Below are 144,179 nucleotides of genomic sequence, written 5' to 3'. Positions count from 1 at the left end.
AACGAATCCTCATTCTTTGTTTTTATGCAACAAGTGATGTAATTATGAATAATTAATCTAGGAATTAAAATGTAATATAAAATCTTAAAAACTCATACTTGAATTCAAGAATGAAATTGTTGATCTCTTTAATTGTTTGTCTTTGTGCATACATAGCTTTCTAAGTTGGTGATTTAGGTATGAGATTTGTATTTCCTGTTCATTTTATTTTTGAAGAAAATTTGCTGCCCCAATCATAATGTGCATGTATATTCATAGTGTTTTTGAATTGTATTTCATGGAAAATAGAATCTTATTTACATTTTCTCTACAAATGCTCGTCTGAAAAGATTCTTAATAGGATCTGTAGGAGGTATTGGGTTGGATTATGGGTATGGAAATAGGTTCATCAGCTGATCTCCTCTTTCTGTATTGTCTCTTCTCGATTGGTGATGTATTACATTGACGTCTGTTCTCATTTTTAGTTTTGATTGTCTGGTCTCTTTACGGCACCGCATGTCTGCTTTAATCCATGCAAACGTGTTCTCACATTATGAACTTGGTTCAAATTTGGTTTACAAAATGTTTTCAAAGAGCTCTTTGGGATATGTGAACAGAACCTATTATATTTTACAGTAGAAACAAAGTTAAAATAAGGAAAAGAAAGAAAGTAAAGAAAAACAGAAATCTTATTCTGTGGTGAATCTCTCTTAGTACGAAACAAAACCAAGCAAAATAGATCTACATTATTTTCTTGGTTTGTTTTTTAAAGGGGAAGTTCACCCTGAAGAAAAGATTGTTGTAAAAATACCAGAAAATATAAAAAAGAAATATTGGTGTAGGTTTGAGGAAAATCCATTAAAGATTAAAAAAGTTATTAGAATTTGGAGTTTTAGATTTGTAACGTCATAAACGAGCAGCTGCCTCATATGATATGTAAAATAAATTTATGTATAAATCTCAATTTTTCAATGGTTCTTGATGACTTATTTTTGTTTTCTGTTTAGGAACGGATGTGAAATAATTTGTCTATTGATATGTACTGAAGTTACAGAAAACACAATTTTCAATATTCTGAAAATATTATATTTCATTGATGTCTTACCATACAAAATGTACAGTAGTAAAGCTGCTCCCATGTGACGTCACAAATCAAATAGTTAAAGTTCTAATAACTTTTTAATTTTTTGATGGATTTTTGTCAAACCTTCGGCAATATATATATATTTTTTTCTGCTACTTTTATAATAAACATTTTGTCAGAGTGAACATCCCCTTTAAAGCAAAAAGCAACATATTACTTCCGTGGCGTATCTCTATATACATGTATTTACCATTTATCTGTTTGATGTTGATAATGATTTGTCATGGCTGTGACAGTTCTTCCATGAATAATGTCATTAGAAATTATATATAAAGTGATCAGAAGATTCGTAAGTACATTTACTGCCTTCTAATTCATTGTCCGGAAAGACTGTGGTTTTGAGTTACCGGATATCTTATCAGTATGGAATGCATAAGGAAACGATTTATCAAAATGAAATCAAATAAAAATGTACACATTTTAATGTACTGACATACACATGAGTTTCCATGTAGGCCTATTGTCATGATGGGAAATTGGAGAGCTTTTAAAGCTGAAAGTTCTTTTTTGCTTCCTTTGTTTTATTGCAAAGGAATTAAAAAAGAAACAGAGCAATGGAATCATCACTTCTTTATTTTCAAGATCAAGTCTTATTCCTGTCATAATTTTTTCTGGGGGAGGAGGGGGGGGGGGAGGGAGGAGGGTGGAGAGGGGATGGGCGGTGGTCCTTTGTTTTCTCACCATCGTGTAGTTTTCCATACTTTAATCTGTCTACTTCTCTTCCTCGTGGGCAGACATATGGAATGGTATAATTTGCTAATAAAATTCTGATCATCCATCATTTGATATCTTTCCTGAGCATCCTCTATCTCATTATCTCATACAGATTTTGTTGAGGATTTAAAAAAAAAATTTATATTGCATAAGATGCAAATGGTCTAGTATGTAAACTCCAACTGTAAATGATAATGTGAATGTCCTTCATAAAAAAAATCATATTCCTTAATATACATGTTTGCCTATGAATAATAATTGTGTGAGTGAAAAATAGATTGTTTAATCTCATTGAACATCCAGACCAATCCTTTGAACTAGTATATATTGGAGGTATGGAAAATATTGAATTATTGTAATATTTCTATTTATTTCCTGGTCTGTAGCCTTAATTAAAAAAAATTGATGTTTATAAAAAAAAAAATATATATATACATCGGTCCTGTCAAATTAAACTTACACAACTTTACTTTGACAGTGATATAAGGAAGCCTTGGTTTGATTGATGTTGAGATAATTATTAACATGGTAGTTATCAATATCGTAATAGGGATGGGAAAGTTCCCCTAGAAAGTTATTGACCCTCCAGGCCTACTCAGTAAGCTTTTTCATTTTTCTTCATTTCAGAAAAAAAAATCATCTTTTGAATATAAGGTGGTTAACGTGTTTTTTCTTATCTTTCAATAGATTCTAGATGTATAACTCATTCCTTCCCCACCGTTCTCTTTTCTACCCCCATCCCTCTATCTCCTCTTCCAAACACTTATGGTCGTCTGCAACCACTTTAATCTTATGTCTGAAAACATAGACTATACCTGTGAAGGGAGTTGGATGTCCTTCCGATGATTATCAGAAGTCATGAGGTCAAAGGTCAATAGTTCCCAACTTCTTGCTGAGGCAAGCAGGTTTGGAACGAAATTTGAATGAAGAGAACCAAAATCAAGAAATCTATGATTTTCAGCAGGCTCCTGGTCCACCAAAAAAGGGTTTATGTTTTCAGTGTAAAATGATAGGCCTCTACATGTAGGTGTACAGATGGAATGAAATGATTCTTGTAGCCCTATTTCTTGATACTGAAATATGACAATTTGGGATCTGTTTAAGTAGCTGCTGTTAGATTACATGAATATTTCAAAATTCATGTATGACAGAATTTAACGCCTTTAGATTTTCTTAGTTTAGCATCACGGCTGGAATCCTTCTATCCAACTACATACACTAATTATTTCAAATGAAATTAAAAGACTATTTGGATCCATTTCATAAAGAGATACTACTGTAAAAGTGGAAATTTTCACGGTGTGGACATTTTTGCAGATTTCCTGGCAAGATCGGCGAGCGTGAATTTATGAGCATCTATTTTAATGCAAGTTTTGAACCATGGTTCAATTGCGTGTATCGTTTTGGCAAAGAGACTGCATAATTTGACCTAGAGAGGGCAAAATGAGCTCCAAAATCATATGCATTGTGAGAATTTATTCAATACGATCATTTTTTTTTAACAGTCTCATATTGGTATTTGAATTATGATTTTGCTTGAAATATAAGTTGCTTTTGCTGTTTGATTGGTTAGTGTTTAGATCTGTTTAGTTTTTAAGAAAACGTCTTGTTGATCGCCCAGGTTTGTTGATTGATCCCATGCACTTTGAATAGCCGTAATCCCCTGGTCCTTACCCGGTGCTTGGCCATCCATACCAAGCCAGCAGCACCTCTGTTTTGCCTTCCCCGATGTCCGCCCCGCAGAGAAAAGTTGCGCTAAATGTCACAAAACCTCATGATCGGATCAAAACAATACTGAATTACGCCGCTTTAGAGCTAGAATTATGATCAGAAAATACAATTTCGTTGCTGAAATGTTAATTAAAACCATTCACAGACGGGGAAGAAGGAAGTGACTTTGTGATTATGGAGTGTGCAGTGCGAATTCAGGCACCCGCAAATATGTTTTGAAGGCGCCAAGCACGAAAAATTAATCCCCCGAAAATAACAGCGTTTACAGTATTATTTTAACTTTGTCCTTATGGAAACTACCACGACAACAGGGTTCAGAAGCAGCCCAATCACATTCAAGGTTTCCATGGAAGTTACAAATATGGCACAGTTACCATCTTTATGAAATGGGTCCTTGTCTGTAGTTATTACAAAGTGATAATGTAGGAAGGCAATCTCAACTTTGATGTCATCTGGAAAAAATAAATTTGCAAAATTAATTTATTGAGCATTTGCAAGTAAAAACATCTTTAACAGTGGGTAGTTTAGCTCTACCTACAGCAGGGAATAATTTTCATGGTATCGCATCGCATTTTGCTCTACATTTTTAAAAGACTGCTATGCATAAAGTCTTTTGTATAGCATATTTTACATCGGACTGTACATTAGTTGAGAGCTTTTCTCTTATGACCAAAAATGCTATTAAAATTTGTAAAGCAAAATTATTCCCTGACCTACAGTCATGTTGCAAATATATGTTCTCTCCTGATAGAAGATAGTCATTAGTGGAGACCATTAGTTGATTTATTGACGACTACACAGGCAGTAATTTAGCAATGAATCCATTTCATGAAGGGGAAGGACGAGGAAAGGAAAGGGAAAGGACGAGTCTGAATAGAATATCATGTTTGCTTTATAGAGGCACAGCAATCATTCACACTTGAAATGTACACTGTAGCCTGGGGGGGAGGGGTGTATGCAATAATGCTCAATTAGTTTAAAGCACGCTACAGTGGTCTGAAGTTTAAGACTAATTGGCGGCTGAACATAATTATTTACTGTGGTCAGAAGAACTTCTACTAGTCTTGTCTTAGGACCCACTTGTTGATTATATTGTGAATTAGGGCCTGTACTTGAAGGTTTTTTCTCCACGTTTCATCAATGATATTGCTGTGATTGCATTTGATCCTGTGTATCCCATGATTTATAATTTACTCTTTGCAGATTCATTCTACATTTATTAGAGAATTGAAATACTTCATGCTTTTCACCTTTTTATCAGGACTCCATTAGAGATCTTATTTCATTATGAGTAGGCCTATCTGACTTTGCAGTGAATTTTTGTGAAGGTAGTGATTTTGGGATATAGCCAGGATTCGTATAAGGTATCAAAATATTTGTAAAAGGTTGCCAGAAAGGTCTTGAACAGCTTTTATTGTCACAAACATATTTTTGGGGTAACAGAAAATCGATGAACATGTTCAAAATTTCTTTGCGAATCTGATTCCTGCACTTGCTAGCAATTTGCAAAACAGTCATAAGCCTTTGCAAACAGTTCTAAGACAGTGTCACGGAAGTTCTTTTTTGATATCCCAATGCCAGTGGCCACATGGCTCCTATATAAAATTGACCCACTGAGAAAAAATTATAGAGGGCCTAAAGGACCGTTGCATTGTGCAAACATTACTGTCCATTTCGAAACAGTTCATAAATAGCTTTTGATTTTGTAGATGAATATTCTTAAGCATTTGCAACACTTCTGAGAAAAGTTTGTGAATTCAAACTTCACTATAATCTCAAGTATTCATTCCTATAATATGAGATAGGACAACACCCTTTAAGTCCTAATCTGAGGGCTGGAATCATTAAAATTCCAATTCATCACTCATGCAGCTTTCTATTTCATGGAAGAGTTCAGAACCCTATATGATTTAAAATCTTTTATATAGAGGATCCATTATTCATAAACTAATTTAGCTCTATATATTTATCCTTGTGAATAAATTCATCTCGTCAAGGGAATCAATTTTGTTATAGAAATGTACCACAAACTCGGCCTTTTATGGTAATATATTTTTCATATTCAATTATCAAATTGCTAGGTAATTAATTATTAGATGTCAAGATTTCATGTCTAAAATCTCATTCACTCTTGTCTCTGTGGAGGGTTGATATTAGAGACACAGCACATCTGCTTTATATTGTTACAATATATTTATCATGAGAGGATACATGGTATTAGACCTGAAAAAAAGTCATAATTTAAAGCAGATATCTATATAATTTGAAGAGGAGTGGATATTAAATGATGAAAGTGAAATGTCTTTGAATGGCAACCAATCTTCTTAATAAATAAAGAAACTGGGAGGGTGGTAGCAGAGAAACTGAATGCTTTTAATAGAATGCAAAAGATCTTTCTGACTTCATATGAATAAAAAGCAAGGATTCTTCAGATTCAGATTGGTGTAATTCAAAGAGACACTTGTTGAACTGTGCGAGGTCAAAGGTCATATCAGTTCAAGATGAAGAGGACCTTTTGATCTGCCGCAGACAGTGCAGATAGGCCCTGTGAGGTTTCTTGGGTCTATAATGCCTTACAAGCAGATAACGAATGGTATCGTTCTTTTGAAGAAAAAGCGACCCCCCCCCTCTTCTCTTTACTCTGAAACGCAAAGGGAAGAAAAGGTTGAACGGGCCAAGGTGTGACGGCATTTGACCCTTTTCAGAAGCACATTTCAAAGCATCTTTAAGGGGTGATTTACCCATTTCTATCCTTTAATTCTTCAATATTTTGGAAACCTACTACTTTTCTTCTATTTAAATTCAATACATGATGTCTCTATCGTTGAAAATTGCATGTATCTCAACAATAATGATGGAATCTGATTTTTTTTTCTTGTTTGTTTGTGATGGCATCACCATCAATACCCGGTATTTTGAAAGCAAGGCAATTGAAATATCTGAAAGAAGTTATGAGAACTGTCACAGGGTTTTCTTTATGGTCACCTGGATCAACCCCACCCCCCCAAAAAGGCGAGTTAACAAATAAATGGAGAAAAAACTTGATAACAATTTTTTGTTTTCACAAAACACAGACGCAGATCATGGAGACTTTTCGAACTGCTCGGTCCACTTTATCTTGAGACTACAACTGAATTAATAAGTTATTTTATTAGGTGCTCTTCATTTCGGAAGGGGATGGGGGTTAATTGTTTGTACTTGGTACAGCTGTAATGACATCAGTTAACTAATGTCAGACTGGTGAATGATATCCATGTACTGTCCATGAACTGTTTCTCAATTTAATTCTCAATTTAACCTTCTATGTTCAATGCTGCAAGTTCAAGGAGTTCATCATGTAATTATAGTCTGATAGCTTCACGATGATCTCAACATCCTGAAAGTATATGATCCGTTTGGTGGGTCATTGTTTTTCTTTATCGCGTTTTGTGTTGCCCTGATCCAATTAATCTGCATTAGAGTGTCTTACCAAAACAAACATTTTCAAGCATCAGCTGTTTGACTCTCCTCTATGGACAAAATTTGTGAAAAATATTCTGATGCTCGGGTGATATTCAAAAGTTTATCCGGTTTAGGCCTTATTGGTATGAAGTCTCCACTTACAAATTAGCATCATTGAGGAGAGGGGACCTCTGTGGATAACCCGCACCTTCTGAAGCATCAGCGTCAATATATTCTGCATATTTTTTGGGGGTCAAATTTATTATTGTTTATTGTAAAAAGTGGGATAGAATTTGACCTGATAGTATTGCTCACCATTGAATTTAAAAGATATTTGAAGTCAATATAGATAACATGGGCTATTCACAAAACTATAGAAAAACAGCTATTGACCTGATGTGAAAGGGGTTGATTTGCATTGAATGATGAAGTTGATTGTACCTAAATGTGTGAATATTTATTTTGTTTTTTGACGGATTGGTCACTTGGCCCTAATGTGAATGGAGTCATTCTTGCATATATGTCAAACTTTTAAATGGCTTTTCTTTTGCAACATGCAGATGTGGTGAAGAAGTAATATGAAAGAGTGGTTTTCATTGGTTCCCTGTCTGTGTTTTAAACAAATTATGTATGGAACAGTGTTCTTGATTGGTCATTTACATTTAGTTCAAGTGTTGATCTTATATCGTAGAGGCAAAAATTGAATATCTAGCATTATAGTCTCAGCCCAGCTTGTCACTGTTTACATTTGTTATTAATTGTAACATTGTTGAGTAGGCTAAATTTACTCATGACCTAGTTTGAAAGAGGTCAGTAATGTCATTTGCTTGTTGTATGTATCAGTGTGTTTCCCATTGGCAATGTGATCTAAAACAGACATTGTGTTCTCATTTTTCTGTTTGTGCTTCCGCTGTATAACATACTATATCTTCTCACTTGGAATGTGTCACATTAAGAGAAACCCATCATTAATGTTAGCACATGTCTTGATCCCCGCCCCCGCCATGCCCCGTTTTACTATACAGGATCGCAAGAATGAAATTGTCATTGCAAACACAATTAAAGTCAATGTAAGCTTTGAAACAAAATGAGCATTAAATAACTTTATTTGCTGTTGTATCGATTGTGATGTAGAAATAATTACATATAAAGTTGTAAAGGTCTGGAAAAGACTGTTTTTATTCATTTATCTATTTATTTATTTTTTCCAAAGTCATTTTCCATTCAAAATTTATAAACAAAGAAGCCCCTACAGTTGCCAAATATGTAATGCAATGTCAGATGTTGAAAGCTTCTACACTTAAAGGTGTATGCATTTTATTTTTACCATGTCTTGTGTGTGCTTAGTACTTAAGATATGATTCATATGAAAGTCTGTGATGTGAGAATTTGAAGACCATTAGGATATAGAAGATTATTAACAATGGAATGCTATGCCTATTGAGAAAAAAAAACCCAGTAGTATTATCTGAAAGCGAGTTTTTGTTCATTTCATCACGCTCCACTTATATGTAGATATCAGGAACTATATTTTTGCAACTTGTAGGGCTATTCTTTTTTTTTTTTTTTTGGGGGGGAGGGGGTAGTTTGCAGGCACAGACCCTGATTGAAACTTTGATCAACAAGTGTGTCTCCATGCAAAGACTTGCACATATAAAACTCGCTGTGGGCCTTCAGTACACAAGGCATGAGTAGGCTGCACATTCAGACACTAAACCTGAGTGAAGGGTTTGCGCAGCTGCTAGGAGGGGGGGGGGGGGTAGCCCTCTGATTTTACATTATTTTAGACTGGCATGCATACATGCTTTAATATTGAGTAGGAGTTACGTTCAGCATTAGCATGTATCTGAACTTGAACTTGGCAATGCCCTTGTACGTGTTGCTCATTGATATTGAGTGATATGTGTTAGAATCGGGGTGGAATCAAGAATTAAGGGCAGATCTAGAATTCATCCGGGGGGGGGGGGCTTCTGAAGTTTTTTGGCAAGTAATTAAAAAAAGTAGTTACCTGTATCACCAGTATTCTCCTGTGAGAAAAAAATGTCAAGGAAAAGATAAAAATTGTTGGGAGGGATGGGATGGGTCTAGAAATATCTGATACATCGTACCTTTTGAATAAGTTGAATTAATCATTAATATAAAAAAAATAGTAAAAGGAGGCCCTATGCTAAAATAGGGTACCATGACAGTTGCTCCTGCGACAATAGCTCCCCTGTGAATTTCACACACTAATTGAATCGCCAACTTCAAACCTGGAATTAACACTATACCCTATCCTAAACCTAACCCTAAAATAAAACCCTATTGTAACCCTAACCTTATATCTTAGACTAAATAAAGCCCGGAGCAATTGTCGCAGGAGCAAACAGTTGAGCACTTGTAGTGTATTGTTCATCTGAAATGGCTTTTCAAGCTGCTGCTGATTTTAGGCCTATTGGATTGTTGTGCTTTTTTGTACAGGTCTGCACAACATGGACCAGTTGCAAGCAAATGGTTGCTATGGTATAGAGGAGTGTGCTTGAATAAATGGAATGGGAAGGGGCAACTGATGGAAACAATGTAGGAATGAATGTTGCAGCAGGGGTAAAAAGTTGAGTCAAGGTTTGTTGTGGCAATGTTGGAATCTAGACTATGGATATAGACCCTATTTTTACTTTTTTGGTCAATCTGTAAGCCTTGATTGGAGTCTGAGTGTTCCAGTGTATTCTTGTTTCTTAAGCACGTACAGTACTATCCATGCAGTAAAGGTGATCTAATACCCCTTTCATAAACCCATCCTCCAATTAGCCGCCTAAGAGTAATGCGGATAATTCAATAAAAATTGCGTTCACAAACTCCGAAAATAGTCCGCACTATTTTTACGAGCGCCCGTCCTGAAAAAGGCGGATAATCGTCATGGCAACCGCACACACCCCCTCCGATGCGGTTGTCTTGGAAAAGGGTGACCTTGTGACAGCATCATGGCAATTATCCGCATTACTTTGGAATTGCGTTCATAAAGTCAAAATCTGGTCCCGATGCCGCTATTATGCAGATAATTGCAGCATCAAAATAATGCGGATAACTCTGGTCCTCCTCCGATTTTACGACCAAATTATGCTGCTATTAGCCGCATAATTGGGTGTATGAAAGGGGTATTAGGGTCTGCATCTAGTCTTATTTTTCAGACTGTTTGTGATGTTCTATTACTGACACAGGTTTGTTCATGTAAACTAGTAAGCCATGAACCCTTGAACTAAGATGATATACTTGAACACAAACAGCTGATTGTCTCCAACAGCTGACTCTCTGGACTGAGGATAGTCTACGTTTTGAGGCTATTTAATGATTCCTTGACATACGCTCAGCCGAATATTTATTGGCCATAATTGCTTTCCAAGTAAAATCATTATTGACAATACACTAATCACAGTAAACCTGATGACAAGTGCTTTAATCATATTTTCTTCAATTAGAAGCTCTTTAACACCAATGAATCAATTACTGATGAGGGTAAATGCCCTTAGGCATATTTTTGATCAGTGCATGTGTCTTTAGGTGTATTCAGACTGCCTCGATCACCAGAATACCCTTTAAATTACCAAAACTGATTCAGGCTAAAAAATGTCTGATAATTTTTCTCATTCATACCCACCCGAAGGAGACCCTTGCAGGGCAAGTTCTCAAAGTTAGGAGCATGCACATTATGGTCTTATAGCCGACAATGCGCGCAATTGAAAATCGCTAGTTCAGCAACACTAATGTGCCTGCGCCGAACTACTCACTGTGTTGTGAAAATTCTTGTAATTTAGACAAGTACCTACTATTAAGTGGGGTTTTTCTTTCGAACAGAAATATTACACGTATTTTGCTTTCACATTGGAAAAAATACCAGGTATTTCCTGATCAGAGAATCACTTGTATTCTCGAACTTTGAGGTGGTCTGAATATGCCTAATAAGTGATTGTAGCAGAGTAATTCCTCACATTTCATGAAGCAATCATCTCAGAATTAATTGTCGCCAGATTATCTATTATGGTAGCTTCTTACATTCTGAATGTTCGACCTTGCCCGAGCATTGACACTAAGAAGAAAGTGGTGTTGAGTAGTTCTTTTCTACGACACAAAGTTTTGGAAGTGAGAAGAAATGCAATCATCTGTTTAGGAGTTGTTATGCCTCAGATTGCAATGGCTCACTGGTTGGATATTTCCCTCCTAAATGAGAAATTTAGGGTTCAGATCCCAGTTTACCTGTAATGCAGCATTCTTATTGATATTATTTTGAGCTTTTTGAGCTGCTTGGGCATAAAGTTTGGGTGAAAGAAAAATACCCCAGACATCAGCAAGATTTTTACAACTGTAAGCAAAGATTGGTAGCATGAGATGGGTCTTAACCAGACTGAAATGCTAGTTTGCTTTAAGGTGGATCAGCTGAAGTAAGATTCAGTTTGGATCGCGTCTCCATTAGAATGAAGTTTGAATGACAAAAGATTTGTTCAGAGGCTGCCCCGCACCGCTTGCAAGACCCCCGTTATGAAACGTCTCAGTGCCCCAGCCCTGACAAAAATTGTACAGCGCGAGCACCGCATGCACGGCTTAACAACTCCCTCCAGCTCCATGCATGGCTTGCGCGTGCCCACATATACATACGCAGCGCTGGCGTGCACCGTATACTGTACCGTAATCCTGTTCAGTAGACCCTGTTTTTCACACCGCTCGGTATATATTTAGTTCCAGAGACCCCGTATGTTACCCTTATAGTCAGTTCCTTAGACCCCCACTTCAGGGTTTCTTGAGGTACACCCCCATCAAAATAAAATTTGAGTGCCCCCCCCCCCCCCCCCCGGTTTAAGCTTTCCAGAATGATCTGCAAAAGGGATTAATTTTTCCTCAATGCATGATGCTGTGTGGCTGGCTTCATAAAACATTGGATTGGGTTTAAATTCATTCAAACATTGGGTTAATTTGTGGTTAAGCAGGCTATTCTAGATATAGGTCCATGTATCAGGCTTATTTTTTTAGCAAAATAGCGGCTCAAGTAGAAGATGAGCCTTATTAATTCTGTGATCAGGATAATTCATGGGATAAGCAATAGTGTGCTTCAGCCCCACGTCTGATGAAGACACCCCTACTAAGACCAGTTACTGTCAGTGGAACATTTGATGCTATCAATTCCACAATCTAAACAAAGAGGATTGTAGTAAAAATTTTATGAGTTGTCTAGACTGGTTTGGCACAATGTGATCTAGTTACCCCTTCTAATGTGCTACTTCACATTTGCCTTTCGAGTACTACACTAAAATCCTTTTTCTAAGAAGAAATTTTCAGCTCTATAATTCTTATATTCTTCATAGTTCTCGGTGTACTATGTTTTTAAGGTATTGTTGATCAATGGATAAGTTCATGGACTTTGAACCATGAGGTCTGGGATTCAAATCCTACCACAGCACTCAGCAAGACATTTGTCACTCTCCACCAAGGTGCAAACACTTTACCTGTGTTCCCTGTGTTTTCCTCTCTCTCTTTCTGTCTCTGTTGCTCATTGTTCTTCTCTCTACATGCCAATCTTCCTGCCAGCCCTTTTGTCTTGTTTATACCTATAGTGTACCTATCTAAAATATGTGTCTTCAGTACCTTTATATTCACTTTTTTCGCACTGATCACCATCTCTCATCCATCAATCTTGTCTGTCTGTCTATCCAGTAAACCTTCCTATCTATTATGTCTTCCACTCATTCTCTTTCACACGTACCACCATCTCTCATTATCCATCAAACTTGTCGGTCTGTCTTGTCTGTCTATCCAGTAACCGGCTACCCATCTATTATGTCTTCCCCTAATTCTCTTTCACACCAATCGCCATCTCCCATTATCCATCAATCTTGTCTATCTATAGCTATCTGTCTATTTGTCTATCTGTATATTTGTCTGTATGTCTGTCTGTCTATCTATCCAGTAACCTACCTATCATATGTTCTACTCGCTCTCTTTCACACCTACCGCCATCTCTCATTATCTATCAATCTCCCAAGTATGTATCTCATTCACACATCTTCATGTCATCCTGTTAATTAGGCCAAGGTCCGGTATCCTCATCTACATTGTAAATCATGAACATCCTCTCTAATGAGATGCCCCTTACCATGGGTTCACATTACTTCATTTATTGTAATTGAGAGAGATGTGTCATAAAAAAAGAGTTGTTTAGAAGCACAGTAGTAAAAATACTTTGAAAATATCGTTTGAACATCAACCGCTTGGCAATGAATCAAAATCCTGCCACAATCTGAATGTTTTATCTTCCAAAAATGTACAAATGAAATGAAAATAACATTGAAGAGGCTTTAAGCTTTAAACTAGTCGAAATGTGTACTGAAGTTGTTAACTTCCATCAAGACGAATAAAGAAAATGCCAATTCTTGGAGCCTAGTTTTGTGTGATGTTGATGCATGAATGTTCTTGTTTGGATATGAAATGGAAGTCTGAACAGGGTCTCATTGACATTATCCCAGATGGTTGGCAAAAGAAAGTGATTATTATTCCATGATCACAGACCCACCACTTTTCACACCTCAAGCTGTCTGGTATTCCCTTTGAGCTGTGCCTACCACACCTTTATTCTCGATATCTACAATTTCCCCTCTCCCCCTCCTCCCACGCCTCCTTTTTAATAGGGGGTAGGATAATCAATTCACATGGCCTCTGTGCAGATCATTAAACTAAAAGGATATCGGGCAATTACATTTTAAGCATAATACTGCTCAGCATGGGAAGAAATGTCCGGCAACATACTGCACTAGAAAAATTTATGAGCAAGTAATTTTCCTTCAATGCCAGGGGCTACTATATTTAGCTTCTGATCATGTACTTTTCAATTATCTTGTAATCAAATCGCGGGTCATGCTGTTTGTCTTTGGAAGAGATAACTAAATAACCAATTAATTGAATAAAGGGGTTTCTAAATTTAGAGTTCGATAACATAGTTTCAGATAATGTATGTTCGTGTATGATTGCATTGATGTTCCTCGGGCTCATACCCTTTCCTTCATTAGAGAAAGAATTAAATGGGTCAGCACTTCTGGCAAATAGATTTTGGAAGAGTGAAATAATCCTTTGCAGTTTATGTGTGTCACAATGAATTGATACAGCATAAGATATAGCTGTGCCTAATAGAAAATACGAGATTTGAGAATGAATACATAGGCCTTATAATTATGTAGAATAGTGTTAAGATTCATCGGTGAGATGTCTGAGAGAGAATCGATGATCAACCTTTGAACCATTTGTATACTCTTTTAGCAATTGATTTTACAATATTGTTGAACCAGAAGAGACTGTATTATGCTTTTCACACTGCACTTTTTTCCCTTAACCCCAGGAAATTGGTGGGGCTAAGGGGGGGTCTTAGCCCCACCAATTTCCCGGGGTTAAGCTTAGCCCACTTCGTTTTCACACTACGTTTCAGCAAAGTGGGCTAGCACGGTAAATAGTACGGTACTATCTGGCTCCACAAAAAGCAGGGTTAGCCGGCTTATTGTGGTGCTAAGAGATGCAGTGTGAAACGAAATAGGGCTAAGCAAAAGTGGGGCTAAGCATTAGCCAATCACAGAAGTCGAAATTGCACGTTAATCGCACTCTGTGTGGTAAAATCATCAATATTTATGAGCTGTGTGATTGCCCGGGGTTAAGGTGTTAACCCCGGCTAAGCAATAGTACGGGGTTAAGAAAGACAGTGTGAATCGAAAAAAAGATAGTATGGGGTTAAGGATAGTCCGGGGTTAAGGATAGTATGGGGTTAAGGAAATGCAGTGTGAAAAGCATATAGCATATATGAGTACTGTACCATTTTATTTTGGTACTGTGAAGCTTTTCAGTCTGTGTCATCTCCTAGACCCTACAATCGATCCTTGATATTCCAGGGTTTCAGGCTCCAGTTTCCAGCATTTAAAAATTGTCTTGAACTGTAGATCTTGACTGTAGCTAGAGTGCCCAGGATTGATTTCAAGTTGTGAATGTGGCATCATGAAGTTGTGATGCTCCTCACGGCTCCAGTCCCTCTGAGGGACGCATGATATCATCACCGAGAATGAAGCTGATGCTGCTGCTACGAGGGTCCCATTCTGAGGTCATTTTCCAGGAATCCTTTCTCTTGTAAGTAACCCCTATCCTATTGGTTCCTGCCCGCCACACACTGCACCAGAGGTCCTAATGAATTCATAAGATAGTTTACAGAGGGTTACATCATGGCTATTCTTGTATCATCAAGACAACCAGAGGAAGACATAGCGCCATTGGGAAGCTATTCTTGGCAATTGGGTCTTTTCAATTATCTTGTAATCAAATCGCGGGTCATGCTGTTTTTCTTTGGAAGAGATAACTAAATAACCAATTAATTGAATAAAGGGGTTTCTAAATTTAGAGTTCGATAACATAGTTTCAGATAATGTATGTTCGTGTATGATTGCATTGATGTTCCTCGGGCTCATACCCTTTCCTTCATTAGAGAAAGAATTAAATGGGTCAGCACTTCTGGCAAATAGATTTTGGAAGAGTGAAATAATCCTTTGCAGTTTATGTGTGTCACAATGAATTGATACAGCATAAGATATAGCTGTGCCTAATAGAAAATACGAGAGTTGAGAATGAATACATAGGCCTTATAATTATGTAGAATAGTGTTAAGATTCATCGGTGAGATGTCTGAGAGAGAATCGATGATCAACCTTTGAACCATTTGTATACTCTTTTAGCAATTGATTTTACAATATTGTTGAACCAGAAGAGACTGTATTATGCTTTTCACACTGCACTTTTTTCCCTTAACCCCAGGAAATTGGTGGGGCTAAGGGGGGGTCTTAGCCCCACCAATTTCCCGGGGTTAAGCTTAGCCCACTTCGTTTTCACACTACGTTTCAGCAAAGTGGGCTAGCACGGTAAATAGTACGGTACTATCTGGCTCCACAAAAAGCAGGGTTAGCCGGCTTATTGTGGTGCTAAGAGATGCAGTGTGAAACGAAATAGGGCTAAGCAAAAGTGGGGCTAAGCATTAGCCAATCACAGAAGTCGAAATTGCACGTTAATCGCACTCTGTGTGGTAAAATCATCAATATTTATGAGCTGTGTGATTGCCTGGGGTTAAGGTGTTAACCCCGGCTAAGCAATAGTACGGGGTTAAGAAAGACAGTGTGAATCGAAAAAAAGATAGTATGGGGTTAAGGATAGTCCGGGGTTAAGGATAGTATGGGGTTAAGGAAATGCAGTGTGAAAAGCATATAGCATATATGAGTACTGTACCATTTTATTTTGGTACTGTGAAGCTTTTCGGTCTGTGTCATCTCCTAGACCCTACAATCGATCCTTGATATTCCAGGGTTTCAGGCTCCAGTTTCCAGCATTTAAAAATTGTCTTGAACTGTAGATCTTGACTGTAGCTAGAGTGCCCAGGATTGATTTCAAGTTGTGAATGTGGCATCATGAAGTTGTGATGCTCCTCACGGCTCCAGTCCCTCTGAGGGACGCATGATATCATCACCAAGAATGAAGCTGATGCTGCTGCTACGAGGGTCCCATTCTGAGGTCATTTTCTAGGAATCCTTTCTCTTGTAAGTAACCCCTATCCTATTGGTTCCTGCCCGCCACACACTGCACCAGAGGTCCTAATGAATTCATAAGATAGTTTACAGAGGGTTACATCATGGCTATTCTTGTATCATCAAGACAACCAGAGGAAGACATAGCGCCATTGGGAAGCTATTCTTGGCAATTGGGTCTTTGAATTAAAGCAGTCACTGTGGTGTTTCTCCGAGATGGAATGGCTCACAGGGAGGAAGGGGGCATTTCATTGCTGTACGTTGATACACAATGTTGGGCTCTATCCTTGTGCCCAACTTTTTTTTCCTATTTTCTTCCAAAGCATGCATATTTATCATTGTTTGTGATGATTTTGAAATCATTGATGTGCCTTGTGCATATGAGCTCACAAGCAATGACTTCATTAACATCACTGATTGCCTCTAACAAAATGTTATGATTGGTTTTTATGTGGACATTGTTGTTATCCTGTAGTCTGTTTAATACCCCCTGTGTATTTTTATTCATGGGAATGCTTTACTCTTCAACTTCCACTCTATTTTCTTTTTGTCCGAACAGGGACCCTTTGTACACCCAAGATATGTGTAACTAGAGCTGCCCCATTCCTACAGGCCTTTTTCCCTCTGGTGTGATGTAGGTCACATATTTCACACCATTTAACCCATTCAATTTGACCTCCAGTCTTTGGGATGGGGTAATATTTAAACCATACTGAAAGCTCTCCAGCTGAACTACAGAACCAAATATATGCTTTGCTGGCAGTCATTCAGTTAGTTGTCCCATTTAAATTTAGTATTGAGAATACTAGTTATGACTTCTAAATGATTTTGAGTCAAATAAATCATTTTGAGTCAGGTCCTGGTAGGCTACCAGTTTTAAACTAGTATTGAGAATTAATTAAAAAAATAGATTTCTCTTGAATGTATAGGCCTATTTTATTTTAAATGCATTTTGCAAGCATAATTTCCACCTGGCATATTTTTAGCCATAATTCAACATATGCTTAATTGGGTTCTTAAATGCGATGATGAATTTATTCATATTTGGCCTTTTTTGCCCACAGTAAAATGGTGAATTTCTCATGTTTAATACCCCCTTGAGAAAAACACCACCCACCCTAACAAAGCTCTTAAATTGAAATACATGTATTGAGATAAATAGAGGAGCATTCATACGCGAACTTTGCAATTGGTTAATCATTGGTACATGCACATTTAATTTGGGGATTTGAAGATTAGTGTTAAACAGCAGTGTTACAATGCTGTATAAATCTCGAGGATTAAAAAAAAAATATTTGACACTTTTTAATCTTAAGGATTAAATATTAAATCTCAGAAGACTTGAATTCAAACTTCTAGCTTGAAATTCAAATCTGCAAGGTCTATATTTATAAATCTAATGTATCATGGCTGGTCACTGCTGATCTGGATTTATTAAAATTCCTTGAAATTTAGGGTGTAGTGTTGGGCAAAACAAACACCAACCGTAACACCTGCATTGAATTTTGACTGGTGTATGGGATCAATGTTACTTGGTGTCAAACTCCTTTAATGCGAATGATATCATTTTACCTTTACACCAACACCTATAACTAGCACAAACACCTGAACATCATATTAAAATTACCTTATTTACAAATTATAGCTCACTCTTGGAATAACTCTTGACTTTCCCTTTCCTTGTTGGTAAACAGTGCTGCAGTTGTTTAGAATATGAATACAACCCTCTCTGCATATAAAAGCTGAAAATATGAAGGACCGTGCAGAAGTGTGTCTTAACCCACCTCCGCAAATCATCGCCCCCATGTACATGAAAGCTATATTGATTGGGATTGCCTAGTGTTTGCATGCACCCACGTATCAAAAAACTATTACAATCCCTGAAATTCTACCTGTGAAGGTGTTGACTTGTGAAGATATTGATGATTACGGTCAGCATTCATTAACCTATTTTGTAAGGCTTTCCTCTTGTCAAAGATATGGTAATAGAAGTTTAGTTTTTGTTTAAGATGGTGGTTGAGGTGCTCTTTTGGGGTATTACATCACAAGACCTTCGGCGATGGATGGACTGTCTGTTTTCACCTTCCGCTTCTTCACACTTGTCATCTTTTTAGAGAAGGCATAGTAAGGTGGTGATATATGCTGAGTTGAAAAGTCCATTCTTAAAGAAATATTTACAGGTGTTTGATGGAATAACTGAGTTTGATGAAAGAGTGACTTTCACTCTTTCTAGAGTGAATTCAGGGAGTCTGTAGAGTAACTACAGTGTTAACCTTTCTCGTCTTCACACTTGTCATCTTTTCAGAGAAGGCATAGTAAGGTGGTGATATATGCTGAGTTGAAAAGACCCTTTTTAAAGAAAATATCTACAGGTGTTTGATGAAAGAGTGACTTTCACTATTTTTCTAGAGTGAATTCAGAGAGTCTGTAGAGTAAATGATGATTTGTCAGTGTTCTCTGAAAAGAAAGAGTTCATTTTACCCATATATTTATTGTCTTTGATGGGGTTATAAGGAACTTGTTGCATAGAAGTTTTTTTGAGTAACCTCACCATCCAATGATATCTTCCCTGGAATCCTTGAATTTGATTGGCTGTTGAGCATCGTTACCATTGAATGGTACAGATACCATTAGTAACTTTTATGCTACAGGGGCACAGGGCAAATTTGTTTCAGAATGTAAAAAAAAATGATGTAGTTATTTGAAATTGATATACTTAGGATGCAAAAGCCTATGTACATGTAGTATGCCTAGCAATAGCAAGTGAAGCTTAAAACTCATTGAAATGTCTATGCTCCCCAGGGAGTGGAGAAAGTGCATGCATTTTGTGTGTGCATGCCAGGATCCCCTGACTGGGTAATGATGTGATCTGTAAAGTGTGAGATATGGTTCTGATGTATTGAGCACTATATAAAAGTGGAATAGTATTGGAGTTAAGGTTAGGTGAGACTGAATACTTTTCATTTTTTAACGATTTAAGTAAACCAGAGCAGTAAATTAATACCTTGTTATACTTTCATCCATCATGCATACAAGTAATGCTTCTGTTATTATTAAATCATACTGACTCAGTTCGCTTCATTTTTTTTTCTGCTGAAGTTTCCTGTCATGATAACGATATGGAACTCCAAGAATTGAAGCCATAATTTCATTAGTTGTTGAGTGCTGTTGCCATGGTAATCAATATTGATGGCATTGTTTTTATCAATTGTAAGTTCAGGCTCTCTGTTTTCTCTAAGTCCTTCCTGGTTACCACTCTTAATACTTTCAATTATTATTATTTTTTAACCTCTTTATTTTCATATTTCTTAGTGATAATGGTATCTTATTGAGATGTGGAAAATGTGGGCTTGATCTGGTCGAGTTCAAACATCATTATAACGAATGACTTGACTAATTTCTTTCAAGAAGGAGATGATTGTATTGGCGCCATTGTGAAGGAGAAAAAAAAAGTTCCATGTTTCCTTGGCAGGATCCCAAGTAGTCTTTGACTGATGTTGCTCATGAGTTATTGAGTAGGCTTGATTTTAATTAAATGCCCGATTGAAAGAGTTCACTATAATCCTCTCACTAAACTTGTATTTGTAAACGTTGAAGATTATGGAGCATTGTAGCTGATATATTATCAAATGATTTCAATATTTTGATATCATTATCTCAATGATAAAAACCATAATCATTATCACCATCTTCATTCTTATCATGCACATCTTCGTCATTATCATAATTATCCTCATCCTCCTCATCATCAGTCAGTCAGTCATCATCATCATCATCATCAGTCAGTCAGTCATCATCATCGTCACCACCACCACCTCCATCATAATCATCATCATCACCACCATCATCAATAATAACCTCAATAATTCATTTTCATCTTTAATATCATGTTTTATTATGAAAAAATTTCAATTTCACTTGTTTAATATGGTAAAACATGATTGTTCCATTTATCAATCTGAAATGAAAGTGCATTCATGTATTCATTAAAGGTCTGTTCTCTTTTCTGCTTGTTTTTACAGTAACAGTCTTCATCATACACTGACAGATCTCAAGCCTGCTACTGAATACCAACTAAGGTAAGAAATGATATCCTACAATAGCACACTTTACGGCTATAAACCCCAGTTCAATTAATACCTTTTTAACCCCAGGAGCACTGTTTCCATAGGCATTTAGTTTTCCATGATTGCATTCAATGATTTTCGGTTCAAGGAATGTCTTCCAAAGCACTTGCATTTATGTGAAATGCTGAAAAAAATCATAATTGCCCGTTTTTTTAAAATAAATTGATCATCTTTATTTCATAATCAAATAGAGAATGTAAAATTTACCTAGATCCTTATAGTCCAATTATTTGAGCGTAAGTCTGAAGATTCTCCTCAAAGCAATACTGCTGAACAAATTATGCAATGGATGTTGGTCCTTTTTGGGCAATCTGTTTCGTGAAGGTTTGTATGTCTGGGTCGCGGCTAGGTACAGGAAACAGTGGTCGAGGGCAGGAAAGATACTTTACAAATATCATCCTGTTTCACCAAATATCGTCCTTGATAACATTTGACCTATCCAACCATCCTCTCTCATTCTAACCACTTGTCTTTTTTAATTTGTAAGAAGTCCTCCAAAAAGGTTGTCAAGATGGTCAGTAATCTTTTGACGTCATGAAATTTGTATTTTGAAGTACTTTGAAGTATTTTGAAATATTTCAAACATCCAGTGAGTATTTGTCTTTTACTTTTAGTCTGAAAACATTTGAGAATTGTCTTCAGGGGACTATTGATAAAATTGATTAAAAATTATGAAAACCATTGAAATTGAATTCTTGAAAGTTTGAGGACTAAAACAGAAAACACACCTACCCCTGTTTTCAAAATTGACCGAAAGGTTTGATATAAAATTAAAAATGAGATTTGGCCAGATTTGTACAAAAAAATTCATTTCAATTGAAATTTTAGATGCTATTTCAAGAATGGTGGTTTTTTGTTTGTTTCTGGTGAAACCCCAGGTTATCTATCATAGGACAGGACTAGTAATTCTCATATCATAATTGATAGGTCTACATGTTGAACAATGGAAACGTGTCTATCTAGTGACAGAAAGATGAATACAATCAACTGAAATAGAGGCTTATTTTGTATTAAGGAAGCATGAGATTACTGGTGTTTACACTAATGTGATTTACGAGGACATTGTGTACCAGAGCTGTCACATGTTAGTACATTATTCAATACGCAATAACCAAAAAAGGAGATACAAGATACAGTATCATTTACATTGTCTATGTCTATTGTGAATTTAATCAGATCCTAATAAAAAAGGATAAATGCAGAGGAATATCAAAGTACATTATTTTTAATCATGACACTGGCAGAATACTGTAATTTGATACAGAGAAAATGGGGGATGTTCTAAACAATCCTGGTTGATTTTAGTGGTTGAAATTTGATGTGATATTTCCTCTTTCTGAGTTCATGAATGAACCTTTCACATCATGATTATAAGTCTCAAAGGAGAATGAATCCCATGGAAAAAGTTTGCTTGTGTGAAAGCAGAAAAAAAATTAAAGAAAAAGATCAACAAAAGTTTGAGCAAAATTGGTCAGTAATAAGAAAGTTATGAGCATTTGATATTTGAGATAACTACTGCTATGGAGATCCTCCCATTGGCAATGCGAGCAAGACCTGTGATCAATGAAGTACAACTCTCCTCTTTGGACACTGAAAATATCCCCCCAAAACTCTTTGCTCATTTTAATAATAGGACAAACAATTCTTCCATGATAAAATATTGTGAAACCTGTTACATGTCCCCTCACAAAAAAGAACACCTAATCTTGCAATAGACTAGATGGATAAAGAGAAAATGTGAGTGAAATATGTACTACAGTAATCAGGAATTTGTACATGTATGTGTTACATCACAGATCTTGGTCGCATTGCCGACAGGAGGATCTACATCGCACTTGTGATCTCAAATCAAATGCGCAAAACTTTCTTATTATTCATTCATTCTTCCTTAAATGTTTGTTGATCTTTTTTTAAATATTTTATTTTCTTTCTCTGTGGGAATATAATAATTAATAGCACCAACTTAGATACTATATAAACAATATTCCATTCTCATCTTGTCTGTGTGGAGTATTAATAGATGAGACTTTAATCATGAAATTTTTTATGTATAGCTTGTACTAGCCCCACATTTAAAATCAAGTTTCATTTTCAGTACATCAACTTATAGGTGCAAGAGTGATATTGTCCAAGAAAGTTGCTATTTAGGTATAAAGTGTCTCTAAAATATGGCTTCGTACTCGTTAATTATTTCTCCCATGATAGTACAATATTCCCAAAATTAATTTCATACATCTAGAACTCTGAATATTGTAATCTGCAACCGATTGTGGTTGTACTCATAAAAGTAAAGTCATTCTCTGTGCGGACATTGAGTTGAAGCTAAAAACATCCAACTTGAGTTTATTAAACTTGATCAACATATAGATTCTAAGTAATTGAAAAGCAATCTTTCTATTTCTGTCTCTTTTATGCCTTCACTTTAGGATATATATTTCACACAGGTTTATAGCCTAGTGCCCACGTCACATTTTATTGTCGAAGCAGTTTATGGTTGGGCAGTAATTGTTTAAAAATGTTGGATTACATTGATATGCATTTATTTAAGGCTATTTTAGGATCTGTCCCTGGAATAATGGCTCAGATTAGAAAAGTGGAAAATGAGTTTGAGCAATGAGGTTATTGACGTACAGACTGTCCATTTTGTACATATTCAAACTGATAGAAGGAAGAGAGTTTTATCTATGCATGAAGAAGCCAATTGCATCCCTGTATAAACTTGGCAATTTGACTCTTAAATTTGAAATTGTACCATCATTATTAGATATTTTCATTTTACTGAATGTATAGTAATAGTATGAAAGTCAACCGATGTTATCTTATTTTTTTATTGAGACTTTCTTCCACTTCCAGGGTCATTAATTTATATTTTCTCAGGAAATTGTATTTCATCAGTTGAACTTTTCCCCCTTCTGTTGTATAATAAACAGGAAGACTGTCCAGCCCCCCTCAATAAATTCTTGTTTCTATGCAAGAAGCAAACTTTGATTCTATCTTCATTATACCTGTTATAAATTCTCATTGTTTCCTTCCTTTATGCCATGTTTCCGTTTTACTGATAGCTATTACATGTATGTGGGTAGCATGCTTCTAAAGTTCTTGTTCACATTAATCATGTCAGTTCTTTGTTAACAAAACTAATTAATAAACAAGGATTATCACGAAGAATCACGAAGATTCTGCTAGGATCAAAAGCTTAGGCCCCTTTTTGACTTTCTAATTTACTCCATTGGCTCTCTTTTATTAGATAAGCAGTTTTCAGCAGCTTCTTTTTGCCATTAATAAACAAGGAAGTAGAAATTAAGACTTTAATTAAAAATGTTTTTTTATTCTAGTTTCATTGAAAATTTAATATTCCTGACTTATGAAACCTGTCACAAACATCCCAGAAAAGTTTATAGTTATTTTTGGGGGGACTTTTTTATCCTTGTCATGCCACTATGGGCGTCTCTTTAGAAAGCATCAAATTTTGTTTTTTATGATCCTTTTGCCTATCAATGTATTTCTTCCCTTTTGTTGAAGAATGATAGGAAAGCTTAAAAAAATTATATGTATATATTTTTTATACCAGCAAAAAACTATCATAAAAGCAAATCAACATATTGCATGGATCAATTGAAATCAAACAAATGGTAATAACATGTAAAATACAAACACAAGAAGAAAATAACATTTTAAAAATAATAATAGTTCTAAGCAAAACAATGGTAACAATAATGGGAATACCACCAAAAATATCTGTGCTTTAGGTCTATGATAAAAGTGATGAGCATGGAAAAGTAAAGTAAACAAAGGGGATGAAATACATGTAGCCCTCATGAGGCATTTTCTTTTTCAGTAATAATAATTATTTAAAAAAAAATTGAATGCTTTTTATAATCCCCCTTTCTCTTTTCTCTCTTGTCTCCCATAGTGTGAGTGCAATATTGGACGGTATACATGGTTCCCCATCACGGCCGGTTATCTTGGAGACCCTTGGCTGTCCACCTGACGTGCCCTCGATGCCAAGGCTCACAAGTAGGACCAAGAACTTCTTAGTCCTGTCCTGGAAGGCATCCAACTCTAATGGGTCCAAAATCCACAGTTATCTGCTGCAATGTGATAAGGTATGCCATGGCTCTGTTTTCTTCTAAAAGAGAAAAGTAAATTTTGTTCAAGAGATTTCTTTTGAATTTCTTGCTGAAGAACCAGATGGAGAATTAGATGGATACCATATTGTCCTTTAATGTCATTTTCTGTTAAAGACACTGAGCTAGCCATAGAACTTCTCTAGTCCATTCCAAGAGATTTTCTTGTTGAATAGAGCCTTAAAACTAAGTATGAATTCTGCATTGTCATAAAGTTCTCCCAAACAACATTACTAGGAGGGTAGCTTGAATGGAGGGGAGGAGAAGGACATAGTTCCTAGAAGGTTGACACGATGATGAGAGTAAGGTTCATCTTATAGTTTCCTGCCCTGACTTGAGAGGCTCCAGGGATGGTCTATTGTTCTGTCATTGCTTAGCATTTGACGTCTGTAATGTGATGTCATTCCAGTGTTCCGGCTGCATGTCACATGATTATGTGTCATGTGTGCTTGAAGGAAAGGGCATTTTAGGGGTTGCCACTTTCCGTTGGTGTCATAGATGCTCCATTTTCATACTTGCTTCTTGGAGGAGGAAGGGGGGTTGAGAAAGAGTTACAATAAAACAACTCTAAAAGTTTAACGCAAATTGTTTATCAACCAATCAGAAGCATGAATTTCTGAGTTGTATTTGATTTGTTTGGTTGTGTTTAAATGCTATTATTTTGCAACTTGCTCCCGAGTCCCAGTATAAGGTCTCCTGCTGAAGCTTAAATTTACATCACTAACAAGATAACCCTGATAGCTCTCACACATTACTTAATTCTAATTCCAATATTGAAAACCAAAACTCAGGCACACACCTATATAGATAGCTATTTCAAATTTTTATTGGGGGCATATGTGGCTATAACAATCATAATTACATTACATGTAGCTTGCAGTACTTCAAAATATCAATTGATAAATTAAAGAGGACTGCGTTGGTTTGTACTTTTGGCTTGCAAAGTTGGTTCATTGAGCTACTGTTTCCTGCAGTTTCATGCTTTTCTCATATTGGAATTAAGATCTTGATGAGAAAAGGGTTTTGTGAAAGTAGGTCTAGTCAACTTCCTTCTCCCTGCTCTGGACATCTGTCAGGGGTTGAACCAGGATTGAAAAGGTCAAGGTGGGGGTCGTATGAGGTCACCAGCTGTAAGTAGGACATCCTGGTGAAACTAGCAATGTTTAGATTTAGTGATGTACTCACCAGGGGTAGTTGAACTTTACCATCCAGCAGCCTGATTGATGGATTGTTTTGAAAAGTTTCATTCATATTTATGGCTCAAGTCAGGTACATGTACAGGCAGGAACCCATGAAAGACGGGTAAATTTATAATCCCTGATTGGGCAAATAAGTCTGTGTTTGAACGGCTTGAACTAGATACCGGTGAGCTAACAGGCTTAGGACGCAATGTCCCTCAAGCAGGGGAACCCTCTGTCAAGATGTGAAACTGTCTAGATAGGGTTAAGCCCTGGTGGGATTAAGAAAAGTAGGTCACATATTGAAAGCAAACATGGATATTCGTGTCTGCCATCTTTCTCTATGTCTTCCTGTATTATTTCATTTGTTCTCTTTCAGTTTCTCATCCTCCATCCTCATTTTCCTCTTTCCATCTCTATTCATTTTTACCTCATTAGACTGTGGAATCACTATTGATGATTTCCTTGTCTACATATTTCGGTCTTTTCAATCTACGGTTTGGGAAATGATTATTAGAACACTTCTACTTATCTCATATAGAGTATGGTCTAATATTATTTGTCAATCTGTAGTTCTGACTCTTGGTCTTATCTCACTCTGTAAGATATGCCTGCTCTTTATTCTTCTTTCATTTATCACTGCTTCATCTTCCTTCATCAATCTTCTTCTCTCATTTATCACTGCTTCATCTTCCTTCATCAATCTTCTTCTCTCCTTCTTTTCTGTATACCTATTTTTGCTTCCCTTTCTTTTAATTTAAATTGATTTCCCTTCCTCCTTTCCTTCAATTTCCCTTTATTCTTTTATACCCTTTCCTCGCATTTTACTTCAATTTCCCTTCTAACTTTTTCAATGTCTTTCCTTTCCCATTCCCTTCTTTTATCCTTTCTTTGAGCTTTTCTGTGTATATCATGTAATTTCTCTTTTATTCTGTTTCTATTCCATTCCTATCCCAATCCCACCCACACTCTTCTGCTGCTCCCTCGCTTGCTACCCCTACATGCATGTTACCTAGCTTGAGCTCCCCTTCAGACCGATGTTTACGTTTCATCAAGTGTCTGTCAAATTACACTACCTTGACATCTCGTCACATCTGACCTCCGACCTAGTTCATCTTCAGCTATCACAAGGTCACACATGTTTGACCTACTTATCAAAATTCAAAACATGAGAGACCATGTTTTTAAAATCTAGCCTGTGGGAAACTTAGCAAAGGAATGGGAAGACACTATTGATATTATGTACTTGAGAACATAATAATGAGATAAAGTGATCATTGTTTATAAATGATGTTGAACTACTGCTTATTCTGGTTTCATGTTTCTGAATTCATGATGCTTTAACAATGAACAAGAGTCCTAACCCTTATTGTTTGTTAATACCATCCCACACATTATGGTTTGTCTTTTACCCAATCGTAAAGTGATATGATGTCAACAATAAAATGTTCACACAGCTTGTCAGAAGTCACATGAAAACATCCAATAGAAATTGTAATTTCTTAATTGCGGGGATGTCTTAGTAATCATATAATCAGCCATGTTTTCAATCCACATTGCATAAATTCACCCAAATTTTCTCGATTTATTGAAGTATTTTTAAAAATTCTGAACCCTAAATAAGTTATAGCTGCAAGATCTGATCCTATACTAGTGTAAGGTATGTGGTGACTATAAGATTCGCATGGTAGATATTTATTTTGTTTGAATGGATATGAGGTCATCAAACATTGTGCCTATGTTTGATGACTTCATAAGTAAAGGCATACAGCTACTTCAGTTCTCACAGTTTTTATATCTAGCAATATATATATTTTTTCCTTTTTTTCCTTCCTCTTTTCAATTGATTGACTATTTTCTCTTTTCTGCTCCTTTACCTCTGTCTCCGTTTCTTTCCGTTTCTCTCTTTCCCTCATTCCTCCTCTCCCTATTTCATTTATTCTTTATTTGTATAGGGTAACGGTTCGAGTGGCTATGTAGCAATATATGAAGGCCCAGACAAGCAGTACAAAATCACCAAGCTTCAGCCATCCTCTCTATACAGGTTTAGATTACAAGCCATCAATAGCCATGGATCAAGGTAAGAACTGTGTTCACATTCTAGTGAAACGTATTCCAAAACATATATATCTAGTTCATACCCCTTTCATTGATTTGTGGATGTGGATCAGATGCAGCTTATAAGTATTCTTGAAAGGTCTAAGACCAGAATAATCCTGATTACTTGAGTACTGCTTTTAGTAGGACTTGATCCGCAGTTCCGCACTCCATCTCATCTGTGAATTCATGACGTATGGTGCGGATTGTATCTGAAGTAATGAACACAATTTGCATTGCTGGGTCCGCACTATTCTGATACGCATTGAGTCCGGACTATTTGAGGGCAGACCTGTTCATTAAAAGGGGCATATGGATCTAGGTAAGAACTGTTCCCACTCCCGTGGAATGTATTCCTTATCCAAAACATATTTTTGAATGTGTTGCCATGTTCAGTGGCATTTCAAGCAGTGATCAATAAATCAATACTGCTTTAACGGAAGTCCAATCTCGGAGGATATCAATTGAGTAGTTTATGACTTAACCTTAAACTTTGGAACTGAACCTGAGGGTGACGCATCCCAATTTTTAAACAGCTTTCACTTTTGGTTTGTTAATTATAATACCCTATGTGCTTATCTGAATGGTAGCCACTGTTCTATGTAGCAAACTTAAAGCTTTTATCCATGGACAATCAGAAAATGAAATATCTGTGGGAATCACTGAATTGCACAGAACAGATGATTTACATTTCTTGTATTCTATAAGATGTTTTTGTATTGATTCCTTGTTTAACATGATTGAGAGACTCATAAATCTTCAATCAGTTTTATCTGGAACAAGAAACTGTTTGGAATATCTTGCACATATCTGTTTCTATAATTCCCACATGCCTCATAGATATCCAGAAGAAATCACAAATTGCATTTGATTATAAATTTTTATTGTACAAAAGAGTTATATTTGTATTGAAATCTTTCTATAGTGAACTCACTCTCTCACTGTTGGTGGATTAGCTATGAAATGATTTCTGTCGCTCAAGTTGCGATTATTTTCCAAAATAGGTTTTAGAAAAAAAGTATATTCTGATGATTTTTACCTGACAGAAAAAAAAGATTTTTGGTTACAGAAAATGTTTGCATTCATGTTTGAGCAAGAAACGTTATTTCTTAAACACATGTCCAAAAAATAACAACAATCCATTCTTAGTCTACATTGTATTCACTTATGAACTGGATTGCTGTATGTTGGTAGTACGCCTACTTTAATGATGGAGATTATTTTACAGCACGAATAAATGAAAATTGAAATCATCCTCAAAATCCATATCTTTATACATGACTATCTCTTTCCCCTTCTCTCTACAGTGGGTTCAGCGAGGAAGCAAAGTTCTATACATCGGGTAGCGTACCCCCAGTACCCAGTCCACCAACCCTTATAGAAGCTCTTGCCAGGAGTTTGAAGCTTCAATGGCAGAGGGGTCCTGGTGACATCCATGGGTACTGTCTAGAAATGGATGATGAATCAAAGGTAAGAAACAAGGATCCAGGACCGGTATTCAATTCAATACCTAAGCCAGAATTTCAAGTATTTTACTCAGTATTTTGTTTAAGTACAATACTTAACCATCTTTGGTATTCAATCTCATTGTATGATTAAGTATTTTGCTTATATCTAAGTCAGCCGTTTGCCTTTCGTGCAGTTTACAAACGTGATACGTGCAGTCATGCATTCTGCATCTGCGCACAGATGAATTCATACATTGCACGTTATTTGGCTCAAACTTTATGATGTCACAATGATTATCAGGAAGTATTTTGCTTAAATTTGGCTTGATAAAGTATATTACTTAGATGTGATTTGAATACGAGTTTACACATTTTTACTTAGCCAAGTAAAATACTTAAGAATTGAATACCGGCTTAGGACAATTGCTCCTGTATACAGTTTCCACATTTATAAATCATAACCACAAACATGACCCTAACCCTTGTCATAATTCACACAGTATTCTCAACAAATCCCAAATCAAACAAGTATAGAGAAATTAATGATGGAACACATTGTTGTATGAGTAAATATCAGGCATCAGTGTTGCCTCATCTTTCATTCCTTAAGCGCTATAAATATATGTAAGCGTGGACTCTGTCTTTGTCTTACGGAATCTTTACTGGAATCGGTTCATTTGCAACTACATATTTGATTTAAAGATATGTGAGATTAATAACAAACTTCTGACCGATTAAATGATAGAAAAACTTTTATAGGAAGCAACATAATTTATTAATTGCAGATGGGCAATGCCATAAAGTATATAAACGCCCGATGCTCTCGAATCATCGTGGCATGAGCAGTTAGTTAAGTACAAAAGTGTTGATTGCTTTTTGCAATTCCTCCAGTTGCAGTACTATTTGGACCTATTTTAAGTTTTGTTAGACTTCCAACTTTCTTAATTCTCTGTTAATAATTATGATATTGGTATAAAAAGAATTTTCATTCTTTTTCTAGCGCTATGGCTTCCAGGTGGTGTACAGAGGAGAGGAAACAAGTCACTCTTGTAAAAATCTTGCCAGAAATTCAGATTACAAGTTTAGGGTAAGTACCTGTCTGGGTGTTTTATAAAGCTGTTTGTAATACAGAACCCAGGCCCTTCAGTTAGTCCTGTAATAGCATACTGACATTCTGTATTCACTCAAAGAACTAGGTGTAAAGCTTTCATTAAGTTCATAAGGTACCTGAATGAGATATGTTTTTTAAAAATATCGCCATTTTTTTTTTTTTTTTATTGTAGCAAGAAAAAAAAATAGAAAAGAAAATTCTTCAGACCATCTATGTAGTCCATACACTTGTTACAAGGTTGTCCATTAATACTCCTGTAAGACTGGCTATTATGACAAGTTCATCTCCAATTGCACTAAGGATGGGCGACCTTTCACACTACCCGACCTTTGACCCCTGACCTTTGACCTTTGATCCTTTGACAGTTATGTGCCTTCAATGAAGAGGGAAATAGTCGGTGGAGTAGCATAGTGGCCTTTCGGACGATGCCTGACGCACCGCGAGCGCCTTCCAAACCAAGCCTCAAGGGTAAACTGCATTCCACCAGTTTCAAGATCATGTGGGGTAAGTTTAGCATTCATTCTCTATTACATGTACCACAACAGAGAAGTTATATGAAATATGTACATCCAACCCACTTTATTACAGGCCTTCCTGAAATGATTTCTCTTGGTTTTTACATGAAATTCAACTTTATTTCTACAAATTAAGTGAAAGCAAGCATCAATACAATGCTTCATATGAAAAGATGATCTTAGATTATATTATGTAACATTTGTACAAGTCTTAAGAGGGTTAGCATATTTCCAGGTGCTGCTCTACATAGTACAAAATTGATGATGTCATTGTCTTTTGCTGTAGAATGAGAAGTCCTGTTAACCCTAGACTTGTTTCCTCCAATGTCTCCACAAAGTATACATAACAGATTTTCTAAAAAAAATATTGTTCAAATATAAGCCATGTATTTCTAATTTGAAGTGCAGTTTCTTTATATACAGGCTTGAGGATAAGACAATCTTCTTCTGTTTTGTTTTTATTATAAAAATGTGATATATTTCTGTTTTTTTCTTTTCTAGATCCACCCCGGGATTGTGGAGGCTCTGAAATAACATCATATCAACTAGAAAAAGCTGAAGTTAGAAGTAAGTATTCATCTTTTCTTTAAATTGTACAGATATAAAAACTTGATAAGATATAAGGATACTGATACGATATTGCCATCACCATTACCAGGACTCCTGGAGGATGATTCCCTCTAAGTCTTGGGCAATTTTCTTATGAAGAAAGGTGTCTTCCTTGGAGTGTCATCCTAGGGGAGCTATCTTTCAGATAGATCAAGGCTGATGGGAAGTTATTGGATTGGAATCGTATTCGTGAATGCCTAGAACCATCAACATTTTGAATTTATGAGGACTATTTTATTAATTTTGGATGCAGTGTCATGAGGCCTTTTTGAAAAAAAAAAATTGCCAACTGTATAGACCACAGTTCACATGTATTAACTTGACCCAATTTTACAGGCCCTGTTTTTATATCTCTCACAATTTGACATTCATATTTAACACATGCTTTATCCCTCTGTTTGCTAGATGGTCCCTTTTCACCAGCATATAGGGGTATGGAACGGGAGCACCAGTTTGATAATCTAAAGCCAGGATGTACTTACTACCTTCGAGTCTCATGTACGAGTAAAGGAGGAACGAGTCCAGTAAGTACCCCTCCACCCTAAGCACCATCACCACCACTACCACCATTACCACCACCACTATCACCACCACCACCATCATCATCATCACTATCATCACCACTACTACCACCCCTGCCATATCACCACCATCATCACTATCACCACCATCACCACCACCACCATCACCACCACCACCACCACCACCATCATCATCACCACTACTATCACCACCATCACCACCACCACCATCATCACCACCATCATCACTATCACCACCATCACCACCACCACCATCACCACCACCATCATCATCACCACCACCATCATCACCACCACCACCACCACCATCATCACCACTACTATCACCACCATCACCACTACTGCCACCACTACCATATCACCACCATCATCACTACCACCACTACTACTACCACCATCATCACCACCATTATCACCACCGCCATCACCACTACCGCCACCATTACTTCATCTTCAAATTATCACATCCTGTTTTCACTACATTTGACATTAAGTTAGACCAACCCATTTCTGTAGGGGCCTTTCAAATTGATTCTGTGAAGGATTTTACTTCTTTAATTTTTTGTTTAATTGAAAAAAATTGTTTTGTTGTTTGCAGTGTTCGGAAGTGTTTAGTATAACAACGCTACCCATAGTACCAGGCCAAAGTCATTCACCTAGAGTTCATGGAAAACCTAAAGCTACTTCAGTCAATTTGAGATGGGGTAAGTTCTGATTTTCCTTCTGACTTCTAATATCATTTGCGAATATAATCAGTCGTACCTTATTCCTTGTTGAAACAAAGATCCTGGGTGGTAGAAAGCGCTCCTACATGCAGCCAAGTTGAAGGACAAAAACAATAAAACACCTGTGCGTTAGCTCATGTATCGCCTCCCTGATAATCAAATTCATAAACTTCAAAGGATCCAAAACTCGGCAGCGAGACTCATAACAAGAACGAGGCGCAGCGAACACATAACACCCATACTACAAGAATTACACTGGCTTCCTGTAAAATCCCGTATTGAATACAAGATATTACTCCTAACATACCAATGCTTACAAGGTCAATCGTCATTCTATCTCAAAGAACTCATTGAACTGTATGTACCCCACAGAAAATTAAGGTCAAACAACAAATCTCTCCTTGTAGTTCCCAAAATTAACACTCAATTCTACGGCGCTCGTTCATTCAAAATGTCCTCTGCTGAACTTTGGAATAAATTACCTGATATTGTTAAACAAGCTAATACTGTAGAATCCTTTAAGTCCCTTTTGAAGACATTCCTTTTTGTAAAATAAGATATACATGTACCTATTAATTGATATTATATATTTGCTCCTCTGTGAACAGGCTTTTCTTTCTTCTCCATTCTTTCTATTCTTCTTTCTAAAGCGCATAGAGACATGATTTTATCGTCGTTATATGCGCTATATAAGCAATGTTTTATTATTATTATTATTATTAAAAATTGGGAATTATGACATTTTCTTTCCCCGGTTTTTTATTTTTTGTCCTTCGACATGTCCGCTCGTGGGAATACTGTATATGTATTGTCACAATTTAACCTGTCTTAACCCTAAATAGACTGGGTTATTTCAAAGCCTATGAAGACGGGGGGGGGGGGGGGGGGGGGGGGTTCAAATGTACTTTTTAAAGTACATTTGAATCCGCCCCCCCCCAGTCTTGTGAGGGTTAAACTAAACTATTTAACAAGAATCTAAGTACACAGTTCTATGGAATGCTACCCCAAAATATAGATCATCCTTCTTTCATTCTATGTGTTATTTATTTTTATTTATTTATTTTAAAAACATTTTACAGCTGATTTATTCTTGTATGATGATTGTATTGTGATAAAGTTTTGTGAGATTATATTTACCCAGTTACCAAACTGATACAAATAGATGTACAGTAGTCACAGTTTTTACATGCAGAAAGTGTATGTTGACATGGAATTAGATATGTCATTGTTTAGCAGAAGGGGAAATACATTAGGAATGCAAGGATAAACAAAAAACCAAATTACCATTTTCCTGAACATTAGCTACAAAAATGAAAGAAGTAATAATGACATGTTGTTTCATAGAAAGCTCGGGGAGGATTTTATAATTACAGGAAATATGTGGGCTGTCCGTTGACATTTCTTTGTGAGTCACATCATGCTTGTTTTACTGTTAGTTTGGAGAATGAATGTATTTTTTGGCCGAGGGGGGGGGGTAGCACCTCAAAAACATATTTTGATCGTAAGGGCTGAATTTAATCTTATTTTTCGTTTAATGTTTCATTTTCATGAAGAAAATAAGTTTTTTGATTATTATTATTTTTTTTTCATTTATTTTTTAATGATCTCAGGGCATTATTGATCTGGAATAAGATTATTGGATGTGAAGTGTGGGAGGAAAATGGGTTGGTTTTGTGGTTTTACAAGGGGTTTCTTATGCATATTGTAAGGATATTAATGTTGAATAAGTAATGGTTTTGAAGAGGATGAAAAGACAATCAGAGGTTCAAAGTGCTAACACACCACCCTTGAGAATGTAAAAGACGACATGTGGAATCTTATTCATAACCCTGATACACCTAATTTGTCAATGACAAAATTTTGATATGTGCATTTAGTACTTTACAAAATCATGTTTTATTTCTATGAGACCTAAATGAAATGATATCAATGTAATTCATGTGTATTACTTTCAAGTCTAACACAGTCTTTAATAGTGAATCATCTTGGTATAAAACCGACAGTGATGTATCGATATTGATATTAATTTTCATTTTGAAAAATCCATGGGATTCAAGTTTCATAAAACATTTAGGATTGATTACTCATATTTCTTGCATTGGCTTTATTAATACTTTCCTCTTGATATTATATGCTGCTAAGAAATTATGATATACATGTAACTCAACAAACTTTCTGCATCTATGGTTTAAAACCTGATCAAGGAGTTAATGTTAGGCTTAGATTTTTTTATATCCAAGCAAAAGGACATTTGTCTGGAATCTTTTCAGTAGAGAAAAGTAACAAAAAAGTCTTTCGTGATATTTGGCCAACTCCTTTTTAAATCAAATGTTTAAAATTCATTATATCCTTCCATGGAACTTAAGCTAAGGAATTTGTTGAATGACTTTGATCAAGGATATACAGGTGAATCAAAGAATGTTGAAATGGCATAGTTTTATATCCAAATTCAGTGATCCCCTACCACTTCAGTCAAACATTCATGATCATAAGCATAATAATAGATGTTTCATTCAGATTCAATTTATTTCATTCACTTCAACGTTTTTGCGGGGCAATGTGAGGGTGCATTGTTTCTGATCTCTTGTCATGCTTTGTTTGATTGATGTAATGTAAGTCATCTTCTGTTTTTAACCTAGATTTTAAACCAAGCTATTCTATGTCTTTCCACAGGCATGCCTGACTACAACGGGGGTGCTCCAATCACGGAGTTTTCAGTCGAAATGACAGCAGCTGATAATAATGTTACTAGCGAAGTCCATCGGGCGACAGCAGACATCACAGAGTGTACCGTCAATAGCTTGCTACCGGGAAGGACATATGACTTCAGGTTGAGGTCTTGTAACAAAATAGGGGTAAGTCTGAATGGAGAGAGCTTTGGGAAGAGTGGGTAAAGTAGCAGGATAACAGGGGTAAATTGCCAATTTGTCTTCTGCCAACCTGTCCACTCACCTCATGGTCTATCTTTATTGAGTCTATTGCCATTCCGTCCATCAACATTTCGTCTAACAACCATTTGGTCCAATAACCGTTTGGTCCAATCATCACTTCGTCTAATCACCAGTTCATCTATGACCATTTCATCTCATAACCAGTTGGTGTAATAAAATATTTTATTTTCATTCATTTCGCCCAATTGACACTAAGTCCAATTAGACGAAATGTTTTATGGACTAAAAGGCTATTGGACCATGTGGATAAAGGACGAACTGATAGACCAAATGACAGTAGATGAATTGGCATTAGATCAATTGTGAATAAACCGTTACCAGGTATCTGCTTTTGAAAGGGGCAATGGGTTTTCTTTTTTAAAAGAAAATGCAATCTATATTAGATTATCATGCAAGTGACATAAAGAAAATCCGTCAAACGAGACAATAAGAATAAAAAACAACAAATAATGATTAATCTTCCGAGGCACCTAACCATATTTCCCCAGGGATGATTGTGGCTATGATCCCATGTATTGAGGAAAAGAGTGACGGTCTATTTTGAGCATGGTTTTTGTCATTTTTGTTTTCTGAATTTTAAAGGGTGTTCTTTACTTGTCAGGAACTGAATTATCTAATTCATGTACATGTAGGCTTTGTAAAAGGACCAATCGGTTCCATGAGGGAATAGGTTTTGTGCTTCTTGACATTCATTTTAATCTAATACAATTCAAACTCGTGCATAAATTTATGAAACACAATTCAGTTTCGTATAATACACATTTTCCATGGACTCATTCCTGCGTTATCTTGGCACAGAATTCATGGGTATAGTATTTCTGATTTTGTTATTATACGATTTGGACCTTCACAATAACTACATGTTATCTGTATTGATGATTTGAATACTTCTTGCCTTAAAAGTGGGTTGTTTATTGGAAGGGGGCAAAGCATCCCCTCATCATCCATGTCTGGAGGTCAGGTCAATTTCCTGCATCTTCAAGGGGAGTTTCCCCTCAATCACCAGGGGAATTTCCCCTCGACCCCCAGGGGAATTTCCCCATTCTCATCAGAGTCAATCCTGTATTAAGACCTTGCAGTAAGGCATATCTGCATGTCAGAACAGCTTGATATAATTCAGATTTTCAGGTCTTAAACACAAGTTAGTTAGTCACATGATTATGAGCCTGTTGATATCGGATGAAAATATTACATGTGCTTTTTCCCTTTCCCTTGAACGGTCCCAAATTGTAATCATGATGTAATTTTGTTGTCTGAGTAGACATAATTAGATTTCCTTTTGTACAATCGCTTAAGAGTCATCAAAAACCATTAATGATTGGGAATGTGCATGTCTACTTCACTTAATGTAAATGTTTGAAGCATTCTTTATTATGTACTGAATACGTTAGAAAAAAATCCAGTTATATAAGTTTGGAAAATGGTTACCCCCCCTCCCCCTTTCCCTCAGAAGTGATATCCTTATGCTTTATATAGTCATATCATTGTACATTCAAAAGGATAGAACATGAAACTTTACTGATCGATTGATAAGCTTACCTGATATTTCTAAGAGACTCTAGTGACCTAGTGTTCATGCTTATTTCTAACTTATATTTTATTTCCATTGACCATCATTTTGATGGAGAAGTTCAGGGATTTTATTCTTTCTTTAACAAAACTCTCTGACGTGACTGGTACAAGAAGGACAACCATCAATAGTGATCAACGCTATTAAACTTTGATATCTGTTTCCTGCTTCATTTCCATCTCAGTATGGGCCCTATTCAGAACCTCTTCGAGTCAGTACAGGGGCGGGGCCTCCCGATGCTCCTACTGAGCTGACTGCATCCTGTGTCACCACCTCTATTGTCCTCCTCAGCTGGCAGAAACCTTGTTTCAACGGAGCTGACATCACAGAATACAGAGTGGAGAAGGCATCAGAGAATGGCACTTTCTCATTAGTAAGTTGTATTTGGAACATTCTGGTTAGATCTTTACATCCTGAATTTCAGATTTTTGTCACTCATGAGCTTTAAAGGGAAGTCGCACTGGCATGGTCTGCCTAATTACCGGCAATATTTATATTTCCAGATCAATCTCTCTCATTTAATTACTTCGTAAAGGCTTTGGTGCGTTACAAATCACATCTATTATTTCTCTTACAGGCATATAGCGGTTCAGCTACCACTTGTGAAATCCGAGGTCTTCAACCAGCCACCTACTACTACCTAAGGGTCCAGGCTCTCAACGCAGCCGGCCATGGACCGTTCAGCTCCGTAGTCACATGTCAAACCCTACCCTCCTCCCCCGAGGCTGTACCCTCGTTACGAGTAGTCTCATCCACCTCAGACTCGTTACTCATCCAATGGACGGAGCCCAGCGACTGCGGCTCAGAGATCATTGCATACAACCTAGACATTGGAGAAGGCCAGCCTATCTTTGTGGAGGGCAACGTTACCCAGTACTGTGTAGACCAGTTGGAACCTGATACCAAATATAGGTAAGTCACCCTTGACATGCAAGTCTGGAAGCACAATTGATTTATCTAGTTCTTGATTAGCTACCTTTTAAAAATGAAGACAAGCAGCTGTCTCAGTGTCTCTTTAGACAAAGTTGTCTTATGATATATACTGCACCATCCTCGACTTAAAGAGCAGAATAAATTTTAATTTTAACAACTCTTGGGGAAACTCTTCTGCAGACTGGAGAAGCTGTCCTTGGGGAGTTGGATAGTTTTACCCAGAAAGGATATCTGTTGGGAGAGCTATCTTCAGTGAGCTGATTGTTATCTTCTTGGGGAGTGTTCAGGTGGCTACTGTATTTAAGAGTTGTCACGGAACAGCACAAAATGTTATGATGGTGAACAATGAAAAACTATAACATTTGAAAACGATATGGATGTTTGATTGAAAAAGAGGGCTCAAAGACAAAGGTTACCTCTAATCAAACACTGCCTCATCTCCTCATAGGATACGAGTCCAAGCCCTTAACAGCATTGGTGAGGGTCCTTACAGCGCTGTCTTGAAGGCCATCACAAGAGCTCTACCGCCAATCCCACCAAGGTTAGAATGTATCTACTACAGCCATCAATCACTCAAACTAAAATGGGGCGATCAAAACAGGACGGTTGGAGATTCCAAGTCACTCAACTTCACTTTGGAAATGGAAGACAAGAGAGGAAGGTAAGTAGAGTACTGTCTTCAAGAAATGTTCAGGAATCATTAAGCGCTGTTGACGGGTCCCAGGTACACATGTCTCACCCGAAGACTGCACCCCCCAAAAAACATTTTTTCAGAGATAAAGGATGGGAAACTGAAGAATAAAGAGCTCCATTCTTGGAGTGCCAAAGGTGGACTTTGGAGGAGAGGAGAGCTAAAGACAACGGCAGACAGTTGTGTTGAGTGATTTTGCGACAGTACCAGACCTATGCTAGATTGATACCTGGATGCCTGTTAGAAAAAATAAATAAACATAAATGTTGGATGTACAATCCAAAATACAGAAATCATATGAGTACATTCATTTAAATGCAACAATGCAATAACCCCGTTTATGCTTGATGTTGATGACAGGTTTGTGGTAGTCTACTCTGGTGTCAACGTCACTCAAAAGGTTACAAGGTTAAGTGAAAGCACAACCTACAAGTTCAGGATACTTGCCAGCAATGAGGCAGGAACGGGACCCTACTCAGAAGATTTTGTCTTTGCCACAACGAAGGCTCCACCTGTAACGCTGAAAGGTAAGCTCAAAGATTGTGCTTGAAGAAAGATTTAATTCTGGTTGTAAATCTCAATAATGGAGGAAATTGTGTCTTAAATTGCACATAAAGACGTGTGTTTGGTGAAAAACAGTGGAATCGTCATAATGGTAAAAAAAATTAACTCTAGATTATTCCAAAGGTCACATGCACTGTACACCAAATGATGCACCACAGTTGTCTGCCCAACAATCTCAACTGTAATTTTCCTACATATTTAAAACAAATTTTTAAAGTGTTCTTGTTAACCCTCAATCTCCCGGGGTATTTTGATTCTTGTCAATCCCGGGGGGGGGGGCCATTATGGCCCCCCCTTAAGATCTCGGCCGCCGATTGCGCGAGCGACGCAAAAATTTGCACACTGGTAGTGTGCGATGTAATCTACAAGGCTGTATGGTAAAATTTTCCAAAATAATGAGATTTTATTTTATATGAATTAATTATGCTAATTTATGCATAAATCATACTTTTTGCTATAATTCACTAAATAAAGCTCCTAGAATGCTAATTTTTGGTAAAAAAATTCTTTGTAGCAATCTTAACAATCGCAATAAAAAAAACTTTGGTTCGGAAATCAATTTCTTATGTATTTTATTGTTTTATGAATTTCTTATGTATTTCTTTGTTTCTTTACTTTTTGTTTTTTATTGTTTTTTCAATGGAAATCATTCCAGACTTAGTTCTGATCATAAACAAGGCAAAATTAATTCAGTTTAATCAGTAAAAGTAGAAATAATGATACATTTATGAATTTTGGCTAAATACACAATTTGCATTGGATTTGTACATGAAATCACGTTTATGAGCAATTTTGGGTCTGACATGCACTTACATAATGTTGCGTAATGTCGTAACCGTGTACCCGGGCGTCACAAATTTGGTCTCAAAATTTGCGCGAGACTTGAAAGTAAAAAGTCAGTGAGCGGCGAGGTCAAAAAAATTTGCGCAGCAGATATATCGCGAAAATTGTCAAGGGGGGGGGCCATTATGGCCCCCCCCCCCCCCCGGGAGAATTAGGGTTAAGGGAATAAAAGGATTTTACAGCTCTCACTGAAGCTTTGTGGAGCTAAATCACCAACAAGATTGCATCAAGTGTTCTATCTCTTACTCTCTATTTTGAATCTATGTTGCAGCACCCGTCTTGGAAGTTGATCAAGATTCTTGCCAGATCTCTTGGGCCGAAGCAGTTCTCCATCAGCAGGATGATCTCATGCATTATCAATGTCAGTACCAGAGAACAAGGGAAGGGGAAGCAAGGGTGGTAAGTGTACCTCTCTTAATCCTCAGTTAATCCCTAACCTCAGTTAATCCCTGATCAGTCAATCAGTAATCCAGAGTTTTCAATTGGTTCAGTTCGTTGAACAGCGTTGGCCTCTCACTTCAGTGAATCCTCTATCCTCAACCCATCGGTCTTACTCTCCTCAACTTGCTTCTTCCATATCTGCCTTAATGAAATGATTTGATTTGATGTCATAGGTGTACTGACTGTGGTCCACTGTTTGTATACAAGCCTTAAATTGTTGTAATTATGATCCACCTAATGAAATGATTTGATTTGATTTGATAGATCTACCGTGGTCCCGAGAAGAGCTTCAAGCTAGAACACCTTGAGCTGAACATTGAGCACCGAGTACGAGTGTGTGCCATCAGGGTACCAGGTGATGGATCATCAGAGCTAGTAGGGATCTACAGTCCTTGGGCTTCATTCACCATCACACCACCGGCGGCAAAGGAGGAGGCGCTCATGGCAGACGGGGATGGGGATGGATTGACGGACCTGGATTCCAAGCCGATGGGGGACAGTCAGCTGGCGATGATCATCGTGGCGTGCTTCTGCGTTATAGCCATCCTAATTGCCGTCTTTCTTCAATGGTATCTAGGTTCGTAACAGGAGTGGCAGGTGAAGTGATGGACCAAGATGGCGCCCTCTATGGCTTAATGGAGGGCAGGGAAGTTCCCCCTCCCCCTCCTTTTATTCTTCAAGGCATTGTCGCTGACTAGGACCTGTAGGACTTCATCATCTGGCCAACTTCACAGTTACCTCTTAGCCTCTACGCATCCCGTGGTATTCGGTCTATTCCTTCTTCGGCATTCTACAACGTGGGGAGATATGTCGGCTGGCAGTTAGTATTAGCCCTGTGATGAGCACCATTAGACTATGCCCAGAGCAGAGCCTGATTTCGCTTGATATAGATTTCAAATTTATTTGCTTTCATGATACAAATAAGTCTTGTTCTTTTTTACGATAACTATAAGTTAGATGATGGAGTGGAGTATTCGCTCCATGCATGACACTTAATGGGCTAAAGACTGATGGGTCGTGAAGCAGTGACTGACATCATCCGGTCAAAGCATGCCTTTCTCAAGGTGAAAGTAAGATACCAAATTGCAAAATATTTAGGGGTTATTGATGAAGAATTATATTCCACTGATCACTGCCTATACAGTGTGAACTAACAGACCTTGTCCACTTTCATTATTGAGATTTGAAATCCTCACTTTACTTCCACATAAGTAGCTTTTTAAGTAGAACATATTACCTCTGATAATCTATGTTTTAGCTGTCTCTTGTAATTAATTGTTGTGTACCTGTGCACATTGTACACATACTACACATACATTAATTGTAATTTACATTGTTTTGAGTGAAGAATTCTGTCACTGTGATATGGCAATGTTTATATAACCTTGCCATGATGCTTTTAATGAGGGGTTTCTGGAAGGTTTACTCTAAAACAAAATGCCACCTACACAGATGTCGGTGTATTGTAGGTATTTTTGGTATTAAGGCAAAAAGACAATCATCTTGTAGAAGTCTCTACACACCCAAAGACATCATTCAAACTTGTTATCATTCATATGCTGCCTCAGCCTATAGACTCTATCATATCGCTGAATGTTGCCAAGAGCTAGGAAGTGAAGTTGTAACATGGCTGTTTTATCTTTAGACCTTTGTTCTTCAGATAGAGCAATTCAAGCTAATTTTCAGATTGGCTTGAAGATCATATCAAGAACATATCGAAAAGAGCCTTTCTTCCACCAAAGTTATCCTGTTTGATTTGAGGGTTTGATATTAAAAGCAATGTAGATTATCTGTGCAGTGGCAAGATAAGTTCAGAAACGCTTTTTCTTCTTTCACAGATTGTACCGTTAATATCTATAGAAAGAAAGAGAAAATATAAATCGAGCTGGCATTTGTTTTAAACAATCTCAGTATTAGGGATGAAGTATTTATTTAAAGATTTATTTTAGCAGATTCAAAATGTCTGTTGTTTCGTAGGAATTGTTTCACTGTTGTTTCTAAAGTATATATTTTTTGTGATTCCTTGCTCCAAATGAAACTGGAATAGTTATTCTAAGGATCCATGCCCAGGATTTTAAGATATGAAGTGTATTTGGGGATAGATTGTGAGTCGGCTATGAAAACTGATGGGAATGTCAAGTGATTTGTTTGTAGAGGCTGAAGTAAAATGTAAACTTATGAGCGTGTATTCTAAACTATGCATACCCAATTGCAGTGCAAAGCTCTATCAGTTTATGGTCAATTCATCAACTCAATTTATAACTGTCTGGAATGATAACTGAAGTATTTTTTTTTTCATCAAGGGTAAACGAAAATAGTAAACATAAGAAATATTCCATGTCAACAAATTTTTTTATTTTTTGGCTTCCCATAATTTTAGCATCCCATTATTTACAGCATGGTTACAGCATGGTCTTTGGGCCATGGCATTCAGTGAGAGATAAAATTATAGTAACTAAAAAAGAAAACTTTAATTGAGAAAAAATAAACTGAATGGTGATATTTATTAGATAAATGGACTAGGACAAATAAAACAAGTGGGTTCCAGTTTACTGATTCAGATGAAGTATGACACATTTGGATTAAAATGATGTCAATTATCCTGTGAAATATTGATATGAATGTTTTCATAATACATGAATTTTCTCTCTTTCTCACTAGAATCTGATCTTGTTTTAGCAAAATGAATAACCTCTTGGCAATGTCAAATGATAAAAATGAATACTAAGCAGGAATGCTATAACCAAAGTGCACATACAATGAAATTCTAAGAGTAGATTTTATTTTAGTATAGAATGTTTGCATAGAATAACTCAACTACATGAAGCTCTATTTGTCAAATAGTTAGATATTATATTACAGTATTTCAACTCATTCAATAAATAGATTTATTGGGTAAATATATATATTTATAAACTTTTGTACTGTAAGTAATTTTTTTGTTCTCCAATGCTGACGGGGATTTCCATTGAGAAACCAAACAATTAGCAATTGGAATTTTAATGTCTGAATTTCAGCAATGTTTAATTGAATTTATGAGCATTAATGTATTAGGTCAATGAATTATTACCAGCTGAACTTGCAACTTGAACTGAAACTTCAAAACCTTAAATTGGCAATTTTCATTGAAATTTCCACACATTACTGTGCCACTGTGGTTTAATCCTTGTTTCCATCATTATTCCCCATTTTGTTTTGAAGGGGTTATTTTTCTCCATAGAATTCTTTTCATCTTCTTTTTTTTTTTTTTTATTATAGGCTGGATACAATGACAGGGAAAATTAGCCATTATGTCAACCAAACATTTTGAAAATGAAACCTATGAATACCAATGGTTTTATTTACATGCTACAAATCTTACTGAAACGCAATAACCTTCATTAGTTTTGGATGGGTAAGGGGTTGCTCAAATTTGTTGTGAGTTAGGACTAGTCCGACCCAGTAGTGCGTGGTACATGCAAATTGGCCATCGATGTAAACCAGTGCATTGAATATATTAACACACCAAATGAATCATCAATATATTAGTTATTCATAAACAAGTATGCTCTATTTCAAAGAACAAGATTGTGTTTTCTATTGCAAAATGGGATTAAATTCATTTTTATACTCTGCTGTTGGTGAGGTTCGTGTTGAATCTCTTTCTTCAAGTGACAGCTGATGATATAATCAAATATTTGGGAGTTGGGCATTAATGATATAAACTCTACAAAGGTGTAGTGTTAAAACAAAACACTTACTGCATGATTTTTAGTTCGGAGTTGACGTGTGGTGGTTGTGTTGGAGTAATTGTTACTGGTGTTTTGACAATCTTAAGTCCTATGCACCGATTGCTGCAGATATCTTATCCAGCTGCTATGGATTGGTATTGGGCTAATTTTGATATCAGCACAGCACCAAAATAAAAAAATAAAAGATTGGTCTTGAGATGAGTCTCACTCGGTGCTAGGCTATCATCAATATGAATTGGCCGATTGGTGTATTCTCAGATAAGGTGTTAGAGCTATGAATGGCTATTTTGATTGTGCCTCCAACACTAACACCGAACTTGAAATCATCCAGTGTCGGAGGAGTATCTATAGTAGGCTTAGTTTCTCATATGTTTATATTACAAGCTGCTTCATTGGTTGCATTATAGACCACAAATTTCCTGCGTTGATATGATTGTTATAAAGTGTTTGGAATGGATAGACTATATTATGACAAGAACAGTAGAATCTCATTGGATGACTTAGTAAAAATTCACTTCGTTCTCATGGGGTTCCATGAAAATATTAGAAATCGCAAATTTATAATTCATATCTATATAGCAAATCAATTTGAACTTCGTGTTTTAAAACTCAGACTGGTAATAGAGTGCAAATTTGAAATTAATTTTAAGATTTCTGCATCATTTTAGGACAATTTGATTTGCAATTGTTTTCAAGTTTCTTGCAACACTCTTTCACTGAGCCTAAGAAATACAACATATTAAAATGTGACATTTTTATTATACTCATCCACTGCCAGTGAACTCAGCAAAAGTTACACAAGATTCAGAAAAAGCACAATGATCTTTCTAAGAACAGATGAAAATAAAATCCTTGTGGGAACTAATTAAAAAAAAGATAATTGACACTGCAAGACAGATATGTCCCTATTTCATGAGAAACTGATTCCATCTGGAAAGGTCATATAACTGTTCTTGTTAAAATGAAGGGATATTCACTAAACCAGTCCAGAAGGGTTTAATGTCATGGTAGTAACATTTGAACCTGTGATTTCCTAGGCTGCATCTCTGATAATCATATTATTTATTGAGGTAAACTAAAGGTAAATACCATGATAGAGAATGGTTCAAGCCTAACTACAGAAAACAGTTGTGTGTGTATGCATGTATGAGAGAGCAAGAGAGAGAAAGAGAGAAATGCAAGTGTACAAGCTAAAAAGGTTATATTATGTATAAAGGAAAAGCTTGCCAGAAAGGCTTGTATTAAAAATGTGTAAAGACTGCTATGTATTTGATAAATGTGGATTGTTTGTTTGGATCTATCAATTGTAATTTATTCAGTTTTCTTCTTCAACTCTTGTTTATGTAGCAAAGAATTATTTTCTGTTGTTGCTATAGTACAATTCTGACATAGCAACATATATTTGTGGAATGTTGAAGTTGACGGTAAGGCCTGTACAAATTTACGGGGAACGATGAAGCAATCACTTCCCAACTAAAACTGTTTTTGAAGATTTGTTTGTCATCATTTAGTGTAAGTAAAAAAAAAATAGAAAGTACAACATAAAGATCTATTTTTTGAAATGTGGTATATATACATTCTATGAAATTGGCTTGTTTTCTCTCTTTGTTCTTGTATTGTATTATGTACATGTGTCTGACTTAAAGAATATTGTTAACTACATAAGACTGATGAAGTGCTCTGTACATTGTTATGCTCTCATGTATATTGCATTAAAAAATGAGTAAAAAAAACAGATTTAAAGTATTAAACTAACAAAAAAAGTATATATATAAATATATATCTATAATATATATACATATCATTGTGTATAGTACTGTTATCTAAACTGAACAAAGTCTACAAAAAATGACATGCTTTGTTAGCGTAAAGTTATTCAGCATTCAAGTTATCAGTGGTAGAGATGAGTTTTAGATGGCATTGTTTTGGTAGGAAACGTACTGAATTCTGCGTGTGAACTCATCATTAACAGACCATCTGGGTCTATATACTTCTGCTTTCATCTATTCACTCGTGTTCTCACTCGTATATTCTGTAGGATTCTGCTCACCACAAAGCAAGATATCTTGTCCCTGCCTGTTAAAGATTGCCTTTAATTTTCCCCAATCAATTGCCAGCTTCTATACTATTGTTTCCAATGTTGTGATTGATATGGATTCATCTGAAAGCCGATACGTGGTGGATGAATGAAGAACTGTTTCACAAAACAGAGATGAGATGAATTTGTAACCTCTCACTCTATCAAATTGGCCTATTGTAAACAGGGACATGATCCTGAAGATGAACTGTTAGTGTACTTCAGGGGACATTTTGCTGATGGTTGAGTATTGCTTGTAAGTTTTCCTATCAATCACAAACTATTTAACTTATGAATAATTAGTTTTTACTCATTAAGATCAACTACATCTCTGCACACACAAAAATCAAACGGTGGCTTTTCATAAAGACTATCGAGACATTGCAAGATACTGCAATCGGTTTTATGTCAATTTCAATTCCTGAAGTCGATTGTAATTTTGACAATTGATAGCAAAAATGCAGTTGATTTTCTCAAAATTACAAATTGGATGTGTCAATCACACTTCTATTTCACTGTGTGCGTTTGAAATAAAACTTTTGTTATGTTCAACCAAAATGGCCAATAATGAACATGATTTTCTTAGAAATTCTCCCTTTTTTTGCAACTCAATTCTGTGTGTAAATATACCCATCTTCAACATACTGAGAAGGGCACATAGAATCAAAATTATGAAAGAGAACAAGCGATTGGAACATACAATAACATTCCAAATTATTTTTTAACCACCAGAATCTAAAGTTTATGGTTAAGAATTTGGCATTCATTCATTTATTCATTCATCGATGAGGCTTTTTTAAACTTGTCGTCTTAACTTTTCTTTTTTATATTAGTTTCATGTGAATGACTTGCTATTATTTTGATGGCTCAATGCTGTATTTTCTTGTGTAGAATATTTAGAGATCTATTTTTATCTGTGTGATATCACCTCATAGGACCAATATTATTGTTTTCCTTTTTAATCTGTATTTGCATTCATTTATGTATATGTATATTCACAATTCATTGCGCATTGTACTACATGTATTTCAATTTATGATGTAGAGTCATAATACTTCTATATTTTGATTTGAGGCGGATGTTAACCATCAAGTTACTTTTACTGAAACGGTATATGGTATGTGTATAGGCAAAACAGTTCATTGTTTATTTTTAATGTTATCATTATTACCTTTTTCATTATATGAGATATATTTTTCTGAATTGTAATTACAATGTAAATGTATCTGCATTACTGTGCTAAGGATATGTATGAAAAGAAAAATACCAAGCCTTTCGAGTGATTTTGCCATACAAAATACTCAAGATGCATTTTAATGCAGCAAATTAATTACATTTCTAATTTCCATATCCTTAATATTGAGTTGAAGTTAAATTTCATTCATCATATGATTATAGCCATCACCTTTATTTGTAGTTTTCATATTGCCATGAAAATTTAACATTCCCATTTTTTAAGCATTTCTAAAGCTTTTTCCACTGCCTATTTTCTAGAGATGAACTGAGAAAAAAAATTTGTGGAACAAAATTGTGGAGGTAAAAAAAAAGATATTTATTTCGTTGTTATTCAAGGACAACAGTTCCAATGAAAACTAAAATGTACATTGAAGCTTCATCTTCACCTTCATCTAAATATTAGGGTACTTTGGATTTTCAACTATTTCAAAAATATAGATAATTGTAAACATGTAAAGTATTTATTATTTGGGAATATTGCCATGTCATGTTCATTGTCTCACCTGCATTGGAGTTATAGAATTTATTAAAAAACATTTTCTTGATTATTTTTCATCATTTACCAAAATAAAATCCTCACGCAAAGGTTTCCAGGGTCTTAAAGTTAGATGTAGGACTTACATATATTTGTATCCTAGTTTCAATCACTTTTATCTATATAAGGTGGTGATTCTGAATCCCGTATTTTAAAATATTTGAAAATTAAGTCAACAATGATTGAAGAAATATGTTTAATTATTCATTCTTATGTAGATAAACTTGCAAATTCAATTGATTGAGTCAAATTGATTAAGTCGATTCAATAAATAAATTAATAATTAGCAATTTATTCAGAAGCCATTTGACTGGTGGCATAGTTTGCACTGCCTTGTAATACAAAGTCTAACTATAACTTTGATATTTTGCTTGTAAGACAAGTGTTCTAAATTACAAATTGAATCAGATTATTATATGCACAAACTACGAGAAAGTGTTTTTTTGTGTGGACTGGAATTTGGTACACATGAGATTGGCACAATAGAAATGTTTTTGTTTTAATATGCATTTGAAAACATGTTTTAAATCGATTTAAAACACATGAAACCTCACTGTGTTTTTAAAGATAGATGCGTTTTATGAGAACCCTACACGATTTGTTTAGGTTGATGGCACGTAGACTTCAAGAGTTTGTTGTAAATTTTCTTAAACATTGCTTCCTTGGCATCCTGCTTCCTTTAAATGTAATGCAATTCAGATTATATTATTTTTATGTAAACTTAGATGATTACTTGCAAAAATTGTTCATAGTTTTATTTTTATGTCTATGTATTAGATTTTTTTTTTCTTTTAGTTCAGATATATTTCTGTGATTTTTCTTCTCTCTGTTGAATTATATAATGTGATGTTTTTCATTTTTAAGGTTTATTTTGAAGTTTATGAAGTTTCAATCTGGTAATAGTAGAATCAAATTTGTTACATATTTTGCGATGTTAGTACTTGTATTAAAATGAATTATAAGGAGAACGATAGATCAAAACGGAGGGGAAGCTCCTACACGCTACCAAACCAAGTGGAGGGTTTTCCCCCTTTTCTGTAAATTTGAAATCCAACTCGTGCTTGCATTGAGAAATGTGAAAATTATCAAAAATATGAAAATAATAATATTGATGGAAAGAGGAGAATCGTTAATGTGAATGCCTTGAAAACACCTTGTAGAAGGAAAGTCTTATATTGTGCTATTGTGGAGCGTATGATGAATTTGGATTTAAAATATGCCTTACTCTCTCCTTGCAGATATGTCTATTTAATCACTAAAAAACAAATATATAAATATATATATATAAATGTTGCTTATTTCATGGATATTCTTTTTTTGATTTCTCAACTGCGCGATAAAACCTGTATGCCATTCTTTGGTACGTAGAAAAGTCTTAGTCGATTGACTGTATTGTGTATCTTATATATTAGCTGAATAATTGAAAAAAAAAGAAAAAGAAAAAAAGTAACAGTGCGTGTCTGTGGAAATTGCGAAAAATGTGTTTGAGGTCACAAAACAGAAAAAAATGAAGAAAAAGTGGTTAAAATGCATTCTTTGTGATTGACATGAATAAATGTGCTTATTTCTTTTCTGTGCCAAACCGTATGAAAAAATGAAAACAAATATACCAATATATCTTACAGTCTATAGTATGATATTGAAAAATAAAACATCGTCTAATGGCGCTTACATAGCCAGAAATACTTGAAATGTTTTGGTTTTATTCTGTCAAGAAGTGGATGGTGTCTGTAAAAAGTTTTGATGAGGATATTTGTGTTTGTGACGATTGTGATTACAATAATTACCTGTATAATTATGATTATGTTGGTGGTAGTGATGACTGTGATGATTGTGGTTGATTATGACGATGATTTATTAAATATACTGATGTTGATTAACATACGATTAACCCTTAAAAGACTGGGCTATTTGAAACGGGGGGAGGGGCATGATGGCCCCCTTCTGATATCTCGGCTGCCATTCGCACAATCGCGCCGAAATTAGATACGCACTTTCTTTACCACATACTACAAGCTAGTATAAAACATTCTGAAAATACTTATTTTTTATTTATTATAAATAAAATATGCAAATTTATTCAAGAAAAACATTATTTGCATATTTCACACCCAGTTTCACTTTTCAAATTTTCTTCTTTTTTTGCAGATGTCATCTTTGTACAGTAATCTAAAGGTTTCCACAAAGAAAAATTGCAAGTCACTTTTTTCCTTATGTATTTCTTTTTTTTATAATTTATGTATTTCCTTGTTTTTTTCAATGGAAATTATTAGACCATTTAAAAACTAAATTAAACCCTAAATTAAGCAGACCAATTAGAACGAAAAATATTAACCCTTTTATGAATTTCATTTCCCATAGACTTTGTACACAAAGTATAAAAATGAGCCATTTTTGGCATATTGTCTCATAAAAAGTCATGTGATGCACGATACTATACAATATGTCGCGAATTTGGTCTAAAAAGTTTTCAAAGAAAAAAAGTCATACAATTTTGCGACGCTATCTTTTTGCGTTTCAAAAATGTTGTTTTAATAACGTCATTGAAAAAAATAAAAATAGGGCTCATATTTTGGCACTTCATAATCTTTATAAATTTGACTATCATTTCACAAATGGCTTTTAAAGGGATGGTCCAGGCTAGAGATATTTAATAAATAGAATAAAATTCACAGAGCAAAATGCTGAAAATTTGATCAAAATCGGATAACAAATAGCAAAGTTATTGTATTTCAAAGATTTTGATTATTCTGGTGAAACAGTTCTATGCATGTCTTTATAATATTTATTAGGTGGGCTGATGATGTCATATCCCTACTTGTTCTTTTGTATTTTGTTATATGAAATTAGGTTTATTCAAATTTTTCTACCATGAACTAAAACAATTGGATTGACAACTGATAAAGTGCATTAGTTATTTCTTGCTACAACTTATTTCAATATAATGGAGACACATCACTTTATACACATGTATGAAAAATGAAACATTTATGATTTCATGTAATAACATAAGAAAAAGGAAAGTGGGGATATGACATCAGCCAACCTAATGATATTCATGACGATGTGCATATAACTGTTTTCACAACTTATTGATAAACTTTAAAATTCAATAACTTTGCTATTTGTTATCCGATTTTGATGAAATTTTCAGCATTTTGCTCTGTGAATTTGACTCAATTTATTTAGATATAAATATTTTCAGCCCGGACCATCCCTTTAATACAAAGCTGGCCCCAGAATAATATTACAAGAGACAAACACATACACTGTTAAGTAGGGTCAAGATGGAGATATACAAGTATCAACTCAAAATTTATTGTATGCTAAAAATCAAATCGACAATAAGGCATGTTTTTTCTTTACAAATAACATTCAAATATTCAATAACGGAAGGCTTACAATGCTTTCTTTACATTTACGCCTCACATAGGACTTGCAAATTTCTGTTTTAAAGAAAACATATACACAGAACATTACATCAGAGATGAAAAACACAGAACCAATTAAAATGGTGGATAGAAACACAAGCCAACATCTTTTCATGATCTCATGGGTAATCAAATGTCGTCAAGGGGCCTTGTTTCATTTAAGAGTTACAACTATTATAACTTTATCATTATGACACCTACAATGGAGACCTTGATTGTGATTGGCTGCTGAGTCTTGTTACCATGGTAGTGGTGCGCCATAATGGAGAAGTTACAACAGTTGTAACTCTTTATGAAATGGGGCCCCCGAACACTATTTAATTTTCAAAATGATAAAGTTTAATAAAAATAACACCTTTTTTTCATCTGGCCATAAATTATCTTTCTCAATTTAAGGTGTCTAACATCTTCTACTTTGTGTATCACATTAAAGGCAGCTTTAGATTTGAGATGCAACTACTGTTGTATATATGCTCTTTTAAAGCTACCCTACACGTATGTCTTGCACATGTGCATTTAAGTCTTTTCAAACAGATAAAGTTGCCTCGCAATGCTGCCAATATAATGGAACATCTACGTAACCACCAACCCCGACACATTAAAGTGAGAAATACAGAAAGACAGAAACTGAACAAAGGAACATTGCTGAGATTCCTATACGTAAGTACAAGCAAAGGGACATAGCGGCTGAATTGACTCTTTCTTTCACCAAACATCAGGACTGTCCTATTTAATAGGTACAGTTGGTAGGTATACATCTACAGGACTGATGAATAGACTACAAGGTTACAATGATACAGAAACTTAATAACACAAGTTGAATTACAGAATGGATATGATAAACTTAATAATGCAATGATGCAATGATAACAAGATAATGTCATAAAACTGATCTTGATCGATCTAAAATTATGTTTAAAGTCTTGGATAGATTAAGTCCACATTGTAACAGCAGTTGATACATACAAGGTATAAATTTTGAGAAGTTGGAACTGGTCAAGGAAGGGCAGATTGCCTATTTTCTAAAGATTTACGATAAAGGTACATGTAAATACCATGGATACCTTCATTTTGATTGGCCGTCGAGCCAGGGATCCATGGTAACAGTTCTCTTTATTCACTGATCTCGTTATTGAAAACAAATGATCATAGATCAACAGAAGTTTTTATCAGGGAAATGGAGATCTTTCTCAACCACACTCCATCCAATCAACATACCAATCAGGGAGAAGTTGAATCAATAATTAATCATGATTAAATCGTTAATATTTTCATTTATCCGTGGTGATCAGCAAGGATTGGTTTCTCTTAATGATCAGAAAGGGAACTGAGAGAGTGTTTTGCATGAAATATTGAATTTGCAACAGATTATAGTTATTTTGAATCAATATTAATTAAAGCAAATAAAAAATTGTAAATTTCCATCTTTAATAACAAGGATTATGAGTGAAGTTTAGATTTAAGTTTGGCTTACAAGTGATTGCAAGAGTTCTTGTAAAAACCATAACCTATGAAATATCCAATGAATTCAGCTTTTGATGCTTCTTAAGTACAGAACCAGAAATAATATCCTTCTTATAAGATCAATTCTACTTTATAATGGCAAAAGAGAACAAGGAACATGTCCATCAAATTTGTGTTATTTCTATATTCATATTTTAGCTTGTGCACTGTTTTGGGTTGAACATAAATAATTCCACGAAACAATCCAATTTTGGATATCCATTAACATCAATCCAGAATAAGATGTAGCACAAGGGAACCCTATGGTCACATAACTTCATTACATGAATTCAAATGTTTCTTTTCGACTGCACCCTGATCATAGCTTTTGGATGATGCTGCTACTGTCGACGAGCAAGACGATGTCAGTGATCACGTTATTTGGTTTTTGACTCGTTTTCATCATTGTCCTTATCGTCTTCCTCTCCATCATCATTATCAATGTAATCATAAATGTCATCGTCCTCATCATCCTCCTCCTCTTCTTCTTCATCATATTCATCCTCATCCTCATAATCGTCGTCATCATCCTCGTAATCCTCTTCATCTTCCTCCTCCTCTTCTTCTGCTTCATGGGTTTCTGTCTTCAGTTCAATTTCATCTACAAAGAGCAAAATGAATCAGATGCAAAAAAAATGTTAATAGACATTCAGCAGCTTATCACATCATAATAAGGACATGTGAAATATACATACATCAGGGCACCGTCTTACAAAGAGTTACAATTGATCCAATCAATCGTAACTCTATGGAAATCCATCAGTGTCATAATTTTTTTCTACAGGAAATTTTGCAAAATGTCCTTTGTAAAAGCAGGCATGATATTCCCCTCTGAAAAAAAATCTGAAAAATAGCCAAGGGTCGCTACATCATTGACCAAGTCTGAGACGCCCTGGTTGGGGTTACAAGCTCTTGCATAGTAAAGAAATCAAAAGTGATTTTTCAAGGTCAGTCTGGATGATAGTTTTATCATTTGACTTAAAAAAGCAGTAAAAAACAACATGAGAATGTTCTTGGGCAAAGTTTTTCAAGTAAAAAAAAAAAATCTGAAAAAAAAAAACAATTTACAAAATTAAGTCGGGAGAATATCATGCCTGACAAAGGCATGCTAATTCACATGAAAATCATTTTTATCTCAAATGATTATGTAAACCCTAAATTTATACTGCATGCACAAGCATGGATGTATTTAAAAATCACCAAATAAGCACATTTGCACGAATAGATACAACCATGCATAACATAAAAACACTACTACAAAGATATCAAACAGGTTGTCAGTAGGATTATACATATTGCATGAAACAGCTACATTCATCTTTTAATTTTGATGACTTCTGTAATGTCATTGTTCAATTATCTGTGGACAGCGCCCCCCCTCCAAAAAATTCACTCAAAAAGCTTTAAAAATGTTTTTAAAAAAGAGAGAGAGAGAAATACATTCATGTATCTCCAAATCTGACTAGCAAGCAAGCAAGTGAGCACATAGCGTTAGCGGTTCAAAAGAGAAGATATAAAGCAAATTTGGGGGTAAAAATAGAGCAGGCAAAAATGCTCATAAACTACAAAATAAGATCTTAATCACATTCATTTCCACACAAGAGGGATGGCAATTTTTGAACATTCTGGAAAGACATGTTTCAATAATCTCTTTTGGCAACAAAAATGTATTTTCCATGGAATATGCACTACTTATTGCATGTAAGGGAAAAAGATCTAATATCTAATAATTTTCCTGAAAAAATTAAAAAAGAAAATTGCTTGATGATTAGTCATTTCCAGAGGTCCATTGGCCAAAGTGAAGTAAATATGGCCTTATTATATTAGTATGGAAGCCTCATTCTGGATATTTATATATATTTAGATTAATGGACTGATCGTCCGTCCATCCTAATTATCTACTTTGTTATTCATTCATGGAGCGTTGTGGCCCAGTGGATTAGTCTTCGGACTTTGAAACAGTGGGTCGTGGGTTCGAATCCCAGCCATGGCGTAATTTCCTTCGGCAAGAAATTTATCCACATTATGCTGCACTCGACCCAGGTGAGGTGAATGGGTACCCGGTAGGATTTATTCCTTGAATGCTTTAGCGCCTATATGGCTGCTCAGCTACAGCCGGGGTAATAATGATATACCAAGTATATTTCAGCGCCTTGAGCACATAATCAATGTGGATTTGGCGCTTTAGAAATACTCTATATTATTATTTACACAATAATTTTTTTTTGGGGGGGGGGTTGAAAACGAGGCACTTTCAAAGTAGGTCCAAGAGTTTTCTTAGAAGCAATCAGTATCAGAAGATGAAGAGAATCGTGGTTTCATTCCAGTGAACTAGAGAGGGATGATAATTGAATGTGGGAGACGTTAGGGAGCGATCACGAATGGAAGGAGATGATTTTATGAGGAGAGATGTAAGATCAAACAGTGGGTACAATGCCAGAGCAAGAAGAAGCAATTGAACAATGCAGAAGGGACATGCCTCGCAAGCCATGCTATGAAAACATGAAAATTGAGAGTTTGGATTTCCTCTCTGACTTAGCCTCACATTAGTCACCTTGGTTGGAGGCGGTTGCCTTGGCAACGTCGTCTCCTTGACCGGTAGACGAAGACGATGCGGTAGCTCCTTCATCCTGACTTCCCATCTGTTCATCTCGGAGTCTAATCTTTGCCTGAGCTTCCTCAAACATCTCCTTGAAGGATCCAGCAATGGTGGTATCTTTGAACTTGATAGCGAGCTGCTCTGAGACTGGTGTACCGTCGGCAGCATCCATGGCATGCCACACCCAGGCCCGGTCTGAACCAGACATTGGATGCAGTGACATGGTAGTGGTGATATAGTGGTTGGCGCAAACCTGTAAAATGGATGAAAACAGTGGTGGTTATCAAAGCAAAAAAACTAAACTTACTTGGTATAAGCCAGCAATGTTCGGCACCAAGACAGACAGAATCTAAATAGATTCTATGACATTTACTCTAGCATCAATCGCTCCAATATAAACTCCACACAGTAATCTAAATAACTTCAACCCTGGATTTGATACGATATCCTACCCTAACTCTAACCCTAAACCTAACAAAACCTTATTGCAACCCTAACCGTAACCTTACATCTTTGACTTAAATAAAGCCAGGAGCAATTGCCGCAGGAGCAAGTGTCTTGTCATCACCATACCTCAGAGGAAATAGAATATAGGAATAAGCGTAAACTGAGTTGTCAGAGATGAGCCAGCTGTAGACCACCAACGCATGCATTAAGCCTCTAAGATGGCAGCGAGATGACGTCAATGCATAAGGTCTATGCGAGGCAATAGAAGTTATAATATACATGATGGAGTTGATGTACAGTAATTGAATAAACATGAACGGAATGAATTAAAGTCTTAATATGCATTCATAATTTAACTTATAAATGATTCATTTCAGCAAATGCCAAGAAGTATACCAAATATTTTTAACAATTCAATTCTCCCATTCCCTTCAAACTAATGGATGAATCAAATGGTTCTTGCAACTAATGGAATAAAAACATTTTAATAAGCAATATGATTATTATGACCTAGAATACAGTAAATATCAGACACATTAACAATCACAACCATTGTAATAGAGTACCGAAGTGATGATGTCACAAAAAACTTTTGGCATTTCAGCATTTTTGATACCATATTCTGGTAGAGCATGATGAAAAACCCCAACTTCTATGTATTATTGGCAGTGTACTACCTTGGCCTTAAGGCGCCTTAAGGCCTACTTTTTCAAAGCCTTGGCCTTGACCATTCAAGCCTTGGCCTTGAGAGGGCTTTGGCCTTGGCCTTGAGGATTTTGAGCCTTGAAATTTGAAGGCATTTTCAAGGCTTTTTCAAGGCATTTTGCACTTTCATTTGTTTTATATAAGTAATTATAAATGTTTCAATTGTTCTGTATATTTAATGACACTAATGGTCAATACTACCAGTCAGCAGCAGTAGCAGCATTAGTAAGTATGATTACAGTGCCATCATTATCACCATTATCAAGAATTAACATCACATATGTAACAAAGAAAACAGCTGCAGTGATGAAAAATAAAATAATTTATTTGTAATGTGTTGTAATCATGACTAATAATTTGACAATATTAATAATAATGATAATGATGATAGTAATATTATGATAAAGATTATAGTGATTTGATGACAGGAATTCTGACAGATGTGACTGCAAATTTGATACCAATTTTCATACTTTAAAAATAGCTACATGTATCTCTAAAGAATAATAACAAGGTTGATTTCTATTCCATTAGGATTTTCCTTCTATTATTTTCTTTGGCCGATAAGAATGTTTTAAGGCTTAATGATTTTCTAAAAAGATTTGATAAACTTGAACACAATTTTCAATTTTGTCATATCCAAATGGGCTATGTCAATGGCATGATGAGCCAAAAATTTTGGCTCGCATTATTTGATTGGTAAGTTATATGTATCATATTTATGAGTCACTAAATGCAGTCCTTATCAGTTTCCTTTTCTGGTCAGTATATTATAAAATTTCAGCTCACGCTTCGCGCTTGCGTTAATTCTGTAGTGAGATACACATCTTTTTCACGATTACAAAAACAGTTCGGAATATTTAATTTTCATTTTTTTATTTAACACGAAATGTACAGAAGTTTGAGCCACTAGCGTACCTACGGGGGGGGGGGGGGGGGCAGGGGGTGCACTCTGCCCCCCCTGACGAGTCATAACCCATGCAAAAACGTATCTTTGCCCCCCCTGACGGGCTTGAAAAAAACTTTTGTCAATTTTTTTTCTGGAACGAAATCCTTTATTTGTGATCGAAGACCCTTTTTTTTTTTTTTTTTTTGCTTGTCAAATTTTTTTGGGTACGAAATCCTTTATTTGTGATCGAAGACCTTTTTTTTTTTTTTTTTTTTTTTTTTTGCTTGTCAAATTTTTTGGCGGACGGTTTTGCCCCCCCTGTGGAAAATCCTAGGTACGCCACTGGTTTGAGCTCTTGATTCGCGCTGGCAACATCTCGCAAGGATGCCCTTTTAACAGTGATTAGCGCCATAATTGACCAAAAATCTAGTTCTACAATTTTAGAATTGATTTTTTACAATTTTTTTTCCGTTGCGCTTTCTAGCGGAAAAGTAATGCCAAATCAAAATATCTACTTTATCAGTTAGAAATCACTTGAAAAAGGCTTTGCATAACTAAATTTCTATATAACACACAACTACTTCACGCAGATTACGATCTCATTTTGAAAATATCTGTTTGCACCAAAATGCCAATTTTGACATATAAGTGCCCTTTTTGGCTTTGACCCCCCTTAAACAAAAATACTTTCTGCCACCCCTGTCCAAGGTAGTGGAGAAAGACATACGTTGAGAATGGGCATGCCAGGATCAGATGACCGTGGTAATAATTATTGCAACATAAATCGCCTAGAAAAATAAAAAAGTATTATTACTTTGATATTTTGTCTAAATCTATCAGGAAATTATTTTTGTTTTACATGTAAAGGGTCAAAATTTGTGCTCGCTCAGTTCCTCACTCGCTTGCACCTTTTATATATTTTGCCCTGTGTGCCATGTCTGCCGCCTAAGCATTGTTGGCTCATTGTTCCATATATCGAAAGTTTGAAATGCCTTGGCCTTGAGGTTTTCAGGCCTTGGCCTTGGGTTTCCATGCCTTGGCCTTGGGTATTAAAGCCTTGGCCTTGGAGTTTTGAGCCTTGACTACAACACTGATTATTGGCCTGTTTCCTAACTTTTAGAATCAGGCCAATAATACATTGACTTCACTGGGGCTAATTATTTATTCACGAGGTCATATCTTGGGGCCCCATGGACTGATTTCCACCAAATTTGGGTTGTGGTTTTTTTTTAATTATGCTCTACCAAAATATTGTATAAAAAATGCTGAAATGCAAAAAGTGAAAATTGATGACCTCACATTTCAGTACTCTGTAATTAGGTAGATTACAAAGATCTAGAACATTGTTAATATCTAGAACATTAATATTGGGGAAAATTATAATGATCAAGAAAATATGTAATAATGGGGAACATTTGCCTGTATACCTTATGAATCTGCTCTCTCCTCATAACGATCCGGTACACATCAGCATCGTGATTCTTCATGATCTTCATATCACCCAGGCCCCTCTCCTTCCACTGTCGAGAGCCTACATCAAACCGGTAGAGCTTGCCACGCCCGACAAAAATGGCCTTCTCTTGCTCCTCTCCTGTGATGATGTCTACCTTTTCTGGGAGTTTGACGATGGGCTGGAACTGAATGTCTCTCTCTTCCTCTGGGTTCAAATCTCCAGAAACTTTGGGGAAGAAAAATAGTTGAGGTTTTCATTTGTATTATTTGGTATACAAATGAGGGATAAACATGAGGGAAATGGTGTGTTATTAACATGAGGCAAAGGAGAGATTGATGTCTTCAACCTGTAAAGATCGTCCCTTGTCTCTCTCGCTCACTTACTTCAACAATTATGAGTCGTGGTAACAATATGTTGTGCCATTAATCTATTTATTTTTCATTCTAATACTTATGCTATGTTTTTTGTTACATCATGGGAAATAAAGTCAATTAATGAAACAATCAAAATCAATTAATTGGTCACCCCAAATGGGATGATAAAAATCATTATTTAAATTACTTATATATGGTAAATATAGATCACAATGAAATGCAATATTACCATATTCACTTAGTAATACATGTACATATCACTTAGTTCTAGGAGCATCCAGTCAAGATGCCCCTGGGTATGGAAAAAAGTTTACTCAATATCTGTGGTGCACAGACCTTTTTTTCCCTTTTGCACCAGCGATTGATTAAATAAAGATGACAAAGGAAAAATAATAGAAATAACATTAAAATAATTTATACACACTTACATCTTAATAAAAATTGCATTTTAATTGTGTGTTACCACTGTTACCACAAATGGATATCATAGAAATTTTGGCAAGATTAACTTACTTGATTGAATGGATGACGAGGCAGTGGATTCTGATGAAGCCTTGATGGCGTCGGCAAGAGCAGATGAGAGGTTGGGGTCACATGACTTGATAACAGGCTCTTTACTTTTAGAATCTGATCAAACCATGAATAAAAATAAAAGATGGAAGATTGTGTCTTCAGCTGCTAAATCTGGGCAATTCTATAAACTAATTATCATTTTTTTTTACTCTCCACCCCAATTTTCATCCACTCTATTATTACTATTATTTGTTTGGCATCACCTGTGCCTGGGAGGCGAAAAGCGACCTGAATCACTATGACCCGCACGTCTCTCCTCCCGATATAACTGATGGGGGGGGGGGAGTGCAGGTCGACCACTACCTACTCTTATATGAATAGTGCAGTGGGTTCTTAACATGCAAAGGTGGTGACTCTCCTCTACACGGGGCCTCCATTTAACGTCCTATCCGAGTGATGGAGTGTTTTCCATTGGAACATAGCCTGCATCTAAGAAACATGGGAGAGACGTTTACACACAACGCACTGGCTTCAGTCATCTGCCCGGGGTGGACTCGAACTCGCGATCTTTGGTTCGACGGGCAGACACGTTACCGACTGAGCCAACAACGCTCTAACTTCACTTCGTGAATTTTCCTAGTCATGATCTGTTAAGAGCATTACAAGTTATCATGACATCTAGAAAACAAAGACATGGGAACATCCCTTATAGAAAGGACCAATTCATAAAACCTGTTATAACAAATTTACAATACCAGTTTAAAGCTACTGAAATCATTCAATTTTTTATTAATCTTGTTAAACATTGTGCTTTTGTTATTATAACAAGTCTTTATGAAACAGGATCCAAATGTAAATACTTCATGGAATTCATGAAAAGTTATCAATTTATGTCTATGAAATTCATGAAAAATCCATAAAATATTGGATGCAAACTTCATTAATCTGTTGAATATATTACAGTATAACAAATCTTATACATAACGGGTGGTATTGTAATAATCAAACAAAACAAAAAGTTGAGTCCACACTTGTACAGAATGCAACGATTTATCTTACTCCTTTCATATTCATGACAAAGATAATGTACCAAATAATTTTTCACGGATTTTTCATAACTCATTGATTACTAACACAAAAAAAGAGCCCCCAAAATCCCCATTCACTACAATGTTAAAGCATATCCAATGTTGCAGATTTCAGCCGTAGGCCGTCAAAAGTAGCCTCCGAAAATAAAGAATTTTTTTGCCCGAAGAGACCCATACCTGAAGAATCAGTCTTCTTCTCCTTTCCTTCACCCTTCTCTAGATCTTCCTTTGCCTTGTCAACAGACTTCTTGAACTCCTTGGCAGTTTCAGCCATCTTGAAGCGGACGGCTAGTTGTTCATTCTGGACCGTACCGTCCGAAGCATCCATAGCTGACCACACCCACGAGCGGTCAGAGCCGGCGTTTGGACGAAGCTCAATGTGAGAGGTTATGAGGTGGTTGGCACAGACTTTGAAGACCTGAAAGATCAATGTATTGATAACATGTTATGGGTACGCAATGAGGAGGGATGACAGGTATGCTTTAAGAAGGGCTTTTGAGTTTGAGGAGGAACAACCACAGAAGATATGGAAGAAGCAAGAAGAGGAGAGTATGTGCAAGATATTCATGTTATGACATCTAAAGTTATTCATCCAAGCTTCGACAAAGTCACCTGTCCCATGGATCTTTATACCCCTTTCAGTAAATGGTTGGTTCAGACCTGACAATCCTGTAGGAATGTTATCAGTTATAGAGATATAACATTTTATATACCTGTTCTCTTCTCATGACGATCCTGTAGGAATGTTCATCAGTTATAGATATATAACATTTTATTACCTGTTCTCTTCTCATGACGATCCTGTAGGAATGTTTATCAGTTATAGAGATATAACAGTTTATTACCTGTTCTCTTCTCATGACGATCCTGTAGGAATGTTCATCAGTTATAGATATATAACATTTCATTACCTGTTCTCTTCTCATGACGATCCTGTAGGAATGTTTATCAGTTATAGAGATATAACAATTTGTTACCTGTTCTCTTCTCATAACGATCCTGTAGGAATGTTTATCAGTTATAGAGATATAACATTTTATTACCTGTTCTATTCTCATGACGATCCTGTAGGAATGTTTATCAGTTATAGAGATATAACATTTTATTACCTGTTCTCTTCTCATGACGATCCTGTAGGAATGTTTATCAGAGTTATATAGAACCTTGATATCTCCTACACCCCTCTCCTTCCATTGTTTTGATCCACCATCGTAGCGATATAACTTGGCACGGTGGCTGAACTTCGCCTCTTCTCCTTCCTCTCCTGCAAATAACATGTATTAACATGTATTAATTTATTCATTCATTTATTTAATTTATTGTATTCATTGGTATGTACAGATTGACCAGCAGTATAAACTGAAAGAGACAATTTATGAATATTTTAATGAAGTAAATGTACAATATGATAAGAAAATAAATTATAAAGAACAAAGCTACCATGGGAAATACTTTCAAAAAATGAAAATCTCAGCTAGGACCTTTTTAAAAAAGATAGTCAGGCGCTCAACGTATTAGAATGGTGAAGGGTAATAATATCATGTTATGCAGGGTCCGCTTGGTGAACAGTTCATACAAGCTTAAGTGGGGACCCTGGGTTGATAAGAAAGATTATTATCATTATTATCTACAGTGCATTTTAGGCATGGAAATAGTCAAGTCTTTTTAGGATTGAGATCAAATCACAGGAAACACTAACCTGTCTTGACTTCATAATCATCAGGTAACTGAAAGATGGGTTCAAAGTAGATATCATCTTCTTGCTCCACCTCATCATCCACAGAGCCTCCAGACAGTGTTCTCCCTCCCCTGGAGAAAGAGGTCTTAGGAGACCTTCCAACACCTGGAGACTTGGCTCCGGCAGGAGACTTAGCTCCAGCTGGAGACTTGACCGAGCTGGTGGCGTTCATTGTGTTGATGTCCATACGGAATGTGAAAATGGATCCTTGAGATTTGGCAAGGTCAGCAAAGGTCAGTGAGGGTTTGCTTGGCATAGAGGAAGTGGCCGGTGCTGTTGTTGTTGTAGAGTCCGCTTTGGATTCAGAATCAGTGCTCAATGTCTTCAATTCGGCATGAATATGAAAAAATAAAATACAACAATCATCAAGAGAGAGCAACCTTGAAGGGACACTGAACTTAGACCACAGTGAAACTTGTGCAATTGGTCAAGATACAGAGAAATTAAAATGGTCTTATTTCGTGTACCCATTGATAAAACAATTCAACATGTATTACACTACATGTGCATGGATTCTCAACTGCATGCAGTCAAAATTGAAGACTCCATGATCACCAGATCAAGAATTATTAAAACCTAACTTTTCAAAAAATTACCTTTGTGACCTTTGACCATGTGAACTCAAAATCTAAATTGACCATCATGACTCACATATGTATACATGAAGCAAGTTTGGCAATGAACTGAAAATTGGTTCTTCAGTTATTGCGATATAACATCACATGACCAGTGATAGTATGCAAATTTGCTAATGACTGGTACTAATGACTAGTTCTATTGACCGGTAATGGTTTAAGTGCCTGGTGTGTATAATTCTCATTAATGCCCTCGATATAGTCATATTTTGGTTCGGATGATAGACTCACCTTGAGAGCATCAGAGAATGGGTATCCTTCTTCAGGTTCATCTGCAGCTGGCTTAGTTGATGGAACACCAAATGCAAATCCTGTATCACCTGCAGATTTGCCCTTGCCACCAAAAGAGAACTGAGGCATGTGGGTACCAAAGGTGAACTTGTCTGTGACCTTGGTACCGCCAGGAGTGGTTGCCCCTGAAGGTTCTGCTTCATTGGTCTTGGTGCTCCCAAAAACAAAGCCTGTTGAGGGTGCCTTGCTGGCACCATCGCTCTCCTTGGGCTTTTGAGTTTCATCTTTCTTGGCACCAAAGACAGATCCTGGCGAAGCTGAAGACTGAGGTTTAAAGTTGAATCCCGCAGAAAGCTTAGATGATAAACCTGATGAGGCAGCACCGGCAGTGGCACCATCAGTAGTGGCAGAGTTGGGGGTTGCACCCTTCGTGGTATCAGAACTTCCAGAAAACCCGCTGAACCCTGAGGGCAATTTGAAGGAGTTGTCACTTCCAGTGGTACTTCCTGTAGATGAATCTGATGAGGCGGCACCAGCAGTGGCACCATCAGTTATGGTAGAGTTGGGGGTTGCACCCTTCGTGGTATCAGAACTTCCAGAAAACCCCCTGAACCCTGAGGGTAACTTGAAGGAGATGTCACTTCCAGTGGTACTTCCTGTAGATGGTGTCTGTTTACTGCCAAAAGCAAACCCAGTACCGGCACCGCCTGACTTAGTACCATAGGTAAACCCTGATGGAGCGCTAAAGGCACCACCTGCTGCACCTGCACTCGCAGATGGTTTGGGATCCGTACCTGGCTTTAGTGTGGCACATGCAACACAGGATGTAGCATCAGCTTGATTGTTAACAAGGCAGGTGTCACAGTCCCACGTCCCTGGTTTCTTGGCGAATCTTGCAGCAATCGATGCACCCTTGTCAGAAGCACTCGCCCCTTGGGCTTCAGGGACAGGTGAAGCCTTGGCATCAGGTTTGGTACTAGTTGATGGCTATCATAAAGAATAAAGAACATCAAAGAAAATGGCTTTAAAAAAATAAATGTGGCATGAACAACAAGGTCCCATTATCAAAGACTATCAATCAAACACAGAACTGTGAAAATAACAGATAATTAGAGATTGGGGTATTGTGGTCATCTTCGACTTGGGCAAGATTTCACTATGTTGTTATCAGGAAGGCTGTATATACATCGTATAATATGTACATATTTTGAAATAAAAATTTTGACTATATATTGTATACTAGAATGAGGGGGGGTAGCAGACATCTAATCAATACTAATCAATTATGAATTGTGAATTTTAAAGGGGTATTAGGTTATTGCAGAAAGTAATCAATAAGTTATTACGTTTACGTACAATTGTCTATGTTATGGTACATTGTATATTCAATCTCTTGTGTATGCAAGTATTTGAAAGCCATTGGAAACTAAACTCCTCTGTATGCATGCATTCATAGACCAATAAAAATAATCTTGAATCTTCTTCAAGGTAATAAAACCTTATATTTCAACTTTTTCGAATTTCTGCCACACCAGACAGGGGTAAGAGGGCACAAGGAATGTTCAAGGAACATGTTTTCGACCTTAACCATTGGCTATCCTCAAATAATTAAGTAAAGCCCTCATTTTTTCAAGGGTTATAAAGGGAAAGGAAACATACCTCTTTTCCAAGTAGTAGACTTGTAAGCTGTGGGTTTGATTGCAAAATACTTGGTGACTGGACCTCGGTGGTCTGTCGGTGCAAGGAGGACAAATTAAAAGAAGGCATAATAATTGTCTGTAACGTAAGGAGGCTTTTATAGAGACAGTGGCCTTATCTGGTTCTATCAAAAGAAGGAGGGCATGTGGACACCTAAGCTTGGCATTCCTCTCTTGGGTTAGTGATGCTACTGGCATACAGCCCAATGCATCATACACCGAAAAAAAAGAGGGGAATGCATTTTGAAGGGCAACGTTAGATTATGACAGGCCACTTTAATGGATGGATTCTAAAATAAACATGGAACTTGAACTGAACTTCTATGAAAGAGTAATTACAATTAAGATGCTTTAAAAGGACATTACCCTTACCAGAGCAGGTTTTTTTGCTGTTGTTTGGTGGGGGGGGGGAATAAATCATCCAGTCGAAAAAAAATTATAACAAATTTTAATAAATGGAAGATTTTTTTATAGTGCACCAAAATTTGAAAAGGTTTTCTTTCTTGATTTGTATTTCTTACATACCTTACTGCTCACATTCCTTTTCTCTTCAGTCTTTTCCTCTTTCTTCTTCTCCTCTGCCTTTCTTTCCTTGATATCAAGTAGTTTCTGAGCTTCTAAGAAACATTCCTTGAATCGTTTGGAATCTTCAACGTGCTTGAACTTGACGGCCAGTTGTTCATTCTTAGCTTCTTCCTCAGAGAAGTCACAAGCAAACCAGATCCAAGACGTCTCTGAAGCCATCATCGGTTTCAGCTCCATGGTAGCTGTGATGTAGTGGTTCGCACAAAGCTACATGTATAAGGTAAAGGATATATAATATAATCATGATAATGGTAATGTATTTCAAGATCGATTCACATCATGTGGTGGATTATACTAATCTATCAGAAAAAAACAAAATCACGAATACAGCACTTTTCTTGCGGGTTTGAAATGAATCCAATGACCGGGGTAATAAAATGCTGTAAAGCACTTTGAACTGTTGAAAAGCGCTATATAAAAACTCGCTATTGTTAAAAGTCAGAGTCATCTTTTGCATGGGGACTCACTTAAAGAAGCAAAAACAAAAGTCCATGATTGTTACATTTTTCAAGTTCTTGAGTCACCCAATAACAAAGTCTCTTTGTTCACTCTTTACTTCTATTTTTACAAATTGTTTATATTCAATAGGAAAAGAGGTAAGCATGCTATCGTGAACGGACCTTAAGAATCTGATCTCTCCTCATGAGAATACGAGCACGGCCGGTCTTTGGATTCCTCGTGATCTTGATATCTCCTACGCCACGCTCCTTCCACGCCTTGGCGTCGCGATCAAAACGAAACAGCTTAGCCCTGTGACGGAACATCTCTACATCATCCTCTTCCCCGGTTTTGATGGTGCCGATGTCGGGCAGCGTTACGATTGGTTCGTAGTGAGGATCGAACTCCTCCTCACCACCATGTGAGTCATCGTTATCATCGTTGTCATGGGACCCACCAGCTCCAAAGACAGGGGCCCCGGCATTGGCAAAAGAGAATGGTTTATCTGAAGCTGAGAGGAATGAGAACATAGATACAAAATCACAAAATCAAAAAGAAAATATGCATAAATATACAAAAATCATGAACCTATTTTCTGATGCTTTTATTCAAATGGGCATATTTCTAGGGTAAAATGATTTATTCTGCTTTTAGAAATCAAACTGTTACCTACATAGTTAAATATGTATTCAAGAACACCAGGCTGTTCATAATAAGAATAAACACAGAACACAAAGCACAGGATTAATCCTCAGTAACTGGAAACAGAGATTGGTAAACATATTTTTCCTTTTGCATGTAAATTCATTTGGAATAGTTTGCCTCATATGAAAAAAATGCACAGTGTCCTCATTTTCTATTAGTTTGATTATTTAATAACATGAGAAAGAGAGAGGGCACACTATGTTGCATTAATACTTACTTTTCATTTCTTTGAAAATAATTATCTTGATTTGTTTATTTTCAATATTTGTAAATAAAATACGTATTCATGTATAGTTAGGCATCCAAGGCAGAGCTGCCAACCACACTTGACAAAAAATCCTATTATTTCACCCAAAAAATCATATTTTTTGATAAAAAATCCTATTCATACCCGTCGTGTCCTTTCCTACTATACATCTCATTATTTTGTTGTGCTAACTGTAATTTTTACATCCGACAGGCAAGGTTCCACATTAACTTTCTTTATTGGTGGTCCCAAAAATATAAAGAAAAATATTAATTAAAAATGAATACAACAAACTTCTGAAATATAAATTCTGCAGCCACTACCACTAAGTCACTTTCACTTTGTACATCTTGTATGTAAATCTTGTTTGCTGTTATTTTACTTTGCTAATTGATTTGTGGTAAAATATAAATTGTTCGATCATTGTAAATATGAAATGATTGAAAGAGAGTAAAATGTATTGTTCCCAGGATGTGTGGACTTTTTAAAAAATCTCTGTATAGACACACACTCATAATGATAAAAATAAATAAATAGTGCAAAGCTAACTCATATAAATGTACAAAACAATGATTTTTCCTTTCTTCCTCTTTGAATCCTAAAACCTAGATTATACAGGCTCCAAATCCCATTTATTTTTGTTTTCTCTTTTGCAGCATATTATAGCAGGAGAAAATCACAGAAAAATATGCTGCAAAATTAGAACAATGCATATAAGTGGGAAACGAGCAAAAAAATTAAAAGAATATTACAAAAAGAAAACAAAACTAATAAAAGAAATAAGTGAAATAAAACAAAAGAAAGAAAATGAAGAAAAAACAGAACAGGAAAAAAAAAGAAAAAAGATAAAAATAAGAAAATGGCAAAAGTTATATCTGGAAAAAAAGTGTGAGAAAAGTCCTTTACTTTGCCAAAATATTTGAAAAATTCACATTTCATATCAATGAAATGCCTTCCCAAAGTATTTTCTTTCTGAAGAGAGGTTAAAGACCTCATTTATAAACAAAAAAGGAAAAAACTATCTGCTTATTTTTTGCTAGAAAAGACACAGCTTCGAAAGAAACCAATTATCAACATACATACAAATGCCCATATGGGACTGTGATGTACTCACCTATGTGTTTTATGTGTATTAATACATTTGGAAATCGGTCTTTTTGAGTCAAAAGAGAGGTCATAATTCCTGTTTTCAATGCTTGCAAATACTCAGTTTACACCAGATTTTAGTAATATGGACTGTAGAAAGGCATTTCATTGGTGTAAAATGTGACTTTGTCCTAGATTTTCAAAGTTCTGTGGAAGATTTCTTAGCAGCAACATTTCGTATCGTAGCTCCCCGAGTCTGAATAGTGTGATAGCGCACAGATAGCTATAGCTGCAGTGGTTTCATGCAAAGCTCACGCACGCCAGCCGGCCGGCCGGCTGGATAATAGCTACTGTATGCTATAGCGGTAAGCCTATGTACTGTCATGTGTGTGTGTATTTGTGTGTAGATCAACAAAAAGGGCGCATGACGAATTGGTTGCAATTTGAACAGTATAAAGTTGATAAATGCGTGCAAAATCGGGAGAAAAATTGTGCTACTTTGAAAATTATTGGTTGCCCGATTCGGGCCACCAAAACTTAACATTTTTCAATAATGATTGCCAGAGGTGGATTTCTGTAATGTCGAGCCTTGCCATAGCTATATTTTCAAAAAATCGTATTTTATTTGTAAAAATCCTAGTGTCGTATTTTAAGTGAAAAATCGTACGGAATACGACAAAATCGTACTATTTGGCAGCTCTGCCAAGGCATAACAGTATTGAAATGGAGGTACTCTAACAGAATAAATCAGTAAATATATGAATGAATAAATAAATTAATTAATGCATGTCAAAATGAATGAATGAGATATATGAATCAATAAATTTAATAACAAAATAAAATAAATGAATGAATAAATAAACAAAATAACAACTAACTACATGAATAAATACATATTTTGGTGAAGAGATGTGTGCAGGAGAAATGAAATGATCCCCCCTCCCATGAATAAATAGTTCCTACCTTTTTTGCCAAATGGCTGTCCATATCCCTCTGATTGGTTGGCTGCTAAAGATGCAAATGAAATTCCGCCACCCGTATCTCCGCCTCCAAACAGACTTCCACCTTCATAAGAACAAAAACCATTCATTATTCATAATTCTATTCCATTAAATATTACAATTACTTTGCATTTTCATCCATGCAATATCCCCTTTAACATTTTTTTTTTAAATACACATATGAGAAACAAAAACAGTATAGCATAATAATAGATATTACTTTATACTTTCTAGTCTACTCATGTCTTTGTATCTTGTGTATATTTTCATGCTTGAATGTGATTGTCCTTTTTAATGAAGTGAATAAAGAAGATTATTATTACTATTATTACTATATCAAATCAAATGGAAAAAGAAGAAACAATAAATACAATAAAGCAGAAACTATTAATAGTGTGCATAAAATTAAACATTAGATGACTTTAAATGTTAATGCCCTGAATTATTAAAGTATACTGTTCTCTCTAAAGATTTTAAGAAACTTGACTAAGGTAAAACATTACCTGGTGAACTTGCAGACAAGCTTGCTCCTGTAGCAGCGAATGGAGATGGAGTTGGTTCTGTAAAGTCAGAAAAAATAATTGTAATTATTACCATTTTGAGTAAACAAGAAACAGTTCTGTTCTAATTTGCAGTTGATAAGATTAATAGGAACTATATATACTATAAACAAAATCAATAATGGCCTTATCCCAAGTAAACTATTATCTTCCCCAACCCTTTACCTTTATCATACATCCTCACATTAGATGTTTAGGAGATTCCTACACCCTATCCTTATTATTTTGCCACCTTTAATGACCTAATCTGGATTTAAGAAATCTATAAAAAGAAAAGATATGTCTCCATTCTGAACAGGCAAGCATCTTTTGTAACCGCCAACCGATATATTTATAAGCTTTTTGCACCAGATTTTCCTAATCACATACTAATTTTTTTTAGCCAACTTTTTTTGCCTTAGCACCATCCATATATAGAACAGGGTTAAGGAAAGTTTCCCTAATGTAAAAAGCATATTGCAGGAGTTTACATTCTGTTTCTGAAACAATTGCTGCAGGAACTGTCAGAATTCCTGGACCCTCACCATTTGTTCTGATACTATTGCTTCCTTTCTTATAAAAGAATCTGATTTAAAAGATGATACCAGGACTGTGAATGTATGACGATGCCAGTCTCCAGAGTGGTATCTTCCTAAACCCACAACTTTTACCCTTGCAATAACTGTTTAGGAAACTTTTCCACCCTGACCTTTCGGTCTGACGGCCGGCGCTGATGTCTTCTGATCTTCTCCTTTCTGGAAAAGAGAATCAATATCAAGATCTTCGATGCATCCTATACATCCCTTGCAAGGCGGGGCATCCTCGTACAGGTAAAAACCACTGGGCAATTGGAGTTTCTCTGCTTTAGCACGCCGCTCTGGACTTGGCTGGGTCATTGATATGTAGATGACGTCATCGTCTGGTAAAAAAAGTTATCACCAGAAAGACTGAATGTTAATCTCCATTTTCAAGTAGTTACATGTTTCACATTCATGAATTGATAGATTATTTGCAGAATGCATGACTTTGTAGAGTTAAAGGTACATTTAAGCCTGAAATCTATCGTCAGAGCCTCAAAAATATTACAGTATAATGGAAAGAGCAATGTGTATGAGGGTCATTATCCAAGCATTGGTAAACTTTAGCCTTTACCCAAGACCTGAAGGGAGGCTCTAAAGATGTTAGGCTTGTCTGATCAAAGTTATGACAGAATGATTTTCAGTAAGGTACATCTTAGAATTGACATGGGTCAGCTAAAGTATGCATATATGGTTCATTACATGAAAAAAAAATTATGGCTGACCGTGTACCACGTACCATCAACTTCTGCCTTGAAGGAGACTGACTTGGGTGTATCTGCTACTTTTGGAGATGCAGTTTCTTTGGCTAGAGGACTCTGTCCTGGCTTCCTGGTGGATGGCACAGTCTGATCACCCTGAGGGGTTCCTGAAAGTGTTTTTGGAGAGTCATAGAAACCTGGATACCCTGGGGATGCTGACCTTGAGTCCTGGCTGGGATCAGGCTTACCAAAGACCACAGGTGATCCTGATCCAGGAGGCTGAAGGGTGGCCTTTGAAGGCGCTGGTTTGAAGACTCCCGCAGTTGATATGGTTGATGTCGACGGAGCAGACGTGGTAGACATCCCGAAGGAGAAGCCCGCGAATGGTGACGAGGAGGCTGATGTGGTAGCTGGCTTGGCTACTGAAGGCGATGGTTTGATGGTGCTTGGTGAGAAAGAGAAGTTGCTGAAGACCTGACTTGGTTTGGAGGTGGCAGAAGCAGGACTGGGAGTGAATCCTGTGAACTATTGTTGAGAATAAAATGACATACAAACAAACTGAAAGTCTAAAAGAAGCCATGACAGTCATCATCACCATTAAGTCAAAACAAGTGAAAGGATTATAGGTTCTCTTTGACAGTAAACATAAACAGAAAAAAAATGTTCCAACACAAGTATTCTCTTTCTTTATCAGCCTCTGGAATCTCTTTGTCCAAATTTGTGGGATTAGTGATTTAATTTTCTTCTTGGCTTGCTTCTAAGCTTTCATGTCTGTGGAATACCAAATATTTTAGATTCTTCTTTAATGGTATCCACCTAGATTTCATTTGATCTCCAACCTATCTAGAAATTCACCATGCTATGCTCTGATTTCTTATCTACAAGTCAAGGGTTAGGATTCTAAAGGACAGGCTTACTTGAGTCTTTGGCTGAGCTGCTGCGCTTGTAGGAAGTGAAGCAGGGGAACTCCCACCCATTGCAGGGGAACCCCCTCCTGTAGCAGCAGCTGCCATCATGGCCAACCTCTGCCTGTCAGAGGTATCTTGCTTCACCATTCCTTGAGGCTGGGGACTCACTTTGCTGGGTTCAACTGTCCCGAGAGGCTTGGTAAGCGTCCCTGTGAAGGAACTCAAACCGGGCGTAGACACCGGTGGAGTCACGTTCTCGATGCCCCTCTCTGGGGTGGTGACGAAGCTTCTGGTGGGTACCTGGGCAGGTGCTGCAGGGGTAGGTCTGGCAGCAGCTGAGGGAGACGGTGAACCCGGTGAGAACATGGCTGGAGGGACCACACCATGAGACTTGGATGGAAGGCCACTGGTGATTGAACCTGATAATAAGATGATAACAAACATCAGGGCCTGTCTTACAAAGAACTACGATTGATCTGATCAACCACAACTATGGCAAGCCAGCGACTCCAACATCTAAAATGCACAGCTCTGTTAAAAAAGTTTTCTAAATGCACGCATCATTGTGTTGGAAATTCAATGGGCTCGTCTTTATTTACAAAGGGCATTGTGTCAATTTCCTGTCTGAAAAATTATGACAATGATGGAATTCCATACTGCCGTACTTTGGAAAAAGGAAGCAAGTTACAAAAGTATCATTTGTTGTAAAAGAGCAATGTGTGTTTGTCATTTACATAGGCGTCAATGCAATTTAACAGCATATTTTCTTCAATATCTTTCCCCAAATTTTGCCTGAACGTGCAACATACAAAGGGTGTTTCAGAACAATAACTCAAATTTGACTGATGTGTCACTTGCTTCCTTTTGCCAAAGTTAGGCAGCATAGTTGAGGCTGATCAGATCAATCTCAACTCTTCGTAAGACAGGGTCCTAATCAACCAGTAATCTAAACACTGACATGTGTGTTTAAGACAGTGCATGGCAGTGAAATCTTCAGACAAGAAGGGCTAGATCAAAAACATGTCCCAATGAATGTAGTGTTTACCCGTAATTTAAACAGCTTTAAATATTAGGAGAGTATTTAGACTAATTAATCAGCCCATTCAAATTATAAAGTGATTACAGCTACAAACATGATTTCATGCAATAAACTACCAGAATTAGCAAAATGAAAGACCATGATTCTATTTTGTGCTGGTTTCCATTGTGATGTGGATTGAGATCTAATGGAGGAGAGGAGGGGGCTGAATCAGCATCCAGACTTGAAAGGAATCAAATCAGCCCAGTCTATTAAGGAGAAAAAAGGGTACTAAACTGTTACTTTAAAAAAGTCATTCTTAATTTCCAATCTGTGTGGAGTATACAGAGCATCACCACTTTGGGTTGTTACACAAAGATTTAAGTTGAACTTAAAGTCATGCCAAAATGTAGACAAGCACATGATTTCTAACATGCAATCTTATTGATTAATATGCAGTAGCGCCTGCCATCTAAGCATGATTTTACCAATGCATTCCTACTGGAAATTTAAATGCAACTCAACTCATCCTCACATCTTTGTAAAACACCCCCTACCTCAGATCAGGCTCAAGGATGGGTGTTTTAATCATTTAAGTTACTTGTTAGATGCCATGTGTGTGCCGGAGATTATGCAAGGTTTTAAGTCATGTTGAACTCTTTTTAAAAAGATAGTCTAGTTTACCTTTGAACATGACAGGTTTGTCTGTGGATGTTGGTGTCCCAGTGGCCCTTCCTACGATACCCTTCTCTTCTATCTCAAGGCCAAGCTTCTGAGGGGTAGTCCCTTGAATGCTGGCTGCTCCAGCTCCTCCAGATACCAGGAGACGCTGGTTGTAGGCTGCAGTTGCTGTTGATGCCTGCTGCTGCTGTTGCTGCTGCTGAGATAAATAGATTTGAATAAACTAACTTAAATTCATCTTGTTACAATTACCTGTGCTTCAGTTTCCCCATTTTCTCACTTCAGATGTTTTTCTTCAATTAACAACCAATCTTTATAGACAGATAAAATAAGTGTCCCATGGGTTTTTTTGTTGATGTATAGCAGAGCACTTGAATGCTTGAGGACATAAGCTAACTGAAACCCTGATAAAGGGATCTACCTGTACACTCTCAAATATTTCTATTGGAAAGAGACACCAAATGATTACAGTAATTCAGTCTCACCTCTCAGCAACAAGTGGGTTTTTATAAATTTGCTCCTAAAGTTATGCATGAATTTACAGAAGACTGGAATACGTTCTTAGGTGCTAAGTCAGCTACATAGGGATATATTATATAGCACAAGAAAGGGTCACTAGTTACTTGCGGACAGCTTTATGAAGCTCTTCCGGGTGAGTATTTAATTAGCTGTTGGATCAAGCTCCTAAGAAGGATCCCCAATTGTTCATAAAGTCATAAAGTGATATCAAAATAATGCACAAGAATGAATCAATTATAAGCTCCTGTAATTTACCCTTAAGCTTTGTAATGCAGCCAATTGTTCAGCGGAGCCCTTCTCTTCCGGGGAAGCAGGAATCGAAGTGTACATCCCGTAGAGACTCTCCAACGGACCACGCCCGCTGCTCCTTGGCGTCGATGCAATCATCCCCGGTGACATGCCGCTGCGATCATAGGTCGGCATGGCGTAACCCTGCTGGGCATAGAAGGCGGGGTTGTGCATGGGCGAAGGCATGCCGTAAGCCGAGGGGTACCACGCCTGGTTAGCGGCTGCACCCATCTGGGAGGGCGGGACCATATGGGGGTGGTAGTATGCCCCTGACTCTAAGGGATGGTAACCAGGGTGGGGCTGGTAGAGACCACGGTTAGGAGTCTGCTGCGTGCTTGGACTGCCACCTACAATGGAGAAGGAGAGATTTTACTTTCTGAAAGAAAGGAAACAAACAATGAGGAGGCGCCATAGCTCAGTCGGCAGAGCTGGGGTTTCTGATTCCAGTGACCCGGGTTCGATTCCCACTTGGTGCACTAGTGTCCTTTGATAAGCATTGATCCTCATTACCAGGTCCCTCAGGGATGACCTTAAGCTGTCGGTCCTCTGGTTGCTTGCTTGCAAGTAACTGCATGAGCAACATCAAGGAGTTTTGAGTTATTGTGGATAGCGAGATTGTTAGGATGGATTAGCAATTCCACATTTATCACTTACTTTGCCTTGAAGCCAGGGGATGTGTCGGTTGTTGTTGTGGTGATTGCTGAGGAAGCTGAGGTGATGATGTGGCCTGAGGAGCTGGGGTACCAGTCACACCTTGAGTAGATGGAGTAGCTGGAGCGGGTGTGACAGTGGCTGGTGCTGCTGGAGTCTGATTCAAAGCCTTGGCCTGTTGAAGCTTAATCTCTTGAAGGTCTTTCTGTTGGGTACAAATAACGTACAGAATCAGGAAGTTAAGAGTACAGAAAGAATTACAGAAACGACATATTGATGTTTTTTTTTTTGGGGGGGGGGGGGGTTGAATACAAATTTTAACATGTTTGACATACTCAAAAATTAAATCCCTAAAACCATGAGGTGAAACTTTATGAAGTGTGTCCATCAAAAAAGAAACCAAGAACTATTGATCATTTTTCATAACTTATTCACAAATAAAATGACCTATTATTGTAAAGGTCAAAGTCTCTTTTTCACCTGGCATACATGTAACTTAGAATCATTCACACATGAGCGAGTAAAAACATATTGACAAATGATACCAAACAGTCACTTGATTCTTGTTTCAAGATATGCCGAGCAGGAGACAAAATCAGTTATTTTGTCGTCTAACATACCATGAAGCTAGTACACAAGATGCAGTTGAGTTTTTTGCCTGGTTTCATTGCATCATATCTAAATAAGATAATCTGCTATCTGCAGGTAGTTCCAGTACAGAGCCTATGGCAATCACACAATTCAGTAGTCGATAGTTTAACCCATTGCCAATTCGAACTGGATGGTTTCTGTAAAAAGCCTATGGGTATAACACAGATCAGTATTCAATTGGTTAAGCAAAATTTGTGGTGAATCTTACAGTGAGTTGAAGGACTTGTTTCATAAGCTCAGCGTTGGATTCCATGAGCTTATCTTCTCTTTTCATCAATCTTTGATTCTGATCTAGAAGATGTGAATGAGAGAGGGTCAGGGCGCGAACCTCAGCTGCCAGACGACGAGGGCTCGGATCAGGACTCAGCTGCCATGAGGAAGAAAAATTAATCAATTGAGTTGATAATCTCTAGGGAAATTTGGAATAATGCAAGCAATATTCAATAATTCAACTACCCCTTACATCTCCGACTTCTTAACCTGCCTACCCCCCGCTTGTACTACTGCTTGTCCCCTTTTTTCCTACGCTACTTTACTTCTTTCTTGTTCCTTTTATTCTCATTTATTTTTGGTCATGATTTGAAGAAGTTATGATGTGTAAATTAATTATTTGTTTTTATTATGTGATGTAAATTCGAACCAATTCAGCTTTGGGCTGGCATGTGGTTCTCGTAAAAACCTTTCCAAGTTCAAGATTAACTATATTCTTTGCATAAATTGGAACTTATCAAAATTAATACGCATTTCGCTTCACACGATCTAAATATAGATTTGCACTAATGGCTTAACCCTCAATCTCCCGGGGTATTTTGATTCTTGTCAATCCCGGGGGGGGGGGGCCATTATGGCCCCCCCTTAAGATCTCAGCCGCCGATTGCGCGAGCGACGCAAAAATTTGCACACTGGTAGTGTGCGATGTAATCTACAAGGCTGTATGGTAAAATTTTCCAAAATAATGAGATTTTATTTTATATGAATTAATTATGCTAATTTATGCATAAATCATACTTTTTGCTATAATTCACTAAATAAAGCTCCTAGAATGCTAATTTTTGGTTAAAAAATTCTTTGTAGCAATCTTAACAATCGCAATTAAAAAAACTTCGGTTCGGAAATCAATTTCTTATGTATTTTATTGTTTTATGAATTTCTTATGTATTTCTTTGTTTTTTTACTTTTTGTTTTTTATTGTTTTTTCAATGGAAATCATTCCAGACTTAGTTCTGATCATAAACAAGGCAAAATTAATTCAGTTTAATCAGTAAAAGTAGAAATACATGTAATGATACATTTATGAATTTTGGCTAAATACACAATTTGCATTGGATTTGTACATGAAATCACGTTTATGAGCAATTTGGGGTCTGACATGCACTTACATAATGTTGCGTAATGTCGTAACCGTGTACCCGGGCGTCACAAATTTGGTCTCAAAATTTGCGCGAGACTTGAAAGTAAAAAGTCAGTGAGCGGCGAGGTCAAAAAAATTTGCGCAGCAGATATATCGCAAAAATTGTCAAGGGGGGGCCATTATGGCCCCCCCCCCCAGGAGAATTAGGGTTAACCCATAGGATGTTACCAAACAAAATCATGTGGGCTTGACTCTGTATATTGGTGGCTCTGATAAATGGTAGAGTCAAAGTTTGATAGAGAGTGGATGACCAAATTTGAGTTGAAGATAATATTGCATTATTTTTTTTATACAGCACTGAACTATGGTCAACTACAATCACCAATGCTGACTCGTGTCAAATGAACGAAAGAAACAGTGCCTCTTCAATCGCACTGATTTTAGTCATGCTTTAATCCAATAAACTCCTCTCTTATTACACCAAGATTTGTTTCTGTAGCTCTTTAAATCATTTTTATTTGATTTTTCAATGTATGTAAATCACTGTCAATTGATGGTAGCTGCACCATTTTTCAACTTAACTAAACAGTCATTAGCATCAAAACACAAAAAAAGACATAACACAAAAAAGAGGTTAATATATATACAGAAAACTGTGCTCCTACCTGTTCTGAGTACTGAGATTGTGATAGGGTCCGATTCTCTCTAGCCATCGACTCCCTGAATGGCGAGTCGTAGTCCCGTGAGGGCGTCCTATGACTTGAGCTCCGAGTGCTCTCCCCTAGGAAGGAGTGTCTTATAGATGAGAGGTTTGAGATATCAGAAGGGTTAGTCTCCAGGGCTGTGATCTGTTCTAAGATTGACGCTTGCTCTGACTCAATCTCCTCTAAGAGTGTCTGGACCTCCTCATGGAGCGGCTGATGTGAATTAAGAAAAGAGACATGCAAATACAGGATGAATAATAATAATAATAATATAGGATATTTACATTGCGCACATATCCACCTTGTTAGGTGCTCAAGGCGCTCCTATATTACCCGGCTAAGCTAGGCTTTCACAACGCACACAGCTTCTTGAGGAATTACTTCCTAGCGGTACCCTTTACCTCACCTGGGTAGAGTGCAGCACATTGTGGATCAGTTTCTTGCTGAAGGAAATTACGCCATGGCTGGGACTCGAACCCACGACCCTCTGTTTCACAAAGTCTGGAGACTAATCCACTGGGCCACAACGCTCTACAGGAATTAAACAGCAAAGGCAACTGAATCTTGTAACATCCATCTTTAAATACAAACCTCATGCCACATTAATATCGCAGAGCTACCAACCTCAACAAGAATATCTCAGTATGCTTAAAGCTGAAAATCAGAATTTTGGTGATGAAATCAGTATTTCAAAAGAAATACCAAAGGACAACACATGAAACTGAAACTTTATTTAGCATGAAGCCACCAGTATTCTTTTAATGTTTCAGTACCTACTAAATACGGAAAATTGGTATTACTTGGCAGCTCTGATATAGATAAAATGCATTATCATTGTTTACATATTGTTCATTCTTTAATTATTATCACCTCTACAATTTATCAATTCTTATTTATTACTATTAATCACAATAAAGAATACAGAATCAGAAACTACTTCTACTACAACTAATAAGACCACACGGTCCATGTATACTACCCCTGCTTCTTCAGCTGCTGTTTCTGTTACAAGTTCATACATAGTGTACGGCTAAGCCAGGATCCAACGACCAGGGACCCGTAGCACAAAGCTTAGCCATGATCGTAGAACATTTTTCTACGATTGATCGCATTGACTATACACTGTAATGTACAATCAATCATGAAAATCAAGCTTAAGATTATAATCTCTAACCTTTGTGTTATGGGACCAAAGGTGATGATACATCTTTAAAGAGTTTAGAGTTATCAAAGCAGAATATTATCATCATTATTAAAACAAATATCTATTTTAATATCATATTCAGACTTACATTTCTTGGTTCCTTATCAATGCTATCCATGGTGAGATAGAGAGTATGTTTGGATTGGTCTAAGAGATCTCCTTGTTTCTTCAAGGTATCCACTGTAATCTTATCAACTGGTCTATTCTCTGTCTCCATAGAGGCCAACACATGAAGCATCTAAACCAAATAGACAATGAACACATAATCAAACTTCAATTATCTGTCCTTTCCTTCATTCATATAAACATTATTTCCTTCCCTTTTCAAAAAGGTCAATACGTTTTAACAGGAAATAACCCAACTTCTTCTTGTCATAAAAGAATACAAATGTATATACCAGGTTTATTTATCACATTTTTTTTTACAGGTGTCATTCCCTAATATCCCTAATAGAAAAACAAGAACTTGTGTTTGGATATTCTTTGAAGAGCTAGAAAGGGCTAAGAGAAGGAAGAAAACTAAAGGGATCATGAAGCATGGCTTATAGGTAAATAACCACTTTGTCAGATTTTCAAAGAGCACGTAGTAGAAACTGTTGTAATGATTTTGTAGAAAATCAAAAAGTAATTTGACTGTCAGCCAATCAAAAGCAAATATTTGGGACTTGTTTTAATTAAACTGTTTGAGTTATGTTCATAAATGCATTTTATTCTACCAGAAACTACTGATCATATGAATGTGAATGGCGATACAATCAAGTCCATTTGGTCTACTATCCTTCAGTCCAATTGCTGGAGACCTATCATAACTTGGATTGATGATGATGATGTAGATGATGGTGATGATGGTGATGGGGATGATGGTGATGATGATGAAGATGATGATAATAATGATCCTGATGGTGATAATGATGTTGAAGATAATGATGATGATGATGATTACAACAATAATAAATGTGTATTGAAACATACCATAGCTTTTGCAAAGAGAGCTTTTGGTGATTTAGCTTTAGCAAGGTTAGATAGCGCCACCTGGTGTTGACCTTTCTCAAAGAGCGACTCGGCGATCACTACAGCACCTTCATCAAGTAACTTAGCAACCTGACCATCCTTAAGAAAAAAAGGAGCGTAAATTGTGAAACTACTACACTGCACACCTTGTGGATTGTGGACACACATATATTGATTTTTTAGTAACGCCTGCAGTAAGCACCTATAACTGTTTTGTAAGATTATTACTTTCTTATGTGTTCTATGAGAGATGTGAAAATAAATATTGAATTGAATCACTCGACAGCCACAAAGAAGACATATAGTGATATATTTGAAATCAGACTTTTCTGTGTGCATATATTGTGTAATTGTTAAACATTTTATAATAAAAAAAAAACATGTTTCAAGAGTTCAATGGAATAACTAAAATGTAAGGAGAGGAAACGAGAGAAGAGATGAGATTAGATGAAGGATGAGAAAAGAGAGAGGGATAGGGCAGAGGAATAATGGAGAGGGGGGAGAAAAGAGAGGGAGGACGACAAGTAATGTCAGTTTAAAACTTACCTCAAATGGTTTGTGGACATGTGAAAACATTGGTTTCTTGGGATGTAGGACTGCTCGATGACTGGTAAGAGAACAAAACATCAGAAACGTAAGGTGTCATTCAATTTTAGCCTTCCACATTTGCATTACAGATATATAAATAAGGGTAATAATAACAGTAACTTCCTTGAGAACTGTATAGAGTAGATACCATTATCTTATTATAATCAACAAATTCTATAATGAAATCATAACTGGAAATAGATGTAACAAGCTGGATGTACAATGATGAGTTGAAAACAGATGGAAGAGCATATAAAAGGCTAAATGCCCCCTCCAGACATTGTCTACAATGACATAAACAAGGGAGTGTTAAAAAGAAATAGTGGTTTCACTGACATTTTTGGGTCTGAGCCAATCAGATGCAAGGATTTCGGTAGCTTATAACAATAGTCAGAGCAAAATCACTGACTATTTGTTTCATGAAAGGCTCCCTTATGTTAACATACCTGGCCATCATCTTGAGATGATCTAATGCAGCTTCCCAGTAAAGAACACTCATGGCTTGGTATGCCTCACGACGATCACGCCGGTCGTTGGGATCTTGCGATTCCTTCCGAAGCTCTTCAACCTTGTCAGGAAAACAACATAAAGATTACATTAAAAGGAAAATCTAGGGTGTGATAAAGAAGATATTTTTAATTTTATGAATAAAAATATGTTTTTATAATGGTTTCAAATCCTATAAGTATACATTTTAAAATGTATTTTTATAACAAAATGTTTATTGTACCCCAAAACTCCATAACATAATAAAATCTTAAATGTCTGAAACCACTTTCTTTCATTTTTACTTCACTTCATGATCTGAGTGCAAAGAAATATGAAGAAATTCCCCAAAATAGGAACATTCTTGAATTCATCATTCAATATTACAGAAAGATTTTTCACAGGATTATGAATGGTAATATTCTTTTCCCAAATATAGGAATAACCCATATACATGTACCCATAACATACTTAAAGGCAATGCCTAAATGGTAAATTGTTGAGAATCACTGAGAATTTCCTAAATACATAAACTCACTCTTGCACTGAACGTTCTTCCCAGCTCGACAAGCAGCTGTGTCTCCATGCCATGATTCTTCTGACATCGGAGAACTTCCAGTCCTTTCTTGGCCGTCAGCCGAAACTTGCCAAGGTCCACTGGCCTGTGACAAAAGAGAATAATACAAAATGAACAGCCTCACTATCAAATTTTATCCAGGCATGTCTTTGGCACTCTCAGGAATCCTTCCAAACACAGTTCTTATAGACGTGTCAATGGCACTAACCAGTGCTTGCATACCGTTCTGTCACGTCCTGTTTTTGGAACGTTTTGTTTTGTGTGTCCTTTTCACTTTTTCTTCATATCTTGTAATATAATCCAGCCTTGTTTATCTTTTACTTGGGAGAATATGTAAAAAAAATATATTTAACAAGGATTTACATTTAATTTCTACAAGAAAGATATGATGACTTGTGTATTATATATTTTGAACTTCTACAAGAAAGATATGATTTTTTTTATTTTATATATATATTGAACTTTGTATTTTTGCATTAATTTGTCTTATTTATTGAAGGAAACCTTTAATAACAAGCTTTGCTTTTCAGAAGGTTTCTATTTCATTTCATAATGTTATATCATATTTTGCTTTATTTTGTAACCTTGTTGAAATTTTGGAATGAAATAAATTTGTTATCAATCAATCAATCATAGCATGTGTGTACATGCCTTACATACTTGCGGTCAACAACTTCTTCCCCAAACACTTTGTTCTCATAAACACCATATCTCTCTATGGTAATACTGCTGGGACAATGCTTCTGCCATTCATAACTGAATGATCCAATTTTATTCTGAATTGTATAATCTCTTAGAATATATGGAATCTGAAGATAAAGAACACATTATTCTTTGCGATTTCAACAATGATTACCAAGTCAATGATTCTCTTATCGATAATCCATTATGTTATTGAATGTTTATTTGCTTTCACATAAATTGTTACGAAAGCCACTCAAATCACTCCAACTTCCTCAAAATGTATAGACTTTATGTTTACGACAATTCCAAAACAACATTTACTTTCCGATGTCGCCAAGATTGCCCTCAGAGACCATAATTTAATTTTTCATATGTACTGATCTCAATCCAGATGAACCTCTACATAAACTCGCAACATACAGAGATTTTAAGAAATTTGATGAATCTCAATTTCTTGAAGATATTCGTAAATGTAGCATATTGTATAATAATGAACAGAGTGTATCAGAATCGATTAACCATGATGAACATGTATGGACTGAGTGGAAGCAGGCCTTTTTGGCGATTTGTGACAAACATGCTCCGATCAAACAGGTGCGTGTAAAACATAGGTTCAACCCTTGGATAAACAATGATATTTTAGAACTCATGTATCAAAGGGATTATTTAAAAGGTAAAGCTGATAAGAGTGATGATTTCAAAGACGAATATCGCAAGGCAAGAAATCTAGTCACCAGTTCTATCCGTGAGAGTAAAAAGAATTACTTTGATGAATTCTCTAATAAAATCAAGAATAATGCTCGTAAGCTCTGGAAGAATATTAACATGACAACTGGTAGCTCAAAACTTATTAACTCTATTCATCATGATCTATCACCTGATTTATTCAATGACTACTTGCTAAGGTTGATCGCAAAATTGCAAATTCGTTTCATGATAAAACATCTATTTGGAGAAACCCCGACTGTACTCATAGATTTATTTTTGACACAATACCTGATAGTACAGTTTTTGAATTACTATCTGACTTAGACAGAAATAGTAACCTTGATATTTTTGGTTTCGATTCGAAATTACATGTATTTCGGATATAGACATCCTAGACATCTGTTTTTAATTATTCGTTCAAAAACAATTCTGTTTTTGAGAGGAAATGAAAATACTGAATGAAAATACTCAACAAGAGTTACTCCCATCTAAAGGTAAAGGATCCAAAGATGTGTGTTATAATTATAGGCCAATATATGTTGTGTGTCATAAAGCTAACATAATAGAAGATAATCAAATTGAATTTGCACCAGTATTAATCTCATTGAACTTATCTCTATTGACCAAAATGCTTTTTTGAAATCACATTGTACGGTAACATGCCTCCATTGCGTTATTGATGATTGGTACGATGCATTGAGTAATCATAAAAAGGTGGGGGTATGTTTCCTTGTTATATCGAAATGTTTCGATAGTATAAATCATGAATTATTATTGTTCAAATTGAAATTGTTTTGGTATTGTTGATGTTGAATTCAAATGGTTTAAAAGTTATTTATCTAACAGAAGACAGTCTGTCCGATGTCATGGTCTTTAACTCAACCGATCGATGTTGATATTGGAATTCCACAAGGGGGAATCCTTGGCCCTGATCTTTTTCTGATTTTTATCAACAACATATTCCAAAGTGTTTCTAAGGGGACTTGTAATATATTTGCTGATGACGTTATTATTTATTGTACTGATCCATCACTAAACAAGATTGAAGAAAATTTACAAAATTGTATAGCATCAACAACTGGTATACTGAAACCGTCTCCAGATAAATGTTTCAATGGCTAATATCAAGCTCATCTCTTCTCGTAAATCAAGAAGTAGAGGAGAGCTAACAGTTGAACTTGATGGAATTAAATTGAAACAAGTAAACAGCGTTAGATATTTGGGTGTTGAAGTTTTTTAAACTCTCATCCATATACGCTCCTATAAAAATTTGCAACTCTTTGCACACATCACACAAACTATCCAATCCTTGCAATCTTTTAAACGTGTATATAAAGCTACCTTTTCAAAATAATGTCATTCTTATTCTTTTATCATTTGTCTTGCTCACCTATTAAATATTTGTCTTTTTTCTACAATTTTTTTAGTGAATACTTAATATGAACTTTGTTTTAACTTGTAATTTACTTAGAGTACTAGATTATTTCTTTTTTTTGTAACTTTCTATCATGAATTACCTATTGTCATTTTGTTATATTGAAATTTATTTGTTATTTTTATATACATTCGATGATTCTTTTTTATATTCATTTTTTTAACCTGTTGTATCAGGACTATGATGTAAAACAGCTGTGCTGATCATGTTTTTATCCTGTATAAATAAATTCAAATGAATAAATGAATCCATTATGGGAGCCTTCAGATTTTATCTATTCAAAAGCATAATGAAACTGGAAAACCACAAAAATGTCAATTACACCAGGATCACTGTATAAAAAAACACCAGAAAGAAGTACCTTATAGTTATAAATGTTCTATTATTAACATTATTATTAGATCTGCTGGTATAAAACAGGTCTATGTGACCAGTGATTTTTTCACTAGAAATCTAAATGAGTTTACTTTTACCGTCCTCTTCATTTCAAACTTACTTAGCCTTTCCACTGTAGAGCTGATAGACGGACATATACCAATCAAGCTGTTCTTCAGAATAACAATTGACCAATAGGGCGACAGGAATATTCAAACCGGCCAATCCCTGCTGATGTAGGTTACGTAGCTGGGCTCGGGCGATGAAGATGCTGGCATATAGGAATGCCTGGAAGGGAATATGAGAGAGAGATAAATCTTGAATACATCCATATATTTGAAAAAAGGTTGGTCAATATTCTTATAACAAGATTCACATTCAGAAAGGGGTTTTAACTTCTTATTCTATTCCAAATTTTAATGTGGTTAAAATAGGATGATTTCAGAGATGCCAAACTGTTGCAGAATTTTGATAAATGAAAACATAATTCAAATGAAGAAATGGGCTTTCATCTTTCCGCAGGATGTGTGCGTATTAATAGAGAGAAGATGAAAACTTGCATTACTCTATTAATCTGTAATCCTCTTTATCTAGTTTTCTATGTGTGTTGTATTTGAAAGTCAATATGCTACAGCTTCTTTGATCAGAGCAAGTTTATAGACCTCCCTTTACTCAAGAGGATGTTGTTGGACATACGTACGCGCTGCAGACTGCGCAAGCTACCCGTTAACACAAACGTTATATCACGCTTTTACGCAGATACCATGATCTGAATGCCCGAACCCGGATGATTATCAGTCTGTATCAAACTTGACTGTGATTGACTGCTGAGCCATGTTACCATGGTAGTTGCCATAAAAGGAAAGTTACAACAGTTGCAAGTCCTTTATGAAATGGACCCAAGGGGCCAATCTTACAAACTCTATGGAAATCCATCAGTGACAAGAAATGTGCAAAATGTCTTTTGTAAACAAAGGAGAACACACCGAACTGTCAAAAAATCAATAAATTTATGGATATACATTCATGTCTATAAAAAAGTTTGAGCAAACATGCATTTTATATGTCGACTTTGCTGGCTTTTCATACTTGCGATTGATCGGATCAATCACAAGTCTTTGTAAGACAGGACACAAATCATCAGCTATGTTACCTCAAGATCTAGAATGCACAGGTTATCAACCGAGGTGTTGTCTAGGTTCCTTGTACTGATCGCTAGACGGTTAAAGGTCACTTCAACGAACGACCCCAGGTCAGGAAGGATATCATCCTGCCGTACGTCCCACTGGAGACCAAGCCATACAAGACGTTGAAGGTTGGTGGTTCCACCCTCGATGGAAGCTGCAGGTGGAAGAACAAGGAAAGTAAAGACTACCCTGGTAGGGGATGCCACTGAGAATTGATTAAAAAGTCTGAAAACCATCTAGATTGACCCCTTCATGAAAAAGGTGTCCTTTTTTGGCTAAAAAATGTTTAAAGAGTTTGAACTCAGACCTTAGTCTGAAAAGTGGCATCCGTGTTGTAGAGGTACCGTGGCTCAGTGGATACGTCTCTGGAATTAGAACCACAAAGTGTAGGGATCAAATCCCACTGCAGCACTCACTCCTCTGACAAGGTGTTTACCTACACGTGCCACCCTTCACTCAGGTATAGTAAATGGGTATCCGGTGGGGAGAAATTCCTTGAATGTTTGAGCGCTTGATCAGTGCAGCTGTGCTACAACCAAGGTAATATAATCATCATCATAATAATAATCACTGAAACTTAAAACATGACAGAATTGACATTGATTTGAAGACTTAATCCAATGCTTAATCTATGTCCAAAATCTTACCATAGTTATTAGGATGAACACAACCTACCCAAATCCAACCAAACGTCTATCTTAACGCACCTTTGTCATATTCAGAGACTGTTAACTGTGTCAGGAAGTTCTAATATTATTTGTATGAACACAAAGCCCCCTAATTAACAGACAAAAGGTCAGTATTAACATACCTTTGTCATATTTGAAGACTGTGTTCACCATGTCTGGTATTTCTACATTTGTTGTTCGTATGAACACATCATCCATCATGAGAAAGGATTGTCTTGGATCAGGATTCTGGATGCCATACATCTGCTCAAACAACCTTTGCCGACCCTGTGATAGAATGAATAATAATAATCGTCAGTTCTTGTATAGCGCATAACACATTATGAATAACGTCTCTATGCGCTTCCAAAGGACTTGGATATTACCCTGGCTGTAGCTAAAGCAGCTTGGTGAAGCACATTAAGACATAACACTATAGCATAGATTTTTTTCCATAGATGTCTCACGGCATGAGCGGGACTCACATCCACTCACATTGAGATCAGACAATATGAGAAACAAGCGTTCTGACTGAGCTATTCTGCCTCTTAGATAAAGTGTTCTGACAGTTATATTGTTCCTCCTACCCTGAATCTTCAAGATATGAGAGTGGATTCTATAATTGTATATGCAGTGTTAGATCATCGTAAGTGAATAGATGAACTGCTTTAAAGCAATTATGATTTATCAATCAATCAGGTGCACACTTACCTGTTTGGTGCAGAGTTTAGATCGACAGGCTTCCAACCAATCCTCATCGTGTTTCTTCACCAATCCGTTCAACATGTGACCTGTGGAGATGGTACACATAAAAACAAACAATGATAATGTCGTATTTACCCAGGGTTGCCACTGCAATTCCCAAAACTGCTCTCCCAGCGGTAAAGTTATTGATAACATGATAAAGTTATTAATACGTTCATTATGATACTAGGATTACTGATAAAGACAACAATTTACTGGAAATCGCTCAGGACAAGGCTTAAAATAATAAAAAGCCATCTAAGGCCATTGCCACACATGTACATACCATCTAGATTGGCCGCAATACCTCCCCCCCCCCCTCTTCTCACCAGTCTTGGACATTTGTGATGCTCTATTTAATCCCATTTGTGCTATAACACACAAATGTTCCCTCTAGAAAGTGAACTTGCCTTGCCTGAAATATCGAGAAATTTAGTGCCTGTCGGGAATATTATCGATAATCAGTAATCAGCATTAGAGTCAGCTATCATGCACAGTTATTTTCAACCCAAAGCATGTTGTGCTGTAGAGCAAAGACAGTACTTACAGACTTCACTCAGTCTTTCTGCACCGAGCCGTTTCAGCCTCACGGACAATCCGTCCATACGTTCTTTCTTCAAGGGTAGCTCTGTGATGGGACTAAAGGGCGCCACCTGTAGGCTGACCAGGTAACAGGCTGCAGCCATCTCCACCACGTCAGAGAGTGATACAGAACCCTGGATGTTGGCCAAGAAAAAATATTCAGGGTTCCCAGCTTTTCAAGAAATCAAAGTTCACTGATTTTTCCCTGAAGTTTGAAAATTCCCTGATAATTATTTAAACCCATTCCCAGTTTCGCATGTTTTCTAAGTTGTTATGTGAATTACATGTATTTTCAGTATAAAAACAAATAGTGTAAAACTAATTAGTACCACCATAACCAGTCATTCAATGGATGTTGTTTTGATATGCAACAAAATATAACAGAGTCTGAGTGACTACCGTGCTTTCGACTTTTGGGCTGATCAAAATTCTATGATTTTTCCCTCATTTGAGGCATTTCCCCCCGATTTGAGGTATTTAAAAAAATCAAATTCCCTGATTTTTCCCTGACTGGAAAAAAAGTAAAATAATCTTCCGATTTCCCTGATGGGCTGGGAAGCCTGTTCTTTAAGATCTTACACAAAATGATGGTCCCATTTTGGCATTGACTTGTTTTAAAATCCAACATTTTTCAAAATGCATTTTCTTTCAATTGATTTCAAACATTTTTAAATAAATATTTCCTATCTCAACCCTGAAGCATTGTAACAAACAGAACACACTCGCAGTGATACTTGATTCCCCTTTTTTTCAAGTTTCATGCAACAGATCCAAATACTTTCAAAGTTATGATACTAAAAAACGTAATTAGGGATAAGATTTCAATGTGGATACCACAACAAAGTCAAAGTTCATTGAACCTAAAGGACCTTTGACCTTGATCATATGACATACATGTATTTTTTTGCCGCTTTGGTCTTAACAAAATGAAACACTACCAAAAAAGTAAAATTTATCTGTCACAAGTACCTCATAACTTTCTATCGAGTAAAGACAAGGATGCCCCCCCCCCCAAAAAAAAAAAAACATCAAACTTATCTTAAAGCACATTTTGAAAAATTAAAATTCGTTAATTATCTTTTTTTTTTAGAAAAGAATCAAACTCAATCCGTTATTTTTTAATACTAACCACAACAGCCATTTTCAGATAAAGAGTTGCAAGATGGAAGAAGATTTGACCTTTGACCTCCTGTACCACGGCATCACCTTGAGGGCGCTGTAGGGCATTCCCGACTGTCGGCATGAAATCACTGGTCTGAATCAGCAGTTTGTCCAATCTGAAATTATAAAGAAATTTTTATTTTTAGACGAGCTTAAAAAAATTATGTTCAGTACCCTGAATAATTCATCAAAAACAATGGGCAAAAAGTTTTAAAAAGAGAGAGAAACAATCCCAATATTTTTCCCCCTACAGGTGACCATTGCAATCAGCATTGGTTTTCTTCTTTAAAAAAAAAAAGTTTAAGTGCTTATTCATCTGCATTAGACACAGATACACATAGAATATGTCACAATGATTTTTCATTCTTGTTTATATTAGATTCTTGTGGTATATAATATTTTTGCATAGGTGGCCATTTCGCCACAGAAAAATAATCTAGCAGCCATAGGTTTTATAATGCACAGGGCAAGATTTTCTTACTGAAATGCTCTCAAAGAACATATTACATCTCCTGACCTATTGGTTAAAAAGATAGGCCTACTGTTTCCAACTATGAGAGTATCAACGTAAACCCGTGTCTTGAACATGAAATATGGGCAACTATGAAAATATTGTATGTCCGACCACATTTTTATGGGACCATCCTTAAATGATGGTGGAAGAGCCAGGGTGTAGTGGTTCTGACTCTCGCCTTATAAACAGAGGGTCGTGTGATCGAATCCACCGCGGTCTAGCGTCCTTTGGTAAGGCGTTAATCCACACTTTGCCACTTTCGACCCAGGTGCTAAATGGGTACCTGGTAGGATGCGAAGATATTGTATATTTGAATTTGCCAGCGCCATAATGAAGCTGCGATGCATGCAAAGAATGCTCCCCAGGGAATGGAAATTGTGCACTTTTCGTGGGGGATTGAAATGAATCCAATGACCGGGGTAATAGTATGCTGTGAAGAGCTTTGAGTCGTTCTGGGAAACGCGCTACCTAAAAATTGGCTATTATTATTATAAATGATTTGTATCTAGTTCATATGAAAAGTTGTCTTACTCTCAAATCATCATGGCATAGCTCGCTCATGACAAGACTGGAGAAAAATGTGGGTCAGACATATAAAAAAAGATAATTATTTTATACAATTGCACATATAGTAAAATTGAGTCTTTGTTCATTTTATGAATTCCAACAACATAACATAATGGCTGACAGACTGCCTGAAAATGCTTTTATATCTACTAACTGACTTACGCTTGAATCTGTAGGAGGTTGTGACTTGGTGGAGCTGAGCTTTTAGCAAGACCCAGACTGACCAGACTGTTGACCGCTAGCAGCAAACGGCTGTAGACCTGGACAAGAACACTGTCTGGATGACCACTATTCTGGCTTATCATTGTCTAGATAAGGAAAGAAGAGAATAAGATATCAACACAAAATTAAAGATATCAATCATTTTCCATTTTCTAAATTGTAGCTCCCTTTCCCTTTCACAAAGATGAAAATTCAAAGTTTGCAGTTTGGTAAGTATAACAAATAATTTACTGATGCAAAAAGAGTTGCAATCAAACGCAACTTCAAAAATCAATCGCAAATTGATTTTTAACCAATCAAATGCATGTATATGGGACCTGTGCCAGATTTACAAAGTTGTGTTTAAACCCAACTCTCTCTCTCTCTCTGCAACGGGCCCCAGACCTGGGTCCCGTCTTACAATGAGATATGATTGATCCAATCAATCTGAACTATATGGAAATCCATCATTGTCATATTTTTTTCCACACAAAATTACACATGGTCCTTTGTAAAAAAAGAAGCACGATGAATTTTAAACAAAACGATGGACGTATGAATATGCATACAGCATACCTAGAAAATACTTTGATCAAACATGTAGTTTATAGGTTGAAATTGCTAGCTTTCCATAATTGTGGTTGATTGGATCAATCGCAACTCTTTGTAAGATGGGGCCTGATATTACAAACATAGGGCTAGACCTTGGGGGATGAGACCAAACGGTAAGTAGACAAAGTGGCCCGTATTCTGTTGTGGATTAACTATGGAGAGCCAATAGGGGCACAAATCTTTATTGGTACATGTACATGTTGAATATATTCACTCTTAAGACACTCAAATCATTTATAACTGTCTCAGAATGATAACTGAAATATTTTCTTCATTATGAAAGCAAAGGGAAACAAAAAAGTAAATATAAGAAATATACAATACAAGCAGATTTTTCCTTTTTTAGCTCCCTATAATTTTAGCACAGAGTTAGACCATGGTCTAAGTTAAACCTGATTTCAGAATACGGGCCAGTGGGTTTTGACCAAATGGCATTACTGATTACCTTGTAAAAGACAGCAGCTTTCTGCCACCATCTTGGTTCAAGGTCAAAGCGACAAGCATCACCAACGGTAGCACAGTGCTGGAATCCTTCTCTCATCTGGTTGGTCTCAAGGAGAATATCAACAAGCTTGATGTTCAGATAGATGTCATTGGAGTTGGAGTTCTAAGATTGAGAAGACAAAAAAAGTTTTTGAAATATTAATATTAAAACTGCGACTGGTGTTGACGATCTACGTGCAATTTCCCCATACAGCAACACCAACCCCCAAGGATTGGGAAAATCGTGATTTTAGTTCGGTGTTGGTGTTGATGAACTGTAGCTCACGCACAGGCAGCGAACATGATGAAACATTCCCTTAAAATTATCTTTTACAGTTAAGATGAGTGCAAATCATTAGAGTTTTATACATTTTAATGAAAAATAATAACGCTTTCTGATTCTTGCAATGATTTTTACCTTTGCATTCTAAACGATAAGATTTTATTGCAATTTCTCCCTGATTTTCCTTTCGTCGTCAAGAATTTTTTGCGTCAAGTTGAGATGATCAGCAGTGCAGCGCAGAGGCGTGACGGCAGAGGCTATCGATAACAGTCTCTGCCGAACTTCGTTCAGGCGAGACAAAAATATTGGATATCAAGAGGAAGATAAACAGATCAATAATGTAAATTGATTTCATCTTAGCCTGCACTCACCAGCTTCTCTCTCAGATATTTTTCATATTCTCGAAGATTCTTGGTTGAACGAAGGATGTGTTCCTAAAGGAAAAAAAGCAAAGTTATTCAATTCATCAATATGTAATAATGAATACAAATAAAGTTATTATTTAGCTCTTCAAAAGACTCTCAAAACGTTCATTTCAAACGGTGTTTTCAGCACCGATTCAGTCAGCTAGGGTGAAAGTTGCTCAATAAAATTAATGTTTACTCTTTTTAAGTGCTACAACAAACTTCAATATTATCATTATGATTGAAGTGTAGAATATCAGAGAGAAAGTTAATGTCAAACTCTGTCAATTCAAGTGAAATCCTTGGTTTTGATTGGATGAAAAGCACTGGTAGCCGAGAGAATGACAACTAATCAGTGCTGACAAGTTCATGAAAGGGTGGGCCTTTCTGCTTTCTCTGTTCTTATAATTCTTTTTTATGCATTTGAATGAAGTAGTTACATGGATTATAGCTAATCATCTTCACTACATTTTGGATAAATTTCATGCTTGTGAACTGCTTTTTAAAATGATGATAGGTTATTATATAGTGCTGGTATCTGCCTCCGCACAAGTTTCTGTCATCAAACAGTGCTTAGAATCATCATTCAGTTCAAATCAAATACTGTCCTAGCAGTGCTACAATTATTTTATTCTTACGATGATGTTGGAGTGGGGAACAGAAAGGTTTTCAGGTAAGACTCGAAAATATGTAGAAAATATTCTTCTAGAAATTCAATACAGTCTAATTATTACAAGCTTTGGGCTTGAAAGAAGCGAGTGCTAACATTCAGTCATCTTACCCTGATTTTATGGATGATGCGATGATTTGGAAAGTACTTCTCTGCTCTCTCCACCCAGTAACGATGTTTATCTGCTTCAAATTGAACTTCACAGTAAAGTTCAGCAACTGATGAGATGTAAGAAAAGGATATATTGGTTCAAGAATATTTGAAGAAAAAATATAAAAGTGGGATGAACCTTCTTTTTGTTGTAAAGGATGATTTAGAAGCTAAATATAAAGTAGTTAGTTCCTCCATTTCCAGACTCAGAAATGGGGGCAAGTCTTGGTTGCCCTCCTACCCCAATATCTTTTTCTTTTTTTTTACTGACAAAATGGCCCATGAGTGGGGATAACAACTTTTAAAGAAAGAATGCCCCCCCTTCTGATCAATACTGGATCCACCCTGACTAGTATTAAATATAGCTACTACTGTCCCTTTCTACTACTATTACAACAGAGCTGCCAACCTGAACAAGAATATTTCAGTATTTTAAAAGCTGAAAATCAGTATTTTGGCAAGGAAATCAGTATTCTCAAAGATATGCCATAGGACAAAACATAAAACTGAACTTTAGAAATCAGTATTTTGTATGAAACCATCAGTATTCTTCTCATTTTTCAGTACTAAATACGGAAAGTAAGTACTACTTGGCAGCTCTGTTACAACCACCTCTGCCTCTGCCATCACCATTACTCTTCATCCTACTTCTATGAAAAAAACCCTACCCAAATGCTGAAATTCTCTCCCCACAAACACACCAACCCAACCCATTCATAATTGTCCTCGTTTGTAATGAGCCTTTTCTTCTACTTCTCTATGCTTTTTTAGTTTTTTAAAGCACCTTGAGCATTTAATCAAAATAGTAGGGACACTAAATAAATCCTATGTATTATTATTATTATAATTATATTCTTTGCTTTTTTATGAGCAGGGCCCTGTTAAGCAAAACCTTAGTGATTCATCATACGCCTGATTTCAAGAATGATTTGACATCATGGTCAATGCAATCAGTCATAACAATGTGTTCTTTGATCATTGCTAAGCTTTGTGTATGGGGCCCCTGAGTGTACATGGTAAATTGCCAATTCATCTACCGGTATTGCCAACTCGTCCACTAATCACATTGTCTACCTTCATTTAGTCAAAGCCATTTCGTCCATCAACCTTTCGTCTATCAACCATTTGGTCCAGACCGTCCAGTAACCATTTGGTCCAATCATCGCTTCATCTTATCACCAGTTTGTCTATGACCACTTCGTCTCATAACCTATTGGTCTAATACCGTTTTTATTTTCATTAATTTCACCCAATTCATGTATATGTGAAGCGGATAGAGACTTTGAGTATTATGCGCTATAGAAATTTCAATATTATTATTCACACTTAGTCCAATTAGACCATATGGTATATGCACTAAATGGCTATTGCACCAACTGGTTTTTAGACCAAATGGTGAGTGGACGAAATGGCAATTAGACCATGTGGATAGTGGACGAACTGATGGTAGACTTTAAGGTACTGTTACTTACCTATCAATGTCTTAATTCCTTGGCCTCTGAATATCTCAGTGAGAAATTAATAAGATATGTCCCTTCACATAATCTGAGATCTTCACAGAGATATCTGCTTAAGTGTCCAGTTGTTCAGACCAAGTTCTATGGGGAGAGATCATTTTGTCATGCGGCCCCTAAACTTTGGAATACGATCCCTTCTTCCATTAAGGAGGCATCTACATGCTCTGCATTCAAAAGTCGCCTCAAAACTTATTTGTTTTTCGGTTTTATGATTGAGACAGTCTACATAATAGCTTTAATCCTCTCTCTTCTTTGTCTATTTTCCTATTAAGCGCATAGAGACGCCCATGGGTAGTGATATGCGCTATACAAGCAAAGTTGTATTATTATTATTAGACCAAATGATATTAGACGAATTGGTAACTGGACAAATTGGTATTTGACCAAATGAAAATAAACCGTGTACCTTTGAGCACGAGTTCCTTCTGGTAATCATTGAGCTCCAGTGATCGTCGGTAGCATTGGATGGCCTTGGCCGGGTTCTTCAACGACTCGTAAATAAAACCAAGTAACTTCCATCCTCTGGGATCCGCTGCCTTCAGAGCGGAATAGCTTTCAGCGTAGGGAAGAGCCGACTTGTATTCATGGACCTCACAGTAGAGGGATGCAATATGATAGCCTTTCAACTGCACCTGCAACAGGTAAAACAGTTAAACATATATTTCAGCAGAATACATACAAATGATATATATTTGAATTGGCTTTATAGGTTGCGTAATTTTTTTTTAAGTCAAGGAACCAAGATTTGTTCCTTCCTAATGCCACTTTTTTATGGGGGGGGGGGGGTCTCACTAACTTTTATTGAAATCATTCTGTTAATATAAAATTAGCACCTAAATTGCTTTCCTTTTAAATATTATTAGCATTACTTTCCTACTTCTCCTTCACTCAAATTGCATGGTCTCTCTTAGTCTCAAAAAATCCTATTAAATTTTTTTATAGTAACCAAGATTCAAGAATTTATTCAACTTTGTACCCATGATTGGTTAATTACCATTAGAAAATGAAAAGCACATGCACAAGGATAACAATTTTGATTATAATTAATAATACCACTTTCAATGTTAAAAAAAAATAATTCAAATTTACAATACCTGCAATTAACAAGAACAATTACAATTCACATAAGCAATTCTAATACCCCCCAAGGAAATCCCCTTAGGCCTTTTCTGTCCTGCAGCTGCTATTTAGAATATTGATTGTCCTGTCATTCACACACTGTGTGGAACTGCAGCCACAAATACATTTCAAGATTTTGAGAAACATTAAGTTAGAAGTCATTGCAATTAAATATAGATCAGTCAAAATCTTACGAATTAGCGTCGATATGGCATCGCATTCGTTGGAGTTTGTAGAGTCTATTGCAACGTGCACAAAGTCAATTGATTTCCCGGTTTCAGAGCGTCGCATGAATACAATGTATGCATGAAATTGCAGAGTTGATAATTTTCGATCGATACTGGAGTGATCTGATCACGAATGAAAACCATTTCCGGCACAAATGTGACCGGATATCGTTATTGCTATCGATACTTCTGCACGCAGTCCGAAATAATTATTTTGGCGACCACGTAGTCATGACGTGATCTGTGCGATTGACCAATCAGCGGTCTCCGAATCGCTCTGTGGAGATGGTCTATCCGTTGTACACAGTCTATGGACAATTTGCCACTGCGCAAACTTTGATGTGAATTTCATTTTGTGAAAAGAAATTTTAAACATAAATAATTTTAGAACAAGAAATATTGCAGAGAACTGAGAAGCTTAACATGTCAAAATTCGGGCAGGTTACTCTAGATCTATACTTTATTTAGAAAAAAAATCAAACAATTATCAATATTTGACAGAGGCAGCTCGCAGAGGCCTTACACAAAAACAAATAAAAACAAAATCAATCTCTGATGACGTTTTGATCGATGCCTTGGGCTTCACAGTGGTAAATCGTCCATAGACTGTGTACAACGGATAGACCGTCTCAGCTCAGCGAATTGGAGACCGCTGATTGGTCAATCGCGCAGATCACGTCATGACTACGTGGTCGCCAAAATAATTCCCTCGGACTGCGTGCGAAAGTATCGATAGCAATAACGATATCCTGTCACATTGTCTTTGTGGGAAATGGTCTTGGTTTGCGATTGCATTGCTCCAGTATGGATCGAAAATTATCGAGACTCAGCAATGCAAAATCCCCCTGATGGGGCTCATCGATTTTCGTCTTTATTTCATAAAAATATATAAAAAGAACTGGAACAAAATAAAGATTATTATTCCGTTTTGGCCTGAATTGCACCAAAACGGGGGAAAATAAACTTAAAAGGGGAAAATACAGTGATTTACTTCGGCTGTTGCGCAACTTCACTTCCCTGTTTTATCCGAAATTAACACAAACATATGGCCATTGAGTCCCTGTACAGATCGAGCTAGAACTTCGGTCTCTGTATTTGGTGAGTGGAGCCAACGGAGTTAAGCGGAACAACCAACATACAGAGACCGAAGCTAGACCAAAAGCTTCGGTCTCTGTTATTTTGGCTGTTCCGCTGAAAAGGGATTTTAAACGCTTACCTCCAAATCTCAGCCAAGATACTCCGTCCGATCCTTTATACTGCGGTGGAAATTACGCAAACAACAATCAATATGCGAATTTTTCCTATCAAACAGTCTAGATTCAAGTCGTCGGCGCATAATAGGAAATTGTACCAAAAAAATCAACAGGTTGCTTCTCAGTCTCACGTATAATCGCTGATGGCCCTACATCATAAAATAACGCTGAACAGCGAAAAAAATGCGGAGCGCCTAGAACGCAACCAGCAGTAGCCAGGCGGCTTCTTGAGAGTAAAAATCATTTACTAACGTAGGCTTACTCTAAACGAAGCCAGGGAGTCCTCCCTATTCATCTGCGTGTACCGCAAAAAACCCTGAAACTTTCGCCCCCGAGATTTCTACTTTCCTTCTAAAAGATCTAGCTCTAAATCATGTACATGGGATAAAACTTCATTTCCGACATTTCTACGCTCTCGTTGTTATTTTTAAACAAGAATTCATCAAAAAAATGAAAAAATATTGTGAAAAGACGGAAGAGACTCGCCCGATGTTTACGCCGCCATCTTGTTTCTTATTGTACTTCCCCAACGTTACGCGACGCTCGCAAGTTTATTAAATAATATCGCGCGCCCTCTCTGTGCGTATAGAGAAAACCAGCGAATTAGCTCCATGCCTGCTTCGACATCAAGAAAAATCATCGATATAAAGTACCAGTAGGCACTTCAGGTGAAAATTAGGAAAGGCTGTTCCAGCATATTTGATGGGCTCACAATGAGGCTCAATATCTACGATTCACAAAACTGTTTGAATTTTCAAATTCCGATATCTAGAAGTCGAGTTATTGTCATCTTTGTGATGAAAAAACAGGCCTTTTTGTGGACAAAAGAAGATTGCGAAATCTTATTATTCTCTTTGTTTTGGGCATGGCACATTTATAATACATAGCTTATGGGGAATTGTACAAGCTTTTTATTTAAATCTTAAAGTACTCAGATTGATTTGACATATTGGCATATGATTTCTTTGGTTCAAGGGCAACTACCCCTGGACGATAACCCCCCACCCCCCCCACCCTCGGACAATTTCCCTCCCCCCACCCCCACCCACCCTGGACAATTACCCCCCCCCCCCGGACAACTACACTTTACCCCTATCCAAAAATCTACACCTAACCTAACCCTATTTCGGGGGTAATTGCCCTGTGGTAGGTTTGTGCACAGGGTAAACATGACTTGATATTGATTTTCTTTGCTTGAACATTAGAAATTAAGTTTTCAATGAATATAATTTGTAATCAAAGAAAGAGAATTAAAATAATAATCTTAGGATTTCTAGAAAAAAATAAAAACAGATTGATTTCAATTGTCTATTATCTCATTATTGTCTTGTTATTATGGTCTCAATAAAATTGTTGATATTATTATTGTCTCATCATCGTTTCATTATTGTCCCAATTAGTATTATAATTATAATAATTATTATTATAATTATTTTTGTTTCATTAATATTATTTTCTAAATAATTATTACAATTATAATTACTATCATAGTAATTATTGTTTAATTATTTCATAATAATAATTATTATTGAAATAATTATTAGTCTCAATAATTATAAGGCCTATAATTATAATTATTATTTTTATGATTATAATTATAATTATAATAATTTTTATAATAATAATTATTGATGACTTATCAATATTACTGTCTCAGTAATTATTACAAGTACAATTACTTTCATTATAATTATTATCATTATAATTATTTTATAATTATTGTAATAATAGTTATTTGTCTCAATAATTATAAGGCCTTTAATTATAATTATGATTATTTTTATAATCATAATAATTTTTATAATAATAATTATTGATGACCTTTCAATATTACTGTCTCAGTAATTATTACAATTATAATTACTTTCATTATAATTGTTATCATAATTATTTTATAATAATTAGTATTATTGTAATAATAGTTATTATTGTCTCATTAATTATAAGGCCTATAATTATAATTACTATAATTATAATTGTTTCTACAATTATATTTATTTTAATTATAATGATTATTATTATAATGATTATTATTGATATCTCATTAATATTATTGTCTCAGTAATTATTACAATTCAAAGTACATCATTATAATTGTTATTACAATTATTTTATTATAATAATGATTACTGTAATAATTATTATTGTCAATAAATACTAGAATTGATGTCTCAATAATTATTACAATTATAATTATTATCATTATAATTATAATTGTTATTATTATAATCATAATAATTATTATAATTGTCTCAATGTTTATTGTCTCATATTATTAATGTCTCATCATCACTGTTAATTGCCTCATTATTGTCTTCTCTTACTTTTTCATAATATCTTCAAATTAATAATTAACACCATAACAAAGGTCCATAAATCAGATATCAAATTCATGAAACACATCTCATGTATGTAAACCTATTTCTAAATTAAATTCATGCAAGGAGCTTTCTGTGCCATTCAAAAATACGACTTTCATTAACAATACCATATTCTAGACATTCAGACGCATTCCAACAAAAAATCACATATCAAACAAAATTCTTGAAGTTTACTTGCAGTTTTGCTCTTAATACTTATTTCACACGAATTCTACAAAATTATTTTCAAAATAACAATTTGATTTTCATAATTAACAGAGCTCAAATCGTAATTTAAAAAAATATACAACGGCTGAAACATACTGTGTCTGAATACCAAGACTAATCTCAGGCCCAACGCAGTGGGGATGACGTCACTCACAGCTGTTCGTATACGCTCAAAACAACCCTGCTCGATCGGCCGAGTCAGATTCACAAACACCTCATGACACTCAAAACTGAAGCTCAATTTGATTAGAATTTCACAAAATGTTCTCAAATATACAATTTTATTACTGACCGAGTTTACAAGGGATCCGATGATTACAAGGTGATTTCAAGCAAAGAAAAATAAATACCTGAATATTAGGTCCTTCCCTCGCATGAAGGTAAGTTAGACTCCGTCTTGTATATTTCCGATGTTTACCGAAGATGTACGAAGCAACCGCGGGAATTTTTGACCAATCAAAATCAGCGGAATAAAGGAAGAAACTGACTCTGTCTTTTCGAGCAATGCCGAATGCAACTCCAGCGCTCGGCCAAAGTGCCGAGCGGAGCGAACTGTGTGTGTTAGATAGGCGCTCGCCATTCACTGCAATGCAAAAATCTACGTCTAGCGCTGTGTCCGCGTGGTCGCCCGCCCGACTGAAGTGCCTAGTACCAGAAAGACAGAGTCAGAGAGGAAATGAAATTGGCTTCATATCGTTTGGTTTCATATCCAAACTTCAAAGCTTATCTTATTTTAAATAGGTAGGCCCTATCTATTTCAAATTTTTAGAAAAAAATTAATAAACTTATTGCAAGTGCCGTGCCAGTGGTTATCCTGTGCACGGCGGCGGTAATGTACCCGTGCCGTGGGTGGATCTTTCTCAGACTCAGATGTAACTGGCATCTTGCACACAAACATGAAAATACATGAATGGGACTACCATTTTCAATTACAATACAAAATCACGTTATGATGAAATAACGCGAATACCCTCTTACCTCTTGTGAATTTTTTGCTCTTTTCTTTACAGATTCGGCAAATTCGTCAGCCTCATGTTTGCTGCGATATGTTCGAGACATATCTGTTGATTAGATGCGACAATAAAACGATATAATCGCTGTAAAATTTCACATTTGAAAAGAAACCAAACGGCGGATGTGACCTTTTCAAACCGGTGCGCTTCAATCTTAAATGTTATGGTATCTTTAAGAATTAATTCAAATCAGACGGTTAATTCTGCGAGTAGCTGCCGAAACTTCATAATTCACCGTGAGATGAAAGGCCCAGGGGAGGGGATCAGTGGCGTAGCTAGGATTTTTCCCAGGGGGGGGGGGGCACTGGGGGGTCCTTGCTTTTTCAGGGGGGCACCATTTTTTCCGTTGTGTGTGTATGTGTCACAAGGGCGGATCCGACTTTGGCCAATAGGGGACGGGGCCCGAAATTATCTTCACCTATATTTCCCCCGATCAGTCACTTAGTTTTATTTTTATAAAAGAACATAAACATGAAATAATCTCATAAGCCTTATAAAAAGTGCAAGCGCGAAGCGCGAGCGATTTTTTTTGGTGTTACTTTCATGTATTTCGTCCTGAAAATGATTCTGGGCAATGTTATGTGTGATCCGTGAACAAGATTCGTATGTAACTAGATGGTTACTGCGATCGAACGCCAAGCGCGAGCAGAAATTTTTATTAACTGTTCTAGCATTATCGAAAAGGGACCTGTTAAGGACTGCTTACAGTTACCCACGAAGACGGTATATATTTCAATAATGCGAGCGCGAAGCGCGAGCAAATTTTTTTGACATTCCGACATAAAAAGTGGTCATTCTAAGCACTTTTTGTATTAATAAATGGGATAGGTATGTAACTAAACAATTGATGCGAGCACGAAGCGCGAGAGGAAGAAAAATTAGATTTTAGACCTAAAAGCGGGACACTCTATTCATATTTTGTAAATCATAAATAGGATGTAGTTAATTGGGTATCATTATTTAATGCGATCGTGAAGCGTGAGCATACAATTATTGATATTCTGATGTGAAACTGGATAATTTAAGTACATTTAATATAAAGAACATGCAGGCTATCGCACATGATTTAGATTTAGACCTAGAATCTGGGCAGTCTGAATACATTTTGTTTAATGGAACATTATGGAATACACGTAGACAATAGGAACTTGGCAAATCAAACAATTTGACCACGCAGCGTGAGCTAAAAAATGCTGATATGTAGACTAAAACAGGGACATTTTACAGCTAGAGCACTTAAATTTGTTCATGAAAAAAAATTGATGAAAGCTCGATGTCCGAGCTAAAATATATTTTGTACATGTATATTGACTTCAAAACTTGCTCCATATCAGCCTATTGAGCAAGATATGAATCTCATCGAACAGGCAATTCTGGCGCGAAGCGTAAGCAAAAGTTTTATATAGTAACATGAAAGATTTTTTTTTTTTTTTGCAAGTCTTCCCTTCACATTATTTCATTCACTCGTCTTCCTCCTTTTTATTTTCCTTTTCTTTTTTTCTTCTGTCTTTCTTCTTCTTTTCCTTTTTTCTTTTCTTCTTTCTCCCCCTTTTTTTTGCTCTGCCAATTTTTTCAGGGGGGGCACCTGGGGGGCACACCAAATCTCAGGGGGGGGGGCACGTGCCCCCCCAGGCCCCCCGTAGCTACGCCACTGGAGGGGATCGAGTGGCACACCTCTGTGGAGAGGGCAGGGCCCTAGACAATGGCGGCGGAAGCCCCAAAAATTAGGGGGGACCAGCACATTTTTTGACAAGCAAACAAAAAAGAAGGTTATCAACCAAAATTTTAGGGGGGGGGACCAACAACAAAATTTGACAAACAAAAAAAAAAAAAAAAAAAAGGTTATCAACTAAAATTTTAGGGGGGACATGTCCCTCCCGCCCCCCCCCCCGCTTCCGCCGCCTATGGCCCTAAAAACGATTTTTTTTTTTTTAAACAGGGGGTGCAGGATAAGCTTTGACTAGTTCCAAAAGGGGTTCTCATTATAAAATGAAGGCCATTTGGAATGATTTTTAATTTTTTTTTACTGGGGTGCTGGTGTGTAAATCATTTTATAAGCAAAAAAAAAAAGGTTTTGAATACATAATGGAGAGCAAATTGGTCCCGAGATTAGAGAAGCAGGGAAAAAAAGAAGAACAGAAAAGGAATTCACCACAAAAGAGAGGTCAAATTGGTCCCGAGAAATTTCAAAAGCAATTAAAGAAGAAAAAAAAAGGTTTCAATAAAAAATGAAAGTCATTTAGGTGACATTTCTCAATTTTTACACAGCTTCCAGAACACTTTGGGGCCAAGCCTATGGAAAATAATACACGCAGCACCCCTGAGGAAGTTATGTTTTAGCGGCATCCCCAGCACCCCCGCTTCCAAGGGCCATGCCATTTTGCATGGTCGATCACGAGAAATTTCGCTACAAAATGAAGGTGAGCTCAGCAGGTCTAGTGATCCAGGAAAAGTTTGACAAGCAAAAAAGAAAAAAAATCATTACAAAATAGAGGTGATTTTGATTACATAGCTGCATGCCTAACAAATTTCCAGGGGTCACTGCTCCCTATAACACGTACGAAGCACTCCCGGCACCGTTCGCTCAGTTCCAGAGAGGGCCATGGAAGATCGAGGGGGTGAGGTTCGGGAACTTATCCTTTCTTCATATTTTCACGTCATGGTGCCGTGGCCGAGTGGTCTCAGGCTCCTGGTTATACATAGAAAGTCCGGGGTTCGATCCCCGGCCGCGGCACCTATGCCCGTGAGCAAGGCATTTAATGTACAATGCTCTTCTATCCTGCTTTCAAATAAATAGAAATGCTATATGCATTGTTGGTAACTTGGTGTGCACTTGTTTAAAAAAATATCTTTACATTATACTTATAGTACCAACTACTACTCAATGACCCAGCTCATCACCCATGCCCCCCCCCCCCCGGAATAAAGAGAGAGAAAAACCTACTCAACTAGGCTTATATTTTATTTTTATAATAGGCTAAAATAGGCACCCATCAAACCACTACTGGATACAACAATACCAAGTTAAACAAGCTAAAGGAGGCATTGGCGGCGGAAGCCAAACAATTTAGGGGGGACCACCAAAAATTTTTGACAAGCAAAAAAAAAAAAGTTATATATCAACCAAAATTTTAGGGGGGACCGACAAAAAATTTTGACAAGCAAAAAAAAAAAAAAAAAAAATCATCAACGAAAAATTTAGGGAGGGGGGGGGGGACCGCCCCCACCTCAAATTTAGGGGGGGGGGTACACGTCCCCCCACTTCCGCCGCCTATGAAAGGAGGTACTGCCGGATTTTATGAAAATAACTAACAAAACAAATTCCAATTGATATTAGGTAGCAATGACATGGATCAGTGGCGGACCCTGACCCGGAGGAGACAAAGTATTGGAGGGGCACTGTATTGTTTGTGAACAATGCTGTGCCCCTCCAATGCTTTGTCTCCTCCGGGTCAGGGTCCGCCACTGACATGGATATTAGCAAAATATGTGTTAAAGGAATAAGTCATATAAGTGGAGAAACTAAGGATGCTTGAAAGAAAAAAGATGATACTATGCTTATTGTATATGGGTGTATTAATGTTTAGGTATATTATGTATGTGTGTGTATATTTATGCATTGATATGTATCTCGCATTTAACATTTCATCGAAGATTGGTATTTTTTGTTTCTTTTTTTTCTTTGTTGTTGTTTTTTGTTTTGCTATGAATACTTTGTTACTATGTTATGCTTATGTTGTATTAATTTTTTTCTTATGTTTCTTTGTTTTTGATGATGATCCTTCAATGTCAGGATTTTATATCAATAAACTTTTTTTGTATAACATACGCGGGAGGGGGGGGGGGGTATTGAATGAGGGTGCTCGTCAAAATATCCAAAAAGGGAGTCTAATTATAACATGGCTGGAAAGAAAATAAAACATATTCGATCAGAGATTAGTATGAAAGTTGCACATAAACTGCGACATTTTGCATGGTTGTGAAAGACTTTTCTTATTTGTCTGAAAATCTTGTACGGATAAAATGCTCCTCGTGAGAGGAGATTTTTTTGTTTATCTATTTATTATTATTTTTTTGGGAGAGGGGATGTCACTAACATTTAGACAGAAATTCGGGCCCCCTAAATTTTTCACCCCATGCACCCATGGCCAATCAAAGATACACTGCTGGCGAATGTGTGTGTGTGCATATGTGTGGGTGTGTTTGAGTGTGTTTGCAATGCGGACATGTGTGTTTTAAATAACTATGTATTTTGTCTCATTATCATTATCATCCCCCCCCAAAAAAAAAATACATCCACTGGACTGCCATGCAGAGTAAAAAAAAGGTTGACTGAATTACCGTAGTCGATTTTGAATATTTAACCTCATCCAATAAATTCTTTAAAAATTAGAGAAAAACACAAGATTAAGAGAATATAACCAGGACAATCAATAAGACGAGCATTCTTAATTCAACTTAAATCTAACTGAATCTAACTTCGCTAAAATGCCAATTTCAATATTGATATCCATGTAAAAATGTTCGGGATAAGAAAATCTTTATGTGTTTCCTAACAACTTTCACTTCCACTTTTAAACTAACTAGGATCTACAAACTTTAATTCTATAATGATGTTTACTCGTTATCATGGCCCTGGGAAGCGGGGGTGCTGCGTCCATCGGCAGCACCCTTGAACTCTCAAAGGTGTGAAAAAAGGGATATATGTAACAAAAATCACCTTCATCTTTTATACATTTTGAAGTGAAAACCTTCTTTGCTTTTCAAATTTCTCGGGACCAAAATTACCTCTACTTTGCAGTGAAAACTTTTTTTTCTGCTTTTCAAATTTATATCAGCTCCTCGTCAAAATAAAAATCAGTCCCTGGGCCCTGCTGGTTAGTCTGTATGCACAGACTCATATTTTGACACTTTAACCAATGACAGGTCTAGAGTGAAGACTAGAAGCCAAATGCTCTGTCATAACCAGCCACATAGTGAATCTAGTCTCACTACTCCAGACTCTTTATTATGCACTATGCGAATAGTGCAAACATAGTGTTCGTGCCTGGAGACTAATAGGACTACCCGATCGAGTAGTATCAAACTCCTCGATCGGGTACTCGCGTGTCCTTATCTAAGTATCGACATCTGTATACAGTTGAAGCCAGTGGCGTAGCTAGGATTTTTTTCCTGGGGGGGGGGGGGGCACTGGGGGGTCCTTGCTTTTTCAGGGGGGCACCATTTTTTCCGGTGTGTGTGTATGTGTCACAAGGGCGGGATCCGACTTTCGCCAATAGGGGACGGTGCCCGAAATTATCTTCACCTATATTTTCCCCGATCAGTCACTTCTTATTTTTATTCTTATAAGACAACATAAACCTGAAATAATCTCATAAGCCTTATAAAAGTGCGAGCGCGAAGCGCGAGCGATTTTTTTTTTTTACTTTCATGTATTTTGTCCTGAAAATTTGATATTCTGGGCAATAATATGTGTGATCCTGAACAAGATTCGTATGTAACTAGATGGTTACTGCGAACGCCAAGCGCGAGCAGAAATTTTTATTAACTGTTCTAGCATTATCGAAAAGGGACCTGTTAAGGACTGCTTACAGTTACCCACGAAGACGGTATATATTTCAATAATGCGAGCGCGAAGCGCGAGCAATTTTTTTTGACATTCCGACCTAAAAATGGTCATTCTAAGCACTTTTTTATTAATAAATGGGATAGGTATGTAACTAAACAATTGATGCGAGCGCGAAGCGCGAGAGGAAGAAAATTGAGATTTTAGACCCAAAAGCGGGACACTCTATTCATATTTTGTAAATCATAAATAGGATATAGTTAATTGGGTATCATTAATAATGCGATCGTGAAGCGTGAGCAGACAATTATTGATATTCTGATGTGAAACTGGATAATTTAAGTACATTTTAAATAAAGAACATGCAGGCTATCGCGCATGTTTTAGATTTAGACCAATCTGGGCATTCTGAATACATTTGTTTCATGGAACATTATGGAATACACGTAGACAATATTAACTTGGCAAATCAAACAATGTGACCACGCAGCATGAGCTTTAAATGCTGATATGTAGACCATAAAACGGACATTTTACAGAGCACTTAAATTTGTAAATGAAAAAAAAATAATGAAAGCTCGATGTCCGAGCTAAAGTATGTTTTGTATATTGACTTAAAAACTTGCTCCATATCAGCCTATTGAGCAAGATATGAATCTTATCGAGCAGGCAATTCTGGCGCGAAGCGCAAGCAAAAATTTTATATGGTAACATGAAAGATTTTTTTTTGCAAGTCTTCCCCTCAAATTATTTCATTCACTCGTCTTCCTCCTCTTATTTTCTTCTTCTTTTTTTTCTTCTTTTTTTCTTTTCTTCTTTCTCCATTTTTTTCTTTTTTTTTTGCTCTGCCAATTTTTTTCAGGGGGGCACCTGAGGGGGCATACCAAATCTCAGGGGGGCACGTGCCACCCCAGGCCCCCCCCCCGTAGCTACGCCACTGGTTGCTGTTTTCGGTCTCATAGTGTTTCGCTGATTATAAAAGTGGACATTCTATAGCGGGATCGAAACTTAATTGGATCCCTAATATTTCGAAAAGATCGAGTGTTTTTTTTTATCTAGCCTCAGTCTCTACAAATAGAATTTCTCTTTAAACGGGAACAGTGCAAATAACTTTTCTGCTTTGTGAAATATTGTAGCACCGCCAATAAAACATGGATAGATTCAGCAGGGTACTGCGGTCTCCTCGTTTTCCAGTGGTTCTGATCTTGTTCATGCAATCTTGTTCCATCATTGGTCTTGTTAAGGCCATGGGAATCCTCTTTCGAGACCTGTCAAAGTCCATAGAGATGACTTCGGCTGATCTTGGCACAACACTTGGTCTCCTTTACACAGTAGGCTTACTGTCAAGTAAATATATTCAATATAATTCTATTATCATGATTATCATTCTATGTTTACGAATACAGTGTTCATGATTAATTAGTCACGTTGGTTTAAAGATTACTTTATGTGAAGCATGGCAAAGACGGGCAAAGACGCATCCAAATTTTCGAAGAAACTTGAAAGTGAGTGAGCGAAGCAACCGAGCTTATCATGGGGGCGCTTGTATGTGCACGAACAGGATATTGACGAATTTTGTGAAAATTTTCTTTAATCTTTCAAAATTTCAGAGGAAGGGGGCAGTGACTCGAGCGATACAGCCATGCGTAAAAGGGAAAAATGAATAAATGTGAAGAATTTTTATTGATCTGCAGTTGAGTCACTGCCAAATGTCGTAAGAGATGTTTAGAATTTTGAATCAATATGTAAATGATTTAATCAAATCTCAGCAGGTTCCCTTTTCTTTTCATTATATTATTGTCTTATATGAGGGCGTGTATATACGTTGTACAGTAGTTTTGACTATCGTCCTTTCAATGTCTGAACTCTTGTTTGATACCAGAGTGATGAAGTAGGTGATTGAACTGCGATTAATTGTAAGAAATCATCTCATATTACCATGGTTTAAGGTGAACTCAAACTTTTAACTGGTCATACGGATACTGGTCGTACAGGGGCTGTGGCGTCTAGACCTTACACACTTGACATCCACTTTAACTTCTCCAAAAGAAACTCTCAGATTTGTTGCAACCGGACCTCCACTCGTCCCGATGAAGATCATCATATGGATCGAAAGCTTGACAACCAATAAAAGGAGTACTTCTGAAGCTACGACCGTCTCATAGCACTTTTTTTTTTGCACCGATGTATATACAATGCGTATCAATAAAAAATTACATTTTGAAAAAATCCTGGGAATTGAAAAATATACACCATTGGGATATATTTTTCACATTCTTTTGTTTTGGTCTAAAATAAAATTTTTTCGTGCTCACTTGAGTGAGCACTGTCCATTTTTTTTGTAAAGCTCGCAAAAATCGGTTTGCGCAGAAATGCTAATTTTCACGCTGTGTCAAGGAAAAAGACTGAAACAAACTGACCGTGCAGTATATTTCTCATGAATTTCTTGTACATTTTTAGCAAATTTAAATAGAATAGATAAATTTAAACATTTTTTTACAACTTTGCCCCCAGATAAAATAGAGCGCAATGGCGCTCTATATGAAGTGTTTTGGGCAAGGGAACAAATTAAAACGGTAAAAGATACCTTCAAATCAATCTTCCTTGCTAAAGTCCATATGTTATTCATGATTAACGTCTACTTTTATTCATATAACTATTTTCAAGTTTTGCGCAAATCATTTTTTCACGAACTTTTTAAAAGTAAGTGGTGCTCATTCAAGCGTCATTTGCGTAAAGAGATCTGTACCAATGTCTAAATTAAAAAAACAGAGACGGGTTAGTGGCTAAGTGGTTAAGACACCGGCGTTCCAAGCTGGGGGCCAGGGTTCGATTCCCGGCAGAGACATTTTTTCGTCTTCACCATTTTTTCCAAAAGGGCAGGTAGCTCTGGGGAACATTGATTTAAGCTACGCCTTCCATTTTCTCTTCATTTTCTTTCACACATTTAAATACACGAGTTGCCAAAGTTGTTGTACATGTACAATTTCACACACACACACACACCCTCACACACACACACACACACACACACACCCACACCCCCACACACACACATACACACACATATATATATATATATATATATATATATATATATATATATATATATATATATATATATATATATATATATATGTATGTATGTACATATACATATACATATAAATATATAAATATACACAGTGCGTCCCAGAAAAAACGAAACCGAGATTAAGCGATGATTTATCATAACTTAATCACAAATACAATAAACAAATGACCTACCAATGTAAATCTTAGAATCTCCTCTTCCATCTGATATTACTTAGATTATTCCTCATTCACGCATGAGTGAGCAAAAACAATTTGAAGAAAGGATACCAAAAAGTTTTTGGCAAAAACTCATTTGACGGGGGTATCTGAATTTCAAAAAGAAAATCACATGCCTAAAAAGTTCAATATCTGCTCTTTTATTTGATACCTTAATCACAAAAAATGGTCAAGAAGTAGTTCCTTCGAAACAATGCTTGTATTTCCATAATTTCATTAATAAAGGTGTTTTCACCGGTTACCCACAGAAGCTATCGCATGGTTAACAAACGACTTAATGCATGGCTGATCGTCAACAAAACTGAATGTCAAGTAAGTTTGAACGCTAGCCTGTAGAACCTCTTATTTTATGAAATTATTGAAATTCAAGCCTTATTTCAAATATCTAGAACTTTGTTATTTCTTGACCATTTTCTGTAAATGAGGTATCGAATTAAAGAGCAGATATTGAACTTTTTAAAAATGTGGTTTTCGTTTTGAAACCCAGATACAGCCCGCCAAATGACTTTTTGGTATCCCCTCTTCAAATTGTTTTTGCTCACTCACGCGTGAATGATAAATAATCTAAGTAATATCAGATGAAAGAGGAGATTCTAAGCTTTATATTTATATATATATATATATATATATATATATATATATATATATATATATGTAAGAGGGATAAAAGAAAAGCGGGATGAAGATAGTGAAATTGGAAGGACACCCACTTCAGATCTGACCAAATAAAAACTACTGCGACATTATGCATTTGGCTGGGACATCCACACTTTTCGTATTTACTAAGGGGAAACTCTCTACAACGCACCTATTCCTTTGAAAATGCAAGTCAAATCGAATGGAGAGCTGAGAGGCTTGTGTCGAAAGTTGGTGGACCGGGGCAGTATCGGAATCTCTTGACTCTGGACAGCGACATATTTGCAATTGTTCGTCCGGTGTAGATCGTCGGATGATCTGCTGTCTCAGTCCACCAACTTTCGACAAAAGCCTCTCAGCTCTCCATTGTGATGCTTTTTCTAATGAATCGATGAGTTGTTAAGAGAGTTTCCCCGTGGAAAATGCGAAAACTGCCTATTAATATTATTGTGTTGGCGTAATTATTACCGGTTGTAACAGGGCCCAGATCATTATTATCAAGCCTCCCTTTACTGCATGAACAAAAGCAACGTTTAATTCTAAATCGTAATGACGTTATCGCTTCGACTAAAAGGCTTTCGTAGGATTCCGATATGCCACATCTATACCATGTGAATAAACAAAATTGACACCTCACAACAAATTTAAGAAAGAAATGTGTCATGAACACATAATCAATATATATTGCTGGAAAGAGAATCTTTTCCCAAATAATTTGGTATCATTTTTATGGGGTATGTTTTCACGCCTGGATTATCATTAGGTATTCTTTTCAGTGATGTAAAGTTTGATTTGCGCCAGAGTGAGGCTGTCGACTGCAACGAATAACCCCCCAGATGGCAATGTTGTAATAATCCTACTTGAGTTCGTAAACATATTTGCAAATCCCTTTTCAATGAAACTGACTTGAAAATTGATACGAAAAAGTGCTTATTAATATTGCATATTACTGAAAAAGGTGTTTTGAAATGGATTTTTGCAACCCTTGTATACATACAAGGGTTGTACTATAGTACTATGTACTATAGTACAACTTGTACTATAGTACTTTGACATCATTAACATCTCATTCATTGCAGTCATGTCTTACTATGGCACAAATCGAGATTCACATAACTGCAAAGAATACCTCCTGATCATCCAAGCGTTAACACATACCACTCTAAATATGGTATCAAATTATTTGGGAGAACATACTCTTTCAGGCCATATAATTACAATATTATTATGTATTTTTCTTAAATTGGAGATTTGTGAGGTGTTTTGTTCTGTTTGCATCTTATTAGCTCCCATCATAGCTTTTGTGATCAAGCGGACTTCCAATCTGCGGTATCTCATGATTACTGGTGCCATTATAGGAAGCAGTCCTGTTATTCTTGCGTCCAGATCAACAAGCAACTGGCATTTATTCGTCGCCTTTGGGATATCTGGTAAGAAACTGCGAAAAGGACAATCAAAAGCCACAGTCATTTATCTTTACATCTAAAGCAAAGCATATTCCATTTGCTATCTTACCCGTAAACAATTATCAGAATCATAGTTCAGTTTTATAAGCAACCTGTCGAAGAACTCTTCAATTGAGAACATAATAATTTAGGGGCACACAATTTGGTAGGCCTATATCTAAAAAAAAATCCACTCGCTAAAAGGATCGAAGAACTGGAGTCATTTCAGTAAGCATGCAGAATATCCCTATTGTTGTACTAAAGAATAATTTTAATTAGTTTCATTCTTGGAATATACGATTCTACTGAACTGCTTAAATGATTTTTCACGGGGTGAAGAAGTGGGGGAGGGGATATACTATTTGGGATTGGGATGTGAGGATGAAAGAGTTAGGTCGCTATAGGGAATGATTTAGGATTTAAAACTCTCAAAGGATTTCGTTTTCTCTATCATCCCAATCAATTTAGGAATCGGGCTCTATATTTTGCGTATGGCATGCCTTACTGCTATGGACAGGTTTGCTGGGGACTACTTCAACCTCTTGTACAGTCTATCGTCATGCGGGTACTCTGCCGGCATGGTTCTATTCCCTTTCCTGGCCGACAAACTGCTGAAGTATTTCGATTGGCGAGGTGTTCTTCTAATTCTCGGAATTCTCATGATGTGCATGCTGGCCGGAATCGCTTGCGTTTTTGCCATTCTGGTAACAGTTGACGGCTTTAAAGCTGCAGGAGATGAAGATGAGATGGAACGCTGCGACCAGGCTGATGATACGATCTATGAAGCAGAAAGTAATGGTTGCTCTTCTGGAGAAACAACAGGCAAGGGCCCCTGTGATGACGTCGCTGACACGGATCCGCTTCTAACTCCTTCCAATGGACATGATCGAGTGACCGTCGACCAGGCATGCCCAAATCGTGAAACAATTCCTACAAATCACCTCGATTGTGTAGTCATTATTGCAAGAAAGGTCTCATTCTGGATTCGAAACATTGGGTTCTACGACGATCCGTTTTCCTTATTCATTTTCCTTTCTGTCGCTGTATTCTTTTTCGTTTACAATGGATGGCACGATTTCCTTGTACCAAAGGTCTTACAGCATGGGATCTCCCAAGAATACACGGTCATCGTAACCTTTGTTGCTGCTGTCGGAAACTTTTCTGTCCGACTCATCATTGCTGCCCTCACCCACAACTCAGTTGACCCAATCAACATTCATCTGTTTTTAACGTTCCTTAACGTCATTTCTGTAACGTGTGATGTATTCATACCTCACTATTACATCATGTTGATGACATCATTTTGTTCTGCTGCAGCCCTTGCTGGAAGAGCGTGCTTGGGAATCCTTATCATCAGGAATCGATTTTCATCTGAAAACCTTCCCATAGTTTTGAGTATGAACAACATCGTAGAAGCCTTTGGATTTTTCCTCGGTGGATATCTGTCAGGTGTGGCTCCGTCTTTTATGTTTTATGTCCACGGGATCTAATGAAGAAGGGAATGCAACGTGTTTATTTTTTAGTCATTGACTTTTCTGTTTGAAAGCTTGCATTGTTAGATATTTAATATTATATGCGTATATCCGGAATCCTTTCTTCCCTTCATATAATGTAGGCTGTATTCATATTCATTATCTTTTGTACTTTTTGAAAAATGGATGTAGTGTCAATTGGAAGATATACATACATATATATATATATATATATATATATATATATATATATTAATTTTTTTTTTACTTGAATTGAATTAAGAAAGCCGGCATGGATCTAATGTTTTCTTCAGATTTTTAGCGATGTCAAAGCTCACATGATACTCAACATGCTCAAAGGCTAAGTTCACGTTCACATAGCCTGAATTATATAAGTAATTAGATATTGCTTAACTATATATGCACAGAAACAAGGATCAACTAACCCTCGATGCGTGTTAGTTTATCCATTTTGACCTTGTTTCTTCATTAATTTCACGGTCAAAAAGAAAGAAAAATGAGGAGCCCATATAAATCACGCGAAATATGCATGAGATATTGTTTTCCAGTTAAAAACAAAATATCTTCGGGGGGGGGGGGCATTTGACATTGTAATCCATACACTGCACGAAAATCGAACAAGTTCGATATCAAGCATTTCCGAAAAGTGTCTTCTAATATGGACGGCTTTTAGGCAATATCCTATAGTTTGTTTCAAAACGTGCTTCTATGGAACTCGGCCAAAGACATTCTGATTGTAGTATATCGGCAGCACGGGAGGGGGCGACCGGCAGTATGATTATGATTTTCAAAGAGATTAAAAAAAACCCAGTAGAAATAGAAATTAAAAAACGGAAGAAAAATAAGAACAAAGGAGCACGATAAAGAGAGAGAGAAAAAAAAAAGGGATATAAGATGAGATACAACATATATAAGCACTGAAAAATCCTTTTTATTACAAATGTTTGTGCGCATCATGTTTGAAATAATAAAAAAAATCTTTAGGGAGTGATTTTTTAAACAATATTGTTTGATAGGAAATGTCTTTCTACATGTATACATCTTCTTTTGTTGAAACTATCAATTTCGTTCTCTTTTATTGTAACATTTTATTTCCAATTTCTCGTTACAGGGTTCGTAGCCGACAAGTTTTCATCTTATGACGCAACATTCAAACTACTTGCCTCAGTCGATGTTCTGACTTTTGCTTTCATGCTATTTCCCAAAATGAAGAAGAAACCTCAAATCTTATCGGATGTGGAGAATTAAAAAAAACAACACTGACCACAGGGTTACTAGGTCATTATACGGGAGCGAAAAATATATAATATGGCAAGTTAGTTTTGCTTCGGGGGGGGGGGGGGGGGGTCAGGCTAGGGGACATCAAATATACTCCTATAAGTTGCTGTCCCCTCTCCCTCAACAGAATTTATGAAATGCGTTGTAGGAGTGTTCTTCAGTTTATATCCTTTTGTTTGTGATTATTATTGTTATTGTAACATTTCTGTATAATAAAAATAATGTGAGCCACAAGATTTTTTGTTTATCTTAATTTTGTTTTGCATGACAATTAATAAATAGTAAGTGGGAGTGTGGCATCCATATTAATCATCTTGCCCACAGAACCTAATGATATAGATCAAATACTAACAACGTCATAACAAGTCAGATTAGAATTAGACATCTATGTTTAAAAGTAGTAAGCTTTTTTTTTAAAATCAATTTTGTGTTTTTTTTTATTGTTTAAATCCACTAGCATACTTTGAGTGTCGTTTGAAAGTGTTTGAAGAGTTGAGGAGCCTGAAAATTTGGAGAAATGAGGAAAGGCTGGCTGCCCAGGACCAAAATCCAGTTGAAACCAATTAGAGCAAAACCAATTGAAACCAGTTGGCCAACTGGTTTCAATAGGGAAATTGGAACAACTGGAACCAATTGAAACCAGTTGCCAACTGGTTCCAGTTAAAACCAATTGGGCAACTGGAACCAGTTGGCAATTGGTTCCAGTTGAAACCAATTAAGCAACCAGTTGGCAACTGGTTTCAATTGGTTTCAGTTGTTCCAATTTCCTCATTAAAACCAGTTGAATCCAATTGGAGGTAACTGCATGGTTTCAATTGGTTCCAGTTGAAACCAATTGGAGGCAACTGGTTTCAACTGGAACCATTTGAAACTAATTGGTTTCCAACTGGATCCAATTGGAACTTCCAGTTGGAATGACTTAATTAGTTACAAATTAATTAGATTTTGCACTAACTATTGCTCATGCCAACAAAGAAGCAGTGCTATATGTCTATAATACCAATGTAAAGTGCATTGATAAAATAAACTTTTATAATGTATATATATTTACATGAAATATCTTCAAATATATGTATTTGTATTTGATGTAATTTGGTAACAGTTAGTGGTGTACTAATTATCTTATCTGTTTTAATTATAATCTATAACATTTATGAACATGGTTTTCACTGCTAAGCATTCTAAACACTTATCTGAAACAAGTATGGTACTTGAAATAGAAAAGAATTAAATAGATACATTTTAAATGATGATGAATCACATAAAACATTAATCTGTGCACACTGGCAGATAATATGCAAATTAACTGGTTTCGATTGGAACCAGTTGGGTAACTGGAACATTTCCAATTGGAAACCAATTGGAAGTCATTTCCAGTTACCCAACTGGTTCCAGTTAGGATTTCCAGTTACCCAACTGGTTCCAGTTAGAAATCATTTCCAGTTGGAAGTCATTTCCAGTTACCCAACTGGTTCCAGTTAGGATTTCCAGTTGCCCAACGGGTTCCAGTTAGGATTTCCAGTTGCCCAACTGGTTTCAATTGGTTTCAACTGGCAATTGTTATATTCCAGTTAAAACCAATTGAAACCAGTTGAAACCAGTTGAAACCAATTGAAACCAATTGAAACCAGTTGGAAATCCAACTGGTTTCAATTGGATTTTGGTCCTGGGTGGCTTGAGTAGCAGAGTGGAGTTGCAGAGCAGTGGAAAAGACTTAACTTATTAGAAAGGTTGACTGTTTGAATTCAGGAGTGTACACTGACTGTCAATATACCGAAACATGGTATATTCTCTCCCGCTCTGCGACTCCAATCGCCGACTCGAGCTAGCCTTTTCTCATCTCAGGAACTACTCAAGCCTCAAAAAGTTTATGGTTTACTGTCCTTTAAAGGACTACACTAATTTCAGAAAATAATACCTTTTAACTTTCCTCTCTTTTATCACTTCTCCATTTCACTTCTAATTCTACCAATATTTCTTAGTCCTTCAAGGACTCACTCATGGCGTACAGTAAAATGCTCCCACAATTAGCATGATTAGTATACTTCATTCATCTAATTCACAATTTGATTCTTGACAGATCAAATGCAATATTTGGACCTAAAATGTGTAAATGTCTTGTTGGGGTGGGGAGATTTCTTGTTTTATATTTAATAAAATTCATTTTATGACTCTAATATGGCCCCACTTTCTTCTTGCATCATTCTTCTTGGGGGTATTATTCATATTCAATTACTTTTTTGTATAACTAATATATGGTACCGTCATTGTTCTTGGGGCACTATTTTCTCATAATTATCCCATTATTTTTCATAATTCACTTCCTTCCTGCATCATGATACCTCATTCATGAGCAATTTGCCACCACTCACGACATTGAAATTCACTGCTCTCAGGCTAATCCACAAAACATTAAAAACTATGCTGCCAGTTAAATATTATATTTCTTAGAATATTCAGAAATATTGGTACAAACACATAAATCAAAGAAATTACCTCAAATGAATGATGTGAACTTGAATGAGCAGATTTCGCTTGTCACCACCTTCTTTGCGAATGGAAATTTCCATGTGGTTGAACATCATTAGTGATCATCAAGGAAAGTTCAGATTTAGATGATTGATATGTAAATCTTTTTTTGTACATTTTATAATAAATTCACAATAACATGCAAAAGGAAATCCTCTTTCATGCAAGGGTGAACTAATTATAAAGGTTTTCTTTTCATGCTCAATGACAAAGCAACTAACCAGCTCTGACCAGTGGAAATCATTAGTTTAGGTGAAGGCATTCACAAAAGAATACATTAAATCACTAAAATGATTAGAATCACCTTTTTCATGTTATCTGGAGATTAAAACAAATATATTTAATCACTCAATGCCAATTCCATTTCTTAAAATTCAACTGATAATGGTTTCTGGAACTCAAAGTAATCGAAATCCTGCAATGAAATGCACTATACATTGTGTGTCGTACGGGACATGTCCTGTACGACACACACTGTGTCGTACGGGACAATATTTAATAGGACAATTATTGAAAAATGAAGGGCAGTGATTACATCCTTAGAGGCTAAATCAATCACCCATGGATCAAAGATAGAGAAACTGAGATAGTAAGATTGCATCATCAAAAACAAAAGTGTGGCAAAAACTTTTGCATTACCATGTGTCGTACGGGACATTGTCAAATATTGGTTCAGAAAAACCAGGGCTGCCCCTATCATGGATCATGAAAATGTTGTAAACAGTATTTGGAATCATAAATGATACATTATTCCATTGACCTGCAATATTTTCAATCATCTCGTGCTTTGCCCATAATGGTTTGGGGCAGTGTTTTTACTTGACGATTTAATCTGTAAAATTATTGAAAATTTGAAATTCTACTGTTTCCCCCCAAAAAACTATCTCTGACTTCAATTTTGGGCATAAGTCATAATTTTCATAAAATTCAGGTATCATAGTAAAATATTACACTACTTATGACTTATTGAAAGCATGTTAAAATTTTTCACTTTTTTGAAGTTCTAGTGTGGAATCGCCCGTATGTTAGTCATGATTACAATGACTACAAGTGCTTTATGTGTTTAGATGTAATTCTAACAAAATCATCAAGCGCTTGGCACTTGCATCAGATGACTATGGTGAGATATTATACTCTTAATGGATTCCTAAAAAAAGTAGTCCTTAAATGTCCCTGTTTGGGGTCGATGTATATTTCAGCTCGAGCTTCGCGCTCGCATTGTTTGTTTAGCGAGACAGGTACGTATCATGATTACACAAATTTGCTTATTATGTCCATTTTTAGGTCTGAATAAAAAACAAATCAGCTCGAGCTTTGCGCTCGCATTATTTGATCAGTGAGATACATATCCATTTAATGACACAGTCCTTAAAATGTCTCTATTAGGTAAAAAAGTCATTTTCTTTATGGTCGATTTTTCACTGAGTAAAAAATACGATAGCTAAGCGCGAGCTGATTATCTTTAATGCTATATTCAGACAAGAAGATACCTTTATGTGGCACATCGAAGTCGAAAATAGGGGGCTCTAGATCTATATATTGGTCTTAAAAATGGAAGTCTCCGGAACGGCTCTTGAATCAACAATTGCTAAAAGTGCCGTGCTCTGGGAACTGATAATATAAAAAATAGGGTGCATGCATCGGTACTCATCGAGTTCACCGTCTGAGAAGTCCTTGATGGCCGGGCGCGCACTGGAATGAGAAACCACAAATTGAGGGTCTATGGAACGAGGGAAAATGGGTATTTATGTTTTTATTTTGTTTTTTCAATTTTCAGTTAGGAAATTAAGGCTGAAAATGGGGGCCTTGACAGTGGCACATTATTCATCATACATTTAAACTACGTAGTCCCCCCCCCCCCCGATGCAGCGTGCAGCTAGATTCTCCACTTAATATGTGGAGCATTTGTTTTAAAAAATGCAAAAACAAAAAAAAGATTCAAGACAGAATGTTTTTTTTTTAGTTCGCTTTATTTAAAAATTGAACAGCAAAAGCCTAAAAAACATAAATAAATAATAATAATAATAATGTGAAAAATACCATCACTTGTTTATGAACGATCGACATATTTTCCCATTTCCCTGCCCGTCAGAAACTGCATGTCTGCCACTGCAAGCAACTCCTCTTTTGGCAATTCCATAAAATATCATTTTCTATAACCATTTTCTGCATGTCTGTGTACCTTCAATATCTCAGACACATTTGTACGTGAAATAATAATTTTTCAGTCATCACGTCAAACTATTTGAAATCATGGGATTATATTGTATGACAAAGATATAGAGCGGGCCGGAAGCATCTATTATCATGCGACGTGAAATTGAACGAAAAATGTATTCATATAATAACTATGTTATTTCATGATGGATTAAAAATTCGAGTGAGGGCTTCACCCTTTTTGTGTTTTTGTTTGATTTTCTTTTTAAACCTAAGTTTATTAGATGCCATTATCGAAAGTGGCGATCACTTTCACTAAATTATTTCAAACAGTACACGTCAGAATCTCACTGAATTTTAAATTGAAATTAGCTTTCAACATGCCACCCTCGTCCCATTTTTTTATGGAGGAATAAAAGTGTAAGCTGATAATATTTCCCTGAGGGTTTTTTTTTTTTTGGGGGGGGGGGGTGTCCCTTGCCTCGAATTGTAAAGCTTGAAGTATAAGTAGTTTATTTATCTTTTAGCCTAAATGTCAAATTTAGACCAATTTACATTTCAGGTCAAGAGTCATGAATGAGAGTCCGTTTTGCAAAATTAGGAGTGTTAATTTTTTTTTTACTATTATTTCTTCCTTTTTTTCATAAATTGTCTGACTTTGACCTCTTGCACCAGATTTGGAGCGGAGAACTTTGATGATCTATTAAAGGATCCTAAGGGCCTTAATTAGCCTTGTACAGAGTATGAAATCAACACCCCCATAATGCACCCCCGCTTTTTTTTCTTTTTTTCTGTGCTCTTTTTTAAAATTTTTACCCTAGTACTTAGTCTACATTTCATTTCTTCTTCATATTTGAGTAAACTGTGATCGGTCGACTTCCCAGAATTTTATGGAAAATGGCAACAGAAGGTGAGTACGGTCATCCATTTTTCAATCTGTTCTTGCAGAGTTCGCCTGTGTCAGTGTGTGATGGATTGATTGTTAAAATGCATCGTTTTTTATCTAGTAAAATTTGATAGTTGTGAGTAGGTTCGGGTGGTAGTGCGCTTTCGCACCGTGTGCTCAATCAAACCGGCCTGGCCCAGCGCAGCTCCGGCGCGGCATAACCGTGCTGCGCCGGCGAGCATGTTACACTGCTTTGTGCATTTTATTGTGGTGCGAAAGTGCACAGGCACTGATATTATTTTAATTTTAACAAGTTGTTGGTCTTGTTGTTAGCTTTTTTTGACGTTAGATCTAAGTTACATGTAACTTGATACCTAACGTTAGAACTTAGATTGTGGTTTTTAAGCCTAAACTAAAGTAAAAATGTTTACATGCATGCACATATTTGTAATGACTAATGTCAAACCTAACTTACGTTAAGCATGTTAAGACTACCGTTAGATCTAAACAGCTAAGTTGGGCTAAGTTCACTTCAAGATCAAGAAGAGAAGGGCATAATTGTACTTGATGCCCCCAGGGGACATCAACGTTTTTACCTTTTGGTACTCCTTGATTTCCCGATGATTCTTCGTTACCAAAATGTAAACATTTCTTTTCTCTCACTATAAAAAAAAATAGAAAGTAGTTCCGGTTTGCGCTAGCGCACCCCATATGAGATGCGAGTACAAATGCGCAAACAGGTGCATCTAGATGAGCGCGCATCCTTGCCTCCTCATCTATCCTCTTATATTACTTGCACTTGATGCCCCCAAAATTGATGAAAGCAGTGATCCGGCAAGTAATCCTAGAAGTGTTGACGAAATTAACCTTGATGATAGCTAGAGAATAAACTCTCTATTATTACTTGTACTTGATGCCCCCAAATTTTCCAGTTATTCAGCACGTTTATTCAGAAGTTTACATTCTACTAAGCCCACTTTCCCCTCTTTTTCTATTTTCTAGCCGCGCAAGCCTTCATAACATCGTCGAAACGAATTAACCTTGTTGGCTAAATTAACCTTGATAGCTAGAGAATAATCTCTCTATTATTACTTGTACTTGATGCCCCCAAAAATTTCAACAAAATTAACCTTGTAGCCAAAATTAACCTTGATAGCTAATGTAACCTTGAGAGCTAAAGCTCGTCTCTCTTATATTACTTGCACTTGATGCCCCCAAAAATTTCAACAAAATTAACCTTGTAGCCAAAATTAACCTTGATAGCTAATGTAACCTTGAGAGCTAAAGCTCGTCTCTCTTATATTACTTGCACTTGATGCCCCCAAAAATTTCAACAAAATTAACCTTGTAGCCAAAATTAACCTTGTTGGCAAAATTAACCTTGATAGCTAATGTAACCTTGAGAGCTAAAGCTCGTCTCTCTTATATTACTTGCACTTGATGCCCCCAAAAATTTCAACAAAATTAACCTTGTAGCCAAAATTAACCTTGTTGGCAAAATTAACCTTGAGAGCTAATGTAACCTTGAGAGTTAAAGCTCGTCTCTCTTATATTACTTGCACTCGATGCCCCCAAAAATTTCAACAAAATTAACCTTGTAGCCAAAATTAACCTTGTTGGCAAAATTAACCTTGATAGCTAATGTAACCTTGAGAGCTAAAGCTCGTCTCTCTTATATTACTTGCACTTGATGCCCCCAAAAATTTCAACAAAATTAACCTTGTAGCCAAAATTAACCTCGTTGGCAAAATTAACCTTGATAGCTAATGTAACCTTGAGAGCTATAGCTCGTCTCTCTTATATTACTTGTACTTGTAGGTGAGCGGCCAGAAGCCAAAAAGTGCCTTATTTCTTGACTTTAATCCCCCCGGCTGGATCAAAGCAAAATCATACATCAAATTAAAGGAAATTTTCAGAATTTTTCGGAAATGGGCATTAAAAATGCCGTAATGTGTAGCATCACCATGGAAACCAGCCTTGAATAAGCCACGCCCATTTTAAATACTTATTGAATATTTATCGTGAATTCTGATTTTTTACTCATTAATTTAAATTATCAGGTATTTTTTCTTACTTTCAAAGGATAGATCCACTATATACGGTAAGAAGAATTACTGAAAAACAACTTAGCATGAATTTTATGAACATTTTCTCAGAAATTGTTGCCTAGCAACATAACTTTCCTTAGCAACCATTTAGCTCCTTAAGTAAACCACTTATTTTTCCATTTCAAACCTAACTTTTAACTTTTTAACTAGGTTAAATTAAACTAAATAAGTTACACCAATGAAATAATATAAAATATTATTGAAAAATAATAAAAAGAACTGAAAACCCCCATTTTAACTATTGCGAACCTCAAATAAATTTGCTAAGCTATACCTGACATAGCCCTTCACATCGTACAAATTGCCATATTACCGGGTATTGTTAATTTTGACTACATTGATACACGCACGTACAAGTCACATACTTTATACTATGTTGTGGTGAAAAAGTTGATTTGAGTTCATAATACCTGATCAATTAACATGCAGTATCTTGTCTTCTATAGAACAACAACAAATGACCATTTCATATTACCCATGGATACCAATTTGTTGCCTAGCAACAACTATTTTCCATAGCAACGACTATGTTAACACTTTTTCCCCTGGACAAATCTGTGGAAAATAGTCCATTATGAGCAATAATTCTGACACAATTATCATATAGATGCCTACAATTTCGTTTTCAATAATCATTCAACAAGCTGACTATTTCATAGCTTCCATGGAGACAAATGTGTTGCCTAGAAACAATATTCCCTAGCAACGGCTATGTTAACACTCTTCATCTCGGCTAAATGTGAGTGAGGAAGTTGTGCCTTAGAGTAAAAATATTGAGAAAATTAACATATGATAGTTTGTTATCGATAGGCAAACAGCATTCCGGAGTTGTACCATTATCTACTGACAAAATTTCATTGCCTAGCAACACTATTTACCTTAGCAACGATATATTTTCCCCTTAACAAATCTTGAGGAAATAATCCACTTTTAAGTGTACATTTGTGCAATATTATACATACATGCATACTGGCAATGGTAACCACTTCATTTCTCTTATTTCTAAAAAAAATAATTTATCCTTGTTTGTATATTGCCTACCAATTCTAAACAGTACGATGAGCATGGTATTTAAACTTTATCATACAAAAAAGAGAAATTTAAATGTTGCAGATAAACGAGAATAATATGGTTTGGATGAAATATAGCTGAGTACGCAACATTTTTTTAATAAAATAGAATGGACAACACTACTCTTCAGGTACAGTCCCTTATTAAAACTTTGATCATAAAGTGGGTCTTCACCTAAGGCTTGTACAGATAATTTTCTTTTTTCAATTTCACGGACTTCTTATACTCAATTAAGTCATTGGCAGAGGCTTTTTACTGCATATTCAGATCACTTTCCTTGAGTGAATATGGAATGGTTAAAAAATGGATCTGTCTTGTCAAATAATACCTACATGTAATCCCCCATACATGTCCAACTTCCAAGGTTGTGTCTGTGTGGAGGCTGTAGCCCAAAGATGCCAAAGCTGTGAGTTCGACAAGTTCCTGTTGAATCGTTAATACTATTAATAAGGGTCAGAAGTTGAATCACAGGGAACTTATGATGTCACTTTCAATCTGATAACTGTCAAGAAATCAGAGGGATGAAAGCATGGAAACTTGGGATCTTAAGCCTTAATATGATTGTTGTTTACCCAATTGCTAAGAAAGCATGAATACTTGTAAGCAAACAACCAGAGGACCGACAGCTTAATGTCCTCTCCAAAACCTGGTAACATGGTAATGAGGATGCGCCTTACAAAAGAGCAGTAATGCACCAAGTGGGAATCAAATCCAGGTCAGCGGATCCGAAACCCCCTCTCTACCGACTGAGCTATCTATCATTCCTGATTAGGCCAAGAAAAGGACAAGAAAACCATAAAGGATAGAAAGGCTTACTAAATTGGGAGATGTTTTCTATGTCTAAGTGTCATCATGTAATATGTCATGAGGTTTGCACTCTTCTGCTGAATAGAGACAACAAGGGAGGGGCATACAATAAAAGTCCCTGAATATGGAGAGGAGGCATATCAGCTTAAGTAGTCTTTGATGTTGTCCTTCAGGTATTTTCGGCTACAGCGATAGTGTCAGTGACTCCGGCTGTTAAAAACTGATGCCTTAAATACTCAGTTTAAGAAAAGATGTCTGAAAGAAAAGACAAGGATTTCTCTCAACATGCATACATATGTAAAGGACATTGACACAGGTAAAGCTTCGGAAAACAGGTACACATGCCACTATTGCAGGGCTTACACTAACGCTACTGTTTGTTCCATGGAGATTTAGATCAATGTACATCTTTAAAGACATCCGTATATGTCTGAGAAAATATCTAAAACTGATGTTATTGGGATGATACCCCTACAGTATTGGTAAAACATACTACTCTGTATTTGTAATGATGATTTGTTCAAATAATAAGGCTGGAACATCTAAAGGCATAATTCTGTATCACTGCTTAAATGGAGTGGAAAAACATAGAATTGTGCAATAATCTCTAAAGTAATAATCACTCCTCAGTGCGCCAAAACGGACTAAGTGATGATCTGGCAAGTCTAACTCCTTACTGTGCTATAAATCATCTCTGTGCTGATCCAGAAAGATCCCAACGTAGTGTATTCTACCTCAAGAACAGAGAGCAAATAAAAAACTGAGGGTCAGATGGTAACAAGCCAACCTACCTTGGCGTCATTCTAGACCGTTCTTTTTCATAGAAAGAACATGCTGCCAAAACAAATGCAAAATTTGGAGCAAGGAATGCCATTCGGAAGAAGCTGGGAAACAGATGGGGAACTGACATATACCAATTCTATCTGTACCACAGCTCTTGCTCTATGCTTCCCCACTGCTGAGTACTAGCCCTTGGTGCTAAGTATTGACCCCGAGTCTTGAATGGAGCATGAAGAGCCATCACTGGCTGATTGCGACTAACAGATGTGAGTAATCTTTACCTACTCTGTTTTATTGCCCCACCATACGTCAGAAGAGAAGTCATCAGCACAGCTGAAAGGAAAAAAAAACAATCTAGAAGATAATGTTCCACTCGTCAACCATGAACCTGCCAAGAGACTCAAATCTAGACACAGTTTCCTCCGCTCAACATAATCCCTTGACGACTCTGCACGCATGAAAGCGTCACCCTCTGGTCTAACAATCTCCAGTCTGTGATGCACAATCTCACCTATGGACTTAGTACATCACTCTCCAGGTCCAAGTTAAAAATGGACTACCTGATCTTGTTTGAATCGCCTATGGGTCTACAATAGGAATGAAGAAACTACCTGCAACTGCGAGGATGATCATAGTATACAACACTTTTGTGTCTGCCCCCTCCTACCAGAGCTATGAACTGCCACTGCACTAGAGTCTTTTCACAGGAAAGCTACATGTAGATTTTGTACCATTAACAGGACATGCCATCTTTAATGACATAAGAAGAAGTGTGTCATTGATTATCTGACTGGTAGAAGACACCTATTTACGGTAATCTGACATTTGGGGGGAAAATGATTATTTGCTCATGGGTTGTTGGATGGGGGAGGGGGCAGGGACTTAATTGGTTCCTGATGGGGTTGCCGTGGGGTTGTCGGTTAGGTTAAAACTTAGCTGAAAACGGTGCCTATATTCTGATTGTTAGTGTTTTAAGGTGAAAATTACAATTTGCCAGTGGAAGAGCAAAGATATTCGATGCTAACAATCTTACCCCATATCTACATACCCCCCCTTAAAAAGCCACCTTTTGGAGAGACTGTGTAGTAGAGGGTTCAAGCAAGATATGGCTTTTGGGTTGAACGACTCCAGATCTTTGGCAGCGCAAGGCTCTGGTAGGACGGAGGGGGGGGGGGGCAGACCAAAAGGTGATGCATTGTCTGATCCTCCCCTCAGTCGTAGATAGTGTCTGCATCCCTGCTGTAGCCCCGAACTGCATAATAGGACTTTACACCTTCCTGTTCCAGACCATAGGCGATTAAGACATGGCCAGGATGGCCATTCGTCACTTGAACCTTGGGGCGTGATTTGCTAGGTCACATGGAAAGCTTTTGCGTCACAGACTGGACGTGGTTTGACCATAGGGCGATCCTTTGACTGTGTGCATAGCCATCAAGGGATTCAGTCAAGTGAAGGAAACTGTCTTGATTCGAGTCTCTTTCTGGCAGGTTCATAGTTAAAGAGTGGAAGAAGAAGAAGGACACCTTGTTTTGCTTGTTTTTCCACCCGTGCTGATACCTCTATGTGTGGGGGACTGTGTAACACAATAGGTAAAGATCATCTACTTTTTTGGTAGCAGACAGCCGGAAATTGCTCTGCAAGCAGCATTCAGGACTGGGTTAAACTTGTAGCATACAGCAGAGCTGTTGAACGGATGGTTTGGCATCTGCTCCCCATAATGTGTTAGCAAGCCTCTTCTTGATGTTGTTCCTTTCTCCAGCCTTTGCCTTTGTCTTGGCAACATGTTCTTTGTACGCAAGAGTGACGTCAAGTTGGCAGGCTTGCATGTGTACCATTCACTTTCAACACCATTCTGACCATCAGTTTCCGGTCTGCATCTCTATTGTTAAGGTGGAAGACGCTAAGTTGGGTTTTCTCTGGAAAGTAAAGAGCCAGATATGCCAGAGCATCACTGAATGTTTTTTCCACCTCTTCAAATGACTGCTTCTGTGAGGCAATGCACAGTTCATCAGCATAGGTAGCTCTTGGTGTTTGGGTGGATTGATGGGATGTTTGTGTAGATGTTAAATAGGAGTTGGGTAAGGACACTTCTTTGTGGGAGACCATTTTTCTGCCTCCACCATTTGCCGCTGGGACCACTGAGATTCACAAACAACCGGTTTGAGGGCATGTTCTGAAAAAGCCTTGTCAACTTGACGTCCTTTGTCATCGCAATGACTTTCCTCGTAAGTAGGCCTACCCTATGATTAAATGTTTCATAAGCTGCATAGAAGTCAACACAGGCTGCTCCAGTTTTCAGACCTTCCTCAACCATCTGATGTACTGAGTCAGATTCAGTACTTGATAAGTAAAGGACTTTCCTGGCCTGAATCTTGCCTACTGGAATGAGGAACTCAGTCACAAAGGGAGCAATGCGGTTAAGCAGGAGCCTTTCAAAGGGCTTGTATGTGTGATAGAGTGGAGAGATTGCTCTGTTACTCTTTGGGATGATTGGGTCTTTGCCTGGCTCGAGTTAGGCAACTACCCTAAATTTCCTCATGCCGTTGGTTTTTTTATGCAAACAGTGGTTTAACATGTCAGCAGCCCTTGGGCTGCAACAGGTCCAAGAAGTGTTATCTGCTCACAGAGGACATCTAACCCAGGTGCCTGTTGCTCTTCATTATTCTCTTTGATAGAATAGCACAAGCAGACAAGACGTTCATCCTGAATAGTCTTGTGAATTCAAATGACTCTTAGTTGGGAGGCTGTCTCTGCACTTTTAGGGTGGTTGGCCGTTTGCGCCTTTGCGGGCAATAAATAGGGTTACCTTGACTGTACACGATACGATAGTGTGCCACTTGGTCGGTGGTCACTAGGGGTATAGTTTGAGACTCGCATAGTCGTTTTCAAGGATCCGAATTGCTTTCCCCGGCTTTTCTGCTGTTTTGAGTCATATCCATTGATTTATTAAATTACTGTCACTTTCTTTTTTACTATCCAGAATGGTAGTTGTCAATTTTCCCCACATTCAAGTGTGTCGGCACCAAATGGGTAAATTCTCAAAGATATTGTACAGTAGCTTCGACATCCGTCAAGCCCGGATAATAGTTTGTACGGCATCCTCGTGGAATATTCTTCTGTGATGATTTCTGCAACAGCTTTCCAAATGTGTCGTAATGAGTAGGGAGTGCTGGAAGATCTTGTGGATAGGTATCCGGATCTATGACAAACTGCTCCCAGATTGGTTTCTTCAGGGTGAAACATCTGTCAAAGGGAACTGTGCGTGGAGTGATGGCTGCATTCACCTTCAGCCCATTAGGTCAGTGTTGAGTGTGAGGGAGAGGGTCAAGCACAACCTTCTCACATTTTGTTGGGTGATGCAATCTGATTTGCATCTGACCAGTTCTCCACAAGTTCTCCATCTCGTTGGTTTCTCCATACCCCCAGATAATGCTGTGACTGTTGTAATCCCCAATATTTACATTTCCTCGATCGGAGGGGGCTTCTCGAGGAAAGGAGAAAGATTGGTTAGGAGGTTTATAGAAAGAACTTAAAGAAATACTCGTAAGTTCAATGGTTAGGACTTTGTCCTCTAGCTTGATGAGACAATAATAGGGCCTATACTCTTAATTAATTCTGCTTAAACAGATATTTGACCTACTGATTAACTGCTGGAATCAGTAATGCCCATATAGAATGTACAGGGACTAACCGGTTCTAGTGAGCAACAGGCTCAGATTAGAGTAATTTTTGTTGTCTACTTGATATATGTACGACATACTGAGGATCTCTTGATCTGTGCAGGTGATCATTGAAAAGCCTTTTTTCACCAAGTTGTCCAGATAAAAGAGCAATTCCGATTGAAGGTCTGCAAGTAGACTATTGTGGTATCTGCCCCATTGCCCTTGCATTGGTATATTAAAAAAAACAGGGGAAAACCTTGCAACAACACAGGAAAATTGCCAGAATTGCAGATATAAAATTCTGATAGATCATTGTGATTTACATATTTTAGTAGGTACCCTATACAGTAATTAGCTTTTGAGTTCAGGAATTATATTTGCCATAATGATAAATATTTTCGTTTCCCATTTCAGACACTTTAAGACTTATTGGTTGGTCTTAGATATGTATTACCCTTCCAAAAATGTTACATGTATATGATAAAATGTTCCAAATAACAAACTAAATGATATTGTTAATAATACCATTTCCGTACGCAGCGAAAAGTTACATTTTAAAACTGAAAATTTTCACAAAATTCACCAAAAGTGTGCATGATATCCTTCAATTTACTATGAAAAAGCGCCCCTTGCCAAACTCAGTCGCTTCGCTCCCTTGCTTTGTTTCTTGGATATTTTTTAGTCGTCTTGCCACCCCAAGGACAAATTTTCTTCATACAGCCATGCCCTCTCTCAATATGCCGACTGCCTGGCCAGATGGCTGAAATTAATTGTCATCACCACGATAAATGCTTAGAGTAGTATAAGATGCATTTTGAGGACCAAAATAGGGAATTTTTGGGAGGTTACAGGCTTGAAATATCGCCCAAAAGTGATGGTTGCTAGGGAAAATGCTGTTGCTAGGCAACATAATGGTTTCCATAGGTAACAGAAAAATCTATTAATACTCAATTATTTAGATTAGAACAGATAACATGACACAGCAGGGTATCTAAGGAAGATTTATAGCAATATTATAAAATCCATAATAGACCATACTGTTGCGTATAGTCGTAAATACACACAAACATGGTGATATCCGTCACATGCAGGGTTAATCAAACATGGCAATAATGTAATTTTCATGATCATAAATGCATTATACATCATAGTCTTCCTCTTTTAATAATTTTTTCATCAAAATTCACCTTCTTCATTAGTTTTTACAAATTAAAAACTTAAAAAAAATGATAAAATGAATTAATCTGATAAAAAAGAGAGAATATTGAAAAGTGAATATGGTTGCTAGGGAAAATAATGTTGCTAGGCAACAGTTTTGAAATCAAATATGTATAAAATATGTATTTGGTTGCTAGGCGTTATCATATCATTCAATCTGTAGTGATTTTATCCTTGTAAAATCTATATTTATATATAAATTAGTGTAATTCATTAACAAATATAAATAATAAGTTACTGCTTTGCATTTATCACAAAAATGGGCGTGGCCTATTCAAGGCTGGTTTCCATGGTGAAGCTACACTCTGCGACACTTTTAATTCCCAGTTCTAAAAAATTCAGAAAATTTCCTTCAAAATGATGCATGTTTTTGCTTTGATCCAGTCGGGGGGATTAAAGTCCCAAATTTTGGCCTCTCGCCGCTCGCCTATTGATGCCCCCAAAAATTTCAACAAAATTAACCTTGTAGCCAAAATTAACCTTGTTGGCAAAATTAACCTTGATAGCTAATGTAACCTTGAGAGCTAAAGCTCGTCTCTCTTATATTACTTGTACTTGATGCCCCCAAAAATCTCAACAAAATTAACCTTGTAGCCAAAATTAACCTTGTTGGCAAAATTAACCTTGATAGCTAATGTAACCTTGAGAGCTAAAGCTCGTCTCTCTTATATTACTTGCACTTGATGCCCCCAATTACTTTATTTGTTGCGCGATCAACCGAATCACGCGCGGATGGATATATCAACTCGCTGATGATAAACGAGGTCGGGTCGTCGAGGATCCACGAATCAAGGTAAAAAGTTGATGTCCCCTGGGGGCATCAAGTACAATTATGCCAAGAGAAGAAGTTCAAATTCAAAATCAAAGTGAAATCAGGGACAGGTTATGTGTTTAAATTAAAGTTAAGACCAAGAGGATCTACATTTTTTGAAAACTTTTGCATCAATAATATACCTAGAGACTTAGAGTGTCTATTATTAAAGCAGATATTGACACAGCCCTATTTGAAGGTTGTTCCATCCTCCTCCGCAATGAATATGACCAAACACCTTTCCTGTATGCCTGGCCTCGTCTGAAGCAACCAGGGGCGGCCCGTTTCTCAACACCGTCATAAGTCTAACTTCTTGACTAAATCGGAGATAGTGAGCTACTTGTCCGCTAACCGTTTCACGAAGCCTTCTTTACCAAGATCGGGTACACCAACCTCACTAAATATTTATGACACCTCCGAACCTGTCATAACTTCTTTCTTAATGACGTAGTGGCATCACGTGGGTATACTATGACATGCATAAGTTCCTAGAAATTTTAAAATTATAATCTTACATAATCAATCATAGAGGTTGAAATTACATCACAAAACAAGTGGGTTAATGCATTCAATGATAATTGTAATACAAAGAAACTATAAAAACTGTTGGTAAAACGCCACAAAACCATTCATTTTGAAATAGTAAAATGATTTAATTGATAAAGATTCTACCATGTCAGGCCATCCATAACTGAACTCGTATTTGTTGTTTTCAGACCCCTTTTAACAGTTGGATAAATTCTATCTCTAATTTATGCATATAATTTGTCAAATATTGTATGTTTCAGTATCTATGATTAAAAATGTTTCATTAAACTGTATTTTGATGACATTTGGAATCGTAAAAGACCGTATAATTATCATCATTTTACAAAGAAAACCGTTATGGTAAACTATTAAAATTGGATATCCCGGGGATACCCATCTCAACGTCCACAAGTGATTTTTTAGTCATGAAATGAATTATTCATAATTTAATTTTCTCTGCAATTTAATGCTCCAGTCTTCATGGTCTAAGTATGTATGATGCATAATTCACCTGTGTTATTATTTTGAAAATATTTATTTCCCAATTAATCACAATATTTGCAATTTTGTCATAATTTTCCTTTTTTAAAATTATGCTATTTTGTGACTAAGGCTACATCTCGTCTGCTCTTTTTACCGATAGTATCGATATCAAGGTATTCTAGTTAGGAAGCCTTTCAAGAAACAGGTTTAGTAAGATTGGAACTAACTCTGTGGTTGGTGGATAAAGATATGATTAACTTGTCCATGTGTTGAGAAACAGGCCCCTGAGGACATTGCCTACAATTCAAGCAACAGCATTGTTAAAACCTCTCCTATCAACACAGCTTTTCCCCAAGTACCATCTGCTTGTGGAATGTCTTGCCTACAATAGTGGTTTTGGCTCCTTCAACTGGGTCTTTCAGGAGCCACCTGGAACCACTCAGCCTCCGTTAGCTCTCCAGATGCATCTTTTTACTTGCACAATAGTTTAGTTTTGTTCAACTGCACCAAATGTCGTGTGTTTTTGTGATTTCGGCCTCAGTCAAATACTACTATACTCTATAAAGAGGACTGTACCCAACAGAAGAAGAAGAAACAGGTCTAGCAGGATATTGGTTCAAGACATCTTGTAAACTTATAGATCTAACCCAGAGAACACCCGGGCTGCACCCAGAGTTCCAGCATACTAATGGATTTTCTTGACGCAGAGGTACCAAAAATCATGCAAATGTACCTCAAAAACACCCCTTTGATTATAAAAAAAAATGGAAATTGTGCACCCACCTCAATTCTGTTGATGTTTGTCCTCACGCTCTGTTTAATAAAGTTATAAAAGGAAGAGCTTGACCCAGAAAAAATAACAATGTTCCTTTTGATGATCTTTAGCTCATCAGGTCAGACATCTTGCAACTTGCGAGTGAATTCTGTTGGTTTGCACTGTCATTCAGAAATAAATGTACAGGGTGTATAAAGTTCTTGAAAATCCATGTAAGTTCATGAACTGATTTGCTTTCTATCACGTCTTTGATGTACATGTGCACAAGTTCCGGTAGAAAGTAGAAATTTTCAGTCTTTCTGTATTGTCAAAGGAAAACTGCATACAAGAAGATACATGCTAATGCAAATGAGAAGTAATTGTCACACTAATTGGATTAAATGTAGTAAATGAGAGCCTTATTTTCTGACTTATTGCAAATTTCATCTCCTACAGTGTCAAAGTCAACTAAGGACAGTATGGCCAACGATGCAGATGACAATTTTGAAATCTTGGATCTCGCAGAGGCTGGCAAGAATTGGTTGGAGAGGGCACTAGATGGAGAACTATCTAAGAAATCAGTTCCAGTTCAGCTTGCTATGGGTGGAACAAGTGGATGGTAATTTGATTGAATTTTCAGATTCAGAAAGCTTAGAGTTACCTGGGAGCATAATCATCAACATTTATTGTCTGAAAAGTTATCACATTGGACAACTTCCCTTGAGTTTGATTGGCTGAGAAGCACGGTTACTACGGTAATTGCCAGATAAATCAGGACAAGTTGGATAAAGGGTCCGACAAATCTTTTTTTATAAAATGCCCTCCGGACTTGGTATGATCTGGCATAATGATTTAATGTGGCCGGGTGGTAATTCTGAAAGAAAGATGAATTAATTAGCTTTCATTACATTTGGTATTTCAAATTGTATTATCCAATTATTTTACAGGCCCTACTATGCTCATCTCATAAAGCTTTAATAGCCACATATGTAGATCGTATTCTTATTCCAGATGCGTTAACAATACATTTCTACATTCATATATCATGATAAAAAATTGCTTTGCCAATGTACATATGATCCACAGGTAAAAACTGGCCCAGTTGATTCATCATTTAATTCATATGTCAAACAAAAGCAAGTTTAGAAATTATGATTTTCAAAATGAGATTTCTCCACCTGATTTTATTTTATTTATTTTTATTTATTTTTGGTTAGGGTTGCTGGATATCTGTTTCAGAAAGTGAGTAAGGCAGCAGCAACAGCAGTAGGAGGTGGATTCATGTTGATACTGGTAAGTACCTATACTCTGTACCAAGGGGTGGTGCCCTTGGGGGCGGGGGGGGGGGGGGTCAGGGTGCAGCCTGGATTTCTCTTTCAGAAAGAGAGTAAAGCAGCAGCAACAGCAGTAGTTTTTCAAGTATTGAACAAAGAGAAACTTAAAGGAGAAAAAAAAGAAATAGAGGGAAAGAAAGGAAGAAGAGTAAAAAAAGGGCGAGGTACATGTATATGGGCAACTCTAAAATTAAATTCTGCAGGAAAAAATATGACATCACCTTTAAAGATAAATTGCAGTTTTGGTAACGATCTCAGAATGACTTTTTACAGAATCTAATATAATGACCACCCAAGTGTCTGTTTGTATGAATAAAAAATATGTGCCAAAGGATTCTGGAAGAAATTGTGTAATTGCTGAGAAATTAGCCAAATAAGCGCAGATTCGGGCACTTCCGTCGGGTCTTTATTCCAGCAATAATAATACACTGTCCCACGTGTGCCTATCTGTGTTGGTGATCTTCAGTGTGAACATTTTTCAGCTTAGATTTCAAGATTTCACAAAGTTCAGTTTATGTAACTGTACCAGATCTAGATCGTCGATGATATACTGACAATTAAGCCTGGTTTTACAGACTTTCTCATGAAATCAGTGTTTACTGCAACTACTGGCATTTCTCTTTAAATCATATTTTTACTACTAATCCTCACACGTCATGCAGCAGGATTCCAGATATGGCACAGACATTTGAAAAGCTGCTGTATGGAAGGTCTATTGATACAAGTTCACTGTAATATACTCTAGCAAATGTTTTTTTTAATTTTTTTTAAAGAAATATTTAAGAAATATGAGATTGACAATTCACTTTCCATTCCCTTTGCTTTTCTTCTATCCATAGGTAGGTCATCATACTGGTTACCTGAAAGTGAACTGGAAGCAGTTTGAGAAGGATATAAATAAAACACAGCAGACAGCGGTCAAGGAGGTTGAGAAGAGATATCCAGCCTTTCAAGGGGCATTCAATAAAGTAAGAACCTTTCCTATAAAACAAGAGTGAACTGACCAGACCAACATTGGGAGTTATGAATATCCATTTTCAAAATAATAAAATAGCCTGTACAGTTTTATCTACGGAAACAAAAATGGTTTGAGGGGAAAATTACTTGTTCTAATACTTAGTAACATAATTATTGCGGTATGCATGTACCTAGCACTGATTTATTGTGTTATCATCCAAATGGGACTATATTACAAGACTACACCACTTAGAATGTTGCATTGTGGGTTAGGGACCTGGACAGATTTTACAAGTTGAGGACTTAAGGTGGCATTATACAAGGCTACTTGTTTGTATTGGCAAATATTCAACTTTCAGAAATGAGAGGGTTGACTTACTCTATGAAAGTTTACCTGTTTCTTTGAAAGGTATAAAATGTATACTGTATATTTTGATTGATGATTGTGCAATTCTTATGCAATTTTCATAGAATATTCGAAAATAAATGAATTTAATTTAATTGTATAAAATTGTTCCACTGTTTCTCCCCATATTTCCACAGGGGAAGGACCTTGTCAAGAAGAATGTGATGATATCAAGTGGATTTGCCGCAGGATTCCTACTTGGAATGGCAATGTAACAAATTAATTATCATTGAACTATATGAATGGATGGATACGCCAGGCATACCTCTGGCAGCAGACTTTCACCGTCATCTCCCCATCTCTTGTATTCGTCCTCTGCTAAAATCGGAGATCATCGGCACCTCTGAGATGGCCAAAGCTGAATTAAATTTTGGTTCATTATCTCAGCGGTAGGGGATTGACAAACGCTTGGTAGATTTTGGCAAGATTTGTAAAGGTAACATAAGTGCAGCTTTGAAGCCATTGCTGATGCACCCAGGAGAAAGAAAGAGGACTTTTAATCCAAATTTACAACCAATAATTGCAAGGATAGAGATTTGGTGATACTGTATTCTTTTGAATAGTATATGAGATTTGGTGATACTGTATTCTTTTGAATTGTATATGAGATTTGGTGATACTGTATTCTATTGAATTGTATATGCTCATTGAGAGATGGATCCTCAATGTTGGACATCAAGATGTTTGAATTCTATAATTTCTCAACCTTAAAAAGAAATTCAACATTTTAATGGTGTCATTCATACAAGAACATTTACAATAGAAATCAAATTAAATGACTAATTTGGCTGCATTAGTTTTACCAAGTAGTAAACACCTGTTTGAGCAGTGTCATACAAGTCCCATTTGCATGTGTTTGAGTCTGTCAGTCATCCAGGTTTTTACATTTTGGTTTATTTTTCGACTACTGGGTGGCCAGATTCAACTCACACTCGCAAAGATCACGCGTTGAATGCGAGTCTTTAATTTTCATTCAATGATCCCTTTTCTCCTTCAAATTTTGACTCTTGATTGTTTTTTACAGTTTACATGAATACAGCCATTAACAGGCAGTAGAATCCTTATATAATTTGACAATTTTTCAATTTTCTGCTTCTTGAATCAGAGCATTATTGTTTCCAATGATTTGATCATCATGAAGTAATATGACTTCCGTGCTAACATTCACATGAAACATTATTGTTGATTCATCCACGTACATGTATTGTTATGATTCATTGCAACTACAGGGAATAATTTTGCTATACAAAGTTGAACAGCATTTTTGGTCATAAGAGAAAAGCTCTCAACTAAGTAATGTACACTCCTATGTAAAAAGTATGCTATACAAAAGACTTTATGCATAGCAGTCTTTCAAAATTGTGGAGCAAATTGCAATGCGATACCAGGAAAATTATTCCCTGAGCTGAATTGATCAGAGATATAAAAAGATACCTTTATTTTATGTGATTATTTTCCCCAATACCTGCGGTGCTTTGTATGCATACATGTACAGTGTATATATTTGTTGATCTATCAGTGAACATGTTAATACAATGGTAAATTGCCAACTCGTCTACTCATCACATGGTCTACCTTCATTTAGTCTGAAGCCATTCCATCCATCAACATTTCCTCTAACAGCCATTTGGTCCAAACATAATTTTGTCTAGTCACCAGTTGGTCCATGACCACTTCTTCTTATCCAGTTGGTCTAATTCCCATTTTTGTCTCACCTGCATAGCAGAGTGAGACTATAGGCGCCGCTTTTCCGACGGCGGCGGCGTCAACACCAAATCTTAACCAAAGGTTAAGTTTTTGAAATGACAGCATAACTTAGAAAGTATATGGACCTAGTTCATGAATTTGGCCATAAGGTTAATCAAGTATTACTGAACATCCTGCCTGAGTTTCATGTCACATGACCAAGGTCAAAGGTCATTTAGGGTCAATGAACTTAGACCATGTTGGGGGAATCAACATCAAAATCTTAACCTAAGGTTAAGTTTTTGAAATGTCATCATAACTTAGAAAATATATGGACCTAGTTCATGAAACTTGAACATAAGGTTAATCAAGTATCACTGAACATCCTGCATGAGTTTCACATCACATGACCAAGGTCAAAGGTCAATTAGGGTCAATGAACTTTGGCCGAATTGGGGGTATCTGTTGAATTACCATCATAACTTTGAAAGTTTATGGATCTGATTCATGAAACTTGGACATAATAGTAATCAAGTATTACTGAACATCCTGTGCAAGTTTCAGGTCACATGATCAAGGTCAAAGGTCATTTAGGGTCAATGAACTTTGGCCAAGTTGGGGGTATTTGTTGAATTACCATTATAACTTTGAAAGTATGTTGGTCTAGTTCATAAAACTTGGACATAAGAGTAATCAAGTATCACTGAACATCCTGTGCGCATTTTAGGTCACATGACCAAGGTCAAAGGTCAATGAACTTTGGCCATAATGGGGGTATATGTTGAATTACCATCATTACTTTGAAAGTTTATGGATCAGACTCGTGAAACTTGGACATAAGAGTAATCAAGTATCACTGAACATCCTGTGCGAGTTTCAGGTCACATGATCAAGGTCAAAGGTCATGTAAGGTCAATGAACTTTGGCCACCTTGGGGGTATTTGTTGAATTACCATTATATCTCTGTAAGTGTATTGGTCTAGTTCATAAAACGTGGACATAAGAGTAACCAAGTATCACTGAACATCTTGTGCGAGTTATAGTAGTTTTCAAAGTCAGCACTGCTGCTATATTGAATCGCGTGATGCAGGTGAGACCGCCAGAGGCATTCCACTTGTATTTTCATTCGATTCATCAAATCAATACAGAGTCCAATTAGATCAAATGATGAGTGGACGAAATGGTAATGAGACAATGTGGATAATGGACGAACTGATAGTAGACAAGCTCGTAATTGGACGAATTGGCATTAGACGAATTGAAAAAACCTATAAAATTAGTAAATAATAGTTACTCTACTGTGAAAATCATGCCATTTTTAAAAATTGTATTACACTGTACAATCCTATTAAAGGTATTTAGCAAAAGTTAATTGACCACAGGTGCAAACTTTAGCAATAGATGTTACATTATATTTTCGCTGTAAATGCGTCTAACGCATAAGTGTATATATATTTTTTTTCTATTTCCTTTTTCTTCAAGCTATCCATTTGTGCAATCATATTTTCATAAGTTCTCCAATTTCTATGCCATTGATCTTATTTTATGTCTGTGTTTGTGGAAAATCATATTCAGAATAAACAAACTTGTTAAAAACAAAATAATTAGGCCTATGCTCAGATAATAATATTCTGCTTTTGTTACTCAAGTCAATACATTAGAAAGTAGCTAAGCCCTTCACATATTACTCTGGTTCCCAGGTTCTGGCTAGTCTGCAGGCACAGACTCAAATTTGACACACAATTATTTGATAGGATGCAGACTAGATTCCAAACCCTCTGTAGAGCAGTACATGAGTGAATCTAGTCTCCTAATTCAGACTCTGCATTATGCATAAAAACCAAGGGTTCATGTATTATGCCTGCAGGCTAAGTTCTGAACTGCCCGTAACTGGCCCACGACGTGACCACCAAGCTTTAAATCCACAATGACTATACCAAATTTAATTTTGAGATATATTATTTACTTTGAAAACAGCTCTCAATTTTTAAACCGATATTGTTGAAATATGCAAACAAATAAATAAAAATTGACAAGAAATTACAAAATTATGGACTCTTTGTAAAATGAAATCACTAAATGATGTGAATCTATCATAGGCAATTTACAGAGTAGAAACTCTTCCAGGTAAAACCTTTGAAAAAGATAGCATGTTGGTTATGATTAATTGGTGCAAATGTGATCCCTATCCTAACAAAGTAACACCATTCAGCCAAATTTAGATTCCTAAAGGTGAAAGGATTAACATTTGAAGAAAGATTCATTAACTTTCATATCGATATCGAATTTGAATTTATTCACAAACTTCATTCATATGGCATGAATATTTTGTTTTTAAATATAAATAGACAATGATAAGTAAACAAAAACATTCATAACTGTATGTCGTATAAATCAGTAATATCGTTCAAAATATCACCCATCCTATTCTATGATCGATGATCATCAATCTTTCTTTTGGAACAACTTGCCATTTTGGTTGAATTTGATTAACCAGGAGACTAAACATGATGGAAAACATGTGTTCAAGCAAAATTACTCAGTCCCCAATGGATTTAACCAAATTACTACTATCAGGGTTCCCACAGTCTTGGAAAATCCTGGAAAAATTTGTGGTCAGGGAATTTGGAAAAGTCATGGAATTGCATTTACCTCTTGGCTATGGCAGCTTTCCAGTTTGTCGTGTCTCACAACTCTCATTCTCTGCTATTATAATTGGTGTTCATAATTTCAATTTTTCCCAGTTTTGTGACATCCCAAATTCTACATAACTCCCGGGACGTTATGGAAAGCAGCAATTTAGTCATGGAATTCTGTTTTTAAATATCTGTGGGAACCCTGTACTATGCAGCAGTTGACCTTGCCTAAGCTGTCAGTGTTGGTTACTCTTTTTAATCTACCAATTATTGTCATATTTCTGTAAATTCTTTTAACCTTTATTTGTATGTATTTATGTTTGATATGTACATACAGATATATAAATAATCAATTAATGAGCCTAAAGCCAACAATGTTTATATTGATCGTCTTTTTAAACTTGTCTGTGTTTTGAGGATGAAGGAGGGGGGGGGGGATTGACTGTGTTTTACATTTATACAAAATAAGAATGAGGTTAACTCCTCAAAAAGACCTCAATATTGGGCCCGTAACACAATTGTTTGCGATTAATTGCTAATTTGAAAGAACAATTCCGATAGGTACCTCGTCAGTCTACTGAGAAAAATGCACATGCAACAATGGTCTTGATAGGCCATTCATTACGCGTTAGTCACTACTTTTTGTGTTACGGGGCCAAGTACTTCTACCAAGTTTCCCAAATTCCACACCGGACAATATTGGCAATTTATTAAAGATAATTATATTCATATCATGTATCATAAACAAATCATGTTATTTTGAATGAGAAAATAGAATGGGATTAGACAAACTAGTACAAGTCGTGCTGAAGTGATGCTTGAAAGACAAAACATTAAGGGTGGCTTCACTTTTTTTTTTAAATACAACTAATTCATGACTTGGGCATTACTTACAATAACCTTTCAGTAAAATATTTTTTTATTGGTAAATTGATTTTGTCATATAGTGAATAGGAAAGCATAATATGAGAAGAATCTATAATTAGTTTGAATTAATTTATACTTGGATTTTTTTTCATGAATGTTGTATCAAAAAAGATAAAACCTTGTATTCCATACATTACAATGTGAACAAATACATTAGTGAGAGGTTTAATGTAAATACCACCCCTAGCAAGAAAAAAAAAAGCAGTGTTTGAAAACATCAAGGCCTCATTTCTGAGTTTAGGATTCATTCAAATCATGTGTAATTGAAATGAAACACGAGTGAGATGAAATACAAATTGGGACAGCTATATGTAAGTGGCCATAACATCTTGAATGAAAAAAACGAAATAATTGAAAGCAGAAGGGGATTATCTTGGAAATTATCAAAAAAGCTCATTAACCGATTGCACCCAAAAGCTGCACTTTTTCACATCTGTAAAATTTAATTCAACAATCATAATTAGTTTTCTACCCAACCATTGCATAGAGAGGCTAAACGAATTGATAATTCTTGGGTCACATCTTCAGAATAATTCAGTTTTTCTCAAAAGTTATTAAACCCCACCACAAAATGCACTCCCTCATGCCAAGTGTTGAAAATAGACACTACAATGTCGGGCAAGGCCAGAGAAAAGAACTTTACTGAATGAAATATTTATCACCTAATATCACAATAAAATATCCAAAACATAAACTTTTTGATTACCACTGTACATGTATTAGTATCAATGGTACAAAATGGAAATCTTAACTTCAATGAAAGTATCTTAAAAACAATTTTCATTATTATCCTACCAGAATTAAGTCAGCCTGCAAAAATTGAAATTTCTGATCATAATTGATTCAACATGGGAAAAATTCATGAAAAACGGTAAAAAAAGAAGAGAGCCAGCTCCTTTATGGACTTGAAACTGAAAGAACCCTGAGAATCACCTTTTTCAATAAATTTCATATCATTCATCATGAACAGCTTCAATATGAAATGACAAATATCAATGCATAATTTGGTGCTAAGCATTGTCAATAAAGTACACCTATTGAAAGCAACCAACTAAACATTCAGAATAAATATAGAACTCAATGTAGCAATCATTTTTTTTTCAGGGAGAAAAAAATGATACTTACATGATGAGTGGCGAAAACAGTCAGTTGTGACTGATTGTCAAACTAAATTAAAGTTTTTAGAATATACATAAGGAATCAAACCATAATAATATCATCAGGCTTAAAATCACAAATTTTATCCTTCTTTCTTCTCTGCATAAATTTCCACAAGATGCACCAGGGGATTCATATCTTGGTGACTAGAGCATATCTTTGGATAGCATATTCCTTTTGAGGTGCTGATACTAATTGTGATAGCTGTCTGGTCTGTGTGGCTATTGCAGCTCTTGGGGGTAATATATTCTTTTTTAGATGATTATGATGATATGCTGGCATCAAAAGTGTTCTGGCTGTGAGAAAGATTCTGATCTGTGTGGCCACTGCATGTCTTATTCCGAGTTGATATTCCTGTTGAGATGATTGCATGCTGATGCTCATCTTCTTCGCGTCCCACTGCCTCGATCCTTCAATGCTGAAGGATCTTCCATAGTTCCTATGTCAAAGTGTGTGTTAGCTGTGAGAGGGATTCTGGTCTGTTTTCACCTGCTTTCCCTTGAGGAATCCTGAACAACACACAGAAACAGTTGAATTGAACTTGTCACAACATTTCCTCATGGCTTCAATGGCGTGCAAACATTTGTCCTCTTTGTATTTGTGAGCTGTGGGGATATAATAGAGATTATAAAAATAATGCACCAATCAATCATGAAGATTAGCATTTTAGTTAGTTTAGTTTACTCCAATGATGTTGTAGGACTAAGCCTGTTCATCGATCAAAGTAGAATGTCTACTGCTGCTCTCCTTCAGACAAAATTAGAGGCGCTACTTATGTTGGCAGGGAGGGGTGGCAGGGGTATCGTAGACAGCAAAAATTCCATGAAAACACACAAGAATCGAAAATCACTCAAAATCATAGGCAATCTTCTCCCAATGCTTATCCAGTCTTTTCTTAAATGCAATCACTGAACAAGCAGTAACTACATCTTCTGGGAGACTGTTCCACACATCTATCCATTTTTGTGGTTCTGTAACGTAACTAATGCTATTAAATAAACTGCCCTGAAATGTCAATTTAAAATGAATATGTACTCCAAAAGTCTCATGGCATATTAATTACCAGACTAAAACCCCCAAAATTTTGTCTCTGTACATGGGTAGTTAACGCTCCATTCACAAAAAGGGTAAAAAAATTCTTAAATCAACTCCCCAGAATTCCTGTATAATAATAATTAATTCTGTTCGATTACCTTCTTTTTAGTTTCTTCATTACCTAATCTCCTGCATCTCAATCTACTCATAAATTTGCTCCATAATATATTAACCCAACTTCGTGGTAAGCGAAAAATGGAAATTAAATCAGGGGACATAGGCCCCCGCATTACAATTATCATGCATATACTACAGTGTGTATATAAAAAAACGGGACAGATTTGAAAAGTCTATAAAATTTTTGTTTCAAATCATGATGTCTATATTTTGGTGTAAATTGGTGTTCTAAGGTCTTATCTTTGAAATGCAATAAAAAATTAAAAAAATTGTTCATGCTTGAGCGAACACGGGACGTTTTTGTTGGGGGTTCAAAAAGAGGCTTGCGCCAGAATTGCAGAATATGAGTAATATCAGGAGACTTCCTCTTGACCTTTTCATTATCTGTGCCACAATTTTCGAATTATGATATCAAATTTTATTTACAAATTTATTTATTTACTTGAATTATTTTGTTTTTTCATTTAAACTTTTCTTACCTTTTAATTTTCCTTCTTAAGTAACCGCATGAGAAAAGAAGATTTTTTGTCAACCCAAGCAAGAAGATTTGCATTATTAATTGGGAAAAATTGTGATTATTCAAATCCTTTTATTATGTGAAACAAATTATATTATGTAACATGAATATATTTTTCAAGGGGTCATTGATTCCTTGACCAATTTTAATTATATGCTTGACAGGAAACACAGGAAGGGATTCATGTCTTTCAATGACAATGGTGTATTGAGTCAATTTTGAAGGAGC

The 144,179-nt window shown here is 36.4% G+C and overlaps 4 protein-coding genes across 6 annotated transcripts in view; 3 read left to right on the top strand and 1 right to left on the bottom strand.

Annotated features, from left to right (window-relative positions):
- The window catches only part of LOC129279510 (fibronectin type-III domain-containing protein 3A-like), a 51,416-nt gene extending 7,352 nt beyond the window's left edge, over positions 1-44,064 (top strand). Inside the window, exons 3-18 of the mRNA XM_054915618.2 lie at positions 20,571-20,657; positions 24,619-24,811; positions 27,966-28,090; positions 29,415-29,577; positions 30,556-30,642; positions 31,032-31,170; positions 31,683-31,748; positions 32,196-32,314; positions 32,931-33,036; positions 35,731-35,912; positions 37,763-37,951; positions 38,156-38,490; positions 38,960-39,172; positions 39,563-39,729; positions 40,881-41,008; positions 41,315-44,064. Of these exons, the coding sequence (XP_054771593.2) occupies positions 20,571-20,657; positions 24,619-24,811; positions 27,966-28,090; positions 29,415-29,577; positions 30,556-30,642; positions 31,032-31,170; positions 31,683-31,748; positions 32,196-32,314; positions 32,931-33,036; positions 35,731-35,912; positions 37,763-37,951; positions 38,156-38,490; positions 38,960-39,172; positions 39,563-39,729; positions 40,881-41,008; positions 41,315-41,635 (2,620 nt within the window). The 3' untranslated portion in view covers positions 41,636-44,064. The remainder of the gene's footprint in view (positions 1-20,570; positions 20,658-24,618; positions 24,812-27,965; positions 28,091-29,414; positions 29,578-30,555; positions 30,643-31,031; positions 31,171-31,682; positions 31,749-32,195; positions 32,315-32,930; positions 33,037-35,730; positions 35,913-37,762; positions 37,952-38,155; positions 38,491-38,959; positions 39,173-39,562; positions 39,730-40,880; positions 41,009-41,314) is intronic.
- A 7,861-nt stretch (positions 44,065-51,925) lies between these two features.
- LOC129279186 (RANBP2-like and GRIP domain-containing protein 8) lies at positions 51,926-101,762 on the bottom strand. Of its 3 annotated transcripts, none has more exons than XM_064111650.1 (38): positions 101,560-101,762; positions 95,801-96,026; positions 93,839-93,945; positions 93,025-93,087; positions 92,333-92,494; positions 91,237-91,382; positions 89,962-90,109; positions 88,798-88,966; positions 88,218-88,297; positions 87,650-87,794; positions 86,805-86,992; positions 85,773-85,939; positions 82,411-82,534; positions 81,833-81,954; positions 81,345-81,405; positions 80,760-80,897; positions 79,876-80,025; positions 78,545-78,796; positions 76,737-76,895; positions 75,881-76,082; positions 75,194-75,573; positions 74,423-74,618; positions 72,730-73,139; positions 71,851-72,337; positions 71,243-71,452; positions 70,498-70,554; positions 69,957-70,058; positions 67,138-67,466; positions 66,458-66,724; positions 65,895-65,966; positions 64,236-65,222; positions 63,331-63,691; positions 62,741-62,895; positions 61,809-62,049; positions 60,544-60,657; positions 59,631-59,881; positions 56,118-56,415; positions 51,926-54,164 (listed from the first exon to the last, which is right to left on the bottom strand). In XM_064111650.1, the coding sequence occupies exons 1-38, from the start codon at positions 101,638-101,640 to the stop codon at positions 53,941-53,943; spliced, it is 8,031 nt and encodes a 2,676-aa protein (XP_063967720.1). In that variant the 5' UTR covers positions 101,641-101,762; the 3' UTR covers positions 51,926-53,940. The 3 variants fall into 3 exon arrangements, with proteins under 3 accessions (XP_063967720.1, XP_063967722.1, XP_063967721.1); XM_064111652.1 differs by having other exon boundaries at positions 56,109-56,415; positions 101,560-101,759; XM_064111651.1 differs by having other exon boundaries at positions 74,423-74,615; positions 101,560-101,757.
- A 6,383-nt stretch (positions 101,763-108,145) lies between these two features.
- Positions 108,146-115,556, top strand: LOC129279514 (monocarboxylate transporter 6-like). The gene is made up of 4 exons (XM_064111656.1): positions 108,146-108,507; positions 112,395-112,538; positions 113,022-114,002; positions 115,158-115,556. Exons 1-4 carry the CDS (start codon positions 108,312-108,314, stop codon positions 115,292-115,294), a joined length of 1,458 nt encoding a protein of 485 aa, XP_063967726.1. The 5' UTR covers positions 108,146-108,311; the 3' UTR covers positions 115,295-115,556.
- Positions 115,557-133,513: 17,957 nt separating this feature from the next.
- Positions 133,514-140,504, top strand: LOC135156964 (FUN14 domain-containing protein 1-like). Its single transcript, XM_064111074.1, has 4 exons — positions 133,514-133,737; positions 134,336-134,411; positions 135,292-135,420; positions 135,953-140,504. Exons 1-4 carry the CDS (start codon positions 133,529-133,531, stop codon positions 136,028-136,030), a joined length of 492 nt encoding a protein of 163 aa, XP_063967144.1. The 5' UTR covers positions 133,514-133,528; the 3' UTR covers positions 136,031-140,504.
- The last annotated feature ends 3,675 nt before the right edge of the window (positions 140,505-144,179 follow it).

This window comes from Lytechinus pictus, chromosome 16 (genome assembly GCF_037042905.1).
Source record: "Lytechinus pictus isolate F3 Inbred chromosome 16, Lp3.0, whole genome shotgun sequence".
In the NCBI taxonomy this organism is placed as follows: Eukaryota; Metazoa; Echinodermata; class Echinoidea; order Temnopleuroida; family Toxopneustidae; genus Lytechinus; species Lytechinus pictus.
Note: the sequence above shows the minus strand (reverse complement) of the source record. Positions and strands in the feature narration are given on the sequence as shown.

What these genes read in the sequence shown, in the direction of transcription:
- LOC129279186 (XM_064111650.1), bottom strand. Translation starts at nt 101,640, where the DNA reads ATGTCTCGAACATATCGCAGCAAACATGAGGCTGACGAATTTGCCGAA. An exon ending in CTCTACAGTGGAAAGGCTAA is followed by an intron (nt 82,535 to 85,772) that starts GTAAGTTTGAAA and finishes CTTTTGTCACAG; the next exon opens with GCCAGTGGACCTTGGCAAGT. An exon ending in TCCCCTGGCTTCAAGGCAAA is followed by an intron (nt 75,574 to 75,880) that starts GTAAGTGATAAA and finishes TCTCCATTGTAG; the next exon opens with GTGGCAGTCCAAGCACGCAG.
- LOC129279514 (XM_064111656.1), top strand. Translation starts at nt 108,312, where the DNA reads ATGGATAGATTCAGCAGGGTACTGCGGTCTCCTCGTTTTCCAGTGGTT. An exon ending in CGTCGCCTTTGGGATATCTG is followed by an intron (nt 112,539 to 113,021) that starts GTAAGAAACTGC and finishes CAATCAATTTAG; the next exon opens with GAATCGGGCTCTATATTTTG. An exon ending in CCTCGGTGGATATCTGTCAG is followed by an intron (nt 114,003 to 115,157) that starts GTGTGGCTCCGT and finishes TTCTCGTTACAG; the next exon opens with GGTTCGTAGCCGACAAGTTT.
- LOC135156964 (XM_064111074.1), top strand. Translation starts at nt 133,529, where the DNA reads ATGAGAGCCTTATTTTCTGACTTATTGCAAATTTCATCTCCTACAGTG. An exon ending in GTGGATTCATGTTGATACTG is followed by an intron (nt 134,412 to 135,291) that starts GTAAGTACCTAT and finishes TTCTATCCATAG; the next exon opens with GTAGGTCATCATACTGGTTA. An exon ending in TTCAAGGGGCATTCAATAAA is followed by an intron (nt 135,421 to 135,952) that starts GTAAGAACCTTT and finishes ATATTTCCACAG; the next exon opens with GGGAAGGACCTTGTCAAGAA.